We start from the raw sequence: 139,982 nt of genomic DNA, 5'->3' as shown, positions 1-139,982 counted from the left end.
CAAACTTTAATGCACATCAAGAAGGCGTGGAACTCCACTCAGAAATTCTAGTGGATGCACGAACATTGGCGCTCCTCTAACCATCCATTCGAAAACATTAAATCCACATCCATTCTTGCTGCTCGATCGATCTGGATGCCCTCTTCCTCACGGCGCCGCAACCGAGTCTCCGTCGAGGTTCTTTCTAAACACACAGCCTTATTCGCCTGCTGTTTTGTTCTCAGTAACTGGACCAGTAACTCGGGAGCAAAGTAGCTATTACCTTCTAGTGATTTAGTTATCCCAGAAAATACCAAAAAACAATTCTAGCAATACGCTACGCCTCGGGAAATGATAATCAAAGAAATCGAGTAGCTTCTGAAACGGAATCTTCTTCACCCTGACTCGATAAAATGCCTCTGTTCGGTAATCAATTCGTTCGATATCTACAAAGAGATTTATTAAATTTGATCATTATTCAGCAAGTTACCTCAGAGACGTAATCAGTAGCATTCAATAAGACCTCACCTCACTAAATATGCCCTAGCATAAAGGGCAATGGCCTAATGCCATTTAAGTGCCACCAACTTAAATGAATACCCGGGGCAGAGTTTTCAGTCATTGTCTAGTATTTAAGGAAAATGATTCTTTCAATGATGTAGCAGTATTGTTGCCAATGATTTTTGGAAATCATAATATTTTTATTTTTCTGGTAACCTTTTTGACACGTTACTGGAAATAATAACTAAACACTTTTTTTAAGTAGTTGAGAGGCTCCCATACATTTTTAGGAACAACAAGCCTTTCACTGATCCTGCACTGCTTCCTTCTAGCAATGCACATATATATATTTTTTCTTTTTTATATTTGTAAACTTTTATAATACGAACAAAGAAATTTTATACTAAAAACATTCTATGACTGCAACAATTTGGTTTGGAAGAAATACTATTCCTATCAGTGTCGAGTGGGTCGGCAATGTCATCAAGCGGTGATAATGAATCGTCCTTGTTCGTCATGATATGCAGGATATTTGCTTTAATACCACTTGTATAATCTACGATTTAAAGTACTTGAACGGAATAATACGAAGAAAAGATATTAGAGGAGGAAGGTAAATAAACACAGAACATTTTATTAATGAAAACTTTCTATTAGAGTTTTTTTTTGTATTTGGCTCTCTCAAAAAAAAAAAAAAAATATAAATAGTCCCATCAAATTTATAATTATAATTTTGACTCTATCTCCGCCATACAGGCACCACATCAGCGCCACACAAACTGGCTCGGGAGTGGGAAGGAACGTTGAGTTGAATATGGTGAATCATTCACCGTATTCCATACATATATTTTTGTGTTTAGACGCGGTAAATAAATTACAGTGTTCAACTTATTCCAACACCTCTATTCTTGCTCGTGTGGCACTTACGTGACGTCTACGTGGCAAGGATAGGACTAAAATTATGGTTATAAATTTATGAAAACAATTTTTTTGAGAGGGTCAAATGTAAAAAAAATAAAATTCCTGTTACATCCGACTACACCTCTGCTTAGAGGATGCCTCGTGCATGAAAGCCTTTCTTCATAGCTTAAATAGTTGATGCAACCAAATCCTACTCATATTCTATTCAATTTACGACTCAAATGTTTATTTAAAAATTTCAGATTTAATCAAATTTTAATTTTGTTAAACTCTATGGCTGACCAAATCTTGCAGTAAGTTTGGATACTTTTCCACTGATCGTACCTGTCGCAGTTGGCAAAAGATTTGATGGTGAATATCCGAGATGCTAAGTTCGAAGTTTAGTTGATTCACATTTTTAGCTGAGTTCATTTCTAAAAAAAATAAATAAAATAGATAGCTTGTCACCTTTCTCAGCATCTCGTGCTCTCACTTGTGCCTCTTCCATTGTTATTCTCCTAAGCCTATCTATGTCCATAGGGGGGCAATTTTCCGTTCAGTGAAACAATTTTTGTTTCCAAAAGTTGATGTTGAATGTGAATTAAATTGAATAAAATTAAATTATATTAGACAAGCCTAAATATTAAATCAAAATCTCTTACTCTAATACCATGTCAAAGCAATCATTATTTTCTAACAATCTAAGGGGCTATGAAATGGTATTTTACAATTTTATTATTCCATATTCAATACCCTGATAATCGGGCAACATAATTTCTCCTCATTTCTCCTCGAGTTAAAAAAAAAAAAAAACACTTGTTTTAACAAAGGACAGTGGACACGAACAGGGAACACCACGTCTGATCACACTTGCTTTAAGATTCGTATGGATTGGAACTGAGAGAGAGAGAGAGAGAGAGAGAGAGAGAGAGAGCTAGGACCAAAGTATTTTTCTCATAAACTTCTGAAATGAAGGCTAAATATAACAGTTTACATAGACCAAACAATTAAGCTGATCAAAAGATCTACATCTCCACACATAATACGCTCACTAGTATGCATACTAATACATTAATTACATCATTATATCCCTATATTATAAGATTTAAAATCATACGTACAGTACTAGCTCACTAACAATTCTCTATTATAAGTCACGCATCAATATATATTCAAGCCACCACATCTTGCCTCAATTATCAGACCAGAGGAACGCGCCCATGGCGAACTTTCGCTTACTCTCGACGTCGCCGGTCACGGGGAGCCCATACTCCCTTAACAGGCAATCGAGCTTCCACTCGGGCATCGTCGCGTAGTCGGCTCGCGTGTATCTCGGGTAGTGTAGGGGCATTTGGAAGCAGCTCTTCTTCTCCTTTCCATGGTGGTTTTGGAACCCATTGGCCATGTTGCTATTAATGCTCACACTTTGGGCTAAGGAGCTCATGTTATTTTGTTCTTAGCCTTTTATTATACATGTTAGGGGCCTCTTTATATAGAGGAGGGGGGTGTAGAGTGTTCTGGAGAAGGTATGCATGATGGTTGATGAGGGAATTAATGCATGGGTTAGAAAATGATAGGTTCCAAAAGATGACATGTTGGAGAAGCAATTTGGAGTTGTTGTGGCATTAATTCACATCAAGGTATGTGTGTGGTTTGCGAAATTTACAAAAAAAAAAAAGAAAAAGGCTTTTTTGTTATTGTTTTAATAATATATATATATANTATACTATTCAACCAACCACCCACTCAACCCTAGAGGGCCCACATTATCTTAACCGCACATCCCTTAATCCAAGAGCTAAAAACTTATAAGCGCTAATGACTTTGTACTTTTAAAAGCATAGGAGCTCAATTCTATATATATATATATATATATATATAGAGCTAGGCTACTATACTATCTATAGTACCGAGCTCCGGTACTATAGTGTTTGTTTTCGATCTTAGGGCGTTCAAATTAATGATCTGCACCGTTAAATATGATCTAGGGTATATGAATTTCTTAAGAATAAAATTTTAGTTTTTTTCGATATCGTTTACTTAGTAAATAAATTATATCAAAATGGACGGTGAAAATTGAATAATCTTTAAAATTTGAGTATAGGACTTTTAAATTCAAGATCAAGAATGTTAACTTTGATCTATATAGTTTAAAGTATTTTCTATCAAAATTTGAAGAAATTTAGATTCTTCTACACCGTTATATATATATATCCGGCTGGGATACTATCGATAGCACGAAGTATTTGGTACTATCAAGTTTTTTGCCGTTAGATTTACCTTTTTTATCATTTTTATCCGTTCAATTATATTATTCAACCAACCACTCACTCAACCGTAGGACGCCGACATCATCCTAACCGCATATATTTTAATTCAATGGCAGAAAACTTAATAGCATCAAGCCATTGGTGCTGTTAATAGTATTCCAACCTAGTTCTATATATATATATATATATATATATATATATAGAATTGAGCTCCTATGCTTTTAAAAGTACCAAGTCATTGGTGCTTATAAGTTTTCAGCCCTTGGATTAAAGGATGTGTGGTTAGGATGATGTGGGCCCCCTAGGGTTGAGTGGGTGGTTGGTTGAATAGTATAATCTAACGGATAAAAATGATCAAAGGCAGAGATCTAACGGCAAAAAATTTACAAGCACCAAGTGCTTGGTACTTTTACAAGCACCATAGCCGGACTCTCTCTCTCTCTCTCTCTCTCTCTCTCTCTATATATATATATAGAACTAGGCTACTATACTATCGGTAGCACGAAGCGCTCCGTGCTACCAAGTTGTTTTCGATGATACGGCTTTCAAATCGACGATCGGCTCCGTTAGACTTGATCTACACTATTGAAAGTATTTAGAAACTAAATTTCATAATTTTTCGATATCATTTATCTATCAAACAAGTAGTCTACAATTGAACGGTTGAAAATAAAAATCTTATGAAAAATAATGATAAAAGATTTAAATTCAAGATCAGATATACTAATCTTACTCTAAATAGTGAAAAAAAAATTTTATAAAATTTTCATCGTATTTGGATTGTTTTACACCGTTAAACTCACAAACACATCACATCTGCCATTAAAATTTTCAATTTTGAAATCTTTTGATCACTAGTCAAATGATGTTGAAAAAATCTGAAATTTAATTTCCAAATACTTTCAATAGTGTAGATCAAACGGAGCCAATCATCGATTTGGAAGCCGCATCATCAAAAATAACTTGGTAGCACAGAGCGCTCCGTGCTACCGATAGCATAGTAGCTGGACTTATATATATATATATATATATATATATATATATATATATATATAGAGTAAGGCTACTATGCTATCGGAAGCACGGAGCATTCCATGCTTCCAGCTCGTTTTCGATATTGCGACTTTCGAATCGTTGATCGGCTCCATTAAACTTGATCTAGAGTATTTGAAATACCTAGAAAATAAATTTTATGATTTTACGATATCATTTGCCTAGTGAACGAAGGGGCTCAAAATCAATGGCTGAAAATAAAAATCTTACAAAATGTAATAATATGACATTAAAATTTTAAATCAAAGATATTGATCTTGTTTTATATAGTATAAAGAATTTTCTATCAAAATTTCACGTGATTTGAATATTTCTACACCGTTAAACTTTCAAACGGCTCACTACGTCCATTGAAATTTGTTGATTTTGAGCCCATTCGATCACTAGGCAAATGATATCGAAAAATAATAAAATTTATTTTCTAGGTACTTCAAATACTCTAGATCAAGTTTAACGGAGCCGATCGACGATTNTTCCGACTTGTCTCGATACCCACCAGACGTGCCAACAAGCCACAGATGCTGAAATTACATAGACCGCTAAACACTAGGGACACTACACTCTATATATATATATATATATATATATATATATATATATAGTCCGGCTGGGGTACTATCGATAGCACCAAGGATTTGGTGCTATCGAGTTTTCCATCGTTAGATTTCACCGTTAGATTTAACCCTAGGGAGCCCACATCATCCTAACCACCCATTTTTCAATCCAATGACTAAAAAATCAATAGCACCAATAACTTGGTGCTATTGATAGTATTCCAGCCTAGTTATATATATATATATATATAATTGATTTGGAAAAGTCAAACAATCCAACCAATTACTTTTACTTTTGCTTTTTGTACATAATTAACCAAGCGAACATCAGATCTTAATTTTAACTTTTTACCACAGCAAAGACCATAAAATTTGTATTTGTTAATTGTCTAACCACTTAAGAAACTGAAATTGTTCTCGAATTTCACGAATAGGATGCGAGTTTAATTGTAAGGACTCAGAACTGATAGAATCCAGTCAAAGGCATCTGACCGTTGAGCCTGGAATTTAAAAATTTGAATTTCCCGGGAGTCCTTTTTACCTAACCAAAGCAAGCTTTTCTCAACCACAAGCCTTGATCCTCCTAAAAATAGTAGCCAAGTGTTGGGGTCCCAATAAACCCCTTATTCCAATTGTTTTCCCCTTCTCTTCCCAAAATTAGATCTCATCTTTCCTCTTCCCACCAATTTTCTTCGGTTCTTTTACCAACTCTTTTGTTCCATTTCCAATTTCCATTACATTATCCTTTCTTCTTTCTATTTTTTTTGGTTCTTTTTGTATTGATTTCATATGTCCAGTTGTGTCGCGGTCAAATTATTCGCCGATTCAATGTCACCGTATGTTTGCATGTCGACCGAAGGATTATGCAGGAAATAATCCGCCGTATCGAATACGAACCTCGAACGCTTGCTTGCTTCCTTCTTCTCAATCTCTTGAGTTGAGGTCGAGTTTTATTGATGTTTCATTCAGTTTTATACGATAATCATACATTTTATTTCTCGGCTGAATCGCTAATCAACATAAAGAATTGTATGACAATTTTCTTATCCTTTCATGGAACATTCAAATGTACTCTTTTAAGAGTTCTCCAAGGCCCTTTGAAATTGAAGAGAAACTGCTCTTTTCACTCATTGAAGAGCACTGAATTATCACATGGTACAATTATTCACGACCATCTACAATTGCCTTGCTCTAATCTTTCGACTTTTAATCTCAGATAGCAAGAGGGAAAGCACAAAAGAGGCCATCGAAGTCTCATACCTTGTTTATCGATCTTCGCTCGTCTTTGCAATGGAGCAGTTCCGCCAGATAGGGGAACTTCTTGGAAGCCTCAATGCTCTCATGGTGTTCAAAGACAACATACAAATCAATCGCCGCCAATGCCTCCTTTTGGTCGAAGCTTTCACCCTCGCATTTGAAGGGATTGCAGAGGAGATGAAATGGAACCTCAAGTTCAATGAGAAGTCCAGCAAATGGCATTCCCTCGAGAGCCCCCTCAGAGAGCTACATAGGATCTTTAAGGAAGGCGAGCAATACGTAAGACAATGCATAGAGACCAAGGACTGGTGGGCTAAAGCTCTCTCCCTCAATCAAAGCACCGACTGCGTTGATTTCCACCTGCACAATTTGCTATGGTGCGTTCCGGTGGTGCTCGAGGCCATTGAGAATGTGAGCGAGATCTCGGGCTGCGACCAAGAAGCAATTCACAAGAAGCGGGTCATGTTGGCAAAGAAGTACGACAGAGATTGGTTGGATCCTCAGCTCTTCCAGCACAAGTTCGGAGAGCGATATTTAGTTTCCAAAGACATGCGCAGCAAGCTCGACAGTGTTTGGAAAGAAGACCAGTGGATTCTTTCGGAGATTGTAACTGCAAAGCCTGAGAATCAGCCTCTTGCCGAGGTTCTTTTAGCTCCAAAGGGGAAGGTACTACCTAGTTCAATTCTCGTCGGATCAAAGGATTACCAAGTGAGGAGACGATTAGGGAACGGCGGACACTATAAGGAGATCCAATGGATGGGGGAGAGCTTTGCTGTTAGACACTTATTCGCTGACATCGAACAGTTAAGACATGAGATATCTCTTCTGTCTTCGATAAGGCACCCTAATCTGATGCATATCATGCACACGTTCTTCGACGAAGAGAGAAAAGAGTGCTTTCTTGTTATGGAGCTCATGAACAAAGATCTTTCTAGCCATATCAAAGAGATATGCTCGGCTAAAAGACGCCTCCCCTTCCCGCTTCTCGTGGCAGTGGACATTATGCTGCAGATTGCGAGAGGAATGGAGTACCTCCACTCGAGAAAAATCTATCACGGAGATTTGAACCCTTCAAATGTTTTAGTGAAATCAAGAACCACTACTTCCGACGGGTACTTGCACGTCAAGATAACAGGTTTTGGGACTTCGGGTTCGAAGGATATAAGAGCACCAACAAATCACACAACTGCTGCTGCTGCTGCTGCTGCTGCTACTGCTGCTAGTACAAGTCCATGCATATGGTATGCACCTGAAGTTCTGACAGAGCAAGAACAATCCCCAGATAACGGTGCGGCAAAATACAGAGAGAAAGCAGACGTGTACAGCTTTGCGATGATTTGTTTCGAGCTTCTGACGGGAAAAGTGCCTTTCGAGGATGAACACCTTCAAGGGGATAAGACAAGCAGAAACATTAGAGCAGGGGTGAGGCCCTTATTCCCGTTTCCGTCTCCGAAGTACTTGACAAACCTAACGAAGAAGTGTTGGCAGGCAGATCCTTCTCAGCGCCCGAGCTTCTCCGCAATCTGCAGAGTCCTCCGTTACATGAAACGGTTCTTGATTCTGAACCCGGACCATAACCAGCTTGATTTACCGACCCCTACCGTGGACTACTTCGACCTCGAAACAAGTCTTTGTAAGAGGTTCGCAACGTGGGGGACGACAGATGCTTTGAAGGTGTCCGAGATCCCTTTTCAGCTGTTTGGTTATCGAGTGACTGAGAGAGAGAGGGCTAGTTTGAACCTCAAGGAGAAGAGTTCCGAATCGGGGAGTGAGGGGGCGTCGATATGCGGAGAGGAGAATGGATTCGGTCTGAATATCCACGAGGATCCTTTCCCTTCTCCCGTCGGTTCTGCGAGGGCGCCGCCCCTTCAGGTCAACTGCGAAACTACCAAGAAAGCAACTACAAAGAAGACTGATGCAAAAGCCAAAACTCCAAACGGTACGTAGATTTCGGCATCGTTCAATTCTCACAATTATAAAATTTATTTACTAGCAGCAATGAAGTTTACAAACTGTCATAAATGGCGAAAGCAGATAAATCTTCTTCTAGAATTGCTGCTAAGAACAGCATCTGCTGTTATAAGGCTCAGATAAAAAATTTGTAATAAGAAGATGCAATCCTTGCTTGAGCTATTTGGCATTGTGCAGGACATGCTCAGAAAGGAAGGGTGGTGAGACCACCGCAGCGAACGCTTTGCAGCCGCAGTTTGAGGATCAACTCCGAAAGCCGGATAAGGATGAGCCAGGCTATACGGAGGCTATCCGGTCATGCGTCGGATTCGGAGTTGGCATAGGGCTTCATGATTGCTGTTGTTTCAATGATGATCAGAGAAAGAGAGTCCATGTAAAAATTGCTTGAGCAATCAATAGAGTGATTGATGTTTTTACAACAAATTAAGCATGACGATCGAAGAACAAAACAAGTTTCGATGTCGGTGATGTATCGCTGGATCCACGGGAAGTCTTGAAGCAGGAAGTTTGATTTATGGCAGGCTGAGCATGCATATTCTTGAAATGCAGATTTGAAGTTCTATATATATATATATATATATAGNATATATATATGTATATGTATATAGGCTACTTCGTTCAAAACATAATTGTTTACCTTGTATCAAAATGAGCATCTAGATGTAAATTGACGCGCATTTTTAATAACCAAGTAATTGTTATCACCTAAATTTTTGATATTTTAGAAATATCGAAAAATCGTTATGTGTGAGAATAATCCACTTCCAGAGCGAAGAGCTCCACCATCCTTTGCACAGTGTGGATGACGAGTCGGATGGGCCAACAAACGTCCTGGCCTGAACTGGGCTAGTATACTTATTCTGGGCCGGCCCATGTTTTTAATTTAGATCGCTTATATGTGGGCTAGGCCCAACGAATCACGCTTGCATGTTATAGTGGGGGTTATATAAATGGGCTGTACGTGGCCCGGATCAGAATTAGGCCTGAACAAACCCAATAAATCAACAAGTGGTTCCAGAATCGCGGCACACACCCAACCCTTTGAGCGTTTAATATTGAGGGCCGTATAGAGTTGGGGCGCAAAACTATAAAGAGATAAGCTTCTCCATTTTTGTTAAAAAAATATATATATTTCTTAACTGACCACTTATTACGACATTCGTACAATATGATATTATTTATAGAAACCAATGAACTATATTTTCTCGCAGAAAAATGTGGAGTCTATGCTAACCTTTGGTGATAGAATTTGACAACAACTAGTGGCCTTTTGGATACAGTGGTTTTTTTGATGTTTTTTTTTTTTTTTTTTTTTTTGAGAAATAGATAGCAAGCTACCTGCTTCATTCATTAAGCAAAATGAATTTAGCATACATTTTGGAAGCAGCTAGGGCCTCCGAACCGAGGGAACAAGAGCAAGAAAGAAAGGAAAAAACTAAATGAAAAAACCAGGTCCGTGAGACCCAGTAAAAACGAGCAAACCAAAAACGACAAAGGGGGAACCGCGGGCAGAGCACCTAGCCCAGGGGATATTCAAAGTGCTTCGTTCCAGGCTTCGAGCAAAACGGCGACACGTTCGAGAGCCCTGGAAACGTTAAGGGCCACGTTGCGGAAGCAAAAGCCGTTGCGCTCCGTCCAGACGACCCACCAAATTGCCGCCAACTTGGTTAACAATTTTGATCTAGTAACGGCCTCGGGGATGTCCGAGATCAGTGTCCACAGGTGGCGAACGTCCCCCACTTCCGAAATCTCCTCCTCTAGAACTCCTGCTTTAAAACGAAGAAATTTGACAACGATACAGTCGTGGAATAGGTGGTCGACGGTTTCGGCTAGTAACCCACAAAACCTGCAGTGCTGATCCACGATGCACCCTCGGCGAAGCAATCTGTCTGCCGTAGGTAATCTCTTTCGTAATAGAATCCAAATGAAAACTTTGTGTTTAAGCGGGATTTTTAACCCCCATAGATAGTCGTACGAAGTATCAATCTGTCCTCCGTCGGTGATGAATTCATAAAGAGATTTGACGGTAAAAGTTTGGTTGGCGGTCCAACGCCACTTTAATTTGTCGTGTGAATCTGATGGGCTAAAGTGAGAGAGAAGGTTTTTGAGCAACGCTGTCTGTTGGCAGTTCTCACCATTGGTACGATCATGAAAGCCTCTGATTATGTAACGCCATCTCCATCCTCTTTCGTTCCAACATTGTGAGACCGTGACTTCCTGGTTTGTGATACTACTGAAGATTCGTGGAAATCGGGTACTGAGAGGGGTTTCATCGATCCAAATATCCAACCACCACCTGATGTTTTTCCCATCACCGAGAACATATGAAATACCGCATTTGAACACGTCTCGACAGCTCATCACACTTCTCCACCACTGAGAGTAAGGTCTGAAAGATCTGCCTTCACAAAGCGGCCTTCTTCTGGTGTAATATAATGCAGTGATCAATCTCCCCCATAACAGACCTTTCTCGTTGAAGAAACGCCACCACCATTTTACTAAAAATGCCTTATTCATCGCTTCCATATTTTTTATCCCAAGCCCTCCTTCTTTTTTGCTCCTACAAATCGTTTTCCAACCAACGAGGCAAGACCCTCCCGAAATTTTGGAACACCCTTTCCAAAAAAAGGCTCTTCTAAGCGCTTCAATTCGTTTCAGCACCCATTGCGGTACTTTGAAGATTGCGAAGTAAAATAACGGAAGATTTGAGAGAACCGAGTTGACCAAGATGAGTCTCCCCCCTTGAGAGAGGAGTTTTGCCTTCCAACCTTCGATGCGCATCTCGATGCGGTTGATGATCGGCATCCACTCTTCCTTACGAAGGGGGTTGATATGCATCGGAAGGCCTAAGTAGCGGAACGGTAGACTACCGACTCTGCACCCCAAAATATCCGCATATCGTTTCGCTCTGGTGGCGGTGATTCCCAAGTGGTAAAGTTCCGTCTTGTTCATATTTATCTTAAGACCCGATGCCCATTCAAACATCTTCCAGATGAAGAGTAGGTTGCGCATAGCAGACTTCTTGGGCTTTGCGAAGAATAATGTGTCGTCCGCATACTGCAGAAGTACTGTTTGACATTCGTCTGAGGGTCCTATTCCCTGAAGTAAACTATTAGCCCTTGCTGCTTTCGTGACCCTAGCCAGACAGTCAGCCACTAAAATGAATAAGTAGGGGGATAGTGGATCCCCCTGTCTCAGTCCCCTCCTTGTTTTCATCCATTTAGTCGGCGAGCCGTTTACTACGATGGCAACTTTAGCGTTGCAGATACATTGCTCAATCCAGTTCCACCATTTGTCACTGAACCCAAGCCATCGTAAAATACTTTGCAAGAACCTCCAGCTGACTTTGTCATAAGCTTTCTCAAAATCCACCTTAACACTGACGCACTCCTTATTAGTTTTTGCACACCAGTTTAGGAGTTCATTCGCAGTGACAAAAGAGTCAGCTAATAGTCGATTTTCCAGGAACGCCGATTGTGAAGGAGAGATGATAGAAGGTAAGACCCCCGCAAGTCTGTTCGCAAGAACTTTCGAGATAATCTTTTGGATTCCGTTCAGAAGGCAGATCGGTCTGAAATCGTTAACCCGGCATGCTCCTTCCTTTTTGGGAATTAGGCATACATACGTGTAGTCGACCGGTGCCGTAAAGAGATCCGTGCCATGAAGGTCTCTGAATATATCAAGAATGTTGTCCTTTACTGTCTCCCAGAAGTGTTGGAAGAAAATTAGCGGGAAGCCGTCGGGGCCAGGCGCCTTGTCACTCCCCAGTTGAAAGGTAGCCTTTTTAATTTCTTCCGTAGTGAAGGGGCTTGAGAGGGAGTCCGTGTCAAGTAAGACGTCCCCATGATACAGGTCGGCCCAATCGCCGAAAGACGATGGGTCATCTTCCACACTTCCGAAAAGACGTTTAAAGGCTTGAAAGAAACAGGATTTCTTAAGCTCTTCGTTACTGATTTGTCTTCCGTCCTCATCTTCAATACAGCGAATCTCATTACAACGCTTCCGCCCGTTTGCCACTGCATGAAAAAACTTTGTGTTGCTGTCTCCTTCCTTTAGCCAGTGCTGTTTAGCTCTCGTTCTCCATAGGATTTCTTCTTCCTTTAAAATAAGTTGGAGCTGCGCTTTAAGTTCAACTCGTTTCTCCTGTACTTCTTGGGTCAAAATGTTCCGTTCCTCCAAAAGATCAATGCTCCGAATTTCTTCCTGTAAAGATCTTATCGCGTTGGAAATGCTATGAAATTTCGTCTTGCACCATTCCTTCATCCTGTTTCTGCAATGTCTTAATTTTGCCGTCAGCGTAAGGATAGCAGATCTCTGACCAGATACTTCATTCCACCAGATCGGTACGTAATTTGTGAAGTCCGACCTAGTAAGCCATACTCTCTCAAACCGAAATCTCCTCTGAGTGCTCAAGTTTCCAGTGTCGAGTATTAAAGGGGTGTGATCTGAGGTAATTCTAGGTAGCGCAGAAATCCTCGTAAGCGGAAAAGCTTGATCCCAATCCGTCGAGACAAGAAATCTATCCAGTTTGGCCAAGGTCGGTGCACGTTGCATGTTCGACCAAGTAAAATTTTGGTTGGAAATAGGCAGATCGATGGCTTCGAGATTTGAAATGAGGTCAGAGAACATTGACATCGCTTTAGTGCTCCCCCGGTTCCCGGTGCGTTCAGCCTGATTTCTAGTAAAATTGAAATCCCCACAAATAACCCATTTATCATTGGAACAAACCGCTCCCATAGCAAGGAGCTCGGCACATAACTCTTCTTTTCCATCCCAAGATGGTGGTCCATAAACATTGGTAAGGTAAAAGCTCGTGTCACTGGCAATATGTTTCAGATTGATGGTGAGCGAGTGGTCGCGCACCAAAACCTCCGTACAAACGAAAAATTTGGAGTTCCAACAGGTGAATATACCGCCCGATGCACCCAGAGCGGGAATAAAGTGACATATGTCGAAACTCGAGCCACAACAAGACCTGAGAAAGGAACGAGACACCGAATCCACTTTCGATTCTTGGATACAGACCACCGAACAAAAGTGTTTAGAAATGATATTTCTAACACTACGACGCTTACAAGGGTCGTTCAGACCGCGAACATTCCAAGTAATAATATTAAACATAAGAAAAGCGAGATACTCCCAAAAGGCGGCCCAAACGTAGAGGAAAACCCACTACCGGTCAACCTCGCATCATAAACTTGTGGAGCTCGTCGGCTTCCATCATCGTAAGCTTGACTCCACAAAGCGCGCTTTTCTTCGCAACCTTTCTGGCGATCCGTGACCCTTCTGCGGGCTTCGGACCGGAAGTCTCCCCTTCCAGCAGGAAAGCCTTCCTCATTTTCGCCCGGTCAAGCGCCGAAACGTAGCCTGTCGACTTCAGCCTCGCACCAGCTCTGGTCAGCCCGCGTCGCGCGCGCAGGTGAGACCCCACCTCACTAGTCAACTCATCGGTCAGGGGTGCAATGTCCGACTTGGGGGCCAAAGAAGAAGAAATCCCCGATACAGTCCCCGCCGGCGAGCAGACGACCCTGTTGTCCGGCATGGAAAGAACCATCCCAACCTTGTTCCATGGGTCACGTCCACAGCAGGCAAATTTTTAAAGCTTTCCGAACTGTGGCCGGCAGTCCTGATCGCCACTACCTTCGGATCGAGCTCCCATCCGCTCGTCGACCCACCGTGATCGAGGCCGTTCAGGACGAGTTCCCCACCTGCACCTCCGACCGCCGGGCCCCGGAGTAAGGGGGGGCGAAGGGGGGTCGGGGAAACAGCAGAGTCGAGCAGGCTCTCCGAACTGTGGATGTTGATGGGCTCCGGTGCGCGTTCCGTCGGGCGTGCGCGTTCCGTCGGGCGAATAGCAGTGTCAAGGAAGCTTTCCGAACTGTGGACAGGGATGTGCTCCGGTGCGCGTTCCCGACTTGCCGACAACCCTCCGTTAACAGCCGACCCGCCGTACGCATCACCGTACAAGACAGGCTCCCCACCTGCACCTCCGACCGACGGGCCCAGGAGTAAGGGGGNACAGCAGAGTCGAGCAGGCTCTCCGAACTGTGGATGTTGATGGGCTCCGGTGCGCGTTCCGTCGGGCGTGCGCGTTCCGTCGGGCGAATAGCAGTGTCAAGGAAGCTTTCCGAACTGTGGACAGGGATGTGCTCCGGATCGAACTCCCGTCCACCTGCCAACCCTCCGTTAACAGCCGACCCGCCGTACGCATCACCGTACAAGACAGGCTCCCCACCTGCACCTCCGACCGACGGGCCCAGGAGTAAGGGGGGCAATGGGGGGTTTGGCGAAGACCAGTGTCAAGAAGGCCCAAACGCAGAGAAGCTTGTACCAGCGAGAAACGCCAAGGCCCCCTATCTCCTGTGACAAAGAAACCCGTAGGCCCCCACCTAAACTGCAAGAAGGCTTGAGCTCCAAGCGGGTCGAGTCGACTCCACCCCTCAGCGCCTGGCGAGGCCCGCAACCAGATTCCAGATCCAAGCCGAAGTCCACTCCCGAGCCCACTTCCAGCTCCAAGCCCATCTCCAAACTCGAGCTCCACTTCTTCCGGGGCCAAAAGAGCTCTCAGCTTGCCCCTACCGTCTAAAGAGTGAGAGGGCCGCGAAACAGTGCCGCACCCGAAATCCCCCGACCCGTACAAGCCGGCTCGGCCCCTTCCCTCAGAGACTTGCGTGGCCCGCGGGCTTAGTCCCCGCCCGAGGCCCTTACCACACCCAAAGCCATCAGATTCCAGGACCACGTGGGCCTTCTGCCTGCCCCTCCCCTCAATAGCGTGAGTAGCCTGCGACACAAGGCCGAGCCCGAGCCCGATGCGAAGGGGTTCATGGGCCCGTTGCGAACCAAGGCGGTCGCCCACCCCCTGCCCAGTTCTCGAGGTGGATGAGGAGATCTCACGAATCCAGCTGGCCCGCTTTTCCGAGAAGCAGTAATCAATGCATTGCTTCGTGTTTACACTTCCCCCAGGCTCTGAGCTCGAAGCCTTCACAAATGCTAATCCATTAGTCTCCGAAGAACCGCCGCCCGCCGCCACGTCAGGGATCATATTAAATGCCACGTCCACGTCAACGTCAGGCGAAATCAACTTCCCGACCGTTGGCCTTCTCGCTCCGACGATCGCCGGACCCTTCTTGTTCGTTTCCTCCTGGCCATGCCGACGGGAGTCGTCCGGCCTGGGAGCAGATTTCCGCATCAGCAAGTCATCCTGAACAAGAACATCTCTCCTCCTGTCCCGGATTTTCGACGAGTTCCAGGATGCGTCTGTGCTTGAAGAACCACCGGCCGACGATTGCCGCCCTCTTCCAGAACCGGCTGAACAGCGATGAGCTTCAGGACCTCTCTGAGAGGGGTCGTGACCGTCGGTCCGTTCATTAGGGGGATTGCCCTGGTCGACGACGTCGCGGCGTCCCCATCTCTCGAGCTGGATGAGCACCGAGAGCGAATGATCCCCCACCGTGATCTCCAAGTTTTTCGGGATGTCGGAGAGGAAGTTGACAGAGATGAGACATCGGTATCCCGTGAGATCCACCATGCGTGTCGAGAAGTCGTCCGCCCGTAGAAAGCGACCGAAACCGCCAACCAAAGCCGCCACCGTGCGAGAGGACCAACACTCATATGGTAGACATACGAGCCGGATCCAAACATTGTACGTGAGCGAGGCCCTTCGAAGCCCGTGATAAGGATTCCACGGGGAGCAATGAAGCCTCAGGTTGTCCAGCGAAAGAATCTCTCTTCTGATCAGTTGATCCGCCGGCACCCACTCCGGGAGAAAGATCAGAAAGTCGCGTTGACTGAACTTGGCGACATGAAAATCAGTCGGGAAGCCGCCAAAGCGACTCGCCAACCTGTTGGCAATCGTCTCTTGAGCGAAATGACCAAGGTTCTTGGGGGGGAGAACGTCCACCAGAATCGCGTTGCGACAGCGATTCTGCCTGGTGTAGAAGTCTTCTGTCAGTGGAACGAACGCACTGAGGTAGGACGGTCGGGCCCTCATCTCCCTGTAGACCGCCATAGGCAACCGGTCCATGCAGGATCTTGCGACGTGACCAGTCTTGAAGCACCGCACACACCGGAGTGGCTCACGACAACAAGCCGCCCGATGGTTAGTGCCCAGGCACCTGAAACACTTCCCCGAGAAGGAAAATTTGGGCGGGTTAATGAAGACTGGATTAAACTTGACGCCCTGACCACGACGAGTGTCTCTCAGAGGTGTATGCTTGGGTGAGAGAAGAGCTTCCTTATACGTCTTGCCAAAACCCACAGTGCAGGAAGGTATGGTCTTCCCAAAGTGAGTTAATGCAAGCCCCACTTCGTCAGCCCATGACACCTTCTTGGTAGCTGCCAAGCCTCCATCATGCCTATGTAAGCCAGGGTTGGTGCCCTCAATAACTCCTGGCTTCTTAACTAACGCCTTCAAAACCTTAGTCCTCTCCTGTGACCGATCCGACTCCGCTGTAGCTGAAGGGATAGCCGGCGACGACGAAGAGGCAAGTGTCCCGCTCGAAACCGTCACCTTATGCCATTGAGTAGCAACTCGAGCTTTGCCTTTTTCCTCTTCCTTACCATCGGTTTGATCTATAACTCGAGCTTTGCCTTTTTCCTTTTTCCATTCCCCACCAACTTCCTCATCAGCTCTCTCTTTTCCTTTAACAGAGAAGGACTTGGTGGAGAGATTGCGGCTCTTGCCGAGGCCTTTGTCCGTTAGGGGCCCCGCCACCGCGTCGTCCCATTGTTTCTTCGGCACCATACCGTTTCCTAATAGTAGATTATAATGTTAATCAAGGGCTCTGTGGTTTTTTTGATGTTGTAGATCACATCTGGTTAGATTATATTTCGATATTATAGATCTTTTTGATATTGTAGATCACTATCTATAATGTGAAGATCCTTTTGATATTATAGATCGCTATCACTATCTCATTAGCAGTTTGTTTGTTTAATCGGATAGAGCTTGATCAGAAAATAATTACTCCATTTTAAAACACTTACGGAAAATATTGTAATAAATTAGAATAAGAGAGCCAGAGTTTTATGGTCTAATGGTTCAAAACTAGTAAAAGCAATTTAGCCAAAGACCATTCCAAAGTAGAGCATCTCCCAAGCTTGGTTTCTTTGAAACTTCCATCGGGATAACCTACGAAAGCATGACCCCCAAAAGCTTTTTTTGAGAAAAAGGTAGCAAGCTACCTGCTTCATTCATTAAGTAAAATGAACTGAGCGTATATGATGAAAGCAGTTAAGGCCTCCAAAGAAAGGCGAGGAAAGAGATCGAAAAAGGTGCAAAAAGATTACAAAAGCAAGAGTGGTGTGGGGAAGATGGAAGTGTAAGTTGGAGAGCTAGCAAATTATTATCGCAGCACGTTCCAGTCGACGTCGCTCGTCAGAAGGTTGACCTGTTCAAGTGCCCGGCTGGCATTGGCCGGTATTGCCCGGAATACAGAGTTGTTTTTGTTCGTCCAAACTACCCACCAGATCGCTGTTAGCAAGATAAGTCTTTTCGATCGCGTAGAATCTGCAGAAATGCTGGTGGTAGTTGTCCAAAGCCTGCAGATGTCACTGGGGGTTTCGTCGTTTGTGTGCCAATCTCCAACACTGACCATTTACAGATATATATCTACACCTTTTCAAAAACAAAAAAAACAAAAAACAAAGAACAAGAAAGAAAAAAGGCACCATTTGTAGAAAATAAAAACAAAAAAGATGTTGATGAGGTTTCAGAGCATCTGATGCAACAAATCTCTCTCTCAGCCTTAAAGAGGGGGAATAGTGGTCTAAGCGTTTTAGCTTTTAACAAAGCCGATTAAAGGGAAAGGTGACAAAGAATGCTTTAGTCGTGTGGCTCCTCATCCCCTTTAGCCCTTTTTTATCTCTTTAGGACCATTATATTTATGCCTTGTTTTTCGTGCATGCTCATTTTCTCCCCTCTTCATGTGATGAAATTTCCCATGCAGATCCCATTCAATTGCCTCAGCTTTTTCTTTAAGCAGAAGCAGAAGCTGCAGCACTGAGTTGGAAAAGAAGAAGGGCTCAGAAGCCCCTGAAGATGATCAGTGAATGCTGAATCGTGGGTGCATGCATGTACAAATAAATGTGAATACATAGTAGGCTTTTTTTTAACTAAAAAAATGTGCACATATTGTAGCTAGCTTATAACTAAATGTACGTAACAAATAAATGCGCCTAAAAGTGTAAGGTCTAAATTTGATTTTAAGATTTCACTACAAAGATAATTTTTGTGTTGTATTCAATATAAGGCTGCTTCTAATAATGTTACTCAATCAACCCTATTGGTATACGTACTGATCATGTATATTATATTGTAATTTACGAATTTTTTCACTTTCTATAATGTTTTTTTTTTTTTTTTGTACGAAGGCACAACTCAACTACTTATTTTTTTCAATCCCTACAATCTAAGCAATGAATCTATTATTTTAGATAAAAGCTGTTAAAAAGATACGGTTGGAAGTGACAACACAAATATTCAGTTTGTTTTAACAAAAAAAAAATAAATACATACAAACCAAGTTAAAAATAACTTCATATGAGTTTTCAGCGAGGCTGTACTAACGACGATTTATTTTACATTTTTTCACTTTTTAGCCAATGTCTCTTAATAAAGAAGTTAAATTTTATCTAAAATAATAAATTTGTTAATAGTAATGTAGAGGTTGACAAAAAAAAATAGTTAACGAATATCTATGAGAAAAAAATATAAGATAGAAAAATAAAAGTAAATCTAAAATACATTAAAATTGATAAAATGTAATAACACAATAATTTATTTGAAAAAATAGTACAATATAATAAATAAAAATAACACTAAAGTATAGTGTAGTAAAATGTAATTAAGTCATTAAAATATTCAAATAGTAACCGACTGTCTTTAGAGCAAGTGGCAAAGGATTTGGTGGTTGGTATCCGAGGTCCAAAGTTCGAATCCTAGTTGATTCACATTTTCAGTTAAATTTATTTCTAAATAAAATAAACAAAACGGGTAGCGTGTTATCTATCTCTCAACAAAAATTATTCAAATAGTATTGTACAATGCTGTTAAGGGATCGAACCCAACCAATATTCTTTGCATGTCCCTCGACTACACATGTTAATTAGGCCCTACTAGTCGCCACATGCATGGCGACATAGGACTGAATCAAAAGAAAGGAACGAAATTGATTGAACTGAATCAAAAGAGATTGTGCCGCATAAAAAAAAAAAGAAAAAAAAAAGAAAAGAGAGGTTAAACCAAACTCAGTCTTTACCGTGTGAAACAACTTATAATAATCTCGCAAGTTACGGACCGTCCCTAAAACAAGTGGCAAAAGACTTGGTGGTTGGTATCTGAGACCCAAGTTCGAATCCTAATTGATTCACATTTTCAGCTAAATTTATTTATAAATAAAATAAATGAAGCGAATAGCGTGCTATCTACCTCTCGAAAAAAACAAAAAAAAAAATCTCAGCAAGTTCAAAATGGTTCGATGAGTGATCAATCCACATTGCCTGTCACAAATCCAAACAAGCATAGTGAACCTACCCTAGACCTCCCTGCGGATGTGTACTGGCCACTGCTGCATGGCTGCATGCATGCACGATCTGATCGTACTGATACAGCCAGAGATCACGTGGACCAACATTTCATACATGATACATACATACATACACACACACACACACACACACACACACACACACACACACACAGAGCATGCATATGCATATATGTATATTTACCAACCAACCTGATCTCGCCACGTGCACGTACTGACATACGCCGAGCCAAACAGAAGCAAGGTCGCGTCGTCTTCTACTTGCTGCATGCCCTTCCAGATTCTTCGGGGAGTGCAAGACAGCGGTAGCAGGTGGAAAATATTAAGAATGTGCCAGATCATAAAATCTCTCATATTATTAATTTACTTGATTGGCACAAATTTTATTTTTTTCACATACGAATGAACTAGCAACTGCTAAAATTGGCTTGGTACGTATTTAATATGTTTCATACTAGATATTAGATATTCAATTAGAATGGTACAAGTTATAAGCCTGATTGAGAGTGTATGCATATGGATAATTTACGGGCTTATTAGCAAAAAGCTCCTCTTTAGTAAATTATTATTATTGTCTTACTCCAAATTTCTTAAATTCAGTAGTGGAAATTTTAAAATTAGATTATCACTCGCCAAATCCGATGTAAAATATTTAGAAGACCTATACTTGAATTTTAAAAATCTATTTCTCAGTTATCTAGTGTCGGAAAGATCAAATGTACATGAGATATTATAATTAGTCATTTTACATTGAGTAAGTTGTAAAATCTATGAATTTTAGTATGCGTCCATCGAGATACATTAAAGCTTCTATTTATTTATTTTTCTGGGAACACCCGGTTCACGCAAGTCCGTACCACTCAATGCAACGGTTGTATAGCACCGATGTGACCCTGATACGTGGACCCCACAAAGAATAGACCCCTCACGTGTCGTATCCTTATAAGTTACATATCCGCGTTACACCGGACAGGAAAGCTCCGGAGCGGTGATTGGTGGGTGAGTGGCGGGTCCCACTTACGTTGGAGGTGGGGCCCAGTTTTTCCCGCCGAATCATCGTAAGTGAGATTACGATCGCGAAAACCCCTCGCGTCGGATTCTTTTTTTCTCTTTTGTTTTTTTTGGGAAAATTTAAATACCCTCCGGATTTCGCACTTTCTCACTTTAGTACCCTACAGTTTAAAGTTTATGGTACCTTATAGTTTCGCACTTTCTCACTTTAGTATTCCGTAGTTTAAAATGTATCAAGTTAGTACATTATGATTTTATTTTTATATCAAATTAGTACCATATTGTTTCAATTTTCTCTTTTTATTATCTATTTCGGGATATATAATTTAACGAAATATTAAACCACAGGATACTAAAGTGAGAAAGTGCGAAACCATAAGGTATTAACTTGATACACTTTAAACTATAAGTTACTAAAGTGAAAATGTGCGAAACCTCATGGCGGGTATTTGAAGTTTTTTCTTTTTTTTTTGTTTTTTAACTTTCCTTCTCTGTGCGCTTTCGATGGTCCGCGCGCCGAACAGCCAAAACCGTACTTTAACGTATACGCGATAAAAGAAAAGCGACAAAAACCAACACAAACAAAAAAAAAAGAAAACGAGGAGAGCAGCAAAAAATCGCCGATTCGTTCTATGTTTTTTTGGGCGAATTGCATTTTGAGCCCGGACTTTTTTTACGGTTTCAATTTGGTCCCCTAATTGCGCAGTTAAGTCACATCATTTTCTTTCATTTGAGTTACTGAAATATAGTGAAATAAAAAAAATGAGATGCGTGACGAGCTAAAAGTTTTAATTACAAAGTCAACCACAATCTGCTGAAAAGGTCTGTAGTTTACTGTATTAACTCATTTTTTTAGGTTTGTTGTCTCTTACTAATTTCTCCTTCAATGTGATGTCAAATTTGGCAAGAGAGGCACGAGTTACAAGCTTGGTCAATCTATAATCTAGTCAATTTAAATAAAAATTAGCAATATGATTTTCTTTTATTGTAGGGGTACATATTTTGGTACTAGTTGACCAAAATAAGATAACAAAATTAGGAAAAAGAAATAAACTTTCTTGGACAAGTAAGTTTAAAAATTAATTTTTCTAATGCTTGCAGAATTATTCAACAGAATAATGTCTTAATCTTTAATATTAATTTAAGTATAATTCATAACATGAGTCAGGAGCACCTCTACCCCTTAATACTATCTCAAATTTTCTCAAAATAATTTGTGCATAAAATTATTAGTACTAATTTTGACGGCTAAGTTACTTTTAAGCAACTTATCTATTCTGAAATGGCTCATACGCCATGTAAATAAAAAAAAAAAAAATCGGATAAAATTTTTTCCTACATACTCTAAATAAGATTGTTTGGAGATTATCCGGTTGGGTGTCACATGACGAGTGATCCGGTAAATTATTAATTTTGAGATTAAAATGCCTAGAGTTTGAATAAACATCAGTTTTTTCTAGAAGAAAAGGATGAGCGTCACTTGCTCAATGGTGCACATCCGGATAATTCCTAAATGGAAGAATGTTCATAAAATTTTGGGGAAACTTTAAATACCCTTATGTGGTTTCGCACTTTCTTACGTTAGTACCATGTGGTTTAAAGTGAATTAAGTTAGTATCCTGTGGTTTTGCATTTTCTAATTTTAGTACCCTGTGGTTTCTAGTGTATCAAGTTAGTATCTTGTGGTTTTATTTTTGTATCAAGTTAATATCATGTGGTTTCAATTTTTTCTTTTTATTATCCATTTCGGGATATATAATTTAACGAAATATTAAACCACAAAATACTAAAATGAGAAAGTGCAAAACCACATAGTACTAACTTAATATACTTGAAATCACAGGATACTAAAGTGAAAAAGTGCGAAACCATAGGGTACTAATTTGATACATTTTAAAAATAGAATACTAAAATGAAAAAATACGAAAACACAAGAGAGATATTTGAAGTTTTTCATAAATTTTTGTAGGCACATTTGCGCGTTATATTCTCTATCAGCTCTGTATCATCCTATTGCGTATTTCAGTTCCGTAACGCATAGTAATATTTATAATTCTTCTGTGATTCTAGGTGGATTTATTTAATTAAAAATAAAGAATTAGATGGACAGCTGATAAGAAGCGGTACGCGAGATGTACGAATGCACCGCCAGGTGCACAGACAATTACCCCCTCCTTGCAAACACAGGTATTGCCAGCTGGCCTTGCAAGACAACTCACGTGAGTCCGTTCTCTCTTATTACAATTTAGCTTTGCTGATGATCAATGCCCTGCTTCTCTTTTTCCCATCAATTCCAGGCCTCTAATGGGTCCCATTGGGTTTGAGAGACATACATGATTCCAAGTTTGACTTTGATAACCTAAACAGTGACAGATATTTCATACCCAAAAACATTAATCAGAACTTTCATATATTACTATGCACATTCAACTAATTTTGGAATTAGATTGGTGCTCCTCAATATTTCTGATAGGACAGTAGCTTTGCTCTCTCTCTCTCTCTATATATATATATATGTATTTATAGTTGAACTGGAATACTATCAGTAGTAAACGGACTCTGTTGTCGTCTTTTTATTTTCGATGATGGAGCTTTCAAATCGGTAATCGGTACCGTTGAATATAATTTATATCACTTGAAGTATCTAGAAACCAAATTTCAAATATTTTCGACATCATGAACCTAACGATTAAAAGGTTTCAAAATTTATAATTTTAATAGTTCATATGAGACGTTTTCTAGTTTAACGGTGTAAAGATATCCAAATCAATTAAATTTTGGTTAAAAAATTCTTTAAACTATTTAGAATAAGATCAATATTCTCGATTTTGATTACAAGACTCCTACCATCATTTTTTAGAGGATATTCATTTTCGACCGTTCATTTTTGTATCCACTTGATGGACAAAAGAATAATATTGAAAAAGTAGGAAATTTGATTTTTAAACATTCTAAGTGGTATAGATTATATTTAACGGTACCGATCATTGATTTGGAGGTTCTAACATCGAAAACAAATGGGTAGCAACAGTTCAGGCGTTGGATGAAAAACATGTGTGGTAAAGATGATAGTGGTCTTCTAGAGTTGGATGGGTGGTTGATTAAATAGTATAAACTAACGGGTGAAATTGATCAACGAATAGATCTAACGATAAAAAACTCGATTAGTATCAAGAACTTGGTACTATCGATAGTATAGTAGTCGGACTCCGAGTACTATGTTATATGCTATCAATTTTTTTTGCTTAGATCTATACTTTAATTATTTTCATCCGTTAAATTATACTATTTAATTAACTACATACTTAGTTCTAACTTCTAAGGAATCACGGTCATTCTAATTGTATATTTTTTTTAGACGAAGAGCCGAAAATTTAATAGCACTAATGATTCTGTGCTATTAATAATATAATAATCTAATTATATATATTTATATTAATTATGCAGGTGCTACTTAGAGGGTTGTTTCATTGATTAAAGGAGGGATCAATAGTCAAAATTCGAAACCCAATGCGTACTATTTTGTCAAACTTGTAAGACCATGTCAGAAATTTTGGTTTTTTTTTTATAAAAAATCTAAAATACGATACGATCTAAAATAAAAGAATATTAAGAATCGCGTGGAGACAACTGATTTCTTCTGCGCACAAGCCTCTCGAACAGCAGACCCCCGCGCAACGAACTCGCCGATGAATTCAGGCGATCTACGACGAATTACTCGCCGAGGAAAACAAATCCAAAAGCTAGGTCATCATGATTACTCCCGACGTCTTTCACAGCGCGCCTTTTTTTTTTTCTCTCTCTCTAACCCCCTCTCCCCTACTTTTTCCGTACCAATCTCTTCTCTCTCCTCCAATGGCGGAGTCGCGATAGCATAAAGAGGGATCAGGGGAGAGAGGGTAGGATATATACTGGGAGATAGAGTGTGAGATAGAGAGAAGTGTGTGTGGGGGGGAATTTGAGGAATTTAGTGAGAATTATGTTAATTTTTCCTTGTTTTTGAGCTCGATTTGAGTTGCGGAAGCGAACGGGGGTGGTGGAGGGGGTTTCAAGGGGGGGATTTGTTTTGGGATTCATGAGAGTAGGGGACAATGGCGGAGGGAGTAGGAGACGGGGCGAAGATTAGGGTTGTGCGATGCCCCAAGTGCGAGAAGCTTCTCCCGGAGCTCCCTAATTACTCGGTTTATCTCTGCGGAGGATGCGGCGCTACGCTTCAAGGTCACCTAGTTGCTCTTTGAATGCAAAATTTTTCTCCCCTTTTTTCTCATTTTGTTGATTTTGACCGTGATTTTGGGTTTATGCTTTTAAAAAATGGGACCTTTTTTTTTTTCCATTTTTTTACGTTTTTGCTCTTTTTACGTTTTTGCTCTTGTTTCAGGTAATTATGGTTGTGTCATGAGTTCACAGGAAGATTTGTTCAAACTTCCATGTTTGTTGTGCAATTCTACTATTTTATAGCTGTGACATAATTTATTCGATTAAATAAAGGAGTTTATTGTTCTCGGTGGAGAGAAAGGATCGATTTTGATCAACTTTTTATTTTCTAATATGTTCTAAACGGAAATTTAGCTATTTAGGTAGCCTTAATATGCTTATTTTTGTCCTAATTACACAGCAAAGAAGCAAAACCCAGCATCCGATGTTTCCTCAGATAAATCTGATGGAGAAAATGTGAAATATCTCGAAGTATTAGAAAACTGCTCTGCAAAGAAGAAGGTGATTTCAGAGGCAAATTCAGAAACTGATGCGGAAGGCGATAAAGTCGAATATTTAAGAGAAGGGAGATCACTGCCGGATAATTCAAGCTCTCAAAATGATGCTAACGGTGCTTTAGAGGATCCCGGGACTTCAAAGCTCGGTAGTCCTTTTCGCGAGAACAGCTGCAAGAGAAAGGAAATTAAAGAGAAAGGAGAGGCCCAACCACCCGTTGAAGGGAGAGAAAGATTTCGGTGCACTTCTTATCCCGACGAAGGCCCGTCAGATTATCACTTTAACTCAAAATACATGTATGCTGGTGCGGAGCATGGCCAAAGCCGAGTTGGCCATCTCGAGCAAGACAGAGCTGAGCTTTTGAGAATGCTCGATGAGCTGAGGGATCAAGTCCAAAGATCCTGTGAAGTCGGCGACAAACAGAATGCTAGTGCTCATGCAAGTAGATCAAACAATTCCTCAAGTTCTTATGGTCCGTATGATCGAGTTAATTGGTTGCCGCAAAGGCTGTCGTCCTTGAACCGAAACGCTTCAAGGCGTTCTCCTTCCTTAAATGGGCACAATTTCTATTCTTCCGTGCCACAACATGAAATTTCTAATTATGGTAGAGCTCCGTTTCATCCTTCTGGTCAGCGTACAAGGAGGCCAGAGGATAATTACTTCTATGGATGTTTCGATCCTGATCCTCTTATTTCTTATCATCATGAGGGTTTCTACCATCAGCCGGCTTGTTCGTGCTTACATTGCCACCAGCCAGAGTTCGTCAATCATCAAAGGGTTCCGTATGTTATGAACAACCATCCGATGCTTACTTCTCAAAGTTATAGTCCAAGAGGTATGAATGCTACTTTCGCACGAAACCATCGTAATACTAATTTCAGCAAGAAAGCAGGGTATTCTTGTCAACCAATCGTTGGTGCTGCCCCTTTTACCATATGTTTTAATTGTCATGAATTGCTGCGATTACCGGAAGAATCTCTCATTGCAGAAAAGAATCAGTTTCAAATGCGATGTGGGTCGTGCTCTCATGCAATGCTAGTCAAGCTTGATGGAAGTAGGCTGGTCATTTTGGATACTTCACCAATTTCACCTATTCCTTCAGAAAACAATGATGATTCTATTGATAGTCCACAAAATTATGCTCTGGGTATAGATGAGAAGCTTCTTCCATCTTATAACTTCTCCTTTAATCGAGAAGTGCTAGAGAGGGAGCATCAGTTAAATTCGAGTGCATCAGAGAAAATGCAAGTCCTGTCTTCTTCTTCCAGCCTGTCTGGCCATGTGGAGAGCCCAGGTACTTCAAATTCTCAGAAAGAGCTTCCTCCAGAAGAAGAAGTGATTTCGCGCGTTCCCAGTTTACCACTTCGTGAACATTTTGGATACTTGTCAGCCGATCAAGTGGTTGATGGGCCTGGAAAAGGGAGCAGAAGTAAACGCTCCGAACAAGAGAAAGTTGTATTATTAGCTGAAACCTTGAAGCAAAGCTCAGTAAAAGATGTACCAGTGGCGACTGAGATGGACTTGTCACCTGATGAGTATCCTGATCCGGGTTTGTCTCAAGATTCATTTGACTTGCCCAGATATGAAGATCAACCTAGGAATGTCAAGGGCGGTGATTCATTCCTTAGCAACCTCATAAAGAAGAGCTTTAGAGTTAACCAGTCGGTGGTGACCGGTAAATCGAAAGTTTCAATTAATGGTTATCCTATCTCTGATCGTGTTGTTAAGAAGGCAGAGAAACAGGCTGGACCTATCTGTCCTGGTGAATATTGGTAAGTTTGTTATATACTTAAGATGCCTTTTTTAAACCTTTTATGCTTAGTTTCAATGTTGCCTCGCAATGGCTGCAATACATTTCTTTCGGTATAGGCTTTATGTTTTTTATACCATTTTGTGGATAAAACCACCTCACTTGAAAACTAAAGGAGAAACCTTTGTTTTTTGATGCATGCTTCTCAATTCTGGCAAGAACATTTGATTGTTATGCTTTGTATTAGGGCATGGTGGTTTCATATAGAAGCCAATTGCAGAAATTTCACTCTTGATAAATTGCATCTTAGGGGAAATATTTGCTGGATAGATGTGTATATGATCTTCAGCTGCAAATTTCTTAGCTGTTCATTGCTTCATCATATATTATTCATTTTGTTACTGTTCTCTCATGCAGGTATGACTATCGTGCTGGATTCTGGGGTGTAATGGGACAACCCTGTCTTGGCATAATCCCGGTAAGGGAAGTTGTACTGAATATACTATTTTGTGAAAAATGCATCTGTAGTCTGAATGCTTTTAATAAATTGCAATCTAGTCTCTTATCTTTTGTTTCAACAGACTAGCCCCTGAACTTGCCTAAATGTAAATTATTTGCAATGCAATGTCATCCTTGGTTTTATCTGCCATCTCTCTCTCTCTCTCTCTCTCTCTCTCTAGTTTATATGCTCAGCTTCTCTCTCTCTCTTGGTCGGCTCCTAAGTGCTGGAAATTTTGGGTATAAATGCACCACCAATGATATTGGTGGTGCATTTATATGCAAGTAAAGCATGTACGCTCAGGGACTAAAAACTAAAACTTGTAGGTGAATGATTGGGGATCAAATTGTAATTTGTGGAAAATTCAGGATAAACGGTGTATTTGACACTAGTAATGTCAGTAGCATTTCATGGTCAGACTTTCTAATGGAACTCCACATTGCAGCCATTTATTGATGAGTTCAATTACCCTATTTCCAAGAATTGTGCTGCTGGGAATACTGGTGTTCTTGTTAATGGGAGAGAGCTTCATCAAAAAGATTTGGATTTACTTATTGGTCGAGGACTCCCAGGTACTGCCGGTCAATCATATAGAATTGAAATTTCAGGGAAAGTTTGGGATGAAGCCTCCGGAGAAGAGCTAGATTGTCTCGGCAAGCTGGCACCAACGTGAGTACCTTTAATTTCCTTATGTGTGGTTTTTGATTCAGTCTCAATTAACTGTCTTGTTGGAAAGTATACTCAAAGTGGTGTAGTTATTTTGTTGAATTTGTGCTGTTCTAGATGTGCTATAAATAATCATTCCTAGAAAAACAGTATGATAGAAATCAATGTGAGACATAGATTTGATCAAATTCTTATGCTTCTAGCTGGTGAATGATTAAATCTAAGTTAATTTGAAGCTGCCAACATTGAAGGTTGTAGTGATCTTCCACTAGCATAGCTATTTTTGAATTAAGCTAGGTATGTGCTGCTGCATTTTAGATACTAGGAACTAGGTTATGCCATCCACGGTGGCACGTTCAATGGGCTCCGTCGAGTTAGCATGCTCACCGTCGAAAATTGCTTGTTCTATTGATCTTGACTTAGCTTTCCATTTTAGACTATTCATTCGAGGAAAGAAATTTTTTATGTCCGGTAAGACTGATCAGATGTTCCAACAATTGATTCTTTGATCAGTGTCGAGAAAATGAAACGTGGATTTGGCATGCGGGCTCCAAGAGTCATCGCATAAGTGGAAATTTCAAAGGGCGGCTCTCTCGACTGTGTGAAGTCAATCTGTAACCACACTACAGTGAAAAAAAAAGAGGAGAGAAAGTCTTATGGTGCCTATGCTGTTCTATACAAAGGCGAAGGTATTATTGATTTATATATTGGCGTGTGAATCTACGGTTGTTTGAGGAACCTGCTTGGAGGAAAGTTCAGAGAAGTTTTCTGGTATTTTCATTTCTTGGCATGCTGGTTCTCTCATCTTCTGCATTTTCTTCTCTTTAAAGTTGTTCTCCTCCTCTATTTACCAACCTGAACTCTTTCTGTTTAATTGTTTAGAGTGCTCTTGTTGTCCGTTCCCGAGTTGAGAAGTTGTTTGTTTACAGATGTATAACTATGTGGCATTTGTGGTGCATCCACTTCCTTTTTGTAGGAATATTAAGTTTCTAGAGGAGTGCTTTTATTGTGTTTTTTTTCCTCTTTCACATCAAACTCTTGAATTGAAATGATTATAATTGCGCCTGTAATTTTTTAAATATTATGGTTGCACGTTACTTTTAAATTAAGCTAATGTCAAAACCTATTTTGCATGCATGAAGCTGTAACACAATGCACGGAGTATTGCGCTATCAGTGAAAAAAACGAAGGGGGAAAAAAAGTGAGTGTCTCCAATTTTTTCAATTGCTGTAGTGGCTGTTTTTTTTGTTTTTCCACCTACAATTTTATTGGGCGAAACATTTTGCTTCTTGGTCGCCTTCAAAGAATGGAAATAACTTGAATTAAGGTGCAGAATTTCAACCTAAACTAATTGAGATCTCAACTTATTATTATTATTATTGACATGGGACCCATGCCATGACGGGTTATTTGTGAAATCCAATATCCAGAGATTGGCTGGGCCCTATGTACCCGCACAAGGAGCTTCAATGCTGGAACATTTTCTACCAGAATTTGAAAAGTAAAAAAAGAAAAAGAAAAAAGAGAAACTCAAACATTTCCCTTCAACGGTTAACGGAACTCAAAACCAGGCTTAAATCCGCTTTACGGCCATTTGAAATTTGAAACTAGTTACCGTTAGACGCTGCTTTTCCCTCTCCCCTTATAAAACCTCACCCTCATCATCCCCAAAACACAAACCCCTTCTCTCTCTCTCTCTCTCTCTCTCTCTCTCTCTCTCATAACGCCCCATGGCGACCGTGGCGGCCAAGAAAGGCCGGGGCCGGAAGGCCCTGAACGCGATCCCCGACAGCGATGCCAACATCTCTGCCGAGAAGGGGAGCGGCCTTGCTGCGATCCTCTCCCCTCAGAAATCCAAGCGAGTCCTCTCCAAGAACAAAGCCCCGGCCCCGGTCGCTGCCGCTTCAGCCCCCGCTGCATCGTCCTTCGCAGACGAGTTGCAGGATCTGCAAGAGAAGCTCCAGAAGCTCCAGATCGAGAAGGAGAAAACAGAGGAGCTCCTCCGCGAGCGGGACGCGATGCTGAGGGAGAAAGAGGAGGAGATCGAGAACCGCGGGAAGGAGCGGGAGCGGCTCCAGGCCGAGCTCAAGAAGCTGCAGAAGACGAAGGAGTTCAAGCCCACAGTGGTGAGTGTGAGTGTGGGTCTCTACAAACTGTTGTCTTCGTTTGGAACTACGGACTTATATATTCTTGTGGATTCTTGTTTCTTTTCATCTGGGGCAGAGTTTTCCTCTTGTTGCGTCCTTGAGGGAGAAAGAGGAGCAAGAAGGGAACGAGAAGAAGAAGAAAAAGAAGAAGAAGAAGAAGAACTGCGCCGAGCGGAAGAAGCCGTGCCCGGCGTACATTCTCTGGTGCAGGGATCAGTGGAATGAGGTAAACCATAGAAATGGATTAGTTATTTACGATGAAATGGATGTTGATTATTGTTGTTACAGATCAAGAGAGAGAACTCGGAGGCGGATTTCAAGGAGGTGTCGAACGCCCTCGGGGCGAAGTGGAAGGCGCTGGGCGCGGAGGAGAAGCAGCCGTACGAAGACAAGTACCAGCAGGAGAAGGAGGCCTACTTGCAGATCGTCGGGCAGGAGAAGCGCGAGAACGAGGCGATGAAGCTCTTGGAGGGGGAGCAGATGCAGAAGACGGCGATGGAGCTCCTCGACCAGTATCTCCAATTCAAACAGGTTTGGATCTCCCATTGAAGATTCTTACAAGTTCTTTTCTTTCGAGTTCTTTCGAATTTAAATTCTTATGCATTTGAGTTCTTTACATTCGCAGGAAGCGGAGAACGAGGGCAAGAAAGTGAGGTAACGATTTCTTCTTTGTTCTTCTTTGATTCATTGGAATAGTAGTAGAGAGAAATATTACATGTGCTTCATACAAATTTCTTACTCGTGTATGTATTTGTTCAGGAAAGAGAAGGATCCATCGAAGCCGAAGCAACCCATGTCGGCATTTTTCCTCTTCTCGAAAGAACAGCGATCGGCTCTGCTCGAAGAAAACAAGAATGTTTGCGAGGTAATTTGCCCAAAAACACCCGGTTTTGGGTTCAGTAAAGCCAATGGATTGTGCTGCTAACTCCTGTCGCATTTGTTTTATCATAGATTGCTAAGATTGCTGGCGAGGAATGGAAGAACATGACCGAGGAACGGAGAGCGCCTTACGAAGAGGTCAAGATTCATTTTGTTTCTGCTGGTATATCTAAGTAGAATCACAGCGGTTAGGGTTCTAAGCTAACATGTTTTATGGTATTATTCATTATATCAGATTGCAAGGAAGGAGAAAGAAGAGTATCACCGACAGATGGAGATTTACAAGCAGAAGAAACTTGAGGTTGGATAATCTTTTGACAGCAACTCTCTATTTAGTAGCAGATATGTTTTTTGTGTTATCAAAATCTTAAGATAGGTGATATTGGAATTCTAGGAAGCTGCAACCTTAGAGAAAGAAGAAGAGGAACATAAGAAGGTTCTGAAACAGGAAGCTCTGCAGCTTCTTAAGAGAAAGGAGAAAACAGAGAACATCATAAAGGTGTTAGATGAACTCGTCGCACATTCGAATGTTTGATTTGTTGGTTCCTCCATTCAGTACTAACACAAACTTCAATGGCCATTATTTAAGCAGAAAACAAAGGAAAATCACCAGAAAAAGAAAGATCATAACACAGATCCAAACAAACCAAAGAAACCAGCCTCTTCTTTCCTTCTCTTCAGGTATAATTAATACAAAGTTTATTACACTTTTATAGTCAAACAAGTAGGTGAAAAATTGTTACCGTAATGTCTTTATACAGCAAAGAAACAAGGAAGAAATTGATAGAGCAGCGCCCCGGCATTAGCAATACCACACTCAATGCTCTTATTTCTGTCAAATGGAAGGTATAACTGATATTTTCTTACCTTTCCTTGCTTTTGATATGAAAAATACCTTCCCTTTCCAGATGAGAATTTCAGATGTATTTATCCATGTAGGAATTAAGCAATGAAGAGAAGCAAATCTGGAACAACAGAGCTGCAGAGGGCATGGCAATATACAAAAAGGAGATGGAAGAGTACAACAAATCAATTTCTACGGCCGACAATATAGCCGTCCCTAACAAAGCGCCTTGAGATTGCACAGTTCAATTAGTTTCTGTTGAACAACAGCAACTCAATTCGCTTGTCGTTTACTGTTTTAGACAACTCTGATATGCTTCTGATTGAAGCTGGTTATACTAGGTAGTGATGGTTAGCTTCCCTTTACGATGTATTAGTTTAGGTTTAATAGTTTCCTTCCAATAGCATAGTAACTTTGTAATATCATCTGCAAACGAACAGTCTATGTTGTAGCTAATTACCAGTTTTTCTCTAATCATGTAATTTTTCTAATCTCACATTTCAATCTATCTGCTATAATTCAGTACCCAGTTTCTCTCTAATATCTCTTTAAAATTGTCTGTAGAAAACCATCCTCGATACTTTAAAGATTCAGTAAAGTATGGAAGTGGCTTAAATAGGGCTTGTTTTGGGATACTTTAAAATTTCAGTAACTTTCCACCGATAGCTCAACATGCTTGATGAACAGCCGAAAGAACTACATAAGCTCAATAAGCTCACAGTTAACAAACATGTTTTTCATGCTCTATAGACTAGAAAGTAGAAACATATGAACAAAAATAAAACTGCAAAAATAACCACCCACACATGCAGGAGATAGCAAACAGAAGTTGCAACTTAAAACCAACATTACTTGAAACATTCACATTGGAATCCTTAAACAGAACCTCCTCTTAAAGTCGTTAAACCTGCACAGCTTTCATATACAACATTTTCCTTCTGTGGCTGATCCCATGTTGTAGCATGGTGCTTATGGGAAGTACTGATTACCTGATAAAAAGAAAAGAATGAATGGCTAATTTAGGATATTGTTCGTTCAGTAAGTCTAAACTCTAAATTATTAGTCGGCATAAAAACCCAACAGTATAACATTCTTATGCAAGTCTATTTGTTCTTATCTACTGTCCTCTGAACTGCCAACTCTTTATGGTTGAAGTGAGACTTAGGGAGATATTTTCTTAATATAATAATGCATCATCATATGGGATGTGAATTTCCATTCTATACAACCAAGTTAATGATTTACTTCATCAATCTGGTCTAAACTCCTGAACTTGTCCATATTTTTCACAAGTTAATAAAACTAATCAGTCTTGTTAATTTTGTGTGTCGAAACTAGGACTGAACTCAATAAAGCAGTGTAAATTGTTTATTCGACTAAGCAGATATCCTGTCCTGTGAATATTGTGGACACCAGGTAAGACTTAGGTGTTCACAGCGCATCATTTATACAACTCGCGTCACCTGCCTTGAGCATTTCTGAAATCTGCATATTTCCCAAATAAATAAACCATCATTCCTGGAATCAGCAAATTCTCACTATCTCAGTAGATTTCTAGTACCTATTCAATATTAAAGAAGATAGTGTCAGAATGAAGAGAAGAAACATTTTATTCCCCGTCTAAAACGTATCATCCTACGGTCTTAATTAGCTCTTTGTTATACTATCCGTCCTTTGAAAGTTCCTGTTTTAGGTATGCCCTAGTTCTTTGTTCTCCCTCAGTAATGGAGCAAAATTGCACATAAATTTTACGAATTAGCATTGCTACATGGCCATTACTAACTAATAATACTTCAAGGTTTTCTAATTTGCGCTGCATCTCAATATGCTTCTATAATTTTAAGATCGAAAAATTGGGGAAAACCCCAAATTCGACAGTAAAACCCTCCCAAAATCCCATTTTTCCACACAAACGTCACAATCCTCTCCAACACTATATCCTAACCCATCTCGTAATGGGTTACTAAGATCGAAAACCCCAAATTCGACAACAAGACCCTCAAAAAATCCCATTTTATGACCAAAAAAAAAAATCGGATCCAACAAAAGCAACAACACCAATCATCAAAATCTAATACGTTAACTCGTCTCGTAACGGGATTGTACACCACTAAGATCGAAAATTTTGCGGAAAACCCCAAAATTTGAGAACAAAACCCGCCCAAAATCCCACCTTTTCGACACAAACAACAACGATCGGATCCAAAAGCAGGAGAAAAGGAATCAAAACGTCCACCCTACCTCTTTTCATCGTCGGCGCGGTGATCGGAGCGGGAGGGGAGGGGGTTGGAGCCCTTGACGATCCACCCGAGGGCGAAGAAGGCGGCGCCGGCGAGGATGGCGGTGCCCCACGCGTGGGAGTACCATCGGCTATACTGCCGTATGGCGAAGCGCCACTGCTCCCGCAGCGTCGCCGGGTCCGGGTTCGCCGCGTCCGGGGGGTTCGGGTACCCGTGCGCACTCCACCCTCGCGCCGCCGCCGCCGCCGCCTCCTCCGGCGGATGAGGAAGCTTCTGATGCGGCGGAGGTGGCGGCGGCGGCGGCGCCGAGGGTGGCGACTTTGGGGTTTGCTCCGCCATCGCTCGGTGCGTCTCCTTCCTCGCTCGGGGCTCGCTAGTTTGGTGATGGGAAAGTGGTCCCTCTCCCTCTGTCCCTCATCCGAGGGTAAATTATTTGCAGGTTGGTCCCTATAGTAACCTGATATTGCGATTCGGTCCTTACTTTCGTTAGTTATCTACATTCCTTGTGTGGAACACACTGTTCCTTCCGCAAATGGTAAAAAATTTAATAATCGATACGCGGAATTTTAAATTTAAATTATAATTAATTTATATTTTTTTGCTAAATTTATTTTTTTTAAAAAATAAACAAAGCAGATAATATTCTATATATTTTTTTTTTAAAATAAACATATTTCTTATGTCGAGCACAAGTTACTTAATATATTGACAAGATCTGATTGAAATTTTAGACTGCTATAAATCAACTCAATATTTTTCTCATTAGATTTTAATTTTTCAAAACTACAGAAAATACCTCCCTCAATGCTTCTCCATTTGGATGAAATTTTAAAATATAGCAGTAATATAGGTGACACAGCATCTCCAACCACTCAACTTTGTATTTTGAAATTTACCATTTCTTTATAACATTTTTTTAAATATTTATTATATTTTTATCTCTAAAAATGAAATTTGATCGGTTGAAATATGAAAGACTGTGACATAGTAAACTTTTCCCGTAGTTTGCTAATAATTCTTGGAGCATAAATTCTTCCATTATTTTCTTCTTAAAATGATTAAAAAAAAACCTTTTTACAGTCCTAAGATGATAAATTCTTCTACCCCTTTCTCTTCTAACTGTACTCTCTCTCCCCACCTCTCTCTCTCTCTCTCTCTCTGAAGTCCCATATTTATAAATCAACAGGTTAATTTAATTGACCAATTCTTTTAAATTTTAAAACATAAAAGAATAAGAGGATGCTAATAAAATAATAATAATAATAATATAAGACTATCAAATTAGATTCATACTTTATATTAGTGGGTAATAATTTGATAAAATTTTCAACAAACAGTTTTCTAAAATAAAATTTTGGTTTGGAGGTGTCGAACTTTCTTGGGTGGAAATTTTATTTACTTCATGATCCTAATTAAGTGCAGGATTGCCAAGGATGTTAAAATTATTGTCTCTGCTTTCTATTTTGTGCGCCGGCACATTTATAAAAATAACTATAAAGTAATAAATATTTAATTTTTTTGAAAACATAAAAATTTTTATTTTTTTTAAAAAAAAATTGAGATGATTTTTAATTCAATAGACCAAAATTGGAACGTTTTAGCTCCCGGAGAAGATCCTCTCCCAGGACCTTAGACCCTGTTGCCTTGGGCCTTGGAAATCGAGCCGTGCTGTCTCGGTTAGCATGGCCCAAGCAGGCCGTGCCGTATCGAGCCACGAGCCTCTCCTGGGCTCTGCACGACCTAGGCCCATTTCAGGGCATGCTAGCTATACCAGACCGTCGGGGCCAAAGTGAGAGGCCCAGCAGAGTCCTGAAGTTCGGCTCGTGCCGGGCTGGCATGGCTGCTACAACTCCGCCTGAAGCCGTGGCGGGCCGACCGGCCCATGGGCCGCTCGGGCTGTTTTACATTCCTATTTCTATTCGAAGAAATATGCTAAGTATGCATATAATTGAGCTCCTATATTTTTAAAAGTACCAAGTTGTTAGTGCTTGTAAATTTTTGGCCATTGGATTAAGAGATATGCGGTTAGGATGATATGGGTCTTCTAAGGTTGAGTAGATGGTTGGTTGAATAGTATAATCTAACGGTTGAAAATGATCAAAGGCATAAATCTAACAGTAAAAATTTTACAAGCACCAAGTGCTTCGTGCTTTTACAAGCACCATAGCCGAACCACATATATATATATATAATTGGGCTCCTATGCTTTTAAAAGTACCAAGTCATTAGTACATGTAAGTTTTCGAACCTTGTATTAAGGGATGTGCGGTTAGGATGATGTGGGCCTTCTAGGGTTGAGTAGTTGAGCTCCTATGCTTTTAAAAGTACCAAGTAATTGGTACTTGTAAGTTTTCGACCCTTGGATTAAGGAATGTGCGGTTAGAATGATGTGAGCCCCCTAAGATTGAGTGGGTGGTTGGCTGAATAGTATAATCAGCACCAACTGCTTGGTGCTTTTATAAGCATCATAGCCGGACTATATATATATATATTGGTAGCATGGAGGCCTTCATACTACTAAGTTGTTTTCAATAATGCAGCTTCTAAATCGACGATCGGCTCCGTTAGACTTGATCTACACTATTGAAAATATTTGAAAATTAAATTTTATAAATTTTTGACATTATTTACCTATCAAACGAGTTGTCTAAAAATGAACGGCCGAAAGTAAAATTTTTTTAAAAAATAATGATAAAAGACTTGAATTTAAAATCAGAGGTACTGATCTTACTCTACATAATGAAAAGAATTTTCTATAAAAAATTCATCATATTTGGATTGTTTTACTCCGTTAAATTCACAAACGCATTACATTTATTATTAAAATTGTCAATATTGAAACCTTTTGATCACTAGCCAAACGATGTCGAAAAATTATAAAATTTAATTTTTAAATATTCTTAATAGTGTAGATCAAGTCTAATAGAGCTGAAAACCAGCTTTTCTCATGGACCGCGTTTTTTTTAACTGATATAAGCTGCGCGTTTTGATAAACAGTATTTATTTTTCGTGTAAAAGTGGCGGAAAATGAAAAGCTATGTTTTCATCCTAATATCTAAAAAAGATTTTCGTGAAAAATTATTTTACGATAATTCAAACAACCAAAAAAGAAATTTGTCAGGCTGAAAAAAATTTTTGGACCATTTTTACGAAAAACCAAATACACCTTTAGCTTTGGTTTATTTTCCAACTAAGGCAATAGGAGCTGTTTTTTGGGGATTGAGTGAACACTCTTGTAGCCCTCCGCCAATAGCGCCCACAAAAGCGGCGCTAATTTTATAAGAAAATCAATCAAATACTTTACGATTTTTTTTATATAACTGTTTTATATAATAGTTTTCTATTAACACTGCGCACCTCAGTTAGACCAAATAAGTCCAAAAGATAATAAAAATTATATTAGATATGGAGTTGAGCTGAAATACTATCAGTAGTAAATGGACTCTATTGTCATTCATTTATTTTCAATGATGAAGCTTCTAAATCGACAATCGGTATCGTTGAACATGTTCAATACCACTTGAAGCATATAAAAACCAACTTTCGTACTTATTCGATATTATTCTCTTGTCCATCGGGTGGACAGAAAAATAAACCGCTGAAAATAAATATCTTTTAAAAAGTGATGATAAGTATTTTAATCAAAATCAAAAGTATAAATCTTATTCTAAATCGTTTAAAAAATTTTCTAAACAAAATTCAATTGATTTAAATATCTTTATGCTGTTAAAGAAAAAAACGCCTCATATTAACTATTAAAATTACAAATTTTGAAATCCTTTGATAATTAGACCAATAATATTGAAAAGATGTGAAATTTAGTTTCTAAATACTTCAAGTGATATTGGTTATGTTCAACAGTACAGATCGTTGATTTAAAGACTTTAACATCGAAAATAAATAAGTAACAACGAAGATCGTTTGTTACTAATAACATTACAGCTCAACTCATTATATATAACGAAATAGTATGATAAAAAATATTTTTTTATTTCTATATATAATAATATATTATATACATTGCAGTGTGTCCGTTGCATTATATTTTTTATGGTCCTTTTGGTAGCAGTGGTCAATTATTGATTTTTTATATATATATTTTAGGGTAGTATGTGCATCCAACTATATTTAGTGAAGAAATAATCCGTGTCATGATTCATGAAGATTCAACTGAGCCCAATTGACCTACCGTGTAGGTTTACACTTATGAACTATATTTAATGAGCAATGCTTTCCTCATTTGTCTTATCAAATATTAATTTTTTTCTTTTATCTATATATATATATATATATTTTAATTGCCTGGGCAAAATAAGTGATCAGGGGCAAACACGTACCATTAATTCTTATTGTACATTTTTAATACAATCAATTCAGGGAAAAGAAATTCTCCGGTCAAATCTTCTAATTTTTTGACTGCCCCTCGTGAAATTAAGCATCTTATATATTTATATTTTCCAACAAATACAACAAAAGTGATGATCACAATTAGCTATATATAATTATTGAGAGACATTAATACATCAGTAGTACCTCATAGTCATATTAGCAAATTCATAATATATATATACTTTATAACAATGTCAGATTATTAATTAATTATTTTTTTACACTATCATCACTCGATCATTTTATCAGTATGCAGGAAGTATCTTCATCTTAAATATGAAGGATCATCCATCATGTGTCCCATCACTTTGTTTAATTATGTGAAATGAATGCGATGCCATTCTAATTCGGGTGTCTAGTTGCACCTAATTTTCACACATGGGCTCGAATCGGTCAACACCCCGCGCCCAAAGTCATTTATTAATTAATCGCTTCATAACGAACGCTAATTTCGTCAACTGATTAAGTGGAAACCTCTCGTTTTCCATTTTTATTTATTATTATAAACTGAAACTAATAATATCATCAATTTCCATCACCAGAGAAACTGATCAGCTTGCGCAAACACCCGGCCTCATTAATGCACGCACGCATGACACTCTCTCTCTCTCTCTCTCTCTCTCTCTCTCTCTCTCTCTCTCTCTCTAGAAATTATTTGATTCCCTGAACCGGGCGCTCGATCTGGTTGTGGACCTCCCCTCTTCACAAACTCAATTCTAAATATCTTATGATTATTTAAACGTAATATAATATATTACTGAAGAACCTTACATCCTCATAACAATCAGTCGTATTGAAAAGTTTCTTATTTGTTCATTTATTACGTGAGAAAAAAAAAAAGTATAGGAAGTCGAAAATTATATAGAAGGTTTAACGTACTCAATAGCTTTCGCAAAAGTTTTCGTGGGTGACAAATGAAAATGGTGGATGCAGCATCTTCTGTAAATCTCACTTTATTTTTAAACTGTACGGACTTGTAAATTATACAGTTTATCTGCATGTAAAAACGTAAACTGTTCTTGGACACAGCAAAACTTGTTATATTTTAAGGCATGAGTTGAAGACTTCGGTCTATAGACCATGATCAGCGAAATAGTTAGTTTCTACTCTCCATCTCTCTCTCTTTCTCTCTCCTATCTCCCTTCGCCTTCCTCATTCAAAGTATTTAATGGTGGTGGTAGTGGGAGAGTCGTGATGCTCCCTCTCTCTCCCTCTCTCTCCGTCCACCCATCTGTAAAGCCCCCTCTACCTACCCATCTCTCTCTCTCTCTCTCTCTCTCTCTCTCTCTCTCAAACTCTTTTTCTCTCTTCATCTCCTTATCCTCTTAATCTCCTTATCTCTTCTCTCTCTCAATCTCTTATAACCCTGAACATGGAGATCAACAACAACAATAACAACAACAGCAACAACAAGAAGCTTATATGGGACTGTGGAAGCTCCCTCTACGACTCCTTCGAGCTCGACTCCTTCAAGCGCCGCCTCGACTCCGCCATCGCCTCCCGCTCCCTCTCCATGCCGCACCACGTGATCTCCGCAGCACCGCCGCCGCGTCCCCCCGCCTCCCCGAAGACGCATCGCCTCCTCAAGCTCCCCAAATTGCTCCACCGAGCACTCCGCAGGGTGCTCGGCGTGCGCACGGGGCGCGTCGACGGCGAGCCATCGTCGGTCCGGCCCTACGACCGCACGCTTTTCGACGAAGGCGTGCGGCTCGCGTCAATACCGGAGGCCTCCGAGAAGGGATCGCCCGAGCTGCTGAGCAGTTCCGCCGCGAGACGGACCTTGTCGGAGCAGTTCGCGACCTTGGAGATGGTGCTGTAATGGCGATTAAATGAAACGTTCCGTCCATGCATGATATGAGGGGTTAATTTGGCGAATATGGTGACGGTTTACGTACGTGCGTGCATGGTGGGGTTGGTTTAATTAATAATCACAAGCGAGAGGTGCGGGAAGTGTTTTGAGAACTGAATTGGGTTGCGTCGCAACAAGACGGTGCTGGTTTATGTGGGGAGGCATTAAATGGTGCACGTGTGCGTGTTATGTTATATGATCAAATAACGCATGTCTTGAGAGTTGAGATGGATCTTTGTGTGAGGTGAGCATATATATATATATAACCTCTTCTCTTTTGGTTAATGTTTGTGGCTAGTTTCTTCTCGTTAATAGACACTGTAGAACTGAAACAATGTTGATCATGTAGAGATTTTCAAGATGAATTAGTGAATTTTGCCTTGCGATTGTGGTAATTAATATATGTATAATTACATGAGACTTGTCAGGTAAAAGAGTCGCTAAATTCGGGGCCTCGATTTTAACCTTGCATCTCAACTAGATCAAGTGTCAATATGTAATCGATCAAATTGGATTGATCATGCTCTTGGACTTTGGGCAAGATTAATATGGAGGAGGTTAAGAACTATGATGCATAACTGAAGTTGAGTTTCTAGAATTTATTTTATTAATTAGTGCATTAATCAGATAAATTATTGGTGAGGTGACATGCAGTTGATGTAGGAGTACTTTATTTTCTTATGATTTGCAAATTAATTTATTACCGCTATGTTTCCATCTTATTTGGCTTTGTTTGTATTTCTATTTTTAATGTAGTATTTTAGTTAACCACAAGACTTTGCAAATAAAAAAACAAATCTTATGTTTCTACCGTGTTGGAAAACGGAAAAAATTCTGAGATCAAAAACGAAATCTTTTAATTAACTTCTATGTTTGCTGGAAAAAAAAAAAATTGCCAAGCAAATTTTATCGTATTATCTTTCTTATAAAAAATAGATTTTTGGTAACAGGATTGGTTGATATATACTAGTTAAATTCAAGTCAAACTTGACAGGGGATGCATGTTTGGCCTTATTAATTGAATCTTATGTTAAGAGATAATTCTTCCTTCAGCTATATGAATTAGTTGAGCTACAAGTTACTATTTTGATGAGACTTTAATTATTTCTGAATTGGTCTAGCTAATTAAGAACAGTAAACTCGTCACTTTCACCCTCTCCCGTAGGACAAGCATTCGCACATGTATCCTTGAGAACATTGATTTTGGATTAGTTCCAGTGTTTATTCAGTTCATAATCTCGTGAACCTAACTGCCACTTGCATTGTGTAGAACTAAATTGCTAGCTATTGGTTAGTTGCTTGGTACTGATTTAAACGACAACTAACAGGAATAGATCTAACCACGTACTAATTAATTTTCCTATTTGTAGAAGTAATTAAATCAATATTTAATGCGACCAATCTACCGATTTAATTGCTATTGGTCCGTAGCCCATATTTTACTCATCTGTCTTATCAACTATTTCTTTTAATACTAAATATTTTTTTTAACAAAAAAAATTAAGCCCTAATAAGATAATAAAGTGTAAGATGTACCGCCTTATATATATATATAGAGTGAGGCTACTATGCTATCGGAAGCATGGAGCCTTCCGTGCTTCCAGCTCGTTTGCGATGTTGCGACTTTCAAATCGTCGATCGGCTCCGTTAAACTTGATCTAGAGTATTTGAAGTATCTAGAAAATAAATTTTATAATTTTACGATATCATTTGCCTAGTGAACGAAGGGGCTCAAAATCAACGGTTGAAAATAAAAATCTTACAAAATGTAATAATATGACATTAAAATTTTAAATCAAAGATATTGATCTTGTTTTATATAGTATAAAGAATTTTCTATCAAAATTTCACGTGATTTGGATATTTCTACACCGTTAAACTTGCAAACGGCTCACTACGGCCATTGAAATTTGTTGATTTTGAGCCCATTCGATCACTAGGCAAATGATATCGAAAAATAATAAAATTTATTTTCTAGGTACTCCAAATACTCTAGATCAAGTTTAACGGAGCCGATCGACGATTCGAAAGTCGCAACATCGAAAACGAGCTGGAAGCACGGAAGGCTCCGTGCTTCCGATAGCATAGTAGCCTTACTCTATATATATATATATATATATATATATATATATATATATAGAGTATTGTTTAATTGCTGATCTAATTTGGTGCACGAGATGTAAGCATGCACCTTGTAGTACAAGTAATATTTTCTCCAAAATTATAAATACTCGAGGCTTCACTACTACAAATTCATAATTTAGTGGTATTTACTCCGCAACATTTATTTAAATAACGCTAATTAATATATTTAACGGCATTACTTGAAAAGTACCGCTAAATTAAATAATTTAGTAGTAATTTACTATTAATGTTGCAAAATAGAATAAATTAGCAGCATAAATTAGTAAATGCCGCCGAAGTTTCCGGTATTTAATAAAAAAATAACACTAAATGTAATAAAGTAGCAGCACTTATTGCTAAATGCCGCAATATTTGCTCCGCAACATTTATTTAAATCATATCAATTAATATATTTAGCAGCATTACATGATAATTGCCGCCAGATTTAATTATTTAGCAGCAATTTACTATTAATGTTGCAAAATAAGATAAATTAGCAGCATAAATTAGTGAATGCCGCTAAATATAATAAACTAGCAGCACTTGGTACTAATATCATTACTAATTAATATATAACTATTAATATATTCCCTTTTTATTAGAATTAAAAGTTTAAAATAAAGTTTAAAATTCGAAACATATAATTTAAAAATAAAATTATAATTTTAAATTTATTTAAAATTTATATTTTAAATTTTAAATTCTAAAATTATATTTTTAATTTTTAATTTTAAATTTATTTTAAATTTCAAATTTCAAATTTAAAACTCTTATTTTGAAACTTAAAATTTCATATTTTAAAATTAAAATTTAAATTTATATCTAAATTTAAAAATTTAAAATTTAAAATTTAAAAATTAAAAATAAAGATTTAAAATATAAGAAATTAAAATATACATAACTAATAGTCGCTAGCGCAAGTGCAAAGGATTGGTTGTTATACTCGATCCTCAAATTTAAATCTAGTTGATTCACATTTTTTCAGCAAAGTTTAAGACAAAAAGAAATAAATGAAGCGGGTAGCATCTCAAAATAATAAATATAAAATAAAATTACAATTTTAAAATTTTAATTTTTAAAATCAGATATTTGTATTAGCGGCATATTATTTATGTGCCGCTAAAAGAATGCTGCTAAAATTTTTGACACCCGGTTTTCAAATTGTGGATTCACTTTAATCTCAAAAGTTTACAAAATCTAATGTATTAGAGTGTATGTACGTACTATGGAAACATCCTGATTTTAATCCCGGCCTCCGTCGATTTTTCTCTTCAGATGGAAATTTGGTGTGAAATACTTCCAAGCAAATCAATCATCACGTGTGCCAAAAATCTTCTTGATTTGCCTAATAAATTCCATATATATATATATATATATATATCAATAATGTTACCAAAAAAAATGAAGAGATTAAGTAACTTTGTATTATATCATTTCAGAATTTCCATCTCTTCTGATTCTTAAAAAAGAAAAAGAAAAGAAAATTGGCAGGACTAAAATTGGAATGTTTTGAAAGGGAACTCCAGCTACGTACGCTTTAATTAGGAAAATCCTGGCGCGTAATCTACCAAATAAGAAACCATTAATTTTTTTTTTTTAAAAAAATTGGAATGTTTTCGGAAGCATATGTCTCTTCAGTACATATAAATATATATCCATTAATTAGCATATATATATATATATATATAGCGTGCACCATGCAATCAACTTAATTACTACCAGCTGAGACTACGTACGTATGTACATCAAAACGCTCCGAGAACAATGGAGGAGGAGACCGCAGCAACAACAAGTATACTGCGGCGACGTCCCCACGTAGCCCTCCTGTGCAGCCCCGGCGTGGGCCACCTCATCCCCCGGCTCCACGGCTTCTCCGTCACCCTCCTCGCCAATCCCCTCGGCTCCTCCGCCGCGATTCCACCCCTCCTCCCCGTCGACGGACTACCCTTCCGATTCGTCCCACTCCCCGACACGCCGCCCGACGCAGGCCCGCCGACACAATCTAGCTCCCCCGTCCCCCGCATCGTCCGCGCGGTCACGTGCAACCTCCCCCACGTGCGCGCCGCGCTGGACTCGGCGGGGCCCCCAGTCGACGCCCTCGTCGTCGACATGTTCAGCGTCGACGCGCTCGACGTCGCGCGCGAGCGCCGCGTCCCGTGCTACATGTTCTTCACCTCCCCCTGCACGTGCCTCGCCCTGCTCCGCCACGTGCCGGCGCTGCACGAGGCCGTGCGCGGGGAGTTCGCGGGCCCGGTCCGGCCCCCCGGGTGCGCCCCGGTCCGGCCCGAGGACCTGCTCGACTCGCTCCGGGACCGGACCGGGGAGGCGTACGCCGCGATCCTGCGCGTCACGCGGCGGTTCGGGGAGGTGGAGGGGTTTCTGGTGAACAGCTTCGAGGAGTTGGAGCCCGGGGCGTTCGCGGCTCTGAACGGCGGCGAGGCGCGGGGCCCACCGGTCTACCCCGTGGGGCCGCTGGTCCGGACGGGGCGGGTCGAGCCGGGCGAGGAGTGCCTGATCAGGTGGCTGGACCGGCAGCCTCCGGGCTCGGTGGTGTTCGTGTCGTTCGGGAGCGGGGGGACGCTCTCGCGGGAGCAGACGCGCGAGCTCGCCCTGGGACTGGAGGCGAGCGGGCACAGGTTCCTGTGGGCCGCGAAGAGCCCGGTAGAAGGGCGGGCCCACGGCGCGTTTTTCGGTGGCCGGAACGGGCCGGCGGCGGAGTACTTGCCGGCGGGGTTTGCGGAGAGGACGGGGGGAGTGGGGCTGGCGGTGGCGCGGTGGGCGCCGCAGGCGGCGGTGCTGGGGCAAGCGGCGGTGGGGGGGTTCGTGACGCACTGCGGGTGGAACTCGGCGCTGGAGAGCATCGCGAGCGGCGTGCCGATGATCGCGTGGCCGCTGTACGCGGAGCAGCGGATGAACGCGGCGATGCTGGCGGACGAGGCGGGGGTGGCGCTGCGGCCCCAGCGCTTGATGGAAGGGCAGCAAGGGGAGGCCCTGCGGACCAGGACGCGCCTGCTCAGGGATGCCGCCGCGCGTGCCGTCGCCGAGGGCGGCTCCTCCTTTCGAGCACTGCACGACCTGGCGAACAAGTGGAGGCTCGCCGCCCATTAATTAATGTTCGGATGGAGAGATAAAACAAGTGCATAGTTCTAAAAACTACTTTTAAATGTACAGGCAGAAAAAAAAAAAAAAAAATTAACTCTTTTTTTTTTTTGTGAGAGAGAAAAATATTAAATTATCCACTTTTTTTAAAAATTTTTTCAAAAATAAATTCTTTTAGAAGTGAAAAGCAACTAGATTTTTAACTTTCAGTCTTTCGGCACCAATTATTAAACTTTTCTCCAACTAGAATTTTTTACTTTTTATTAGAGAGAATGATATCAAGATATTTCTTTATCTCGGATAGAAATAAAGAATAATTAAGTTTCAAATTTGGAATCTCCATTATTAATTAATTAATTAATTATTAAGCTTTTAGGCAACTGCACTAACAACATATTAAAAGTTTGTCTGATAATTCATCTATCGTCACCGGTGGACTGTGGCCTTAGGATTGGAGCTCAACTGTTCTCGTGGACTCTGAAGGGCCGACGCTACAACCAGGTGTATGCCATGCCACATCGAGGGCCGAGTAAACAGTGGGCTTCTCAATTGTGATTGTATTTATGATTTAGTGGGCCTGATCTTTTTGGGCCTTTCTAATGAAGAGTTTCTCGGGCTTAATGTATTGTGAGATCCCTCCTACGCTTTGGGAGTCCACTAACATGATGTTTTCACTACTTAGGGAACAAACATATTTGATAATTTAAAGCGGCATTTTAAAAAATTAAAAAAATACTATGAAGCTTTCCTCCTACAATATATTATTAATGAAAATGCCAGCAACTTGTTGCACCAACTTATTGTATTAGTACCTACGAAATGAACATAAAATTATACTCTGATGATTGGCTACAAATATAACGCTCAATTACATCTTCCCCGCCTGTAAATTCAACCCAACTTTCAAATTTAAATTATTTTTTTTAATAGCGATGGAATTTATAAAATTGGCAGATTAATTGACCTGGTGGACCAGGTCCGGCCAATAATTAGAGACGGAAATAAATAGATTAGGAGAAAAAAGTAATAAAATGACATAATTAAATACTGATTTTTTTTTTTATCATATATAAATTTTTAATTTTTTTTACTTTTTTTTCTATGCTTTTATTTATTTTTACCATTTTTTTTTACTGTGTATTTTGACCCCACGACAAAAACTTGGTGGACCCAAGTTGCAAACTCTGACTGAATCGGCATCTGGGACCCACCCACAGTCCACACCATACATATAAGTCCAAGCCAACGATTCCCGGGGGTGCTCTGCCAATGTTTTCCTCATCATTTATTAATTATTTATATGAGTACGATTAGAGGTCCTCCGTAATATATTCTTATATATTTTTAATATATTAAAAATAAAAATATTAAAAATTTTGATTAATTGATACACGCAGTTGAGAAATATTATGTCAAATTGCCAACACATTAAATATCTATGGAAGCAACTTTACTTTGTAACCTAAATCTTTTGCCATTAGTTATTGCTATTAACTTCCTGTGATATAATTTATTTCCTGCACCTGGGCCACCATATCTCCTGCAGATCACAGTGTTTAAAAGCTGCTGCATTGGGGAGACACAAAATAGTTAAGGAAATGTTAAGTCTCCAACCAACAATGGTTCTAATCCAATAGCTTTTAGGATTTAACCGGTTCATTTTGGTTTTTGGTAAGCTTGGCTTTTAGATGACTAGATTTCTAATTTTACAACCCAATGTGGATTAATTGTAGAACTAATGGTCTATATATAAAATATATTCTTGACTAAGACATCGTATATATGGAATTTATAAAAAATATGGCATAAAGCTAATAGTGAAACTTCTAAACACAGCGACAAAAATGATATAAAACTAGCTAGATAATTTATATTTGTTAGCTATAATCCTGTACACTGACTGTTTTTAGCACAAGTAGCAAAGGATTTGATGATTATACCCGACTTTCTAAGTTCGAGGTTTAATTAATTACTCCACATTTTTTATCGGTTAAATTTTTCTTTTTAAAAAAGAAAATGAAGCAGAGTAACATTCTACTAGTCTCTCTCTCAAAAAAAAAAGCTCATATTCAAAGATGATTTTTTTTTTTTTGTTATGAAATTGCCTTGTTTACCTGATCATTTCATGTTATTTTAAATTTAGGTGGTGGAATAAAAAATTGGTAAGTAGTTTAATTCTTTCTTGTGGACATATTTTACTCCATCGTTTGTATCTAAAATCCAATAAGATATTTATAATCTTATCTGACAAATCTGGTATATATATGTCTTTATATGATTAATTAGTCCATCAAATTGCCAATGTAGCATGGATATTGTATTATGAAAAAAATCTTTTATGTAACAGATATTCCAATTGAAGTAATGGTGATCAATCAAACATATCTATTAATTATTCTGCATAAAAGTGCAATTTTTTAATACCATTTGAGTATGAAGCTACCAAATTTTCATTAATAAAAGTTTTACCATCTTCAATGATTTTTTTTCTCTCCAAAAAAAGAAGAGAAAAAACTATCTTAAACGATTTTGTTTGTTGGTCGATTGTAAATCCTGTGGAAAATATAGAAAACATTTCTCGTGTTATAATTTTGGGACAAGAGTTCTTCCTAAATGTGGGCTTCAGAGATCTTTATATTACTATTATTGTTATTATTATTATTTCATAGAAGACAAGCATGAGACCATATATACAATCATTCACTTCATTTAATATTTACTTATTCGATGACATTTTGTTAGAGAATTTAATTAACTGCATACTCCATTTACTATAAATCAATAGCCCTGATTGGATTGAGTATCTCAAGTGATTTTGTAGCACAGAGCCATTAATGCTTCAAATCAAATAAATATGTAAAAACAATTTAGACATTCATTCCAAAAGATTGAACATAAAGTTTTAATTAATTGTAACATATATATCGAGTCCGACTATTGTGTTTCTGGAAATATAAAAGAGTTGGTGCCTCCGTTATTTTTAATCATTGGATCAATCCTTTTTTATCATTTTTAACATTTGAATTAATATTAATTTTCTAAGGGGACCGGTAAATTTTGCGAAGACCACTATCATTCCAACTCTATATTTCTTGATTCAAAAGTGAAAAAGTCAGAAGCACGAACTTTTTAATATTTTCAAAAACATAGTAGCTCTGCATTATATACATATGGAGTATGTACAAAGTGAGATCGATGATGCTGAAATTTCTTTCCCGCAAGGACAGCATTGGAGAGGAACCCGCGGCTCTCTCGCCACTGTCGAAGGGGACAGACATAAATTCGGGCCATGAATGTTCCTCAGAGATCCCTGCCACACTTCTTTGTTAGCTAGCTAGCTACTAACTAAACAACAAACAATGTTGCCTGTGTCATCTTCCTCCTCCACCTTAATTTCCCTCTGCCCCCACCCCCCCTTCAATTAATGGTCTTGGCATGCCTAGCATGAATGCATTACATCTCTCTCTCTCTCTCTCTCTCTCTCTCTCTCTCTCTCTCTTATTTGATCTTTTGGGGAAGTACATTAAGATGTTTTATTTACCAAGAAAAAAAAAAGGGATCTTTGTCAAATTAGAGGATGATCCGGTTTTGTACGGAGGCCCCACTACAATACATCTTTGTGTCTTATTAATACAACAAGTGGATAACTGCCAGAGCGATGATGATGATGATGATGATCTATGATGAGTGCTGCAACTAGGTAGAGTAATGTTATGTGTGTTTAGAAGTTTGATGAAGCCAAAATATTAGTATATATGCTGGTGATGTAATTAAGTTTTGAAAAAAGGTATAAACGCTAAACCACTAATTAAGAAGCTGTAGTACTTGCAAGTTGTACTAAATCCAACTTTGTTAAGAGTAGTGATTAGTAACTGTTGGTTAGAAACAAACAGAAATATCTCTTTCTATCCGACCATTAAGCTTACTGGTTGGCCCGAACCAATAGATTAACATTATTATACAAGATCTTGTGCAAATCTCTACTGATTTAGGTTTAGTAGTTTTGGGATACATGGTACAAGCATTAACGCATGAATATTCGTCTAGTACGTGCATGCGTGCATGCTACCTAGTAGTTCATTGCACCTAGCTTGAGTTCACGAGTCCAGGACTCCTACCATGTGCATGTACGAAATTTTGAAAGTATTTCTATCTATCAGCTTAAGTTGTTGCATACGTCCAAATCTTTGAATATATAGGATATATACGTCCAAATCTTTGAATATATAGGATATATACGGCTCTTGGATGAAGAGATGTGCATAGTGATCCTCTAGAATTGAATGCTATTGATAGCATAGTAACTGAAATCTCTCTCTCTCTCTCTCTCTCTCTCTCTATATATATATATATAAGGTAAAAACGTATAGAGCTTATTTGAACTATAGACTATTTTGAATCAGTTGGCTAACCTTTCACAATTTTGATTTTATTATCCAGTATTTTAATTTATTTAATTTGTGTCAGTCGACAATGCTTTTACTTTAAAATTTAAATACGTTGTTTATTTTAGTTAGTATCTTATGCAATTTTCACAACTATGAATCATTAAAGTAAGTAATTAGTTTCAATTTCGAAGTCAAAATACAGTCCGAGTGATTCAAATCAAACAAATTAAAATATTAATAGATTGAATAATTTATTCAAAATAGTTTATAGTTTAGATAAGTCTGGCGTGTTTTTACCTAAATATAAGACAAAATTAATGAAGGGTTATAAATATTAGAGGTTCACCAATTTATGAATGCACCAGTGCAAGAGAACATTTGTCCATGAATATTCTCTCTCTCTCTCTCTCTCTCTCTCTCTTTAGAGCATGTATGGCATGTATTTGAGGCTTCAAAAAGGGGAGAGTGGAGGGGGGAGAGGGTGGTGCATGTAGAGCACTTTTCCCCCTCCGTGGGGCATCATGTTTCCAACGGTTAAGAGCCGATGTAGTGAGAGCGACCGATGGGCATGCAACAGGAAAATCTTGCGACTAGTGTTGGGGTGGAGCCCCACAGGATCCGACACTCGGAGATCGCACAATTCTCAATCTCTCTCTCTAATTTAATAAAGACCACTCCTTTTATTTATTTATTTATTTATGTATGCTTCTCTGCTCACACTCACATTTAAACTGCCCATTCATTCAAAACTATGTGTTGGTATTAGATGAGCCTTTGTCTCCGTGAGAGATAATATCTATAGCTTATCCTGCCCCATTTATCTCTCTCTCTCTCTCTCTCTCTCTCTCTCTCTCTCTCTCTCTGTGCATCATACCTCTTTCGTGGTGCCATTGAATGCCTTGTGGTAGGAATCAATGAAGCATCAGAGGTAGAGAGAGAGAGAGAGAGAGAATGCAAAATGTATTAATGAAGCCCATGAGAGAGATGATACGGCGCTATCACAGCATGTATGGGAGAGCATGGACAGACCCACATAATAATATTGGGTTCATGCATGAGTTTTATTTGTTTTCCTTTTTTTTTTTGATAAAAATAATATCTTTGCTGAAGTTTTGTATCTTCATTTTGCATGAGTTGTTAAACTACCTCTCTCTCTCTCTCTCTTTCTCTCTCCATATATATGCGTCTTCGCATTTATAACACTTGGGAACTCAATGGAAACTTCAAGTGATGTTTCCAAGAAAGTAAAACTGGAAGTTGAAAATCGAGTAATGTCGGCATGATTAATAATGGATGAATTGTATAGCTTGCTTCTATATATTAGAACGACAACACCCGCATCCTGCGGGATCTGCGAGGGTTAGGCTTCGCGAGAGATGGTTCGGAAGAGGAGGAATTCAGGAGACAGGGTTCGGGACATGCGGGCAGGGTGACACGTAGCCCTCCGGAGGACCCACGTTACGTGGGCTGGGCGTGAAAGGGAACGGTAGAGAGGGGGGCGCTGAGAAGCGGCCACGCCGGGAAGCGGCCACGCCGGCCACAATAAAACTCAAGATTATATATATCTATAGATTGTTATTGTTATTGTTATTTTTTTTTTTGAGAGAGATAGGTAGCACACTACCCGCTTCGTTTATTTTATTTAGAAATAAATTTAGCTGGAAATGTGAATCAATTAGGATTCGAACTTAAGACTTCAGGTATCAACCACCGAGCTCTTTGCTACTTGCTCTAGGAATGGTCGGTTTATTGTTATTATTATTATTATTATTATTATTTCGCGAATTAGGATATTCAAATTTTTCGCTCAAATAATCTCGCATATGATTAATCCATTCGTCTTCGGTACTTAAACGTGCACCCTCACCTTGAACCCTTACCACTTAAAATCTTGGTGGCTTGGCAAATAAAATGTTTTAGCAGCTCTTTGCGAGCAACAAAAAGCATGGCCTATAATGACACCAAGAAAATAACACCATATCCAACGAATAAATTATTTGATTAAAACCTAAATGTTAAACATAAAAAGGTGTCGTGGTGTAGTTGGTTATCACGTCAGTCTAACACACTGAAGGTCTCCGGTTCGAGTCCGGGCGACGCCAAATTTTACATTTAAGATGGTATTTTTTGATATTGTGTTTCGCATATTGCGGTTAATCGGTTGAGATATATTTTCTACGTTCCATCTCTATATGCTTTTTCTCAACTCCATTCTATCTAATGGTGTTAGATAGATCTTAATACCAAACTAAGCCTAAGAAGAAGAGTAGCTAGAGATAGATCTCAATACCAAATTAAGTCTAAGAAAAAGAGTAGCCAATAAATGATCGTGGGTATAACATTTTTTTTCTGTTCAAATTTTTTTTTTGAGAAATAGGTAGCCAACTACCTGCTTCATTGTAAAATGAATTAGGCATACACGATGGAAGTAACTAGGGCCTCCTAACCGCGCCAATGAAACAGAAAACAGAAAAACCGAAAATGCCTAAAGCAATATTTTGTTGCTCTATGAATTAGAAGTTATTGAACTTTCTAATTTATCATAGGGGGAAAAAAGATATCGTGAATTGTCTCTTTACTCATCCTTTAATACCCATTTGCGCTGAAAATGAAGGAAGTAATGTTTGAGGACCCTAGCTTTAAGAAGCTCTGCAATACATCTACTGGAAACAAGATTTTATTTATCCATGGCCATGATTGCATATCCTTGTTATCAGTTCTGAAGACCCTAGCTTTAAGAAGCTCTGCAATATATCTACTGGAAACAAGATTTTATTTATCCATGGCCATGATTGCATATCCTTGTTATCAGTTCTGAACAAGAACTTATTCTATGTATGTGAAGTTGGATAATTTAATCCAATTCTTTGAAAATTGCAGTGAATTTTTTTTTTTATTTTAAATGTGGCATGTTACCTGCTTCATTCAATAAGAAAATAAATTTAGCTACAAAATATGGAAGCAGCTACGGCCTCAATAAGAATGAGAAAGATATGCGGCAGCTCAATAAGAACGAGAAAGGCATACACTTGCACACACACACACGTGCGCGCGCGCACGCACACATACACAAAAAGCAAAAGGCAACTAGACACCTTCCTATAGTTAGGGTTAGCCTTCGCCCCTCTTTTCTCAGTCTGTCAAAAGGTTTGCGATCTCCTCAAGAACACGATAAATATTCCTCCTCTTTTCTTGAAAAATAATACAATTCCTTTTTAGCAATATTACCCACCATGGCCATGACGCCGTTAGTTTATAAAGTTCTTGTGTTCTTCTTTGATAGTTTGACACATTCATGAATTTCTCCCATAAATCCCTTGCCGAAGTTGACAGTGACGAGCATTTTGAATTAGAGATCATTCGAGACGGAATATTTTTAGTATAAACATAGGTCAAAAATAGGTGTTCGTTAGTTTCCACTTCGGCTTCACATAAAACGCATCGTTGGTCTCTATCCCACCCCCTTTTCAATAAATTGTCAACTGTAAGAACTCTCTTTCTTAGGAGTAACCAAATAAAAAGTTTCATTTTAACAGAAATTTTTAGTTTCCAAATATGTGGAGCAACACGGTCCCTAATCATGATCATTTAATTATGCAGGAGAAAATTGAAGTGAAAATTCATGAAGTACTAATCATGATCATTTAATTAATGTGCCTATGAATTGGCTCATTATTGATATATACATCACATTCCTTTTGCCCTATCACTAGGCTTATATATGCAGGGGAATTTAATGTTGATAATGATTCGAGTACTCGCAATAATAGCCAAATCATCTAACATAAATTGCAAAAGTTGTAAACGAGCTAAAACTTTATTATAAATACTAACCTATTAAAAAGTGAGCATAGAGAGAGAGGGAGAGAGAGAGAAAACTCTCTGTTCCTTAAGCTGAGATGTTCAGTGATAATTTATGAAATGGTAATTAGGAATATTAAATTTCTGTGCTTCAAATGCAAGATATTGTAGTTTGTTGTTGCTAAAGTGTGTCATAATTGCAACATTTCATTCCTTTTGCCATCCTGCAGGCTTATTCAGATTATTAAATGTTGGTAGTAATGTGAATAGAAGTTATAGTAAGAGCCAAATTAATCATCTGAAACGGCCACCAAGCAACTCAATAGAAATTCAGTGATAATTAATGAAATTCTAATAAGGAACATTAAATTGTTATGCCAATGTCATAGTAGTTTATTGTGCTCATCAGTTATCTCTTCCTTCATCACATTCCTTGTGTCATCCGCTAGACCTATATATACGGAGAATTAAGAGTGTTTGGTTTCACGTAAAATTATGAACAAAATTTTTGGTAAAAAAAAAATTTTCGAAGGAAAATAAATTTTACGCTCTTTCGTGTTTGGTTTGTAGGAGAGAAAAAAATAGTTTTCTATTATGGTTGTTCGGTTGAAAGAAAAAAAAAATATAAATAAAAAATTAGTATATATATTTTTTACTTATTGTATATATTATATATTATTGATATATAATAATTATTATATTACATATAATAGTATTATAATTTATATTTATAAATATAATGTATTTAAAATATATTATATATAATTAAATATGTAATATAATATATAATAGTATATACTTAATACTATAAAATAAATTACCATACATCTATAAATAATATTTATATATAAAATATTACATAATAATATATTTAAAAAATAAAATTATATAGAGAGAGAGAATTAAAGAGGGGGAGAGTGTCCACGTGTCACTCGTACGGTCTACGAGGTGAAGATGATCTCGTGGACAGTGTGCTCGAAAGGTTCATGAGCCGCATGTTTTCAACAATCCATTTTCATTTTCCGTCGACGGAGGGCGAAAACCGAAAATTATTTTTTTTTTAGAGAATTTGTATTTTTTTTTTTCAGAATTTTTTTTTTACGAGCAATCAAACATCAGAAAACTTTCTTTTTTCAAGTGAAAATAAAATTAAAAGTAATTTTATAGGAAACCAAATACACCCTAAATATGACTTTAATATTGAGTACTAGTAATAATGGGAACATCATCTTACATAAGTTAGAAAAGTTTTTACCTATAAGTTCAATATTAAGCCCTTTCTGGTTTGTAGACTCAGCATTTCTCTGAGACCTATGGGTGAGTACGTAGTTCCTAAAGGCTATATATACAGTGACATTTCCGTTGCATGGTTGAAACTTCGGAGGTGGTAGCCCTGGCCCACCATATATGAAGCCCCTCCAGGCTCCAATCGATGAACTATATCATTAAACAGATTCACGGGGTACTACATCATCTATATTTCTTGGTCTGATTTGTCCGATCCCAAAGTTCAAACCTATATGTAGGTTTGGGCTCTATAACTTACATCATCAACCCTTTAAATTTGCACACTTTATTCCATATGCCACCATTTTTACTCGTGAATTATAAACCATCACTCTTTTAGATCCGCACATGAACTGGCTCGCCAACTCTCTCATGCATAGGTTTAAGTTCGAAACCATTAGCCTCGATCAGGAGCGCGACATGTAGATCGAAATTCGAAACTCATCCTACTCAAAAGAAAAAACTTTTTTAACTTATAGATTTAAGGCGATCGAGTAGTCTTTATATGCTATTCAAACTTTTATTCTCGAATGCGATTTCTAAAAAAAAAAACTTCAAATACCATTTATATAGTTTTACACTTTCTTACTTTAGCATCATGTGGTTTCAATTTAGTGCCATGTGATTTTATTTTTATTTTTTTATTATTAATTTTACTAATTTTTTTCGTTAAATTAGTGACAAAGTTAAAACTAAAAGATACTAAAGTGAATATTTGATAAACTTAGATGAGGTATTTGAGATTTTTTTGTATATAATTTAATAAAACATTAACGAAGAACCTGAAGAAAATATAAAAATAAAATCACAAGATACTAACTTGATATACTTTAAATCAAAGAATACTAAAATTAGAAAATACGAAATCACATGAGTTGTATTTGAAGTTTACCTTTTCTAAAAATTATTCAACAGAGATGAGAAGAGAATTGGAGAGAGAAAGAATCAGAAGGCGGATTCGATCTTTCAGCCGTCATATTATCTCTCTGTGGTGCAATCCAAACTTTGTCTGGGCTCTCTCCCAATTTATTTTTGCATTAAACTCCCTCAACTACCAATGCACCCATGATTCTTCCGTATCATTGCAATCAATATAATAAAAAGGGTCCCTTATTTCTTTCTCTCTCTCTCTCTCTCTCTCTCTACAATATTCCCCCCAACCTGTTATAAAGGCATGGCGCTTCAATTGTGTGTATTCAATAAAGTCATGCATCTTACACCAATAAGAACTAATGCACGTTTTAGACATTAGAAAAGAAATTATTTATATCAAGTTACAAACATTAGAGGATTAATTAGATCGTCATGGTATGTATATCATTAATGGCTCCCTATCTACATACGTCCTTTCTATATACGTCGCTTCAATATTCGTTTAGTGGCTCATGTTTCCTGTGAGTTGGTACATATAAGAGATGCGTGAAAACCTTCTATAGCGAATTAACCAGGTCCTCGGAAACAATGTGTAAATTTATTTATTTTTCTTTTTTTTTCACCGCATATATGCTATGTTAAAGATTACCGGCGAAAGCAGAAACAGAAAGAATCATGGACTCAGAAGGAATCAAAGGATGGCATTTTGCTATAGTTTGGTTGAACAAATCGTAGTAATTATCAGTCGACTAAGTACCTTAAGTAGATGCATTGAAATATCAACATCAAATACATGCACACACTTTGGGCAATTAACTGGGGTGATCAAGAAACTGTTAATAATGATCATAAAAATAATAATAACAGTAATATTTGTGGCCATGCGACGTTGCCCTTTTGATTCCTACGCGTACCTGCACCCATACACGCCACCTCTGTACGGTGCGAAGAGCTCATATTATCATTTAAGCCGCATGAGTGCCGACGCATATGAGCACTCCAATTCACCAAAATTTAAATAAATATAAATAGACAGATAGATAAATCAATCCATAGATTCACAACGTAACAAAGTCGTTTTCTATATTTCTCTCTCTCTCCCTCTCTTTCCCTGTCCCTTCCATAAAGCTCCAACGGTCTCTTTCTCCCTTCTATTGTATATTCAGTCACTGTTCCACGTTGGGAAAGAAGGATATATATCTTCTCGGTCCACATAAAGCTATCAAATTAAGCTACTTAATATAGTCAGTTTACGTGGTTGCATTGGTAATATGAGAGACAACATTTCCGACCTTTTCGAGGATCCCCCGGAGTTCAGATCCGCAGACTTCGCTGGAGCGGCATCTCCGGACGACCTCTTCAGCTTGCTGGAAACTTTGGAAGACAGTAGAAAAGAAGTCCCCCCATTCAACCCGTTCGAGAAAGCGGCAGCTTCTGCGGTGCCTCAGAAACCTCTTCTCTCGAGTGTTCGGCGCCACGAGACCACGGACGACGCCGAAGAAGCGAATGACCCGGCTCGGAAGAAGCACAAGGCATCGGCCGCTGAAGCGGCTGCCCAGGAATCCGAGGCTGCAGTGGCCGCTGCACAAGACGGCGGGCAGCACAAGATGTCGCACATCACGGTGGAGCGCAACCGGCGGAAGCAGATGAACGAGCACCTCACGGTGCTGCGCTCACTGATGCCGTGCTTCTACGTCAAGCGAGTTAAGATCGAATCCGACCAATTCGCGATACGAAGATCAATAAAGTATATTTTTGCATGGTACTATTAACTCCGTTTACTATTTCGTCGTCTCAGGGAGATCAAGCATCCATCATAGGAGGAGTAGTCGACTACATCAAGGAGCTGCAACAAGTGTTGCAATCCTTAGAAGCCAAGAAGCAGAGGAAAGTATACAGCGAAGTGCTCAGCCCGCGACCCGCCATTTCGAGCCCTCGCCCCTCGGTGAGCCCACGGCCACTTCCGCCGCCGCTAAGCCCGAGAGTGGGCTTGCCGATAAGCCCGCGAACGCCCCAGCCGGGAAGCCCATACAAGCCCAGAATTGTGCAGCAGGGTCTGTACTTACCAGCCACTATGATGCTACCATCTATGGAATCCTCTCCTTCGTCGGAGCACACTTTGGCCGACCTCGCAGCGAACTCGAAGTCACCTGTCGCAGAGGTGGAGGTGAAGTTCACGGGCCCCAACGTTCTCCTCAAGACGGTGTCGCATAGGATTCCCGGGCAGGCTGTTAAGATAATCGCGGCGCTCGAGAGCCTCGCTCTAGAGGTGCTCCATGTGAACATCAGCACCATTGATGATACGATGCTCAACTCATTCACCATCAAGGTAATTAAGTGTTACTCAATGAACTATTGTATATACATTCCATATATCTTCTTTCTTCTTTTGCAATATATAAAGTTTGTCGCTTAACTTCCTTGTTAGTTAGGTTAAGTACTTAAAAAGAATTTTCACACAATATATACAAACTACTTCTATATGCCTTTAACAATCAAGGTAGTACTCCTCAAGTAATGAGCCATACCACATGACTCCTCATCTAACTCTAAAATATAACTTCTTTTCTACAATGTAAGATTTATCATTTTTTTTGAACTTTCTTGTTATATAGTTGGGTTACTTCTTTTAAGTAATTTTCACAAAATACATTCTAGTTCTATCATTCTTCGTCTTTTTAAAATCTTTTTTTCCTTTCTATTAATTTTTCTTCCTTCCTGGTCAAGAGATGAATAATAACATGACCTTTTTCCTTTTTTCAAAAAAAAAACATGACCTTATAATTTCCACATTCAAGAAAACATTCCTGCCAAAGCCCAGGAGACAATCACACAGTTATGGTTCAAATAAATAGCTCTAGTGTGCATTAATTTAACACTTGCCATGTACACTTGAGGGTCCAAAGCATATATACATATCTCTACGTCCTTTTCAGAGAGAGAGAGAAAGAGAGAGAGAGAGAGCACTAGGCATGTGGTGGGTTTAATTTATATACTGTTTAAGCTACTCAACTTACTGTTTTCGTCTACTTTCTCAGTTTATGTACTTCTCAGTCCTGAACAACCCTAGTAAATCTAAGATAAGTAGATGTGCAGTGTAGTAGTAGTAGTGTATAATATATAAATGATAACTTGGTTGCCCAATGGAGATAATAGTCCAGATGTACAGTATACTGATAACTTGGCTACTTCAATGATTACTAGGCTGTAAATTTACAGAACAGCTAGCAATAAGTTAGTTTTTTGTAGACTTTATGCAACCTAGAAGTTTTAGATAACTCATTTACTGGAATGATACTTGAATGTTTATAAATACACATATAGGTCATGACATGTTGTTCTGTAGCTCTAGCATGCAAGTTGCCACTGCCAAAATTAAATGATTAACTAATGAAGATCACAGAGGTGTGTATATTGTTTCCGGGCTTTCAAAGTTAAATGATTAACATAATGTTGGTTCTTGAAGTGTCCAACAAAACAGTTTAGCATGTATGTATCTATGTATTATGCATCCGACTCTTTCTCTTCCAATAACATGACATTTTTTTTTAACATGCATGGCACTGCACAAGTCTTTTTGTTACATTTCATGTTGCTTTCTTTTTTCTTTTTCTTTTTTTCCTTAGTTTTTGTTGTAAATCTACTTAATTTGTTGGAATCATTAGAGTTGCATGTTACTAATGTCGTTAATTTCCTTTCAACTATCTTTCACAGATAGGAATAGAGTGTGAGCTTAGTGCGGAAGAACTTGTGCAAGAAATCCAGCAGACGTTTTCTTAGCTACCGAGAAAACATCGGCAAATTTCTAACACTGGCCTAGTTTGGATCTCACTCCCAGTATATGCAAATGCTAGGGAAAAGAGAGAATATGGGATTCCCCTACAACCAAGTCCAAGTGCAATTTAGACTCATGACAATGAGTAGCTTTCACCTAGGTGTAGTTCATTTAACACTTTATTTCTGAGTTTTCTTTGTGTACTTTAGGAATTTAATGAATTGTAATGCTAGTTTAATATTTTATTCTAATTAATTGAGATATTCTTGCTTTTCAACTTTGTGTGTGATTAAGTGTTTCAACTTAAAAGCAAAAAAAGATCGTCACCAGCGCAAGTGATAAAAGGCTTGATGTTTGGTACCCAAGGTCACAAGTTTGAAGCCTAGTTGCTTTACATTTCCACCTAAGCTTATTTATAAAAGAAATAAACGAAACAGGTTCGAAATTTTAAATTCGAAGCCTAATTATTTTACATTTTTAGTTAAATTCATTTTTAAAGAAAATGATCGAGACGGATAACAGGCTACCTTTCTCTCTCCCCAAACAAAACAAAAGCAGCTATCCGAAAAACTGGAATTAAAGCCTCTTTCTGCAGCAGGATATTTTGTACATTCTATACAGTAAGATGGTTTAGCGAACTATCTCTTTTGATATCTCCATTATGAACTAGCTAGGAACAAATTGCTGTATATTTAGCTTTTTAAAAACAATTCATATTCCATCGAACATAGTCCAAATAAATATAGCCAAAATAATTCTTTATCCCAAAAGTTTGATACAAGTAATAGGTTTCTAAGAATTCACTAGAAAAAATATATGTAAACCGCAAACTTGTTCCAAGATATAACATCGTAAAGCTCCAATTATTTACTTAACTCATTTCTAAACATGGAACCAAATGCATTGTCAAAAAAAAAAGAAAGAAAAGAAAAAAGATGCCGAGTTCATAAGAAACTTACCAATGATGACAACTACTAAAGTGTTCTTTTATATATATTTATTTATATATATATATATATATATGCGAAATTGAAGAACCCATCAACGAGTCACCCTCGATTTGGGGAAGCATTTCCTGTGGCGGGCCTTAGCCGGTCTTATGGACCGGGTCGGGTTGGCATTATGTAACTACCATCAGGCCGAATCAGGGCTTATTAAATTCGGCCCGGTCTGGGCCCATGAAGAAGTCTATAACCTCGCCAAGCTTCTGAATGATTTGTTAGTGTATGCTCTTGGAAACAAACAATTAGAGTTCAATTGTGGTGCTCGTAAAAACATAAAGTATTAGTGCTTATAAGTTTTCTGTCATCAATTTACCTCTTTGACTATTTTTTCATAGTAGATCATACTATTCAATCAATCACCTGTTAACTCAATCCTAGAAGGTTACTATCATCATAACCGCACATTCTTTAATCTTAGAATACAAAATCTATAAGTACTAATGACTTAATATTTTTAAAAGTATAGAAGCTCAATTCCAACTGATTATTATATATTATTATTATATAACCGCGGTCCTTTACTTTGCAGTCGTAAGTGAATGAATCATCATGCATACTGCTTTGGCGCCATGGAAACTCATTTCTTAATCAACTCTAGCCACTTGGTAAGTTCTGCTCTGGTATCATACCTGCTCTTAACTTTTAGCCATTCTGCAGGCCCCTGTCTCCACCAGCTCAGCTTCTGAGGGTGCTCCAGTAAAAGAAGTTTAGAAACTTGGGCTTTTACACGTTCGAGTGTGAAAAATCCAAATCCCACATATCTTACAGGGCTTGTTTCTAGATGAGCCACTCATCAGTCCCACGACGTAGTCAAACCACCTGTATCCCCATGCACGAGGCCACGTACCGACTCTCTCTCGACGCTTCTCCTTCTCTCCCTCTTTTCCCGCTCCACCTCTCCACACCCAGCCCCACTCCCCCAAAGCATACTCATCTTCAGCTCCTCCAACTTTCTCCATTTCAGCTAATAATAAAATAATAACTAGCCATTTTTTATTGATACACAGTTCATCACTACTATATACCATCATTTCACAACAGCAGCAGCAGCAACAAGCCATGGTGAAGCTCGCGACGGCCCGCGAGATCCGAACCTACGGCCCCTGCCCGGGGCGCAACCGGTGGGAGTACATCAACGCGGGGCTATATCTCCTCGCTGCCGTACTCCTCGTCGGCGGCTTCTCTGCACAGCTGTCGCACAACCAGCTCCACGACAAGTCGGGCCTCGCCCTCGTCCTCATCGCGCTCCTCCTCGTCGCCGCCGTCAACGCCCACGATCTCGCCGCCCACCTCGCCGGCTTCGACTGCCGCTTCGAGTTGTTCGAGCTCGACCCGCAGCTCGCGCTCGTCGAGTTTGCGGTGCCGGTCGTGTACGTCGTTGGAACCGTGCTCACCTTCGTTGCCGCTCTCTTCTTCGAGATCCAGGTTGGTTAATTTGGATGATTGCGTTATTTGCCCAATTCGTAATGCTGGTAATCATGGTCTTCTTTTGAACTGAAAATTTGGCAAATTTGGAGGGTTGCAGATGGAGAGAGGGTACAAGTACAGGTTAGAGAAGCATGGGCTGAATCTACTGATCGCAGGGCCGGTATTTTGGGTCCTGGGTTCGATCCACAACATCTGCCAGATCTACGAGCGAGCCGACGGCCACGTCCAGATCCTGCAGAAGTGCGTCCAGGTTCCGCTGCTGATAGGCAGCTTGCTCTTCTTGGTCGCAGGGATCGTTAACCGGAACGACATCTACGGGTCGGTCGATTACAGCTTCAAGATACTAGTGAGTGATCGAATGCGGTGCGGTTAAGCGTTTGATTACATACCTTGACCGCAACCTCTGCTATTTGATTCTGCTGATTGAAGAAACTGATCTGTTTCCGTTTATCAGCAAATTTCCTTACATGATTTGCAGTAATGCTATTATACCCCACTCACAATTGCAATTATAATAAATAGCCAAAGCATTGGCGTAACTTAATCGCAGTTACGACAATGTCAACTTGATCTTTTTGTTATGTGTTAGCAATTCTTACAAATGCAGGGGAAGAAGTGGGTATGGCTGTGTTTATCTGGAAGCATACTGTTCTTCGTCGGCGGACTCTTAAATCTGGTTAAAGTGTTCAAGATGCAGCAGATGGAGGGGACGAGGCTCGAGAAGCTCCGCGGAGGTGCGCAGGAGAGGCTAGGGAGCCAGAGGGAAAGCCAAGTTCCCCTCATCTTAGAAGAAGGTGGCAGGAGAAAGACCGGGTTGGAACAAAGCAGGAGGAAGAATGATAGGGAGGAAGCGCGACAGCAAGCGCGGCCCGAGGTGCGGCCGGCCCCTGCACCGGTGCCCACGCCTTCGCCTTCGGACGCGCCGGGGCAGCTTCCGACACCCTACAAGGATGTTCTTGTTCACGGTGGTAGCCAAGATTGAAGATGTGCGTCGTATGATTCTGGACTATTTGTCGGAACATTTTCGATTGCTTTTGATTTTCGTCCCTTTGCCACTTTGTATCCTTCGGTCGTCATGTAAGATCGTTTAGAGATTCAATCATCAAAATGATGTCAACTAGTTCAGATAGTTCCAACTACTTTTTAGATATATACTCATTTAGACGGTGAAAATACTCGTTTCAGTCGTGCGGGACTGGAACAAACATGTTGACATATCAGTTTAAGCTTTAACTTGAAGAAATTTTATGCACGCATTACATCGAACATGTAACAGGCGCTTTTAATCGGAGTTTCTGATTCTATATTTTGCTCATTTCGTAGTTGTTTCAACATTTTACAACTGTTTAGCACTATGATATAAAATGCGCAAACGGAAAAAGAGAAGAAGAAAAAACTATTACCAGATACATACAGAATAAAGCGATGCTTTACGTAGAAACGTTTCATTTTATAGGACAATGAAAGCAACAGTGTGAATGTCACAGTAAGTTTAGTACCTGCAAACCTTTCGCTTCCCCTTTCCCTTTCTCCTTTTCCCTTTTCCCTCTTTATCTCCTCCTATGTAGTTTTGAGATTAACTTCCATCCTCTCTATAGGGCTGTGCTTTTCTCTTTCCGCAAAACTAATTTTTTTTGTTGTAATCGAACCCTATTTTAATAAATTGCATAAGAGCACTGCCAAAAAAAAAAAAAATAGTATCTAAAATTTGAAATTTGAAATTTATATTTTTAATTAAATTTATTATTTTAAAAACTAAATAGCATACTACGTTTCCTTTTCTACACGTGATGAGTGACACGAAGGCTTTTAAAAATATCCTATTTTGAGACACTTATTTTGGTACCACACGTGTCATATCGTAATAACCATTGCGGTCACTAGATGGGCAGGCCCAATAAAGGGTAAGCCCAATCCTGGTTCTAACGGATGAATGGCTGGGTTGCAGCCCAGCCCGGCCTGGCCCATTTCAGCACATTAGGTCCATCTGTCAACTATGTTCGCTCCTCTAGCAGGTAATCGGATGTAGGTGGAGAGAAGGGAAGTCATTTTTTATCTTAAACTGTCACTCTCATTATTTAATTTGTCGCAATAATAATACAATCGAAATTTGAATTACCTAAAACAACGTTATTAACTTCGGCCCGTCCATGGGCCGAAATCAATTACCGTGAAGAGAGGTGAGAAAAAGATAATCAAATAATACAATAGATACCTATATTTAAATATATTTGATTAGGTATTAATAATTATTTTATTTAGTTTACATATTTAAAATGTGGTGAAAATTAACTACATAAGTTTTAGTATTTCTTTCATTTAGTTTGTATATCTAAAATATAATAAAAATTGATTAGTTGAGTATTAATTTTTTTTTTTTGGCTCTATGTTTTTATTATTGTATTATTATTATAATTTATGTATGAATAAAAAAATAATTTACTTGTCTTAGATTACATATTTTTAATTATATAGGTACATTATAATTAATTATTTATCTGAGTTATTTACTATTTATATTTATAAATTATAATTTTACACTTCCTGCTGAACAAACAATAAAATTGGAGAAGCTTCACTTTCCATAACTATTCAAATAAACAACAAGGAAAAATAATTTTTATTTGAACTTTATTTCAACGTAAGATTCATTTCAACCCAAAATTTACTTACGGTAAAACAAACAGACCTTAAATATCTCAAGTAGGGAATATATAGTGTAGCAAGTGTTCTCCAGTATAAGGCTCTCTACAATAAATACCATTACATTATTCTTAATTATTTTCACAAAATTTATTGTAAATTCTTTTGGTGTCACCATGATAACCATCATAAAGTTTAATTAATGATTCGAATCTTCTGTTGCCACTGGCCAGAGCTCTTAATTTGCTTCCTATATATGGTGTCAACACTATCATTTGATGTAAGCTCTTCATCCGTGTATATGTGTTTTTTTTTTGTTGTTGTTAAGATCACCTCTTAGCTGTTTGTTTCGCTTGAGCATTTTAATATTGCAAATGCGTAAAAATAACCGTAACACATGTTCCCAAAAGTAATATCTTTATATATTATCAATGTGTTTGCATATTAAAATTTATTATAGATTGATAAAGAAAAAAATAAATCTAAGATGCCCACAACATTCACAAATTAGAGGATTTTTCGTTGGGGACTTATAGCAAAACTATTGCCAAACAAAAAAGAAGAAGAAGAGTAAAACCAAATATATGGAGGAACGTGATGAATAACTTTATCAACTATACAATATAACCTAATCTGCTGCAAGAGGCGTGATTCGGGCAACACGGAACAATCAGAAATAATGTGATGAGCATCTGTATCAATTATTCTATGATCAAGATGTGAACTCCAACAACCATGCATCATATATAGTTGAAAGAGAATTGAAAGGAAGGTTCCACTTTGACTTTCCAACCAGACCTTCACCAGATGCAAACACTGAACGATACATTCGTATATCTGGTGTACTGCCTATTCACAGATCTGGTATCATTAATTACTCATTACCATCTTTATAATAATTAGTATACTATAGAGTGGTCTCTTGATTAGTATATCTGTCACAACAAAATTCTACAGGGGTGACGCAACTAATGACGTTTTCGCAAACTTTGATTCATGCGCACGCTTGCGGGGCAAATTAATCCTCTGCAGACCGAGTAGTCGGTGGCGATTACTGCGAGGCTCGGATAGAAAAATCACCCTCCCATCTTAGCCTCCGTCTTAAGTATTTCTCTGCATAAAATTACGAATTACGAACTCAAAGGTTCGGTACAAAAATTTGTGTATCAATATTCGGTCAATATTCGATTAGATAATAATCGATCAACCATTGATCGAGTTAAAGAATGCTCCTTTATTAGTTATTATGGCACCTAACTCGTCTATTTAAAATTTTTATCTATTGAATTGGAAAGTTTACTAGACAGTTTATTATAATTTTAACTTAAGCTAAATCATGTTTATAAAATTTTGTATTTAAGTTGAGTAAGGCTTTACAACTTAAAATGCGAGGACTTTTGTAATTTAGCATAGTTTAGCCTTGTAATTAGCCACGTACTACTTCAAAACCAATCCGCGAATCGCAATGACTATGAACACCAATGCATAGATGCCACGTGCACGACGTGGCGCTGGTAATGTTTCTCCATGGCCTCCAACGCCGCTTATGCATCCATCACCGTTCGTTTGAGCCATCCAACGGCCGCGATTCGTCTAAGGATCCCTTGAATCCCCACGCCCGTTGACTCGTGCGCCCGTTCCCCACTACAAATCCCCAACTGCCCCTTTCGTTGTCCTCAGACCCCGTCCCGTTCCCAAACCCCAGCGATGGCGCGCGTTGCCGTTATCCTCGCCGTTATCCTCTCCCTCTTCGTCCTCTCCCACGCTCGCCTCTCCGCCGAACCCACCACCACCGCCGCCGCCGCCACCACCTCGTCGGAAACCTCCACCGACGCCGACCCCGAACCCTCCGAAACCGTAGATCCGACGGTCCACGTCTACCCGATCAACCAAATCGGCGATGGAGCCCTCCCCGCCGGCGACATCCTCCGCCACATCGACTTCTCCCTCCGCCGCCCGATCAACCACCACCGCCACCACTTCCGCCACTTCCACGGCCACCGCCGCCACCGCATGCGCACGATGGAGATCGCCCTCGGTGCCGACGCGGTCGGGCTCCCCGGGGATCGGATCCCGCTGCGATCGAGCGAGGAGAAGGGATTGGTGAAGGAGGAGGGGGAGGAGGAGAAGCCGACGGAGGAGGAGGAGAAGATCGAGAAGAGAGAGGGCGATTCGGATTCGGATTCGGATTCGGACGACGATGAGGAGGAGAAGATAGAGAGGATGGAGAAGAGGAAGAGGAACTGCAAGAAGAATAAGAAGAAGCATCATCTCCGTCGCTTCCACCACCACCACCACCACCGCCATGAACAGGACGAAGCAGAGAAAATCGGTTTTATGAAGCGGTTTTGGGACTTCCTAAACCGCTTTTAGGCCTAAGGCGGTTTTGTGGAATGGTCTCGATTCGACTGGGGAGATCAGGGACATGTCGCACTCTATAGGTACGCGAGTTGTTACAGTATGTAGGTTTTTACGTATGCGTATGTATATGTACACGTATGTGTTGTTGACTTGTTGTTGTGATCTCTTATACTTTGTTGGCTGTGTTTCCTTACTGTTGTGCACTGCTATATGATGTACGTTCGTATGTATGCTTGTATGTACAAGATGGCTTTGCCATACACTGTAGAATAAAATGGGTGCTTAGATTCTTTGCTCCATTTGACAGAGTGCAAATGATTCAAATGGCTGGTGATCTTGAAATTTTGAATTTTTCAAAATTAAGTTTCTTACGCAGTAAAAACTTAGTTCCACCGAATCAACAACGACATATTAACTGCATCGTTATAATGTTTCTTTCCTTTTGACTTTTGGTAATGTGTTGTAGTTGCGTATGTCTTTTGTGTATTTGATAATTCGAAAGATTAGTTGTGTGCACGTCATGATAGAAGAGTTCATACTTTCCATTGAAAATCATCCGAGTCAAACTTCTATGCCTACAATTGCCACCATAAACTTATTCTGACATCTAAACAGCTCTTTAATATTGGTTTAAATGCCCGAGGTTGCTTACAAAGAGAAATTTTACGAGTTTACACCAAATTAGGACTTACAAAGATTCTACACTAGAAGGGAAAAAAAAAAACAAAATATGAGAGTTGTCCTTTCCGAGCATTACGCAAGTTTACTTATAAGGTATGGCAGATTGACAAAAGGTTCAAGGAGTTTAGAGAGGCGGGTTTGAGCAAATTGTATTGAAAAGGGGATAGCATACGGTGTATAATGTTCACAATGTATAGCCATAGTTTGTTTATACTTCTTGATCAAGTCCATGCAAGAAAATAGTCTAAAAAGGGCTGTTGGAGATATGGTGTTAATCATTTTGGATCTTCAGCACATCCCAGTTATTAAGGACTACTACATGTGAGGAAACTGAAAACATGGGTTCATTTTCAGGTTTTTGATACAAAACTTGAATATGTATCTTCACGGATCTTATGTAACTTGTATGATTCGAAGAGCTATGATCTAGCTCAAGATTTGAATCAAATTGTTACGATCTATAAATTATAGTGTTTTTCCTTTTCATCTTAATTCATGTTTATTTCTTTCCAAGTCTCTTGTACGCAAATAAGTCCGTGCAGATTGAGTGGAGTATCTGTATGTAGCCAGATTAGTAGACTTGGATTTGAGAATACAGTAGTGCTTATATTGTCAAACCATGTGAGCAAATGACTACACCCATTATTTTGATGCTCGACGACGGATCGGCCTTATATTTTGACTTGGGATAAATACTGGTATATTCCTCTTAAGCTATGAAATAACTCTTCCAATCTTTTAGATTGGGCTGTTTATGGGTGCTCGTGAGTCCAGAGCTGAATATGTCGGGCCTATTAACCAAGTGGACCGGACTCATGCCTCGATGCTGTGGATTAGATGAACCCGTCGTGCCGCAGTGGGTCGGGACCTTTTGTTTAAGTGAAAAGAGTCGGATCCTCATACATCCCAAACTTTCAAAAGCATCCTTCATAACGGCTTGTTAAAAGTTGGCTCTCTTTCGTTATCCTTCTCTTAAAGTGACAATGATGGGGGGTCAAGCACACATTTGAAGGATTGTTTCTAAAGTTTCTTATCAAAGAATTTGTACCACACAAGGGAATTATAGAGTTTGTCAAACATAGCTTTGAGGAACTCTTTCTACTTCTGGGTTCTTCTATGATTAGGACAAAAGAATTGCAGTTTGGTCAAAATCCAATCCATGCATTTCACACTTCGCATACCGATTTTTGTCCTAGTTTTCTCCTATCTACCATTCATCAAACTTCTTTTTTTTTTTTCCATTTTTCTTTTCACTCTTCGATCATAGTTAGCCATTAGAAGCAACTCCATGCGCAGAAAAAATCAAACTCAGAAGGAGATTGCACCATTTATGTGAGAGGGAACGTATCTAGGCCATCTGATATAAGTAAGCCGGAAAGCGCGCAGTGATACAGAATCCAAACCCTTTTTATCCCACCAATTGTTTTTTTCAGAGCGGTCATTAGTTACACTCTGTATACCCAAAAAAACAAAAAAAAAAGAAACTTTGTAGACCCATGGATAATGGGGTGCACTGTAGCCAACCTCATAATATGATATTGGCCACTTGCTTTGGATGGTCTTTTTGCAAGCCATCTCTTTCCCAAGCTCAGAATATGCTCTCACCACATATCCTTCACAACAGAGATAGTACTTAGTGAGCACCACTACTGAGTAATGATAAGCGCAATGCACCTGCCCCCATTTCTCTCTTCATTGTGAACCAGAGGAACCTGAATCCCCCACCTATCAATTCCCCCACATACCATTAGTTGCTGTTTACTTTATCATCATCCCCTATATATATGTGGGGACAATTCATGAAAGAAAAGAAGCACAATAGAGCACCGATCCATTTGGCTCCGACTGTATGTTATTGTTTGTAACGGAGCTTAGGGAGATTCCATTGTACAGTGTCTCTCTTTTTTCTTTTTTTTTGGACTTTTGGTTCTTTTTTCTTTTTTATTTTTGTATGCATACATACCACTGGAGATGTGTGAAAGCGCACGGATTCTGCTGCCAAGTTGATATATTTGGTATGGTTTTTTTTTTTCGTGCAAATAAGCAATATATCCAGGAGTCAACATTTAGATACCATTTTTTTTTAGAAATCTAATCCACAATTTTACTCTCTCACTCTCACTCTCTCTCTCTCTCTCTCTCTCTCTCTCTCTCTTTATATATGAATACTATTAATAGCACGAGCTATTGGTACTATTAGTTTTTTAATTCTTGGATTGAAAAATGTGTGGTTAGAATGATGTGGGTTTTCTAGGGTTGAGTGAGTGGTTGGTTGAATAGTATAATCTAACGGGTAAAAATAATTAAAGGATTAAATTTAACGGTGAAAAATTCGATAGTACTAAATTCTTGGTGCTATCGATAGTATCCCAGCCGAATATATACATATATACATATACATATATTCATTAATAAGACGACAATGGCTATTTGTTTGAATTCAATTTATGAAGAGATGGATAAGAACTAAAAAAAGAAAAGCTAAAATGTATATATACATATACATATATTCTTTGATAAGACGACAATGGCTATTTGTTTGAATTCAATTCTAGAAAAGATGGGTAAGAACAAAAAAAGAAAAGCTAAAATATAGAAAACTGCTGTGCAAATATCTCTATTTTATATATTTTTTTTTCTAACTTTTTAAAACCTAAATTTTACTTTTTTAAAATTTTAAATTGATACATTTAATCCCATGCCGTCAAAATTCTATCACCATTCTGTTCATTTTTTTAATTTATACCTAAAATACTTTTAAAAATACAAAAATATATTAAATATTACTTTTTTTAATAAAACAAGTAAAAACAAATTAGTCATTTCGCCTTCTCTATTAATACCGTAATTTATTTAAAATATTTCTAAAATTTCAAGAGATAAAATATAAATTTTCTAAGTTAGAAAAAAAAAAAACAAATATTTACAGAAGATTAGATTTTTCTGTAATTTAGCATAAAAATAAAAGTGTAAAAAAAGGAAAACCTGAGTTCCAAGAGTATCTCACTGTATCTAATACAATAAAGGTTGTGACTTGAGGTAAAATTGTCTTTTATAAGTCACCAAAACCATACAATCACAAGTTTTGGGGCATGGAGTATATTTACACACATTAACACAAACTCCTGCAGTACACTAAACTAGAGTAAGAAGCAGCTACCTATAAAAGAAGCCCCTTAAAACCCTAGCAAAAGTTTCTCAGGATAACAAAGAAAAGGTACTACTCTCGAGTTTGGTGGGTCACTACAATTATGGTCAAGCAAGTGACTGCACAAGGGAGGAAAGAGAGCAGTAGCCTAATCCAGATTACCACCACTCTCCTCAAACTACTCAGCTTTTCGGCGAACCTTCCAAGCTTTTATTCACGGCGATTCAAATAGATCGATCCGCTGGTCAAACCGGTTTATTACCATCCGATTGGGTCGGTCTGATCCTGAACTGCTAGGCGCTCGGATACGTCGGCTAGGGATTTGAGGTTGCACTTGATGAAAGCCTCCACGAAGAAGCACGTCTCGTCCTTGGTGTTACCATCGGGCACGTCCACCACGAAGGACTCGATCACCAGCGTCCCGGGCCGCCCGTCGATGGTCTCCGGATGGACGGATAGGACCGACGAGTAGTTCTGGCATTGTCGATAAACACATCAGAAGAGGATGATTGATTCATTGAAGCATTATTTATGCACATGTAAATGGAATTGGCCCCTCTTATGTAAGCAGAACAAGCAACACAATGAACACAAGTTCCACAGTGTGAATTCACAGGAGAAGAATGGCAAAGAGGAAGTTGCCATGTTTAATGCACCTTGACACTTTTAGTAAATAAAACAGAGATATTTGTTGCCTGGACAATTTGATGCTATCAAACTTTATCCATCCACTGTGAAAACCACACTGCTTTTTCACTGGAATCAAAGACCCAGATAATCAAAAAAGAATTAACAAATTGTGGATTAATGAAACTATAATCTTTTCGAATGAACATATGGCGGTGCATGGAATCGATACAACATATACACAACATGCAGCACAAAAACATAGCATTAGGGATAGGTTTTCGTCCAACATAAACTACATAGCTCACGGAGTTTTGCGGACTAATCATAACCAACAGGAATATGAGATATACATCTTCTAATGCAATCTGATGAAGAAAAAAAGCTTGCTACTGAGACAAAGGAAGAGCAATAACATAGGGATAGGTTTTCAAAAGGGGGGGAAATTAGGAGAAGGCTATATACCTTGAGCCTATGATCCCCTCCAACGATCTTGATGCTGAGAATGTGTTCATTGTCATCAAGAAGTTCCAATCTTTCGGTGCTCGTAGTCGCGGGGAGGCCGGATTTAACGTCGACTTCCCGCACGCTCCCGATCTCCAGATCGCCTCGCACCACGCATCTACTCACAAAGGGCTTGTACTTCTGAGGCTGATCAAACCTCCTCACCAGAGACCAAACCTTCAATTCAATCATCAAAGCATTAGATTTTAGATTTGTTTTCTTTTTTTTTTTTTTCTCCCTTTAAGAACATAATAAAAAGATTGCTAGTGTTGAGTTAGAGAGACAACAAAAAAAAAAGAGGGAATTAACAACCCAAATCACTTCACAAACTACGAAAAAACAGTGATCTTTCACATTATCAGCTTCAAGGGCGAGCATTAAACCCAAGTCCACAAAAAATTCAAGGAAAGTAAATATAGGGGAATGAAAGGAACAATTGTAGAAAGGTAATTAAGAAGCTTCAAAAATCACATCTTAACCTAAAAAAAAAAAGCGATTTTTCCACTAATCAACTCCAGAAAACAAGGAAAAACATAAAAACCCAAGTGGCCAACCATAATTCCACACAAAAATTGATAAGCATGGGAGAATAGAAGGGAGAAGTAAAGAGAGGCAATTGAGAAAGAAACTTTGCTCCAAAAGTCCCAAAAAGCGATCTTTCCAATGATAAACTCCAGAAACAAGGACAAACATAAAAACTAAGTAGCCAATCAATCAAATCCTCAAAAAACTCATATCAAAACGTGAATTTTCTTTTTAATTATTTAAGAAAGAGAGCGGACGAAGACATCTTTCAAGGTGAAGACGTACTCGAACGTAGAAGTTTCAACCCAATCATCATCAGTCACATTAAACTCCATAATTAGACAGCGTAAAAAGCCCCAATTACAAACCAACCGAAAACCTTCCCAAAATCGCATCACAATTTGAAACTTTTGAATCCAAAACCGAAGAACCAAATTGATCCGATTTGGGAGAGAAGAGGAGCATCTCACGAGGTGAACGGGGGCTTTGATGTGCTTGAAGAGCGTAGAGCTACACTGGTTCTCTCTGAGCTCGTGGCGGTGGAACCGCCGCACGTACTCCGACTCCGCCGCCGCCGCCGCCGCCGCCGCCGCCGCACAGCTACTTCCGCCGCGGCTGCTGCTCAGCTCGTCGACGAGCCTCCAACACCCCTCGCCACCCCCGCCGCCGCCGCAGCTCCTCGCCCTCACCCCGACCCCTCCGTTCATCTCCACCATTGCTTCCCTAACCCTTCTCCTCCGTATATTATTATAAGCCTAAAAACCACCCCTCTCTCTCTCTCTCTCTCTCTATCTCTATCTCTCTCGTGTGTGTATGTGCGTAAGAGCTCCTCTAACCCTCTTCACCATCACCACTCGAAAAAACGATATAAAATATCCGGGGGTAGTGGGGGTGGACCCCTCCACCAGCATTTTAGCTCCGCCCCCAAACCTTCTCTCACCTCTCCTTTTCTTTACGCCCCCTGTTTCATTACCTACAACAATCCACATAAGTGCCGTTACACAAACCATAAATTACGCGCCACACCTCGTGCATTCACGTATTCGATACCATAATAAAATAGATATAATCTATACTATCTAAATAATTATTAATAGAAGTATCATCTAACTGCTCTAAATCGTAGTGGTAGAGGTCGTTCTGCGCTTTTGACTTCTTACGTAAGGAGATTTTGGATGACGTGGAGGTCCAGGTTCATGCAATAAATTTTTTGGTGTTCTCTGATTGGAGGAGCCACCACCGAGAGGATAAACTCTAAAAAGGTGAAAGAGGCAGTGGCAACTCCGTAATTTTATTGCAACTTGGTGGTCGGATTTGGAACCGCACCAGTACAGAAGACACTAGACTCTTTTAACGAAAAAAAAGAAAACGGAGAAGAGTGCGTCCAAATTGTTTTTATTTTTATGCGCCTTTTTTTTTAATTTGCGAATTATTGGTGAGATTGTTGGGTGCAGCGGTTACATATCACGTCTTGTTTGACCCCGGGAGTTACACGGAAGGTTGACAGCAACGGACCTGAGAGCCACAAGTTTCGTGACCGCACCATCCGGCAAGATCGACGGCCCAAGACGACCCACGTGGCGCAATTTTATCGGACCGCATTTATTATTTCATTTTGCAATTCGGGTTTAGGGTGTGCGGACTCTTAATTGATTGGGCCCCCGCCCGGGGAAGCGTGCAACACGAAGCTGTTGAAAATAGAACGAACAAAAAAACAAACAAACGCTCAATTTGAAGCATTTGTAAGCATATAATGCCCATGCTTTTGATTAATTCACACCTACTGTCCAAAATATAATAAATTTTTTAATACATTAATTAACATAAAAAGAAATTAAAAAACTCAAATCATTATATATATATATATATATATATATATATATTCTACAATTTTATGTAAAAAATAAAAATTAATTAAAACAAAAAATATTTTGGTAAATTTTATAGGTTATTTTTTTTTATGGTTTTTGGTAGAACCTAACACCCACGGAAGAGATTCATAACCGCGTGAACGGATGACGCTTTTTGACTTTCGACCCGAGAGAGAGTATATCCATTCAACTGTGCGCATATTGGATAAAAATGTAGAGAGGTGATTACATTAACGTTAAACAATTTATTAGTGTTATCCGAGCTAGTTCTTTTATTGTTATTGCACGAGTAAATACATTGTATGACACGGAGAAAAAGCTAAAATATAATAAAGTGCAGGGACTAGATTGTTCTAGACATATTCACACAAGGGATAGAGGCAAAACATATAATAAAGTGCAGGGACTAGATTGTTCTAGACAAATTCACACAAGGGATAGAGGCAAAAAAATATAATAAAGTGCAGGGACTAGATTGTTCTAGACAAATTCACACAAGGGATAGAGACAAAAAATATAATAAAGTTTAGGGACTAGATTGTTCTAGACTAATATAGCACAGCAAAGTCACAATTTCTGTTGCCATTGGAATAACTGATGTGTACATAATATATAGAGAGCGAGAGAGATATCTTAGAATACTTTTATAAATAAATAAGATCATTTACTTCGCTATTAATTTCGATAATAAGACATCCGAATCAACCACCAACAACATTAAATATGATCTAAAATAGCTAACCTTTTTAGATTTTAAGTTTTATAATTCTTCTATTATCCTTTACCTACTCCTCAAATGGTTTAAAGTTAATAATATTTGATAGTTAACATAATAAATTTGAAACTATTTGATCCCTGGATAAGTAATATCATAAAATTGCCAAATATGATTACCATAAAGTTTAAATAGCGTAAATCAAATCTTATAAAACCAAATTAATCGTCCATTCGAATGCCCCATTATCCAAAACAACGTAGAAATAAATAGACCTATTTACTTTTAGAAGTATTTAAGCTTTATATATTGACTATTGCATGCCGCTGCATTAAGAATACCAGCACCAATAAACAAATTTTGTTACTTTTAATTTAATTCAAAATTTGAATCCTAAAATATAAAAAATAAATGGTACTGCTGCATCCAAACTTCCAAATAGATGTGTAAAATTTACACCCTCACATTCTAGATTTAAACCCTTTTGAGTTATGAGTATTTAAAAAAAGAAAAATTGACAAAATAATAAATTCAATATAGATCCTCAGATAAGGGGCATAAATTTACATTCTTTTTTCGGCTGTACCAAAAACGGTGCTCAATCCAAAAACCTGCATGCGAGAGAGTATACAAAGAGCCTTGATTAGTAGGCTGAAGGCCATTAATTTCATGTATCATCATATATATATATATGCATCATTAATTTCTGATATATATGCACCACAAATTCCAACCAATAAATCTCACGCATTTTACCGACCGTCCCTAAAGTGGCAAAAAGCTTAGTGGTTGGTATCCGAGACCCAAGTTCGAATCCTAATTGATTGACATTTCCAGCTAAGTTTATTTTTAAATGAAATAAACGAAGCAGGTAGCATGCTCCCTTTCTCTCAAAAAAAAAAAAAATCTCACGCATTTTTTTATCCAAACAACAAGACAATGCATGAAGAAAATGTACAACTAAGAGAAAAGGCAGCCCCACCCACCAATTTGAACATCTATTCTCATCCACTAAGCCATGGTGCTTTATGCACCTGCAAGCTAGTGAGTGTATATACTGCTTGTACATAAAATATTTCAAGATGTCACCAATATGGAATTTACAATAGTCTACAGTTTGAACTTTGAGGTATTAAATTCCACATAAAGCTAGAAGTAGCAGTTCATATATCCATGACAAGCTAAGAATTACAAACCGTCCAAACTAGCTTTACAATAAATTATATTAAACAAAAAGAGCTGAAGCACTAAGAGGCAAAAGACATTAATAGGATAAGTTATTTTAAATAAAGAGCCTCTTTCTTGTATCGACAGAATCGCCAAGTGCTGTTTCCAGATACGCGAATGCGCACCTACCGAAAGTTGCTGGATGTGTAATAAATTACAAATTGAAAGTTAAGTCGAACTGTCAAATAAGTGTCAAGTAAATCCTACATCAGAGGACCACAGCGTAAATTTTGTCTTTCACGGAACGAAAAAAAGAAGAGAACAAGGTGCCGAATGCATCATGCAAAGGAAATTCCAAAACAAACTAGAAGCAGTAAAGATTATTCTGACATTAGATTCAGTGAACGGGATAAAAAAAGAGATTAACAGCATCACACTAATTAAAAAGATCAAAAGTTACATGTTTTGTCCACTTTTGAAAGGGTAAGTGTAACGAGATCAAAAGACGCTTTGTTTAGACGCCAAGAATAAAGAAAAAACACTAAGCTTCGTTATGAATGGAAGAATGAAGATATAAAAAGGCTTTCTATTCTAGGAAATAGATATTAGTATTTAACTGAGAGAGATTAGAATGGAAAAACGCATTACAAGGCACCTAGTCCTTATCAAACAACCACACCTTTAAAAGTAACTAAAATTGGAAACAAAGGTAGCATTTGGATACTTAAGAAACTGAATATTAATGACTCAATGAGGAATCCTCTACATATAAAGAATGACTAGATTTCCACAAGTTTTCATTCAGTATAAGCTAGATGATTAAGAAGATGTAATTCTTTACTCATCAAGATGCTCAACGAGAATAAGGTCATGCTGTGTATCTTCACAGGGACATGCTATAAGATAATTTCAGTGACACAAGAATCAATTCAAATACCCAAGTTAAGGACATAACTTGAGTGAGATTCGACCAATTACTCAATAGTTTCGGTTAGCAGGCATCAAGGCAACTGTCAGAACCTAAGCAATATGTTGAAAGAACAAGCACAAAGAGGCTTTGATTGGCGCATCCGTGTAAGGCCTCCAAGAAGGTAGGTAATGTTATTAAATTCAAGAAGTGAGGCCCAGAGCCTCAACTGAATGCTTTGATAAAGCACAAGGAGACATGCTCTTTCAGAGGAATGAGAAGTTCTATATTTAAATGAACTGATAGTCCACTTTGAAGACTTGGTCTCTATGACACATCGAATGAAACAACTAAAAATCCACTGCCAATTCCCAATATAGAGACCGAAAGCTCAACATTGCACAACTGAAAAGCAGCAACAGCAATGTTTTGCCACAAATGTAATTAGAAGTGGGAATCAAAAAGGGAAAGCAGGTAAGACCACTCCTAGACAGTGACAGTCCTAGCGGGTAGAATCAGCTTGTCAACCAGTCCACCATACAATAGGTGATGGACACCGAATCAGCTTTCAAACTTTTTCAATGACTCTCTGTCTTCTTTAGAGATTTGTATCCGTCATACCTACAAATGTACTCTCCTGCTCTGACATTGTTTTTCTTAGAATACTTAATACTAGAGAGCATTGTATGCTTCAGTATAGTTTAAGGTGGGTCTTTCCCTTGAAGAGAAGTTAAAGAAGACATGAAAACCTGTGAGTAGATAATGCAATTCTAACAGTCAGCAAACTTGGAATATTGATAACTTGTCGCAGAAAAGGGTAAACCTAAATTTTATTTTTGAAGCACCAAATGAAAAGTTACTGTTTTTTTCACGTTTTCTCAGGTTGATCTGATTATCATTGAGCGAATTAGCAGCAACCAAATAATTTGTCAATTAGTTTTAAAAGAAAACAAGCAAATACAAAATCAGCAGAAAGGAGGGCTGATATAAATCAACAGTTGACTACATTAGTAACAATAGGCAAAAGGAAGCATATGCTCTCTCATTCATTTTGAAGCACTAGCTAGGCCCAATCACAGTTTTACAGGCTATATATCCTATCTTACAAGCCCAACATTGGATATTGAAGAACAAGAGGAGCTAGAAAGTAATTAAAGTTTACACTGATTGAAGTAGCTTCTAGCTAGGATGAGACAATAAACTCTGGTTTACATGATAGCAAAATAACACAGGTTTGAAATAAAGGAAACCAAAAAGAAGTAGCTTAAGTACCCAATAGGTGCTACTTCTCTTGTGCCATCTTCTTCCGGATTTCATGAGCTGCGTTGAAGATGCCAAAGGTTGGTTTATTGCACACAAAGCATTTCTTGTTCTTCGAATGGTGCTGCAAATCAAGAAATAAGACAAGGTTAGGATCAAATTATCATATTAAACGATCTGTCAATGCAACTATACGGAAAAAAGATATCACATATTATTGAAACTAGAGATATGAATAATAGAATGAACAGATCTAAGCATACATTTCAAAGAAAAACGAGACAAGGTGATGCACGACAGAGAAAAACAAAAGTGTGTAGTCTACAACCAGCAGCATCTACTGCCACGAACAGATAGCCGAATAGCAACGGACATGCTCATACTGAAGTACAACATGAAAGCAAATGTGATGATATCAATTGGAACCATTTTGGAATCTACAGGTACGTTAAAATATAGCTTCAGTAAAGCAGGCAGCTTGTCAGGACAAGTTCCGACTGATTGGGGAAAGTACAAAAGGGCCAAGCCAGCAGTTAAGTTTTAACCCAGCAGTCTTGTGACCGTATGTTGCTTTTCTTTAGATTAACAAACATGTTGCACAGGGTCTAACAAACACACACTCAGTGTTCTAATAGTTCACATGGAGAGTTCTAGAAAAGTATTGTAATAATAATTCACAAGATGTATAAGAGCAAGTGAAGCCTCCTGACAATTGACTGGTTCTCAGTAAACTTAGGTGGTTGTAACCACACATTATTTTAGTGACAATTTTTAAGGGCCATAAAAATCAAGCGACAAATCACCACTAAATAAAGATTAATAACCTTAAATTTCTTAGGATATATTTCTACCCAATCAACAGCTCGTCATTAATTAACTTCTTCTGGGTTCAACTTGCTGTGTTATCCAACTTAGAACAAAAAGGACACCTATCAAGCTGAGCCCATAATAATAAGGATTTCCTAAAAACAATATCACAAGAAAATAAATAACGGCCATCAAAATGCTAATTCAACATACATATGGCAGCAAGGAAAGCAGAAGAATCTCCTAGTAAACCACAGTACAATACAACAATTAAATGAAAAAGGAATAATCGCATGCTATTCCCTACACTGAGGAAGGAAAAAACTAAACAAGGTTAATGAAAAACAAGCAATTATCACAAAGAGAATCACTATTCTAAAATCTAAGTAACTAGACAAAGGCAAAGGTTTGACTACCTTTAGCGCACAATGCTCGCAGAAATAGTGCTTGCAATTGGTCACCACCGGATCCTCAAACGGCTGCCTACATATAAAACAAGCAAAGGGCACCGAATCATCGTCGTCGTCATCGTCATTGTCGTGAGCTCCACCATCATCCCCGTCCCCTCCCCCGCCCCCCATCGCAAGCCCCCTCTTTCGCGCCTTCTCCACCTCTTCCCACTCCTTCTCCAGCTGCCACCCCGACTTATAATCCCCTCTGTCGTGCATGAACTTGCACGAGTCGCCGTAGCCGCAATACCCCGTCTCTTTGTAATCCTTGCATATATCGGGCTGGTAATCGAACCGCGCGGATACTCGTATGTGCGACGATGCCCGGAGCGGGCCGTGGGCACCCCCGGCCTTCTCGGCGGCCACCGTTTGCTCGCGCCTGAACCCCGCCCTGTGGTCCGTGTAGCCGTGCATCCCTTTGTACAACTCCTCGCCGGCGCCGCCGGAGGAGGGCTTCGATTTCCCCGTCATGTTCTCCTGGTTGATCTTGAGCGTGCGCTCGCGTAAGGCGCGGCCGTCCCTGTCGAACTCGGTCTCGGTCTCGAGCGTGGCGGTCGCGCGGCTGTCGTGCTCGACCTGGACGGCGCCCGAGGACTCGAAGTGGAAGACCGCGCCGGAGCCGGCGCCATCGGCGGCGGCGTCGTCGGGCTCCGCCGCTGCTGCAGCCGCGGAGGAGGAGCGGGGGGCGGAGGAGAAGCGGAGCTTGTTGTCGGCGGGCATGGGCCTCTTGGATCGCGAAGAGGAGGAGGCAAGCGAGGGTTCGGGATCTCCTCGTCCGCCATCGTTGTCGTCGTCGTCGGATTCCGCGGCCCGGCGCTTGCGGATGTTCTTGTTCTTTGTGGGCTTGCGGAAGAAGTTGCACACCTCGCCGGAATCCGCCATGGATGTGGAGGAGAGAGGGGTTTTGAGGAGGGAGACTCGGGCGAAGGGGAGGAGGGGAGAAGAGAGGAGATTAGGGTTTAGAGGCGTTCGACGGAAAGAGGAGAGGGCGAGATCGAAAAGAGATGGGGTCGAGTTTGGGTCGGATTAGGAGTCGGAAGGGTCGGTGGATATTGGCTTGGACTAGACGAAAACCATTGTCGTCATTGGGAACTACACGCCGCCGACTTTGGGAAAAAGAGGTTTATGCTTTTCCCCTATTTTTGAATCATAAACTATTCAAAAAATTATTTAAAAGACATTATTTAAACAAATGTAACGGTTTTAAAGTAAAAATATTAGAAATCAACCAACAATTGTCATTTGTAAATTCTAAAATTTAATCACGAGGATAATTAATGATACCCCAAATTTGAACTCTAGCTCATAATCTTATTATTATTCTCATTATGTTTGACCAAGAATACAATGTTTATGAAAATAATAGAGATTTTTATCTTGGTGATAAAGAGATACCTTTCCTAGTGAATTATTTTACATGGAGATAGCGAAAATTCATTGTTTTTGGAATAATGGTAAGAGTTTTAATCACTATTCCTGACCAAACATACACCTCATGGTAGTCCCATACATTTCTAAAATAAAGTGTATAAGGTACATTCCAACAATAAGGTGTCATATCATATTAAGGACATTTCTCTAATTTCAACAGAAAAGAATGAAGAATTTATTTTGACATATCTTGTGTTACATGATAATATTTGGTTTACGGGAGATACACCCAAATGATAGCCCTTCTAAGGCAGAATAATTAAAATCATCAACTCAAAAGGCAATCTAAAGAAAAATAGAAAAAAAAAAAAAAAAAACCGCAAATCAAAATACTAAGCCCTCATGGACCTTCCATCAACTAGAGGATCCTCCCGGTTTGAAGAAACCTCAAATCATACAACATATAAGTCAACCAAGTTGCCGAATGAATTTGTTAGACGAGTAACCACCATATACTCTTAGTTCTATTTGGAGAGGAACAACAATTTCCTATGAAGTCAACAAAAAGTAAGCTATCAAAAAATGGTAAATATTGTATCGTGGGCATACTACGAACTATTTTGATCGCAGGCCAGGAATATTGTTAAGCCCCATCTTTCTGAGTACAAGTTTGGGTATGGCAGGAGGATTATTGAGGCCCATGCTCTGGCTAAACTCATTTGCCAATGCTATGAGCTGGTATTTGTCTCGGCCGATGTTCTTGTTTGAATTATAGTAACCAAGCCATGCTTGATATGCTGATTCTTTGTCCTTTATCTCCACATGTGCTAGAGCCCTTTCAACCTGCACAGACCAAGATAAGATCAAATATCACATTAAATACATTATCACATGGATGAGATGTAAATGTCTTGAGATGGTACTAGCAAAAACGTTTAATTAAGTTTTGATATTAACCAAATTGCTACAGCAAGGAAAAAGAAAAAAAAACCCAAAGGATGTCTGGCATCTGTCTGTAGGAGTTTATATAGGCTAATAAGCAATAAGCACATCGCAAGGGCTTCACAGATTGGCACACAATTCCTCAGTTGGAATATGTATCAAATGATACTATTATTTACATACATATGTGAAGAGAGAGAGAGAGAGAGAGAGAGAGAGAGAGAGAGAGAGAGAGTCAACAACATTATTAACCAGCATTCTCAACAAATGAAACATAGGATGCAGAAAAGAATGGAAATCGAGCTGCAAGAAGTACCTTCCTCCTGGTGTCAAGATCAATCAATGGCACCGGAGACTCAGCAATTGGCAAGTCTTTGATGCTTCGCAGGAAGAATTCTTCCCATGGTGCCAACATCAAGATGCCTGTTCCTTCTTTACCTTTCCGGCCAGTTCTCCCTAGTCGATGTATATATTGTTCTCTGTCAGGGGGCACCCCCAACTGCAATGCAAACAAATGGATTTCAGGAATATTCTCCTATTTACAGAGTGAGAAAATCCAAACTGGGAATAAATTCTGATAAAAATGATAAGTTCAGCATCTTAACGGAGAATATTGGCAGGTACATCTGGTTAGAATCTGCAGAATAAATTTTCCATATATCTATTTACTTGTCTGTAAAAAGTTAAAGACTCCTGTGCATGCTGATGAAATCTTCGCTTAAGATGGAGAATTTTGGCATTTGTTTTATCTGATCATTGCATGTAACCGAGACCCCAGAAAAGATATTTCTATTTGCCAAGATATGAAAACATTCTTGTGAAGCATTTAGGCTGTAGCAAAATCAATACAGATATGAAATTAAAGCCACTGCAGATAAGTAATTCTAATGTTTAGGCATTGGAATTGTGAGAGATATAAATAGTAACTGAAAAGCAACTAAGAGAGTATTGATAATGCAGCAGAGATTCTTGATGCCCCCGTGAGAAAAAAAGCAATGTTTGACGTGGTGTGATTCCAAAGGGTTGAAAACTTAAAAGGGCTTTACCTGCAGACATGAGATACAATTCAAAAAACCCAAAGAAGTAAACCAAATGAAAGAGGGAGAATCTATATAGCAAAACAATCGAGGCACCACTAATCAAGATCAGCATATCATATCCTGTTTTTCAGCAATACATAAATACAGCTTCAACTCAAAGTGCAACAAGGAGAACTACTTGTTGAGATATCTAAGCTAGTAAATAACTTGGGGAAAATGGTGCAAAAGAATACCTGTATAACAAGTGTGACATCGGGATAATCTACTCCTCTGGCAGATACATCAGAACTTACAAGGATAAGACCTTTTGACTCCTTGAACTCTTTGGATACCCTAGTTCTGTAAGTCTGAGGTTTTCTTGAATGGATCTCTCGTACATTTAATCTCAATTCACCTAGGAGCTCAGCCACAAGCTTTGTTACCATAGCGGTTGTACAAAATACAATAACCTGCAATTCCCTCATCATAAGTCGCATTGTACACAAATAGGGAAAGGAATCTGAAATGAGCTTGCCAAAAAGTCACTTACCTTGTAATCAACATTTTCTGAAATATGGTCAGTCAGAATACCATAGAGCATTGAGAAGTGCTTTTCCAATGGTGCAACTAAATGCATTTGTTTAACCTGACAATAATACAACAAAAGCGATTAGTATACTAATTTTAAAGCTGAGGATAAAGAAAATTTGCTTATGTGATGCAACCTACCTGTGAGTGTGTCTCCTCACTCCCCTCTTCAACAGTATTAATAAACTCGAGGTCTCTTTTCATAGCAATGTAACATATTTGACGAACCTACAAAGGAAACATAAGCTTTTAAACTATTCTAGAAAAACCATATAGTTCATAATTACTCAATTATGATGTTACCTCATCGGGAACTGTAGCTGAAAAGAGAAGTGTTTGACGTTGTTTTGGGAGAGCAACAACTATTTTTTCAATATCAGTTCGAAACCCCATATCTAATAAACGATCAGCTTCGTCAAGAACAAGTACTTTCACACCCATCAGCCGAGTTGCAAATCCTGGTGTGTTCTCAATATGGTCTCTAAGCCTTCCAGGTGTGGCAACAAGAATCTAAACAATTTCACAGACCATGACATGCTATGATGAGAACTAAAGCATACCCAAGTTTGGCCAGGCTACAGCATTTAAGTAGGGCTGATGAAAAAGAAAAACAACTTTGGGCTATAGTGAAAGCAAAAGCTTCAAATTAAAACTTCTACTTTTGGGTCATAGAAGCTCATTTAAGCTTCTTGATAGGTGAAAAGCCACGGGCATTTTTTGTTTCCAAAATGCTTTGCTACTGCTAGCATAGTAGAGAAGAAGTTTGCAGCCATCCTAGAAACCATGCAAAAAAGGTGTTTAATGAAGCAAATTTAACAGTTTTCACCTGGCAGGGGTTAGTCTGCATGCGTTTCTGCTCTAAAGCTAATCTTGTTCCGCCTATAACAAGCTGTACACCAATTGATGGATGAAACTTCAGAAGTTTGGTAGCTTCTGCAGCAGCTTGATCTGCAAGCTCACGAGTTGGGCACACAACAAGTACATTGATCGGGGGCCTTCTATTATCACGATCAACAGGAGGCAATTTGGAAACCAGCTCAATCGCTGGAAGCTGGAACAAACATTTATAAGTTGCTTCTAATCCAATAAATAATGAAGGGAGATTATTAAGCTTCTAAGTGACCATTTCTAGAAATCAAATACATAGGTACTCACCAAAAAGGCTACAGTCTTCCCTGTTCCTGTCCTTGCTTTTGCAAGAACATCTTTACCTGCAAAGAAAGATATGTGTTAAGGCTTAAGCCATACAACAGTCACCATGCCAATGAAATTCAGAACAAAAATATTCTTTTTAGATACAGTTTTCAACTTTGGTGGATTTTTAAGAAGAGGAGAACGAATGGGTGAGCTACAACATTGGAACATCTTTGTTTTTACAAGGATAAAGAATATAAAAAAAAAAAATCCATTTAAGAAAGTCTTTACAAAAGAAGAGCATGCTCCTGTGAAAAGTACATAATATGGTCAGCTGGTTATCTAGTTAAAAAGAAATTAAAAAGAGACATAATGATTAAACAAAACACACATGAAATGAAAAAGAAGCAAAAACTGCTTTCCAAGTAATAGATTTGAAGGGCTCTTTTAAAACGATATCCAACAGTATCACAGATGTTATAGCTTTCAATTGCAAGTCATCAAGAGAAATATATACAGCTGCCATGGCAAAATCAACTTCCTAAATGATAGTGATCACAATTGAGAAGTAAATGACATTAGGAAGAACTAAACCTTTGAGGATCGCTGGAAGGGTAGCTTCTTGCACTATAGTCATCCTCTCATATCCAGCAGCTTTAACTCCTTTCAATGTCAAAGGCGAGAGAGAGCATTCATCAAACCTATGGAACACAAGCAGCAGTATTGACTGGATGAGAAAAAGCTATTGTAACCATCTTAAAAAATTCTTCAAAGATCACAAGAAAATCCAACAAACGCCTTCATTTCAGCATCAATTCCACATAGTGCCTCTTTGTTCTCATGACTAAGACTGCATAACAGCACTATAAACAACAAACAACCTAGAGGATATGATTACCAATGCTAATGTATATGTACATGACAGACGATTCCTTAGTCTCTAACTAGTTGAGACATCCTAAATCTGCCATAATGCTCTGTTCACAAGAGAAAGATACTTCCTCGACTGTTGCAACAAGCAAACAGGTCAATTCATCTATTGGACTCATGATTCCAATTAAGATACACTGATGTATAAAAAAGCAGCAAAATACTTTTTACTATCAACTTATTATCAACAAGCTCATGCAAATTAGCCATTATAAACAGAATAATCAGGATACCAAATTAGTTTTACACACAAATAAAAGCCTAAGTTACCAAATCCTATCATCAAATTTCCAACTCATTGGTTAATATGTAACGAAAGGGAGCTTCATATAAGAATTACCTAGTTGGGCTCAGGTAAGAATCACTTTCTGCCTCTGGCCTTTTCTTCAATGTACTATCACCTTCAGCTGGCTCCTTGGAGCTGAAGTTCTTAAACTCATCTTTCAAAGGCCCTTCCTTCTTGCCTTCCTTGTCGCCAAAAAAATCATCTTCAAAGCCAGAAAAACCATCATCTTCATCCTCTCCTTCCTCATCCTCATTGGATAAACCAAAATCCAACTTTCTCCCACCACGAGCTGGCTTACTACCGTAATCAGTGTCTCTCCCTCCTCTCCGGTTTGCTACCCTTCCTCGTCCCCCACGATCCCTCCCTAGTTTAGAGGAAAACCTAGTTTTTACCTCTTCCTCATCGTCCTCATCCCTCAAATCACTATCAAAACCCCTCTTTGGTACCGAATCTCTCGAATTCCTCAGCTTTCTCCTATCTGAGACGGCGTCTCTCCCTCCTCTCCGTGCCGATGCTAAAGATACCCTTCCTCGTCCCGCACGCCCCCTCCCTAGTTTAGAGGAAAACCTAGTTTCTACCTCTTCCTCATCGTCCTCATCCTCCAAATCACTATCAAAACCCCTCTTTGGTACCGAATCTCTTGAATTCCTCAGCTTTCTCCTATCTGAGAACCCGGAGAACTCATCCGAATCACTGTCCCATCCCCTGCTCAATGATCCCCCCTTTCTACCCGACGAAGAAACCCTATCCCTCCCCCCATCTCGAGCCTTAACTCCACCACCTCTATCCCTTCCTCTGCTACCTTTACCACTTCTGCGTCGATCAGAGTCCGAAACATCGCCATCGCTGCTCAATCCCAACCGAAATGAATCGGTCTTGAGATCGCTGATCCAATCGCTAAGCTCGGCCTCGTCCTCGATCAAGCTCTTGCTCTTCCCCACGGCGCTCGCGGGGCGGCTGGAGAAGAACCGGCATCCGAAAGGACCGGTGATCGGCGAGTCGGAGAACGGCGGATTCGGGCCGGGGGAAGAAGGGGTTTCGCGGAGAAGCGGGAGAGGGGCGCGGGCGCCGCCCACCAGAGGTGTCCGGCGAGCGGAGCGGAGGAGGCGGAGGGAAAGGAGGGAGCTTCGCATCGCCGTGGCTTCCCGATCGAGATTGTAAACCCTAACCCTAACCCTAACACGAAGGAGAAAGCTTTGAAAATGGGGTGGTGGCGGAGAACCGGAGAAGATTGGGAACTAGCAAGCGAGGTGGGCGGGGCGGGGCGGGGCAGGGGCAAGAGGGCGAAGTAGGTTTTAGGAGGGTTTAAGGGGGGGAACAGGACATAGAACTCGGCAACTTATTAGAAGACGTTGCAGAGTACCGTGGTGGCTGTAATGTTCAGTGAAGTAGTCTGCATTGGTTCAGTTACTAGTGCCGAATCTTTGATCAAACGAATAGGCCCTAAATTACATGTAATTTTTTAAGGCTAGATGAACGAAATAGAGAAAATTTACGGGAAGCGAATGCTTGATTATATATATTTCCCCTCCTAACAGCTCAGATAGATGCAGCTGCTAGTGTCTGCTTTGCATAGGTGGCAAAATATTTATTTTTCTCTTGATAATTGATATTCACCATCTTATTAACATTTAGCTTTTTTTTTCTTATTGGAAGGTTTTAGGAGTTTTTAAAACAATTTCATTAAGTAGAACATAAGTACAACTAGCATTGTATTTAATACGAAAGTTAGACTACAGTGGTCAGCTACAATAGAAGATTGAATTTGATATTTGCCAACTATAAAGGAAAGATAGATGAAACAAACGCAACAAAAGCTACAAAGTTAATACCACCATGACCGAGGAATGCGAAGCCTAGATACGTACGTCACGTTCCTACATTCAAACAACTATTTATTGACAAAAGATCTGCAGAGTCAACTAACATTTAGCATCAAGTGTTTTATTTTCTAGTTTATCTGGAAAAGAAAATCAAAGATAAAAATTTGTGCAATTAATTCCAAGTTGAGCTATGGTGGTTTTAGAAACACCAATGTTCAATTTTTGGGCCCTAAAAGAATCCAAAGGTCCAAAAATTGAAAACATATGTTTCTAAATGCATAGTAGTAGCCCCACAAATTAATTGAGCAAACTTTTGCCTCATCTCATCATCATCATCATCATCATCATCATCATCTCTTTTTTACTGTATATCATCCGATCCCCTTTGCACAGTACTGGTCGGAAGTTGCATCCGATTTTTTGTGGGCCAGTTTGCGTCACTGTTTGTGTAGATCACTCGATTGTTTGTTTGTCAACATCATTTGCTTCCCCTGGCCCTCTGGTTGAGGCGAAACGGCAAAGTCGGCAAGAGACGTGCCCACGCCGACGGCTTTCTCTCGCCAATGACAGCTTTAAAGTGTTGCTAGAGTGGGGCCAAAAAAAAAAGAGTCAATTAGGGGAAAAGGAAAATGACTAAATATATATGATAAAATGATCATATTATGATTGTTATTACCCCCACTTTTCTTTCTTTGTGTTTGATTAAGTCACATAATCGTTAACCCGATCTATTTGCTTAAAAAAATGGTTATTTGGGTAGGTAACTTCAAAAACTACCATTTTGATAATACTACGTTCGCACTGTTGTTGTGCATATATGCTCGTGTATAGTTTGTTTCGCACATTGCACCGCTACATTCACATCCTGCTGATGTTGTTGTTGTCTCTCTCTCTCACACATTCGACGAAGTGGATTCGCCATGCGCAATGCAACAAGCCTCATGAGCATGGCAGCAAGGGGGAAGATGGATTGCGACAACGAAGAGTAGGAAAAGACAGATGAAGCAAAGATAAAAAGGAGAGGTAATATAGAAAAGAAGTACTTAAAAGAAAAAAATGACTAAGATTTCAAAAGCAATAAAATTAGAATTTAGTTAAATGGATAAATGAACTTCTTTCCTCAACAAACCTCGTGAGTTTGCTTTTTAAGCAATAAAAGGGCTTAACAACAAATCATTCAATAAGTACATCGTAGTTGTGCCAAGGTTGCTTTAAATTTAAAAGCTATGGCATGGAGGGGTCTCAATTAACTTGTACGAAGTGTTTATTTTTAATTGTTCCTATAGTAGATTTGTCGCGTTAATTAGGATCCATCATATGAAATCCTAGTTACCAGTTACCACCAATTGGCGAACAAAATCTTGATCTTGGGATCCGAATCCGACATGTGGTCCAAGCCAAATATAGTGACATTCGAGTCCATTATGGACCCATCAATGTCAACGTACTGGACCACTTAGCACCTCAGTGAAAATATTTACTATCTAATAAACCCACTAGCTAAAGTTTTTAAACATAAACAGATATTTCGTAGTTTTTCATATGATATCAAAGTGAAAAATAAATGATAATATTGAACATGTCAAATTATCACGAGTTCAGATGTAAGAGGGAATGTTAAATATGACTTGCAATATTTAATGAAATCGGGACTCATCAAACGATTGACTAAAGAAAAATAACCTTAGAAAAATCCATACAAAATCTAAAGTACAGGAAAATCTTATCCTCAATAAAGAGTTTGTTTCATGCACACCTAAATAAAGCTAGATCGTGCTGGAGCCTCAAGATATATAGCTTAGTTAGCTTGCTCGTGTTCGGCTCATTTACAACCTAGCTAAGAACCCATTGCTACCTCACTCCATAAAATCACTTCTAGATGCTATGCTACTGTGCTAGTTTATCCTTAGAAACTTAATTAGTGTGGCTCTCAGAAGCTCCTGTGAATATATATATATATAGTTTTGTGAGCCACCTCCCCATGCATGATGAGGAAAATCCCATACCCTGTCCCTCTTTAACCTATCAACACAACATGCTTGATCAATTTGCTTGGGACCCTCTCTGAAAAAGGCCTTTTTTTTTAACCTACAATATATATTCCTATATCATACATATATTTACGAGTTTTTATAGCTATGTGATATATTATTTACTTAGCTTATGACACAAAATTAATGGTATAGAGGTTGGAACTTAATGGAAAAACCCTCTTAATTTCCATTATCGTGAGAGCATTAATTTGTAGCATTTAACTTATCGTATCATTTAATTCCTCTTCAAAAATTGCCATGGGTTGAAGATGAAGACGAGTAAAAATTGGCTTCTCATACAATCATGCATTCCATATGTATATGAGCTTGCTAATAATTGAGAATCCAAGTAGGATATAATTAAAATGTTTTGCAAGTTCTATGTTATTAATTGCCATGGTTTTTTTTTTACCTGACATGTAACAAAGGCTATGTACATAAACCACAGCTAAAAATTTTTATATTATGCATGCAAATATAGATCAATAATAGATCACCTATCAAAATAGTATGAACGTAGCAATATTCCATTTTTTGTGAGAAAAAGATAGCAAGCTATCCATTTCATCCATAAAGTGATATGAACTTGGCAACATAGGTGAGGCAGCTAAGGCCTCGAGGAAAGAGGGAACAAAATATCAAAAAATATAGGGAGAGGTAGAGGGGGAGAGGGAGGAACGAAGGAGAAGAAGGGTTAAACTACAAGTGTATAATTAACGGCATTATTCTAACCGATCCTGCATGAGTGAATGTATACGGTGAAAAATTTGAGCCGGGCTTGAGCCTCGTCCTCTAAAGATTATAGTATTTCTTTCTAGTTAGATTGCCCATCATGTAACTGAAAGTTTGAAAATTTTATTTATTCGACTGTGATTGTCAATCTTACTACAACATTTCTTCTAAAGTCTCATTACACCTACTCAGGCGATGTAGTAGTCTAAGTCATTTGTCGAACAAAAAAGAAGATACCAAAAATAAAGACGTCTTGAAAACAGACGATTGTAGTAATATTCTTAACCCGTATTCTCTGAGATCTACCTATGTAGTCAATCCTATAGAATACTTAAGAATAAGATTTTTTATTTTTATTTTTATTTTTTTTGGTAGGAAAGAAATTGACTTCTTATGGAAGAGCGACAGGAATTTTGAAGGACCACTCTTCAAAGTACAAACAAGGGAAAAAGGAGAGTATCCACACAGTACTGCCCATGCCTATGCTCTGAGACCACACTCAGAATACGCCTGCAGGGGGGGTATGTATATGGTCATTAATTTCTCATTTTCGTTTTCTACTGTTTTTGCCTACCATACTCGATCTCAAACACAAGTAAAAATTCCAAATCACACATTTCTTTTTTAATTTAGTTTTCTTATTTGGTTTTAGCAGCCATAATGAATGGGTAATTAGTATGTTTGCATTAAAATTTCATTACTATAAATAGTAATCACATGGCCAAGCACATAGACATGCAGAGGAATCGATTATTATTTATAAATAAATTTAATTTAGTTATATATATTTTTTTGTAAATAACGTAATTTTCACGCTATTCGAGACTAAGCACAACATTGTTTTGAGGTAAATAAATTAATATAAAATATTTATAAATTATTACTTGAATAGTGACTCTCACTGTATATCTATATCTATATCTATACTATATATAAAAGAGTATAGAAATTCCGACAATGACAGACGGAATCTAAAAATAATAAAAAAATATTTTTTATATTTCCCACGAACGGATACGAATGGGTATAATCACTTAATAATCTCAAATAAAAACGAACGGTTATGATTAATCTATTAAAAATAGCATTTTTATCCATTTATAAAGGAATCCAAAAAGAAATAAAAGAATTATAAAAACGAACGGTTATGATTAATCTATTAAAAAATAGCATTCTTATCCATCTATAAATCCAATCCTGGATCAAAATTAAATTTTTAATTTTGAAATAAGTATGAATTAAATTTTGAAGTTTTTTTGTTTAAAACACATTTAAATTTTAGATCATCAGAAANATATGCTGGTCAATAATATATAGCTCATTTGAGAAGCCAAAGCACTGGTGAAGAGGATGTTAATTAACTTATGCCCTCCATTTTTCATCTACATACATTACATATATACACCGGGTACATGGAATTTATGAAAATTTTAAAATTCCATTTCTACTAGTGGATTCCAACAGGATTCAGACTATGGTTGGTTGCCAAGGGATACTCCTAAATATAAATTTGACTTAGAATAAAAGTAATATAAGGCTTTATATATATATATATATATATATATAGTCCGGCTGGGATACTATCGATAGCATGAAATATTTGGTGCTATCAAGTTTTCTACCGATAGATTTACTTCTTTTATCATTTTCATCCGTTCGAATATACTATTCAACCAACCACTCACTCAACTCTAAGGGGTCCACATCATCCTAACCGCACATCTTTTAATCTAAGGACAGAAAACTTAATAGCACCAAGTCATTGGTGCTATTAATAGTATTCCAGCCTAGTTCTATATATATATATATATATATATATATATATATATATATATATATATATATAGTGCGGCTAGTATGCTTATGGAAGGTACGTGCTTCCAAGTTGTTTTAGATGTTGGGACTTTCGAATCGACGATCAGCTCCGTTAGACTTGATCTAGAGTATTTGAAGTACCTAGAAAATAAATTTTGCGATTTTTCGATATCATTTGCCTAGTGATCTAGAGTATTTGAATTAAATTTTGATGTTTTTTGTTTAAAACACGTATTTAAATTTTAGATCATCAGAAATAAAAAATATATATAAATATTTAATATATGTAAAAAAATATATAGAATATTACAAATATTTTCTAATAAAATATAACATATGAATTTATAAATTATAAATTTTTAAATAAATATAATGTGCAAATTTATAATGATTTAAAATAAATTAAAATAATTTTTACGTGCATTTGCACGTACACTCAACTAGTATATATATATATGGATAAACTTCAAATATCACTTATGTGGTTTCGTACTTTTTTATTTTAGTATTCTATGATTTAAAATATATACTTTAGTTTTCTATTTCGTCAAGGCCTCCGTTAAATTTTTGTTAAATTATATATAAAAAAAAACTTTGGATATTCCACCTATGATTTATCGAATATTCATTTTAAAAATCTGTGAGTTTACCGAATTTTTATTTTAGTATTCTGTGATTTATCTCTCTCATTGGTTTAACGAAAAATTTAATAAAGATAAAGAAAAGAAAAAAATAAAATCTATGATATATTTTAAAGTATAAAGTATTAAATTGAGAAAGCGAGAAATTACGAGGGTGATATTTAAAGTTTTCCATATATATATATATATATAATGGACGGCTTCTCCCTCCCCCGTCCTTTCTCTTTGGACTCCACCTCTTTCCCCTGAGCTTGGAGACTCCATGGAGAGACTACGAAAGCGCTCCCAATAATTAAAAAAAAAAAAAGAAGAGAACCCTAAGGAGTCTCCTCTTCTTCATCTCACAAATTTCACGGTGAGCTCGTTCGAGAAAATTTTGTAACTTTTTTTTTTTTCAATTTGGGGGTAAATTTTCAAGATTTGTTGCCAAAAACCATTGAGCAAGGAATGTAGGAGGAAAAATAAAAATAAAAAGGTGCGGGATCTCTTCTTTTGTCCCGTGTTTGCTTTCTAATTTCGATATTCGAATCATATTTTGTTGTCGTTATTATAGCAGAGAGTAGGTGTTCTGTTTTCTTGTTTCGGATTTGTGCATTTACTTGCTTATTTGTTTACGCATCATTTATTTTTTACTGTTTCATTGATTCGTGGTATTATGCTGCCACTATCAACTATAATTTTTTTTTTTTTTTTTTCTGTAGTATGAGCAATTAATCATCATTCCACTAAAATGTCGACTAGTGAAATTCGCAAACAAAACCATAACTTATTTCTCAAAATTATCTGTCGTAATTGTGCTTTTCCATAGAGGCTTAAAATTGACGCTGATATCATGTTACCCGTCAAATCGATCTGAAAGAAAACGATGCAGGAATAGTCTCGAACTAACGCCGAGTCCTAGGATAGTGTTTTGAGTTTGTCCTTGTCAAGCGAATTTGCATGATAGTCCTAGAATGATGTTTAGATTGTNTTGATTTAAAATAAATTAAAATAATTATTATGTGCATTTGCACGTACACTCAACTAGTATATATATATATGGATAAACTTCAAATATCACTTATGTGGTTTCGTACTTTCTTATTTTAGTATTTTATGATTTAAAATATATTACTTTAGTTTTCTATTTTGTTTGGGCCTCCGTTAAATTTTTGTTAAATTATATATTAAAAAAAACTTAGATGTTCCACCAATGATTTATCGAATATTCACTTTAAAAATCTATGGGTTTACCTAATTTTTACTTCAGTATTATGTGATTTATCTGTGTCATTGCTTTAACGAAAAATTTATTAAAGATAACGAAAAGAGAAAAATAAAATCTATAATATATTTTAAAGTATAAAGTACTAAATTGAGAAAACGAGAAATTACGAGGGTGATATTTAAAGTTTTCCATATATATATATATATATAATGGACGGCTTCTTCCTCCCCCGTCCTTTCTCTTTGGACTCCACCTCTTTCCCCTGAGCTTGGAGAGTCCATGGAGAGACTACGAAAGCGCTCCCAATAATTTAAAAAAAAAAAAAAAGAGAACCCTAAGGAGTCTCCTCTTCTTCATCTCACAAATTTCACGGTGAGCTCGTTCGAGAAAATTTTGTAACTTTTTTTTTTCAATTTGGGGGTAAATTTTCAAGATTTGTTGCCAAAAACCATTGAGCAAGGAATGTAGGAGGAAAAAAAAAATTAAAAAGGTGCGGGATCTCTTCTTTTGTCCCGTGTTTGCTTTCTAATTTCGATATTCGAATCATATTTTGTTGTCGTTATTATAGCAGAGAGTATGTGTTCTGTTTTCTTGTTTCGGATTTGTGCATTTACTTGCTTATTTGTTTACGCATCATTTATTTTTTACTGTTTCATTGATTCGTGGTATTATGCTGCCACTATCAACTATAATTTTTTTTTTTTTTCTGTAGTATGAGCAATTAATCATCACTCCACTAAAATGTCGACTTGTGAAATTCTCAAACAAAACCATAACTTATTTCTCAAAATTATCAGTCGTAATTGTGCTTTTCCATAGAGGCTTAAAATTGACGCTGATATCATGTTACCCGTCAAATCGATCTGAAAGAAAACGATGCAGGAATAGTCTCGAACTAACGCGCGAGTCCTAGGATAGTGTTTTGAGTTTGTCCTTGTCAGGCGATTTTGCATGATAGTCCTAGAATGATGTTTAGATTGTAATTCGCAAGTTCCTGCATGTTTCGTAGAGACACTGAAATATTTGGTCTTTCCAGGAGAAGCATAATTGCACATTTCAGTACTGGTGAGTAAGAAGAACAATAGCTGCAGTTATGCAAGAATCCAAAATGAAATCTTCGAAGGTGAGCTTCTTGTTGCTTCAATCCCGTAGTTTAACATATTTTCGATGTGTGGTGTGTATGAGATGCTGTCGACAGAACACTTGGTGCATGCATAAATGCTCGATTATATACGTAGACGTCCACCGCATTCTCAAACATGTTTATGTGAGATATATATATATGTTTCCTTGTTAGTGTACAATTTAGTTAGATGCAAGCAAGTACCTCCAATTTATATGATAGACGCGGACAAAGTGTTGGCCATAGTGCTTGATTGCTGCACCAACTGCCCAAGAAATTGTAATTGTGAGTCATCAAATGGTATTTAGCTCACTAGGAGTTGCTGAAGAAGCAGAACCTAATTTATAGTGCTTGCAGAGATTCATCTTACATGAACGAGGCTTATTCCAGAGTTTTACCAAAATGAAATAACTCAAAAAAATAGAATAAATTCTGTAATGCGAGACGATCTGAAATTTTGCTGGAATCATGAATAGCGCTTCCTTTTGCAGGACACTCGAAGCACTGCAGAAGTGCAACCACCTGTACAAGTTATGCACGACTTACAAAGTAACCAGCAAAATCAACTAGCCAATGAGGCTCCTGGAACGGATTCTAGTTCGATACCAGCTGCAACTAGTGATAATAGAAAGGTTTCTCATGAAGACATTGAACTCGTAAGATGATCAGATTGGATTTGAAATATTTCAACTATAATTATGTGGAAATATTTTTTTCTATAATTGAAATGCAATTCGAGCTCTTATCTTACATTGTTACCGTAAAACTTGCTGTTGCAGGTCCAGAATTTGATAGAGCGTTGTCTACAACTGTATATGAATAAGGCGGAAGTGGTTAGGACTCTTTCGACTCGTGCTAGAATAGAACCTGGTTTTACTACACTAGGTGGGTATCTACCAAAAGACACATTTATAGTAGTACCGTTTGACATTAATGAATTAGTATTCATATATTGGTGCATCATTAAAGTGGCAAGTCATATTTTTGTAAGCTGTTTATATGCTGTATACATGGCAAAACACTGAGGGGTCTAGTTGTCCTTCAATATCTTCCTTTTCCATTTTTAAGTGCTTCATGCACGCTATAATAGTTAATAAGAATGAGTAATAACATGCGCTCTCCCTTATTGTGTGGTACTGCAAACCATTGAAACCCGTCAAACAATATTACCCAGATTGTTTGATTGCAAACACCCATTTCCCCAGCAGTACTTGTCTGGTACTTCTTTAATTATGTTTTATTTGAATCATTCATTACACTTTATATGCTGATAATTTTTATCTTTGGATTAGTATGGCAGAAACTGGAAGAAGAAAATTCTGAGTTCTTCAGGGCTTACTACATCAGGCTGAAATTGAAAAAACAGATCATCTTATTCAATCAGTTATTGGAGCACCAGTACCATCTCATGAAGTACCCAGCTCCACCTAAGGTTCCACTAACTCCTATACAAAATGGGATTCATCATATGCCTGGTAACTTCTCCTTCTAGATTCTTCCTTGTATCTTAGACTATTCTAAACAGAAACTCCTTTCTCTAAGCTCTAGCAAATTAGCATCTGATTTTAATATTTGTACTTGGTTTTATCATTCTTCAGAAGACTTGAAATTGGCAAAGAATTTCTTCTATGATATGTAAGAACTACACATCTACATACTTACAGCTGCACGAGTGTATTTTATTATATACTTCTGATGCACCTATCATCTGTTTCAATTGAGGAGAGTTAAAAAGAAAATGAGAAATTAGTTTGATAGACTAAAAACTTATTATTGTTCCAATTAGAGGAAAAGTTGCTATGTTGCATTGGTTCAAAAGAAAATCAGCATTTATACTATGCATTCTGCCCCCACAATCATCATTCTTATGTATACCAACCTGCTTGCAGTGCAGTTAATAATTTACCCATGGGATACCCAGTTCTTCAGCAGCCCCCAATGCCAACACCAGGTCAACCTCATCTCAATTCTATGGGTTGCGGACCATCCAGCTGTCATGTAGTGAACGGAATTCCTGCTCCGGGCAATTTTCACCCAATTTGTATGAATTCCGGCAATGAGTAAGACCATGTTTTTCATTTTGCTCTTATATGTTTTTCCTTTACTGAAATGAGGATCATCTGATTAATGAAGCGACAGTGTTGTTTTTAGTTGACCATATCATTCCTTTCCTTATTAAGCATCTGGAAATAAAGGGATCGAGTGAGAACAGAACTTAGGGAAATGAATGGCCCAACACGTTACTTGATACTTTTCTTGTTGATTAGTATTCTGGGCCTGTAAAAAGCATAGATCATATTTTCTTGTTATTCAGACCTCTGTATTAATATCTTTAATCAAAATTATGTGTTGAAACATTGTAATAACAGTTTCCGGTATAAAGAAGGCACCGAACACTTTTTAGCAACACAAACAGCTTGCTACAGAGATAGCGCACTTCACTGACAATGTGAGTAGAAAAAATAAATTAGTTGTGCCTTTCCTAGACATCTGTATATGCCTCTGAACCACCAACTAACAAGTAGGAGATTTGGCAGGTAATTTACTTTGTTATGGCGGGTAAGTTACTTTAGCACCCGAATAGGCTCTCAATCTTCAGGGTACTTGGCCACATTGTTGATACTCAATATCTGCTGTTCAAATCTTTCTCTAATTTCAACTGCTGTGACGGCTAGTAATACATTTTTCCTTCTATTGCAATTGGATTTATAAATGCTTAATATCCCTTTAAATCGGTTGAAGCATTGTGATGGACAATGGCACACCTGAAGCTTCTGCTCGTGGAGCCTCTTCATGCAACAACAATGCCATGGCCATGAGTCCTGCATCAGGGGCATCGAGCAACAACCATTTCCCTTTCACTCCATCGGAGATATCGGGGATGGCCATGGATGCGTCATTCGCTTCTGAAATGGGGAGTGAAGGCACCTTGCAACTAGGGCACGATGGGGGAGTCGAACAGTCTAGCAACTCGATCAGATCCGTAGAAGATTTTTGGAATGATTGATCCGTAGAAGATTTTTGGAACTTCAATCATTCGGACTTAACGGCAGACTTGACTAATTTGGAAGGTATGTTATATGTTGGTTGACACAGAAAAACTATCAGTTATATTGCTTCTTTTGCTGCTAATATATTTGTCTTAGCGCAAAAATTTGGTTCCTATCAGACCTTGGAGACTTGGAGAACTACACTGGCTCTCTGTTCTTACCATCGGACTCGGACATCTTACGTGGCTCTCCAGACCAGGATGATATAGGTAACGTGTTACCACTCACTTTGTTTCTCTTCTTTTTCTACTTATAACATCAGGAGTGCATGGTTCAGGGACCAAATTTGTGATTAACCATATTTCCTGTAAGCAAAATCGGCATTTCGATGAAGAACCCTGATCTTGACACTTTGTATGTTTGCTATGATCGCTGTGTTCCAGTCGAAGAGTACTTTGCGGATGTCATCACCAGCCCTTGTTCCCAACCAGATGAAGAGAAATAGTAGAGAAGATGTATTTATCTTCTGCCATCAAACTTTGCCGACTTCAACTTCTAGATTAGGTTCTACAAGTTCAAGGCTACCATCTTTTCCGTTTGTGTTGTCCTTACATTGACGGTTAATCATGTAATCATTATTCATCTATTTTTACCATTCTGAGAACTTTGAACCTTGTATCGACCCCAGATTCTTCAAGAAATTGCAGAGAAATTACTCCCAGTGAGATCAATTTTCAATGAGTGAAAGGACGGAAGTAGATTTTCGCACCCGCCGATAAACCAACCTTTTTGGGTGCAAAGTATGAGACAATAATAAAGGATTAAATTATCCGGTCATGTCTACTTTTCACGGGTGAACAGAATTTTAATGTGAGTTCGAGCTTATTATTTATATGCAATCTCATACATGTAGTGAGTTTTTGGGACAAATTCAAGTGGTTCTTAAAACTGCCAGCTTGTGAAAATTATGTGGAGACGCTTCTCAAAGTATGCCGATTTGATTTACTGTCCCTCATATCCCGTGCTTGGATTTTACAAACGCTTCACAGCTCACACAAACCATCTATAACAACGAAATGGAACACACTTAATATTACACGTGAAAGCAATACTTGTATTTACTGCACATACTGATTAAGAACGTGAAAACTGCTTTAATTGCTTGGACAGAAGTAGGAAACTACCTCGAGTGGCGACAACACCAGCTCTTTTGGAGGAAAAAAAAAAAGAAGCAACCTTATTTAAGAAAACATCCAAAAAACACAGATTCGTTATCTCAAAAACCATCAAGTCTCAGTGATCCATTCAGAATATGGTCCAAGTAGACGAGAAGAATGAAAAAACTCTTTAATATCAATTCTCACCAGAAAGAGGAGGATCATCTATATCCATCGTGTCGTGGTGGAATCTCACCACAATGCAGGTGATGTTGTCCGCACTGCCCCGAGAGAAAGCCGTCTCCGTTAGCTTCCGGGCGGCGGCCTCTGGTACTTCTTCAGCTCTTGCGAGGGAAATTGCATCCTTGTAGATGATAAGAATGCAACATAACAGTACAAGTCAGTAATGACTACTGAGAGGGAAACAAAAAGTATGAATTCTATTTGATCTAAGTAGGTGCATCTCGACGGCCCCAAATTTGCTGTAGTGAAATGCGGCAATCAGGGTGAGCAATTTTAGTCCCAATTTCTCCTATCTGCCCAAATCTCAAAAGGAAAAAAGTGATGCCCAAATTAGGCATAGGTGAAGTGCAATAGTTGGGTTGGCCAATTCCACATTGCAGTTAATTTCACCTACTCTTTTTAACTCTCAAATTGGAAAAAGGGAATAAATGCCCCGCAATGAGAATAAGCACACCACCAGTACATAAAGTAACAAAATTTGCGGATGTAACTTCCAGGGGCATGCAACCACGTAAAAATAGTACACTCTCAACTGCAAGTAGTCAAATAAGATACGTGCGGGTGTAAGCGTGCAACTATTGTATGTCTAACTACATATCCAATGACACGGTATTTACAATTACCTCCTAGTAAACAGCTCCTAAGCACCAGGACCTTAGATTCATACAACTGTGGTATAACAATGATTCAAATGCTAAGAATCACAAATAAATAGTTGAGATCAAAGCTCGGGAATGTAACAGCTGAGATCATAGCAAGTATAACAGATTGCGTTTGTGTGAAAACAAAAAAGGAAATAACACATTTCTTACGATAAGCTTAGAATTATGAAATTAGTGTAATATAACATTCATGCATGGAAGGTGCAAGGCCAGAGCCAACAATTAAATAGTGAAAGAAAGTAGCAACTTACCTCGTTTGCTACTACATCCCATAATCCATCAGTTGCAAGTACCAATAACTCCAATTTATCATCAATCCTTTCTTCCTGCAGAGAGGGACTCTATGGCTTAAGAGTACATTGCCAAGGTAAATGTCATGACTTCCTAAGCATCTGATATAACATTTAAAAGATAGCACGTAGGAGTAAATCTTCTGTGCCCAATTGCCCAATCTTCATAGCTATGCACGTAGACCATATTTATGTCAACAAGATTTTCAAAGATTCCGGCTTGATAAGAATATATCATTCCTTGTTTTCCTGAATATTCCATTTGTCTAAATAGTACTACAATTATCTTACTTCCATAAAGTCAAATATTAACACAACGAAGTCTCTTATTTGCCTTGGCTAAAACAGTAACACTAATATCATCTTAAAGCTGACATGTACATTAGAAATATTGTCACACATATAGTACAGCTTATCCGTTGAGCTTCATTTTCAACAGATTGCACAAATCATAGTAATATGGCACAAAGCAAGCACGTTTCAGTCAAGCAATTATATTTTTTTCCTCACAGTTTGTCCTAATGCAACATATAACAACCTACAGTCCCTAATTAAATAATCCAATTTTATATGTGGTCTTGGTCATCATGTAGAGCAATTATCATGCACTAAGGAGAGATGCTCCTGAGAAATGAGGTAAAAAAGGCCATCACTTAAATATAATTTTTAGTTACATCAGAATCATCTAAAATTTAAAAAACTAACTTTGAGGCAGAGTTCCAAATAAAGTTAGATACCTGAATCTCAGGGTCTGCCACAACAAATTGCTTCAAATTGCGATTACCAAACGCACGTGACATAGCCAATACACCTCCTACCCTCCAAGTACCTGCAGTATTAGTAATACAACGAATAACAACCCAACTTCATAAATTAATATCTAACCCGAGCTTGAGAAGTATGAAACAAAAGCATATGACTCAATCATATTTGGTCACACAAAAGGATATTCTAAAATCACTTTGAAACTATAGCAAGTACCTTTATTTTACAGGTTCGTTCATATGCTTGAGATGATTTGAGGCTATTTTAATGCATTAAGTGCTTAACAAACAGTGCTTGCTTTCAAGCTAAAGGTAAAAGCAATACACATTCCACAAATATTAGCATGAAATTAAACTAAGTAGAGAAAACAATTTTTACTGGACAGTCGAAGACTTACCAGCCCACATAATAACACCTCCAGCATTCTCAATTCTCTTGCGCTCATCACCTCTGTTTGGTTTGTGGTCCTCAGAGAGCGGGATGGCTAAAAGGAAATAAGGGAAAATTAAGAAACTGCAAGACTACTAGCGGTAGGAGAAAATCTAGAAAATTCAAAATGAATATGCATAGAAGGGTTAAGAAAACAGCAGTCTACAAATGCGAGTACAAGGAAACGCATGTAACACATAGCTGCAATTATAGTGTATAACATACTGCATTGTGGAATTCTTAAAATGTTAAGTAGGAAGGCACAAAAGTAAGCTGTTTGCTGAGTTTAAAAAGCATACACACAATGACAACTTCCATTTATCGTTACGGTGCTTCAATTTGGGAACAATTATGTAAGAAAGTGCCAATCTTCGGCAAACAGAAATGCCACAAACCATAATGTACATATACTACCTTTGCCTGCCTTCGATATGACAGCACGTGAATCTCCAACATTTGCTACATACAGATAATTACCCACCAAAACTGCAGTGGAAGCTGTAGAACCATCATCCCTGAAAGTACTGGACTCAGCATCTAAGAAGTCTGAATCAGTTTTCTGATATGTTTCAGCTGCACTTTGCCAGAAGATAGAAACAAAGAAAATGAGTAAAGACATTATTCATCAAATCTGAAACAAAACGAAAATTATTGCCTTCACAGCACCTCAATCATCATGTCAGCCCATGCACTGCTCAGTGACTTGCTCCCCATCACATCTCATGCATTCAAATCCAACCATCCAAAAGAAAAGAATTTTCAAAACAAAAGAAGGCCATAACTCACTCAATGATTGGTGATTGAAGTATGAGAAGGGATGGAAGGCAGATCGGTGGGCACCACATGGTTGGCATAGTGCGCCAGGGTGAAAATGATAATTTCTTTCAACAAAGAATTGGAACTAACAAAGAATGAATCATCACAGAAAATGGAAAAGGCAAGCATACTTATAGCCAACTTTGTGTCTGTCATGAACTGTGGATGTTTCATAAGGTTTTCGAATAAATGCTCCTTAAGATACTCGGCTGCTCGTGAACCTCCATGACCTGTGGTACTAATTTCACAATTAAAGGAGCAAAAATTGAAAAAGAAAAAAAAAAAAGCTCATAGAGAAGGATGATCCTACCATCAAATACCCCAAAAAGACTGACTGTTTGTCCATCAATTTTTGATATTTTTACGTCAAAAAAGTCCTCCATGCTCGCTCTTTTCCCTCTAAAACTCGAGTATCCACAACTCAATTTTCCATCCTCACTGAAATCAGCAAAACAACATTGCAGAAATAATTTGAGGTGCTTTAATAATTTATGGTAGCGCATTTGCAATTTACTACTCCTTGGTTTCAAGTAAAGAAGGTCCTGTGATTTCTATTTTAGTTTTCCGTAAGGAACTGCCATCAGAAGGTGACAAAGTGCAAATAACAGGGCAGTAAGTGCTACATGTTACCACCCAATGGTTTATAAAATAAAATGCAGCACTTTGTTACCCACTTCACCAGCATTTACTAACAGAAAACCAAAATGAAAACCGCATGGGAGCAAAATGGTACATTTTGAACCACATGGTTTTGCCAACACTATTTCCTTTGCATTTAACATCACTAGTCATTACCAAACAAGTACACAAGCATTTGATGCGAGAAAGACACTAACAAAAGTGGCATCACAAGTTGCTTTCATGAAAATGTATCTAGCTCTGGTACTGATGACTAAGTTGATTACAAGAAACAACACAACATTAATTGCGTCGAAATGACTTAGATATATATCAAAAGTACTAGCGACATTTCAAACATTCTCGAATCCTACCTTTTCCAACCTCCACTTGCATAGCTCCCATCATCCTCCCGATCCTTCTCCCTCAAGACATTCGCCGCGGGCCGCGGCTCCAACGGCTGAGACGATCCGGAGTCGAGCATCATCCTCACGGTTGCCCTAAACCTGCGCCGGCTTTGAGGAAAGTAAAACCTAGGCCACACATCCAGATCCCGCCCACAAACCCTAAAGTGCCCCAATTTGCTCGACGAGAACCCCCTCAGGCTCGTCGTGCGCACGATGAAATCCTTTATGCTAGCGATGCATACCATCTAAATCGGCAGATCCTGGCCTGACAATGCCAGTCCACAGCACCTCGATCGAAATGTTCGTGAACACAAATCTTTTTTTTTTCTTCAAAAAGAGAAGAACGTATCACAAAAATCCGATTTTTCTTTTTCCCACCGAATACGCAAATAAAGCTCCAAAAGGACGCTCTTTATTAGCGTTTTGGGATCAAAATTTCATCACAAAAACGAAATGGCTACGGAAAAACACTAAGCTTTACAGCCCCAAAAAAGCGATCTTTTTGTTATCACCGAAACCCTCTTGAAAACAGATCAAAAGCTACGGTGCATAAAGAGAGCTCACGAGATCGGAATCGAGGGACTCAGCACCCTACAATATGTTAAAAACAACGCAATCCCTTCCTCTTCCACACGCCCACACACACACACACACACTCTCTCTCTCTCTCGCTCTCTCTCTCTCTCTCTCATACATACATATGAGGATCGAAAGGGAGAGTATAAGAGAAATTAGGGTTTCGGTTGGGAGAGGAGAGAGCGCGCGTGGGGAGAGACGATAAAGGCGGTGGTGGAGCGGAGTGTGAAGAGAAGAGAAAGGGAGGAGGCAGGAAATGTTTAAGTGCAGTGAACGACACTGTGTGGACACCTCCTCTCTCTCTCTCTCTCTCTCTCTCTCTCTCTCTCTCTCTTTTTTGTATTCTACGTTCTCGGGATTCTAACCGTGTGATCTATGACCGTACAGGTTTATTGCATAATAGTGTTATTACCTAGTAAAAATATAAAAAGTATGTTTAGTTTTCTATAATCTGGTGTATATGTATATATATTTTTTCCAAAGGAAAATAGTGCGCCCTTTGTTTCACAGTTTCCGTATGATTTATTTGCGAGAAAAAAAAAAAAAGAAGCTTATTTAACAAATTTTGGGAGAGTTTTTGAGAGTAGGATGCACCTAGGGGTGGAAACGAGCCGAGCTTGAGCGAGTTTATGTCAGCTCAAATTCGGCTTGAAATTAATTTCGAGCCTAAATCTAGGCTCAAGCTCGGCTTGAAATTAATTCGAGCCGAGCTCGAGCAAGCCTAATTTCGAGTCGAGCTCGAGCGAGCCGAATATCGAGCCGAACACGAGTCGAACGCGAGCCGGCTCGCTCGTTTGCCAGCCCTAGATGCACCTCAACGCTTCTGAAAGAAGGAAAAAACACAATAGCAGGTTTTTATTTTGATTACAAATATTTGAATTCTGCGCGAATTGAGAGAAAATAATAGAAATTTCATAGATTGTTTTTTTTTTTTTTTGGACAGAGCCCTGTCTATAGGGTAACACACTAACACCTCTAAAACCCCGGAATTTGCTTTCGAGAACAACAGTTTTCTGAGATTAAAAAAAAAAAAAAAAATCACACATTCTGATGACAAAAAAGCTTTGAGTTCTGCCAGTTTCAGCAATCTTACTCTGGCTGAAGTTAGTAAAGGAAATAGAAATTCGGAACAAAGCAGCTTCTCGCTATTTTAGCGAAAAAAGAAAACAATTTACGCGGTGAGCTATTTTTGAAGAAAAACTTCAATTTTGAATGGTACTCAAAATAAATAAATGAATTTAGAGAAGAAGAGGAAAATGATGATGGTGATGATGACAATAGTTCAGAAAGAGGCAGCATTTCATTTTCAATTCTGATAAAAAAAAGTTGTGATTATATTGCACTAAGCTATCTGAAGTTCATAGCTACAGCTACACCATTAACATGTTGCATTTTAAATCCCCCGCCTACCTGTCCGTTGCGAGAAATTCTAATACATCATACAATCAAATTTTTACAGTAAAGATAACATGAGGAATTTACTGAGTAGGCCCACTTTTGAGCTGTGGCAGTTTCAGGAGCATTTTCTTGGTCTTCTTCGTGGAACAGTTGGATAAGATGGAATTCAACGCCGAAACGGCCTCTACGATGTGCTCCCCTTTGTTCAACATTACACAGCTAGATCTGCAGATTGAACATTTATCCTTTCAGATTGTCTCGCCAAATGTATGCGACTCAAAATGAAACTAAGGGTGCGTTTGATTCGCGCTATCTTTTAAAGATTCCTAGTAATCCAATGGGAATAAAAAAATATGACGGTATTTGGCTAAACGCGCTAAGTAATCTAGTTGGTAATATTGGATTCACTTGGGAATAAGATTCACCCCAAAGTACTAATCTCATTCCCTTGAGGGAGGGTGGGTATCCTCATATTAATGGATTGGGGTAATCATAATATATCTAATATCTTTCTTTCTTCCTACCCGCCGGCTAACTGATATTATTTTTCTTTACACTCTAACCTTATATCTCTCTCTAAACTTATTTTTCTCTCTAAAATTCAACTTTTTTTCTCTCTCTAAACTAAGCTTTCTCTCTCTCTCTCTTTCTAAAATTTCAACTCTCTCACTCTTTCTAATTTCGATTATATTTTTCTTTCTATTTTTTTTTATTATGCTCTCACTCTCTCTAACTTATATTCTCTCTTCCTTTTTTCTAAAAAGATGTTAAAACTTTTGGTAACATTATCTAAAATTAATTAAATTAATTAATTAATTAATTGTATATTTTTTGTAATATTAAATAACATGGCTAATTAATATTACCGTGCGAACCAAACACAGGAATTCCACATTCTTAGTAATAGGATTAATAGAAATAAGATTCTCGGATATCTTTTATTCCTACTAATCTTTTATAATGCGAACCAAACGCGCCATAAAGTCTAAGCTGTCGTGTGTTCTTCATCATGATGCCATTTGAAAATTCCATTTTTCACGTTGGTTTCTACCCTTGAAGGCTTTAATACAAATCAGTTCTTAAAGCTGAAAGCCTGAAACTCAATCCAATCTTAACAACTTAGTCCTGGAAATTTGTTTTACATAACAACTAAATCCTTTCATTAGTCCTCCATTTGCGAAAAAAAAAAGACCGTGTTTTGATGATGTACGAGTTTTCTGAGGTTCTGTTTTACCGGTTATGCTGAAATGGTGTTTGTTTTAGGTGGCAGAGTAATAGAAGTTCTTAATTGTTAAACGGGATGAGCATTAGGAGTAATTGATTCAAATCAAAACTCTGTTGGCGTAATTAAAAAAGGTACATAGTTTACCTACTCAACATACCTTATGCCGCTGGCCATATCCGTGATCTCAGCTCTTGTAGGAAAGCCAAATTTTATAAGCGATTCCAATACCTGAGTTGCCCATATAACTGGAATATTAGCAGCTCTACATAGCTCCATTATATCTTCCTGTATGTTCGCCATCTCACTCCACCCACACTCCACCATGAGATCACCTCTAGCAATCATAACCCCCAGCGGATTGGAAAATCGCATAGCCTGAAATAGTAAGTGAGGCAGATTCTCGAAGGCTTCTCTAGTTTCTATCTTCAGTACGACACCGAGTCTCAAAAGCTTTCTTCTTTCTAGTTCATGTTGAACAGTGATCAAATCGTTGACATCTCGAAGAAACGACAATCCCACCATGTCGGCATGAGTTGCAACGAAATCAAGATCTGTAAAATCCTTTTCGGTTAGCCCTTTGAACTGAACTTCACTTTCTGGAATGTTAATCGATTTACCCGACCCAAGTCTTGAACCAAGTGGATTGGCACGAGTAATTGAGACGGTGATCTCATTGGCATTCTTTTCTTGTACTTTACCCCAAATTTTACCATCGTCGAATGCGATTGGCTCGCCAACTTTAACCGCATTGAATATATGATCAGAGGAACAAGTAATCCATGCTGAATCAAATTTTACAGTAGCCAATCCCTCCGTAGGCAAGCAAGACTTTCTAAATACAGTAAGCAGATCTCCAGTATTAAGCATAATAAATGGCTCGCTAGTCGGCATTTTCACTACTCTTCCAACTGAAGTTTTCCTATTCTTCTTCTTCAAATAGAGTTTTGTGCCTAATTTAACAAAAGCAGTCCTCGAACATTCTCCTACGAAACCACAGTTCGCTGTATTTACATGTTCCATCATACGAACTTTGATTGATCTCTTATTTCCTCTAGCATCAATAAGAGTTAGTGTATCACCTACCTCGATATCCTTAAATAGTTCTCTCTCAACACAAAGAATCGCATCCATTGATAGATGAGGAGGAAGAGGAGTACTTGCGGAATAACATATCCAAATAAGCGAGGGGGATATCATCTCTCCATAATCATTCAACTTCGGAGTTATTTTCATTATGCTTGCTTCCTTCGTCACGCGGCCGGTCCTAAGCTTCGGGCCGGCTAGATCCATGAGAATGCGACATGGTTCCTTGAGCATCTGAGAGCTGTTTTTCGTCATTGTAATAATCTCTTTCCAAACTGTCGGGTCATCGTGCGCACAATTTATTCGTATAATGTCTGCTCCTGCCTTGAGAAGATCCGTGACAAGTGCTTCATTGGATAGAGCTTCTCTCCCAACAGTTACCATAATGTGACATTTCTTTTCCTCCTGCGGCGGACCAAGTAGTGCCACTTCATGAGAAGAAATTGATGTGCTCATGGAGGTAACAGAGTCGACATCAAAATCCAGAGTGTTCTTTTCGCCGCTGTTATTCTCAGATAACATATTCTCTAACAGGGGAATGCTAAGATTAATATGAGCAAGAATAGAAGAATTGAAGCTTTCGGTATTTGGAAGGCCCATAGAAGAGAGTTCTTCTTTAAGTTTTTCATCATCAAGGCACAGTAATGCCAAATAATGAGTCAATTTTTTGGCACTCGCCAAGTATACCCTGTAATTTTGAATAGAAATTAGCATAAATCTCGAAAGTCAGAACAGTATAAAGAGATATTAAATTAGAAACACAACGAAAAGTTGCTTTTTTATGAATTTTAGCAAATTGGACAGTTGTTTTCATTTTAGCATGTTTACCAATCTTTCAACTTTTAGGACCAAACTGCTCCCCCACTGCAAGACCACATTGTGCGATCTGAACTAAGGGTATGTTGTTCTATAACTGATTGATAGTTGAAAATTTTGCATTCATCATGGAAAATGTCCATCGATCATTCGAAAGTGTTGGCGCGTTGGTCATTAAAGTTGAAAGGTGAGCTAAAAGTTAAAAAGAGTAGTTTCCCAAGACATTTTTGCTAAAATACCGGCAAATTAATAGACCCACCTGTGACATAACTTCAGCTGAGAAGCATTCCACTGTTCCGATGCTAGTAACCGCAATTGAACATCCTTTAACTTCTCAATAAGATTAAGGAGATGATTCTCCGGATAATTAGAAGGACCTTTCTTATGAAATGAGGCGTCTTCCGGTTCACATCCGGATTTGCCTGATCTAATGGACGCGATTTCAGGCCGTAGATTGCCGGAGAAACTCTGACGAAAACCGTTTATTGAACTGTGGTGGGCAAAAACTCTCCAGGCATCGCTTGAAGGCACGCAATTTAAATGCAATTTAGCATGAAAACCATGGTATTTTCTCTCATTTTGCTGCGGCAGTAAAGGATGTTGTATCGATTGATCTCTGAATCCAGAGGCTGCTGAGTAAAGTCGGTACGGCGATGAGAAGTGCCCATTTAGTTTCAACAAATACATATCTGATCTGTTGCGAGTCCCCAGTTCCCTGGAATAAGAAGATTAACTCAATTTTCTTGTTTCTTTTTATCTGTTTTGTGAGAGAAAATATTTAAAAAAAAAATGCACGCAGCCCCTCTTGTGTTTAACATAACCATACATCATCAAAGTGATCTTATAGCAAGATAACATTACCAAAAAGAAAAAGCAAAGAAAAATCATTCAATAGCATGTTATAATAAGGCGCAACTCAAAATTTCTTGTTCATACAACTTTTGCCTAACTAAATAGCTCTACGTAAACAGCACTTTTTGAAGACGAAGTTATAATCAGGCAAACAAACCCCCTACAGCTACAGCATTACAAAATTACAGTTTTAATAATATTTAATACTAGAAAAACACTAAAAAAAAAAGGAAAAAAAAACTACAGCTCCAACCCAATTAAAAGGAACAATCACAAACATTAAGTTTGAAGTAATTAGAAGAAGAAGAAGAAGAAGGGAAAGCAGGCACCTTTGGACTTTGGAGAAGGGGGAGAGGCAGGAGAGTGAACACAAGAAGCACTCCAAAAGTGCTGCCTGGAGAAGCAGAAAGAGTTCTTAGGTGAGTGAAGTGCATTGTAGTAATTGAGATCTGGAAGGTTTTCCTGCGCAAAAACAAGTAAAACATGGATGCATGAAATGCCCACATCATTTCCCTGATTCCCCCTCCCCATACTCAGTTACAGTACACACCACTTATCCCCTCCACTCTCTCTCTCATGCACATTCCTAGCATAAGTACAGATAACATTGCTCTTTATTATAAAAATTATTATATAAAACAAAAAATTAATAAGGCATATTATAGCAACTGAATAAAACTGGCATATTATTGCCATATCAGTATATCACTTTGCTGACAGCAGAATTATTTTTCTATATTTATCTCTATATTAAAGTTTGGTAACATGAATGAAAATTCATAAATTTGGAGATCAATGATGTGACTTATCTTGAAGATATATGCTGTCAATGAATTACATTATCCTTTAACTGCAATTTAGTGCGAAAAGCAAATATAAAAATCAAATATGAAGGCGGAAAAAGTTTTTTTTCTTTTCGGAGAAAATGATAGGCTTGCTACCAGCTTCACTCATAGCGAATATGAATTAAATTACAAAAGTGAGGCAACTGGCCCCCGAAAATTAAAAACATCCCGAAAAGAAAAAAAAAAACCATGATGGGTACCTACAATAGAAACCTATTATAATGTACCAAAAACAAGCTGAGGTAATTTATGACTGTCCACCAAAAAAATCCTCTCATTACTTCGCTAGCAACTTGGCCCTATTGACTGCTGCCAACGGCTCAGTGTTAATCCCTCTGCAAATAAAATTGTTTCTTTATGTCCATATAACCCACCAGCAAACTACAAGTAAATGTGTACTCGTCGCCTTTTTCCAAATAAGATCTTCCCAAGTCTAAAGCTTCGAACAATGCTTCTTGTATACCTACGGACTAAATACAAATCTTATATCTCATCTATTCAAAGGTCACTGTTTTTTTCACAAATCTTGTCAAAAAAATATTTAAACACTTAAAGTCTAAAATGAATGGGATGTAAAATTTACACAATTATATAGGTGTCTATGTAGCATGTATGCTGGGACTAACAGCAAAGGTTTGATTTTTTTGGAAGTTCTCTTGGAAATTTCGCTGAACATATTCTCTCAACTATATAAGACAAGCTTCTCAACAAGATGCAAGGCCATAAAATGCCCTTTTTTTTTTTAATGCCAATAAACAAATTCCCAAAATTTGATATACACAAATAATTTACAACTCAGGTCCATGATATCTGTAATGAACAATTTACGCAAAGATTTCTGCGTATCTCACCAGTAATCTCCACAAGAACACTCCCCGTTGCGGATCCGATGAAACCTATTAGTATCTCTTACAATAATTTCCCGACCAGTTGCCTTTGAGATGTACTTGATTGCATTGTGACAATCTCCACAGAAGCGCAGGTTTTTGAATATCCTTATCGGTTGCGCGGCTGAAGTGGATATAATGCCGAAGGCCACCGCTATTTTCTCACTGTGTTGAGAAAGGTAGTGCTCCTTAAGCTCATCCTCTACATCATGAAGTACATAGTTTGTATCTGGAGCATAACCCATTACCTTTATTTTACATAGCAGTTCATCTAACTCTTCATAGATTTCTCTAGCCTGAGGATGTGAAGTATCACTGGCATGAAATTGATGGATTTTGTTCTTAATCTCCACCCAACTCAATCCAGCCTCTTTACTTAAGTTCTTGTCTTTCATTCCGCTTCTTAATTCAGCAACATCTTTCCACTTGCCAGCTTTTGCGTACAAATTCGAGAGCAAGACATAGGCAGCTGGGTCTTGCGGTTCGAGCTTTAAGATGTTCTTAGCAGCTATTTCTCCAACCTTAATGTTTCCGTGAACTCTAGAAGCACCAAGTAGCGTCCTCCAAACCAAAGCATCCGCTTTGAGCGGCATCGAATTGATGAATTCAATAGCTTCTTCTAAATGGCCTGCTCGCCCTAATAGATCGGCCATGCAAGCATAGTGCTCCATCTTTGGAACAACTCCGTGATTTCTTTCCATGGAATTGAAGTATTCCCACCCTTCATTAATTCGACCTACATGGCTACAAGCAGATAGAACAGCAATGAAGGTGACCTCATTTGGCTTAGCCCCACTCGAGACCATGTCATGAAATAATTTGACCGCTTGATCGGCATAACCATGTTTAGCAAAGCCCGTGATCATAGAAGTCCATGTGATCACATTTGGCTCATCCATTTCATCGAAAACTTGGCACGCATCATCTAAGTTTCCACACCTAGAATACATGGATATAAGAGAATTACAAATGCCCCTATTTGACCTGAAACCCGCTTTCAGTAATTGCGCATGCAACTGCTTGCCTTTGCTTAACAATCCCACACTTGCTGCAGCACTTAGGAGACTGGCAAATGTGAATGAGCTTAGTCCAATATCCATACTCTGTATGTTACTAAGGAACTCATATGCTTCATCGGAACTGGAATTCTTCACCATGCCGTCGATGATTGTATTGTAAGAGATCATATTCTTTTCGAATAGAAGATCAAAAGCCTTGCGAGCATCTTCAATCCTGCCTGATTGTGAATATAACGAGACCAAGGAGTTTCCTACGAAATTAACTGACGCCAACCCTAGTTTAGTGACATGGGCATGGATTTGCTCACCCAGATAGTGATCACATAGATTTGCACATGCTTTCAGAATGCTCGAGTATGTGAATTGGTTCGGCCTAACTCTTCCGTCCACCATCTCCGAAAAGAGCTTGATGGCTTCGATTTCTTGGCCCCCACATTGTACATATCCTGATATAACTGCGGTCCAGGACATCACATTGTGTTCGGGCATTCCATGGAACACTCTCCTCGAATCATTCATTGAACCTCCTACCGAACATTTTGCGTACATATCAACAAGACTACACCCAACACAGGTATCAGAAGCCAACCCAGTTCGAATAGCCAGAGAATGCAACTGTTTCCCCAAGCTAAGGGATTCCAATTCGGTGCACGCAGAGATTACACTGCTTACAGTAAACTGATCGGGCTCGAACCTATCAAATATCATATCCAAAAACAATCGAATCGCCTCCTCGCAGCAGCCGTTCTGTCCATATCGTGTGATCATCAGAGTCCAAACAACGGCGTTTCTCTCGCACAATCCGTCGAACACCTTACGGGCGGAGAACAAATCATGGGTCTTCGCAAACATGTCGATCAGAGCACACCCTACAGATACGTCGGTCCCGAAAAATCCCATTTTGATCACAAACCCAAGAACAAGTCTCCCAACAAAAACATACTCTTCATTCAAGCATGCCTGGATCAACCCACAGAAGGTGTACTCATTCGGGGTAAAACCCGACTCGAGCATTTCGCGGAACAGCTCTATAGCCGTTCGTTCCATCCGGTTTTGTGCGGCGGAGGTGATCATGGTGGTCCAGGAGACCAGGTCTCTTCGGCTACCCATTTCGTCGAACAGGGAGAGGGCGACGTCCCAATCGCCGCATTTGGAGTAGAGGGAGAGGAGGGAGTTAGCGGCAACGGCGTCGGGGGCGAGGCCCGAGGCGAGGAGGCGGCGGTGGACGCGGCGGCCGACGGCGAGGTCGCGGCGGCGGGCGCAGGCGTGGAGGAGGGCGGAGTAGGCGACGAGGTCGGCGGCGCCGCCGAGGAGGTCGAGGGCGGAGAGGGCGTCGGAGAGGCGGCCGGTGTCGGCGAGGCGGAGGAGGCGGCGCTTGAGAGGGGCGTGGGGAGGAGGTAGGGTTTCGGCGGGGAGGTTTTGGCGGGAAGGGTGGGGAGGGAGAGCGGAGGGGGAGGGGGTGGGGAGGAGTTTGGCGGGAAGGGATAAGGCGGCGGGAAACATTGCAGCGTTTGGTGATTAGCAAGGGGAGCACTTTTTTCTTTTTCTTTTTTTTTTTCTTATATATGGTTAGAAAATGGGAGGAGAGGAAAAATTATTCTAACAATTCATTACGTAGTTTTTATTATGGAAATTTTTTTTTTTTTTTGAGAGAGCGAGAAATGTAATTTTTATTTTTTTATAAATAAATTTAGTTAAAAAAGTAAATTAATTAGGATTGAAACTTAGAATCTCAGTTATTAACCATTATGTATTTTGCTGCTTAAGCTAAGCATGGCCGATATGGAACTATTTCTATAATCTTACTTTTACACTTTTTTTTCTTTTGATATATTTTTAGCTAATTAAAGTTAGATGGTACTCAATACTAAATATGATTTTTTAGTTATTTGTTGGTAGACTCTTTTTCTTTTCTTTTTTTTACTGGACTTTGAATATCTAATTTATTTTTAATTTTCTGTGAGAACGACAAATATGATATATATAGCTAGCCATTGTCATGATAACAGCTCAAATAAGTACAAATGCTTAGAACACTAATCGATCATTAATCACGATCGATTGCAATAATTAGTCATGATACCCTAGCTAACAATTAATCACTATACTAACTCTCTCTTTTTCACTCTCGTGATGATTGGTTGCAACTTGCAATGCAACGGACTCTTTCTCAGGCTACACTTCATCTGGAAATTGAATAGTTTCAAGGTGGTGTTATAATCCTGCACCGAGAAGCAAACATAGGCGCGTGTACGTGAGACGCACGGATGTTAATTTGTTTCAAAAGATGTTTGTTTGCTGGCGAAAATTTTCTAACCTGCTGCAGTCGACGCCCGGAGCAATGGTGACGTTGACGGCGACCCCGCAGAGGCGTGGGAGGACCGCGGCGCGACGGACGTCGATCATCGGGAAGCGAGGCGCGACGCTCCTGAGGCAGTTGCAGACGATCTCGCGGTCGCCGTCGGTCGCCACCGTCTGGTTCAGCGCCGCGACTCCGCCACAGCATGGCCCGAACGGCGCCCACACCCGGCCAGCCAAGTACGGCACGCATGGGCTGACCATCTGCGCCACCTCGCTGCACGGTGGCGGCGCCGCGATGGCCCGGGACGCGGCCGCGGAAACCAATATGAAGCCGAGGATTATGTGGGCCATTAAGTTTTGAGTTGGAAACTTTAATTAGTGAGTGATTTTTACGGGAATTAAGCAATTAAAAGCCCTAAAAGTTACATTAATAAGGTGTGAGATAGGTTGGAAACTGGAAAGAGAGGCAGTGATCGCGTCAAAATTCGTGAACATGGGGCGTTAGATCGGCTGAAACGCATGAGGGGCTTCACTTCAAACATATGATCATCCACACATGCATATGATATACTTCCCGTATTCGTACTAATACGAATTATATATAATTCAGAAGTTAAATTATAGGTATAGATGTAGAATATAAAGGAAAATAATAAACACAAAACTAAAACATTTTATTCATACATGATTGAACTCTATCTAATGTTAACTAACTAGCATAAATTTTCTCTCAAACTAAATCTTGTTAGAAGTTTGAATATTTACGATTTCAACAGATATTACATTGTTCTTCTACTAAACATTTTTATGGATCTTCACATATGCAAAACTAAACATGATTGAACTCTGTCTAATTGGTTGATTATTACAATTCAGAGCAGGGTTTGAAATTCTTTACAAATTAAATTCTTTTAAAATTACTGGTCTAGCTTACATATATATCTTTTAATCTTTGTTGTCATAATTAGCATTATTATGTATAAGTTTCTCAAACTTATATGCTTTATTTAAAAATTTATGAATTAATTTTATCATTATATGTCTCTTATAATCGGTTATATAAAATCTTAGATGTAATGATTCAGCCATCATATGCAACTTAATTTTGTGTAAATATTTTTTGAAAGCCGTTTATAAACTGTATATGCTACTTTTATAAAAAATTATGTACAAAACTGCATAAATAATCTGTTGAAAAATAGTCTAACATTATTATAACCTCTAGAATGCTATTTAGATTAAATATTACCTATGTACCTCATAAAGAGCAATTACATGTATGATAGTAAAAAGAGCGTTACAGTTGTAGCTCTCTAAAAATTATATTTAAATTATATATTTATATAAATACTTTATAAAATATGTTTAGATACATATATTCTATTTGAAAAAAGTCTCACACTTATTGCCCTATAAAAATTGCTATTTGAATCTGCTCTTTTTAATATATATTATATTCAACGTTTACCTATGTATTTTGCTGAAAATTTTGAACTTTTATACTAACGGCCTAGAAAAAATTGCTACATGAATTTCTTGTTTTGTTTTTACATGCAAATTTTAAGTATTTGTCGAATGTGGATTAGGTGTTTACATAAATATAGAACATAAAAATATAAGGGGCAATTGCTTATATACCCCTGAAAATTTCTCACTTTCTAATTTATGTCTAATATTGAAAATACTTTTTTTACGTTCAAACATATTTCAAATATTTCTCTAGAGTTAAATTCTGTTACTGAACTGTTAGCAATAGTTGTTATTTGTATGAAATTACTATTAATTTTACCATTTCAAATATATCAATCCTTCTATCATCACCGACTTTTCTTATTTGCCCTTAAATTAGGGGCATAAAAAGTATCTTGATTTTTTATCTTTTCAAATATACCCTTCTATCGATCATCACCAACATTTCTTATTTGCCCTTAAATTAAGAGTAAAAGAGACATTTTAATTTTTTTTTAACTCTAATAGATTTTTAACTCACATTTAACTCAAGTTAATTTAACGGGTGGTAACTGTAGTGGTATTTTGGAATAATGTAGGAACATATGAGGAGCATATTAGAAAGAAAAAAAGAGAGATAAATTAATAAGATATTTTTAAAGTTTTAAGGGACATATAGTCAATTATCCCAAAATATAAGTTTTATTTGTACAATTTTACAAAATTAGTTATCATGAGTTATATATTTCTGAGAGATAAAATAATACAATCATTTTTGTAAATTTCATCTCTCCGCTGCAAAGCGTGAGTTTGCCGCTTGTTAGATCACAATGACACTTGCCTAATTCTTTATTGTTTTTTAGATTGCAAAGTTTGATTATTTCCTCTAAAGAGTCATATAATTGGCGCAAACAAAACTATAAATCGTGAATATTTCCTCTAAAGAGTCATATAATTGGCACATTTTTCGTCACGTAATTAAGATGTTTACGCACATTTTAATTTCATCTAATAGCTAAACGACCTAGAGGAATACTATGTATGATGATACAAATTCTAAATTTGAAACGCACATTTTTCGTCACGTAAGATGTTTACGCATCTAATAGCTAAACGCCCTAGAGTTTCACACACTTATTTCCAAATTTAGGTCGCATTATTCAATCTTTGCTAGCTTTCTCATTGTCCTCTTGCATTAGTGCTCTTCAATATTCGTGCAATAGCGATTTAATCCTAAGTTTTCGAACCGGTCAAAAAAAAAGAAAAGGAAAATAAACAACTGCGAATTATAACAATTTATTTCGTTTAACTATTAGCTAGATGCGATGTGATTAAACATCTTACGTGATGAAAAATGTGCGCATCAAATTTAGATAAAACAAAACGATCATGTCGTAAATTTCATCTGTCCGCCGCAAAGTGCGAATTCGCTGCTAGTCAGATCATAATGACACTCATCTAATTCTTTATTGTTTTTCAGGTGGCAAAGTTTGAATATTTTCTCTAGAAAATCATATTATCTTTGTGTTGGCACTAGCTCTACCGCAAACCAAACTATTGGAATTTTAATTTACACACTTATTTCCAAGTTTATTGGTCAAATTATTCCTTTGTCATTGTCCTCATGCATTAACGTTCTTCATTTTTCGGGCGATAGCAATTTAATCCTAAGTTTTCCGGTCAAAAAATAGAAAATAAACGAATGTGGACACTCTACGTGACGAAAAATAATGTGTGTTTCAAATTTAGAATTTGTATCATCAGACATATTATTCCTCCTTTAATTCTTTTTTTGGTCTCTTAACTAGGGTGCCACATGTTTTACATATGGCTTCCAAAATGATGCGTGACATACACATGGATTTGACCGTAAGTTTTAACAAGCGAAAGGATCCGTACTTGTAACTTGATTTTGAAGTTTATCAAACTAAAAGACCCTTTAATAACAACGTTTTGATTTATAGGACCTACACCTTTTCTTAGTACTAAATTGATTAAATTATTATAAATATAATTTTGGCACCACGTCGAGATACTTTAGCACCAAATTTTTATTATCATTATTANTTTAATTTGAATCCATAAATTTAATTTAAGTTTTAAATAAAATTTGAATAAAACTTTATATAAATTAAAATTTAATCCGAATAAGTACCCATTCCGTCCGGATTCAACTTTCAATCCGGCCTCCTAGGTCGGATTGAAAAAAGAGGTGATTGGGGGATTCTCATTTCACTCGGGAATCGAAATAGGAATGGAACTCCCGCGTACCAAACACCCACAAACAGATTTATCTATTCTGATTTCGATTCCAAGGTGAAAAAGAAGCGAACCAAACACGCCCTGTATATGCTACTTTTATAAAAAATTATGTATAAAACTGCATAAATAATCTGTTGAAAAATAGTCTAACATTATTATAACCTCTAGAATGCTATTTAGATTAAATATTACCTATGTACCTCATAAAGAGCAATTACATGTATGATAGTAAAAAGAGCGTTACAGTTGTAGCTCTCTAAAAATTATATTTAAATTAGATATTTATATAAATACTTTATAAAATATGTTTAGATATATATATTCTATTTGAAAAAAGTCTCACACTTATTGCCCTATAAAAATTGCTATTTGAATCTGCTCTTTTTAATATATATTATATTCAACGTTTACCTATGTATTTTGCTGAAAAATTTGAACTTTTGTACTTACGGCCTAGAAAAAATTGCTACATGAATTTCTTGTTTTGTTTTCACATGCAAATTTTAAGTATTTGTCCAATGTGGATTAATTAGGTGTTTACATAAATATGGAACATAAAAATATAAGGGGCAATTGCTTATATACTTCTGAAAAATTTTGACTTTCTAATTTGTCTAATATTGAAAATATTTTTTTTATGTTCCAACCTATTTCAAATATATCTCTAGAGTTAAATTCTGTTACTGAACTGTTAGCAATAGTTGTTATTTGTATGAAATTATTATTTTACCATTTCAAATATATCAATTTTTCTATCATCACCGACTTTTTTTATTTGCCCTTAAATTAGGGGCACAAAAAATATTTTGATTTTTGAGCTTTCAAATATACCCTTCTACCATCACCAACATTTCCTATTTGCCTTTAATTTAAGAGCAAAAGAGGTATTTTAATTTTTTTAACTCTAATAGATTTTTAACTCACATTTAACTCAAGTTAACTTAACGGATGATAACTGTAGTGGTATTTTGGAATAATGTAGGAACATATGAGGAGTATATTAGAAAGAAAAAAAGAGAGATAAATTAATAAGATATTTTTAAAGTTTTGAGGGACATATAGTCAATTATCCCAAAATATAAGCTTTATTTGTACAATTTTACAAAATTAGTTATCATGAGTTATATATTTCTGAGAGATAAAATAATACAATCATTTTTGTAAATTTCATCTCTCCACTGCAAAGCGTGAGTTTGCCGCTAGTTAGATCACAATGACACTTGCCTAATTCTTTATTGTTTTTTAGATTGCAAAGTTTGATTATTTCCTCTAAAGAGTCATATAATTGGCGCAAACAAAACTATAAATCGTGAATATTTCCTCTAAAGAGTCGTATAATTGGCACATTTTTCGTCACGTAATTAAGATGTTTACGCACATTTTAATTTCATCTAATAGCTAAATGACCTAGAGGAATACTATGTATGATGATACAAATTCTAAATTTGAAACGCACATTTTTCGTCACGTAAGATGTTTACGCATCTAATAGCTAAACGCCCTAGAGTTTCACACACTTATTTCCAAATTTAGGTCGCATTATTCAATCTTTGCTAGCTTTCTCATTGTCCTCTTGCATTAGTGGTCTTCAATATTCGTGCAATAGCGATTTAATCCTAAGTTTTCGAACCGGTCAAAAAAAAAGAAAAGGAAAATAAACAACTGCGAATTATAACAATTTATTTCGTTTAACTATTAGCTAGATGCGACGTGATTAAACATCTTACGTGATGAAAAATGTGCGCATCAAATTTAGATAAAACAAAACGATCATGTCGTAAATTTCATCTGTCCGCCGCAAAGTACGAATTCGCTGCTAGTGAGATCATAATGACACTCGTCTAATTCTTTGTTGTTTTTCAGGTGGCAAAGTTTGAATATTTTCTCTAGGGAATCATATTATCTTTGTGTTGGCACTAGCTCTACCGCAAACCAAACTATTGGAATTTTAATTTACACACTTATTTCCAAGTTTATTGGTCAAATTATTCCTTTGTCATTGTCCTCATGCATTAACGTTCTTCATTATTCGGGCGATAGCAATTTAATCCTAAGTTTTCCGGTCAAAAAATAGAAAATAAACGAATGTGGACCCTCTAGGTACTTAAACATCTTACGTGATGAAAAATAATGTGTGTTTCAAATTTAGAATTTGTATCATCATACATATTATTCCTCCTTTCATTTTTTGGTCTCTTAACTAGGGTACCACATGTTTTACATATGGCTTCCAAAATGATGCGTGACATACACATGGATTTGACTGTAAGTTTTAGCAAGCGAAAGGATTCGTACTTGTAACTTGATTTTGAAGTTTATCAAACTAAAAGACCCTTTAATAACAACATTTTGATTTAAAGGACCTACACTTTTTCTTAGTACTAAATTGATTAAATTATTATAAATATAATTTTGGCACCACGCCGAGATACTTTAGCACCAAATTTTTATTATCATTATTAATTATTACAATATTAATGTTGAAGCTCTCATTATATATATAATTGTATGTATATTGCTGTATACTACTATGAGAGTTTAGTGTGTATATTAATAATTTTAAATTATATTATAAATAATAATATTATATACTATATATATATATATATATATATATATATATTGCAAAGCTTATCCAAATTTCTCCGACTTTGCGTCATGCTTGTGTCATGCTTACATCTATCCAAGGATTGAGTCAAACATGTTTAAACGCTAATTGAAGATTACGCATTAATTCAATTTCTTCAAGCATATTTGATAGCTAATTAGGTATCAAATAGGGGTGATTGTGTTAAGTGGTCCCTATATATATGTATGGTCTCTTTCAAATGTCACGTAGTTGGATTAGCATTGATCCAATTAAAGTTGCCAATAAGACACTTTCAACAATAGATTTGCCAAATTAAGATGGTCATTGTGACCTCATCACGAATAGATGGCGATACTTATTATTCTCTTTGCTTTTATAAGGACCACTTCCGTGACGATTCTGATCGAGATCGTCAAATGTACTGTCCATACAGTAATAACAAAAATACAAATTGCAAGAACTTGTTATGAAATGCGGATTGAACGTAGCGAATGAGTTTGTTGGGTTCAAAGTAGAACCATGGTATCTGACACAGATGTGAGCAATTGATTCTTCTAAAAACTAAAGCCGATACAATAATATATACGCATTTATATAGCTCTACGAGGAGTCCATGTGCCCCGGGCTAAGCTCAATTTATTTGAAGAGTTCAAACACCAATATCTCCAGCAAAGTTGGACAGGGACATGATGAGTCCTGTAGTGAGTAGTGACAGGGAACATCCGAATCCATTTAGTCCAAAACATCTTGCGTCGTTCACTATTCTTCCAACCACATCGACACAATGCATATGAAATGAAATAGTCCCACATTGTTAGGCTGCGATAGCACACCGAATTCACACACCGTAACACGAAAACAATATTTTCCACATGATTTTCGAGAATATTTCCGACCCCTTTGATTTTCATCAATTACGTCGCCGCAAAGGACCAATCGTCCCCAACACAAGCGACAAAAGATTTGATAGTTGGTACGTGTGATCTCAAGTTTGAAATTTAATTGCTTCATTTATTTAAAAAAAAAAAAACGAAACAGATAGCATGTTATATTTTTCAAAAAAAAAAAAAGTGCTTTGCTAAAGAATTAAATTCAAGGCATTTATGAACTGATCATAGAGCCCAATTATGCGGGATTATGTGGAGTGTGATTAGTAGTATAATTAGTGTGAGTGTTCTCGTGTTGAGCCAGGCTAATGTTGGGGTGGTGGATTGGCTCGTAGTGTGCGTGTGGGTTCGCAATGTTCGCCTTAGCATGTGAAAGTTGGTACGTCTAAGCGTGTTCACGTGCACCTAGATCTACAACTATAGATATGTGTAGATTAGGTGTGATTTTTTGTCCTCTAATAATATTGTTGCTTAAAGTGACTTATAATGACGTGTTTAATTGTGCAACAGTTGATTGCCGATCAAGGATTCTGTTTTACCAAATTTTATTTGATTTATCAAATAAGTGGTCTACTCTATCGTNATATATATATGATTTATTTCAATTAAATTGCACTATGGAATTAATTTCAAGGTAGTAGAGTAAATTCTATATATAAAGTCATGGATTAACGAAAAAGATATTGAATATAAGAAATATATTCTTTGATAACTTAATCGTTTGAAAAAACCAGTTATTTTACATCATCTTTTAACATAGCCTCAGAGAAAAAAGTGAAGGAAAATTTATGAGATTATTTTCTGTCATACTTTTAGTATTATTAATTTTTTCACATTTGATTTAAGTCCGCAACAACGCGAAACATTTTGCAAAGAACAGCATATATATCATGCGCAAAGTGTCCTTTTGATTTGTTAATAACAACTAATTGTATACCAGTGACTGTTAGTTGGTTTCTTACTGTGGTGTTAAATTTTATAGATTCTTTTCATTCATACGTGTATGTGGTATTGGAACCCAAACACCAAATCCCACGGCCCCACCACGTGCCTCATTGTCTATAGATTGAATGTCCCTCTTAAATACACCACCCCCTCACCCCCTAACGCTTCTACTACTAACTCAGCCATAGAAATAAATAGAAACCTCCCCCACTCCCCAAGATTACACACAACACCTCCCAAAAACCAAGTTTAATCCTCCGAAGTCCTTTAGATGGGCAACTGCATGGGCCTGTGCAAACAAAAGAGAGAGAACAACCAAGTTATGAACGTGGAGGAAGGATTATATGGCGGCAACGGCAACGGCAACGGCGGCAGCAACGGCGGCGAAAAGGAGGGTGGTGGTGGTGGTTTTAAGGTTAAGGTGCTGTTAACAAGAGGGGAGCTTGAGAGGCTTTTGGTGGAGGTGAAGAAGGGGGAGAGGAGGCTTGAGGAAGTGCTTTTGGAGATGGGTGAGGAGAGGGAGAGAGAGATAATTGTTGCTAAGTGGAAAAGCACTCACCATCAGGAGGGGTGGAAACCAACTTTGGAGAGCATTGTGGAGTGCCCTGAGGCCTCAGAATTTTGATCAAGTAAATTACAAGCCCATTTAATTAGTTAATTTATGAGATTACCCTCCAATTCTCTCTCTCTCTCTCTCTCTATATATATATATATATGTATTGTTGTTTGTTTGGTGTTACCTTTGTTTTTTGGTTTCTTTAGACTATTATTAATTTCTCTCTTTTTTAAAAAATTTAATTATTGATTTCCTTATAGAGGAAGTGAATTGTCAGGAACTTCTTTGTAAATAGGAGCTTCAATCATAAGGGTGTGTAAGACCTCTAATTAATCCTACTACTATGTCTCAAAATAGGGATTAGCTGGACATGTGGCTTAATTAATTATGTGTTCTCTTATAATTTTGTGTAATTACACTCTTTTTTTTTTTGGAATCAGTGGGAGCCTGGTCCTTTTCTAATTATGCTTCTTTGATTTATACTTTCCACAAGGTTAATTTTTGCTGCATATTTTTCTAAAGTTGAAGTGGAAAGAGAGGTAGTATTGTGTGATTTTGACTCCCATGTGTAGCTGTTGCATATATTTCTTCTTCTTTTTTTTTTAATGATGACTGTGGGGGGTGACATTTTTGTTGTTTTTTTTAATGTCACATGGCTTGATATCTATAAAATTGATGTGCGTATGAACAAATTAATTATTGTTACTCAAAAAAAGAAAGGAGAAAAAAAGTACACAATTAGAGGTCGGATGCTTCTAAATTTAACATTGTGGAAAAATGGTAAAAAATCGATCTAAGCTTTAAAGAATGTCATAGAACCAGAAACATCACATAGTTCAAATTTATGCTCCACACAGTGATATGTCCGTCATATGTTTAAATTTATGCACCACATAGTTCAAATTTAAATTTGAACTATGGGGGTTCAAATTTAAACATACGATGAGGGTTAAAAAATCGCTCGAGGCATCACATTGTATATACTCCACACAGTAGCCCAGATCGTTTGTTGACATTTGCTTTAAGCTGTTACTTGAAAAATCGATCTAACAGAAAACCTTTTAACCCCCATCTTATGTTTCACAAATAAGCCTTAATGTTCTTAATGAGTAACCCACACGATGGATATGACGTTATTTTCAACTTAGAAACTTTTGGAATTGAAAAAAAAAATCTTAAAATTGACTTTAATATCATACTATAAAAAAAAATCAATCTAAAAGATAGCGACCAAAATAGTCCGAATATCATGGAGCATTAAATTAGCCTAACATAAGGTTTGAGTTGGAGGTGACCAAGTAGGTTAGGTTCTCCCAAAGGTTAGGGACTAAACTAATTATCAAGTGACTCTAATCACACACAATTCAATTCTCATGTACTGGGTAATACACTATGGATTAATGGAGAATTTAAAGCAACAATAAGCTCAAACTTAATTTATTGGTCCCCTTTGGAAGCACTGGACCAAGCTTGGAGATTGCTTTAAGAAACTTTTTAATTTTAAGGGGCTTCCTTATAAAACAAAACATTATTTGAGGTGTGAATGGGGCCTCCCATGTGCCAAACTTTTGCTTCTACATTGGAAGAGGATCTCACATGCAAGGTTAACCTAAAAGCTATGCACCAAAAACTTGTACTTTTTGGTGCAATAATTGCAGCAAAGGTTAAGCACTTTTAAGCTTAGCTAGAACCAAAGATATTGGAGTACATCTCATCAAGTAACTTTACATCAATGTAAATGTTACTTTGCATGTGGCATTATTTGTGCACTCTTATGAGTCTTAAATGTCAATTTGAAGTGGCTTGGTATACACAAGGTTGATATGCATAACAGCATAATGTAAGTAACACCTACTGCTGTACTGTTGCTGATATATGATGTTGCATGTGGATACTTTTCATAGTTTGATTACTGAGAGAAGCTACCAAAGTGCTGTTTGTTTTCTGGTGATCATGATTGCTAAATTTAGACTACTAACAGTCTCCTAGTAGTAGCTTTAAAGACTAATTCAGACACTAACCAAAAACTACGATATTAACGGTATAAAAAATAATTATTTGTTTCTGAAAGATTGAACTGATAGAAATAGAACGGCATTTTGAGATCTCACACATTAGTTGAAGCTTGAAAATTAATTGAAACTTCTCATTATCAAATAACCTTTTCTTTTTTCTTTTTTTTTTTTTGAGAAAACAGGGATATACCCTATTTGTACAGCACAAAAAAGTTACAAAAGCACCTAATAGCGGCTGGCGACCGCCTGTAACGATAAGAGTTAGCAAAGTAGCAAAACACACCAACGGAAGTCAAACTACACCCGAACACAATGATACAGAAAAGAGTCGAATTTGATCAGAAAATTCAATCCCGTCCTCCTGAGGGCACCGATGTCCATAGATGAACCAAGCTATGTACTCTATTTGTCGTCTCATCCGCTCGGGTAGATCGGTCTTCGAATATGCGCCTATAGATCGGTCTTCAAATAACCTTTTCTAATGTTGGAGCATACTTTAAAACTTTTCATAATTCTTCTATTGATCTTATAAACGACCTCGTAAAGAATGTATTATCTCTACTTTAACAATGGAGAGTGTTTTGAAATCTATCCCCACACTTTATATTTTTTGCGTTGACATCTCCTATATCTCCTTTATCTTTAAATTTTTCGATGTTAAAATTTTAGATAGTTAATTAATTAGGGGATTTTATTAAATTAAATAGCTGTAATATTATTTACTGGCGCGGCTATCAATTGTTGAGGAAACCTACAATTTCATTCTTCAAAAGTGATTAATCTCTATCTCTCTCAAAAAAAAAAAAAAAGTGATTAATCTCTTAAATTCAACGGAAGCGTCATTAAGTCGAATAAAATCTCCAAATAATCAAGAGCGCGTTTAATACTGAAGACGGGATTAATGCTTTTGGCGAAAAGGTGTTTGTAACATAAAATTATATTTCTCCGTTTTCTAAGGAGACCGTAGAAATTCTTTTAGAAAATAAAATAAAATACTTTTTTCATCATATTTTCTTTCTGTTGAGTAACACACTCTGTTCAGTACATCAAACAGGGCCTGAACAGAATCATTCAAATAAATAAAAAAAAAGATTGAAGAGATTTTAGAATATTTCGTTAAAAAAAAATAAAGTTGAGGGGTCAATTTTAAAAAGTCCAAAAATTAAGGGTTCTGCATATGTAATCGGACTAGGATCGAATGGGGGCGTGTCAAGGACCCGGTTCATCCGAGACAAACACGGGCCTCATGAAAACCAACCAAGCCCATATAGGGTTCACAAATCCCGGCCCAGCCCATATTACACTCCCGTAGTCGAAAACTCGAAATTTGAAGGTGTTCGACCTTTTCCCCATTCGTTCGAAGCCACAGAGAGAGAGAGAGAGAGAGAGAGAGAGAGATGAAGCGAATCCCTCGGATCAAGTTCCCGCAGAGGCATCCCAATCCCTCAGGTTCGATTCCATTCAATTACCCCTTTTTTTGTTTTATTTTCTAGCTTAAATTTCCACTTTTTCTTTTTTAATTTAGGGTTTGGTTGCGTCTTGTGGAATCTAACCCTTTTTTTTTCAGCACCCGCTCCCTCTTCGGATCAAACTACGTTCTCCTTGTCGCAATTGGGTGAGCGTTCGACAAATTTATTGTCTTTAATTTTGCTTTTTATTTATTTATTTTTTCTGTTTAATTTTCGTTATTAAATTTCTAGCATTTCATAATATACCGTGTTTAATCGGGATATAAACTTCCCTGATGTCATTGGAGCTTTATACGATAGCTTTAGTTTAAAATGGATTTATGGGGAAAAAATAAAGATATTATAGAAAATATTAGTGTCCAGCTGATTATTTGCAATTTGTACATCTAGAGGTTTATTTGATCACCCAAAAAAAAAAAAAAAAAGCAACTCTTTTTTGCTTTGTTTATTTGAAGAAATTGTTGTTCTGCATATGGCCGATGGCGATGGTGCTTCAAAAGTTAAGCAACAATAAGAAGGATGGAGAAGGCCATTCACGGCGCATCTAATCATATAGAATTTGAGTTTAAGATTTTTGATATCAATCTCCGTGGTTAGTTTGCTTGCTATTTCTGTTCCTATTTTATACTTAGCTGTTGAAGTTTTTGAACCTTTTAATCCTTAATTTCTTCAAACTATTAAAACGAGTTCATCAAATTTGGGATGTATTGCATTTTCTTTTGAGTAAATATGCTTTTCAAATTTTACATAATGAGGAGTTTTTTGGCCATAAATGCTAAATTGCTCACACAAGTCTTTTACACAGGATCTAAGTCCCAGCCAAACGAACCTTCATCATCTTCTGGCGCTCGGAGTTACAGGTTCCGATCTGATGTTCCTGCCCCGCCTTCCAACGTTGCTGTAGGTGGGAAGGCTTCGCTCCTCCCAAAACGCACCCCACTGTCTGAAGAAGAGATTGAGGCTATTATGGTATGTGAAATATAGCTTCGGCGCCTTTTAACTTATTCAATACTTAATTATCATACATGATATAGTAGAGTTGCTTACCCCTCTAACATTCAACTTTTCTGTCCCTAGTTCTGAGATGTTGTTCAGTTTTCATTTGCTTCTACTTGGCTGACTTCTTAGCTTGAATATGATCTCTCCATTTTCTGCCCATTGGAGCTTGAGAGACTGTTGAGGGCATAATTTCTTTGGTCTAACTTAAAACTTCTAGGGCTGCATAATCTTTTCGAAGAATGGGGCCTCGCCGTGTTTATGAAATTTACTCTGCTATAGTAATAAAATAAGATTATCCGAAGCATTTGCAAGTTCGTAAAATGCCAAAACAAAAGTTTTTGTATGTGCTAATAATGATTTATTAATAATGATTTATTTTTTTTCACCCTCTCATTTAATTGTTTCCTTTTCTGAATGGCACAGCTATTTGTGGTATGTTGATTTGTACATTGCAGTTGTGAAAACAAATGCCTTTGACAGGATCTTTGAGGTCAAATTTAATCTGTTAGGTGCTATCTAGTACTTCTGATGACATTGCTTTTATAAGGAAAGCAGTAAGAGAAAAAAAGGTTGATTAGACATGCGTCTGGCAAATTTTGATTCAGATTTCATACTCAATGATTCAATTGTAATAATTTAGTTCTTAAGTTTTTTTTTTTTTTTTCTTTTTTTTTGTGTATGAAGCCTGCCCTTTTGTCCATTACATGTTTCCTATGTTAAAAAGAAACTCTGCATTCTAAGTTGAACATGAAATTTAAGGACGAAATTGAAATGGAAGCACAACTTCGGGTTAAAGTGAAATTCTAAGGATCAATTTAACATGGATGGCAAGCTCTTAGGACTAACTTTATACAATTGAAACTTCGAGAACGAAATTGAAAATTTTGTATTTAAACCTTTAACAAAGTTCTGAACAATATCCCTAACTAGAGAACTCTTACATGTGACAACTAGTATTAGGCTCTTTGATGGGCCTTTGCGTGTTTAGTGTTTTACTAATGGATCGTGTGTTCTTCTTGCAGCTGGGTGGTTCTTTTTGATGCAAGAGTCGATGTCGTTGCAGCTGGGTGGATGGTCACTCCGCCAAAATTAGCAGAGCAAGTTATGAGAATAATTCTTGTAGAAGTATGATGATAACTAGTCATTGTTGCTTCAAATTCATCAGTAGAAGCAAGAGTCGGTGTCGTTGTAAAACTATTCGCAGAACTCTTGTATATTAATGTTGATCAATTTGGTCATTGACTTATTGTCACTTGCTTTTCGGTATGATTGTAATGATTTAAATGCCAATTAATAAGTGGGATTGGTGTTGCACTCTGATGGTTGAACAAATAAGTTTAATTTTTGATCAAGCCAATTAACTAATCCTTTCATTTCATGCGAACTTAGCATAATTATCCCTTCGTATAGCTGGTGGGAGTTGTTGTATTAAAAGAAATGATTTGTTGTGTACATTTACTTCAATTATATACTTGTATCCTATCCATCACTAGCTCCATAAATCTCCAATTACCACACGGTGTAAGCAACTGCATACACTCTCGACGCCGCTCTCAACTTGCAGAGACTAACTTGAGAAACAAATTGCATCAGACTCAATTCAAACACTGCCGCGGCCAACAGCATCTTCAGGCGTCGGCACCTTCACCGCTATCTGCTGCATGCAGCGCCACAAACGGGGAACCACAGACGCCAGCGCCACCGCCGATCGTGGCGTCCAGGAGAGCAGGCCATTCTGCGTCGAGAATTCCCAGCGGCCGAACAGCACCCACAGCTTCCACTCTTTCTCCCGCGACGCCGCTCCTGCAGCTGAATCAATCCCCATTCTGGAGAACAACCGCCGCAAAACGTCGTTCTTGCATTGCTTCTCCGGTAGCGAGTTGGCTTCTTCGGCGCGCTTTCGCTTCGTCCCCATGCGTGCGTATTTCTCTTCTTCCTCTTCTTTCTCCTTTGTCTTCTTCTTAGAGCATGGAGAATGCAATAGTTGAGTTCATGCGTATCTCGTAAATACTTTTGTACACTGCTCTTCCGAGTTTACTATAAGAGTCGGAATTCGAACGTAGAAGGTAGGGACCCGAGTTCGACCCAACATAGATAGATAGCGTATCACGTGCCATTTTATGGTGCAACGGTTTTATTATATAATAATAATGTACGAAAGCGTCGCATGGGCCCCGCACAATAGATCCAGTGCTAAACCGTTCCTAATTGCATTTTGGGTTCGGTCAAAACCTGAACCCAATCTGATTAATGGGTCTATTTTGGACCCAATCCGACCACTGCCCAATTTGATTGGATTAATAAGAGGTTCCCATTGAAGTGTTACTTAAACCATTCAGAGCCCAACTAGGTTGTGCTCAACGTAACCGTGACATATCACGGTTTCCCCGAATCATTCTATAAAAGGCGAAAGTAATATTTTTATTTATTTTCCATTATTATTATCATCTCCACAAAATGCAAGAGTTGTCAACACTCAACAACCATAAGAGAAGCAGCCCCCTCATACTCCTCAAACCCAACCATAATTGATGAGATTTACTACCAAGCGATTCTCCCACCCAATTTGATAGAACACAATACTTTTTTTTTTTTTGGGTGAAAAAAACGAAGCTTTTTTTTTTAAAATTTTTTTTTTTGTAGATTTTAAGTGTAGAGGAACTCCATGTCCACTTCTTCTTATTCTTCTTCCGCAGCTTTTCTTCGTCTTCTCCCTTCCTCTTTCTCTCCTTCTAATAAGAAGCCGAGGCTTCTTTACCCTCTTAAAAGACCCACTTTTCGTGTCACCTCACTGAGGCTCGGATTTGAGGAGATTTTGGTGGTGACCCATAATAAGGTGAGAATCACCGAAACCCATCACTTTGGTCTTCTTATTTCAGCGACAATGGTGAGAAAAATGGGTTTTTTATAGTTAATTTTGGGGTTGTGTTTAGGTTTTGGTAGCGGCTACTATCGCTGCTGCTGTGGGGCAACTATCTAAGCCTCTTACTAGGGCTATTAATGGAGATGGAATTGATTTGAAAGCGGCGATTCGGTCTGGGGGAATGCCTTCGACGCATTCAGCCGTAAGAGGAGCTCTTGATTCTGCTTTTGTGTTCTCTTTTTGTATAATTTAGAACAATTCGACTATTTAAAAAACAAATTTTTAGGCCTTGTTTGGTATCAATTCTGTTCTTCCTGTTACATTGGGCATTAATTTAATGTGATTGGATGTGCTCCGGAGATGCACTTCTCTATTTTTGTCATTGTTGGTTAGCTTGTGATTCGCCCCAATCAAATGTGAGAAAAAGCGAAAAAGTTAATAATAAGCCCTTTGTTTTTCTGCTTCCAAACAAACCCTTTAAATGTATAGATTGCGAGCAATCCAGCATCTCGTAGTAGACTCCATCGCATAGAATTTGTGTTTAAAACAACAAAGAAAGGAAAGACAAGGATACTAAACGAGAACTTTCATTTTGGGTTTCTTTGATTTGTGTAGCTAAGCCTGTCTATTTTGTAATTAAATGATGCTTTCAAATTGTTCTCCAACATTCAGGGTGTCATCGCTGCCGCGACATCGCTTGGCCTAGAAAGGTAAGCTTTGAAGCACTTTGCTCCCGCAGTCTTGTCTAGTATTGTTTGTTATACTAGAAGGTTTTTATCGGTGGTAGTATACTACTAGTACTATGCTAGAAAATTGTGGTCCTATGCAAAAGACAATTAAGACAGTTTCCTAACTTATTGGACATATATTAGATAGTTTTGTCTAGATGAATTATGCTGCAGACGCTATCATATAATTGCCCGCTAAAAACATGTATTTGGATCTCTCTCAAAAAAAAAAAAAAACATGTATTTGGAATTTGGATTCTGATTTGTAGAGAATTTTCTGATCTTATTTCTCCGTAAATCTTGCTTAATTTATATATTCCTTTCTATAATCTTGACTAACTTTAGAATACAGGGGATTTGCAGATTCCATTTTTGGCATGTCGGTTGTATTTGCTGCAATCGTAATGTACGATGCTCAGGTATTGAATTTGAAGCTATTATGATGTATTATTTTAGTTGAACTTAGCTGACAAATTTATTGAAAGATTAAGTTCTTCATCTCAAAATGACAGTAATTTTGAGTAATTTTCATCATATGTTAGAGGTAAACATTCCATTGATAGATTTCATCTGTCAAGCTGTTAATTTGTTTTCTATAACTGATTTTGAGGGTTTTAGTTGTTTGCATTAAATTATAGCTACTAATGCCGCAGTTCTTTTATCTAATGCTATTTATGCTGTCTCCATGAACCTCTCATTTGTTTTTAGCATCTGCAATTCTTTTATCATTTGTCGCCCTCTTAACTCATTTACCCTTCTATAAGACAAACTTTCTCTCTCTAGTAGAAACTCATGCCACCTAAGTAACTGAACAATCGAGGTTACAAATGAAAGAAGCACTTGTTTTATATCATTTACTTGATAGCATATGAGCTATATTTGCCATTAGAATTTGCTATGTAGATGCAGTTGCTTTGACTCATCATATATTAGGAGGTTTTTCCTTCATTGCCATTCACACATTGATCTTTCTTTGTTTCTCTTTATGTGGATTAGTTTTCTGTGGATCACAATGCAGGACTCTATTTTCTTCCAGGCTAATTTTTCATTTTGTATATCACTAGTCGTACACTGCTTAAATAGTTCCTTTTGATCTGCCAATTCTCTTGTTGTTGTTTTGTTTTCCAACTAAACCTGCTGTTAGAAAGAGTAACAAAGTGCTATAACTTTGAACCAACCTTAGGTGATTTTAAATACGGTTGTCACTTTTCTCATTTTTTATGGTGTTTTAGCTTAAGAAAACCTGAAACAGCAAATACAAATGGGCAATGTTCTGAACTTAAAATTGAGGGTGGTAAAGTGCAACCAAGTAGACTCAAAAGGGTTTTTTGAAGGTTTTTTGGGTATGAATAATATCGTGCCTAATTTCGAGTTTTCAACCATGGTTGGCGCATCGGAAAAAACTCCTTTTTAGAATGGTTATCATTGAAACTAAGATGTCTCATACAGTCATGCTGTTGGATAGCCTAGATTTGGCTTCGTATCTGCTGAAACTGAAATGTTTTGTTTCAATTTCAGAGTTTTCTCCAGTTTAAATCGTCCTTGTCCTACATACACCATTGGCCAATGATCAGAAACAAAAAAAAAGAGAAAAGAGGATTCTTCCATAAGTTACGTAACTTAAAACACGTTGTATCCGTATCTTACATTCATCTGGCACTCTTATCAGTGGATCTTATTTCTTTTGCCTTTGATGTTTGATCTTATACTTTGTGGCATCAACCTCAGGGTGTCAGAAAAGAAGTGGGTGAGCAAGCAAAGATTCTTAACAAGATATTGAGTCTCCAAGAGAAATCAACTCTCAATTGGGACAAAGATGATTATATCAATTCTAAATCCGGAATTTCCTCTATCAATTCTGAGGAAGCTGCTCCCCTCATCTCTGTTCCTAAGAAGGCTAGTACATTTCAATCCAATGGCGAGTCCTATGCATATCATAGCTCGCGAGTAACGTCGAACAAGTTAAGTGAAGCTCAAAGCTTAAAAGATGATGTTACCGAACCACTGGAAAAGGCGTATGGGAGTAGCAAACCATTGAACGAATCGGTCGGCCATACAAAACTTCAAGTTCTTGTTGGTGCCCTGCTAGGTTTTGTTGTAAGTTTACTCATTGATGTTACATTGTAACAGTCATTGATGTTACATTGTAACAGTAACTGTTACTATTTCTCAGTCTCATGATTGATACTTTGTATTAATAGAATTCAATTTTGTGATAATAAGCATATTCTCTCTTCCAGCTCTTGTCGCTTACATGTGTATCAAATTCCTATGCTCAGACTCAGACACATAATCAACCTGAATCATGAAATATCTAAGATACCTATCAAATTCAAAATATTGAATAAAGAAAAAGGAAATCTATCAAATTCAAGGAACAATTTAAAGTATATTCCTAAAAAGTGAGAATGTTGCATATTTATCCCACAACTTTTTTTAAGTATCATATACATGCAAATTTTACAAACTTGCAAATAGATTTCTGAGCTAGTCAGTATCATATTTATCCACTTCATTGCTCCCATTCAATTCGAAATTGGGATCTTAAAAGAAAAAATTAGGGCAGATCAAGCGATTAGAAGACGAAAATAAATAGAGCTCAAACCGAAACACCCTCAATTGTGCGCCAACCCTAATCCTGTAAGGGCAAAAAAAGTTACTATTATAAAATAGAGAGATTTATGGTTATTTCTTTTCCCTACACCAAAAAAATATTTGCAAAAATTTTCACCTTTACAGAAATACATGTGACGATGTCAAATTTGGAGGGGTACAATTACAATAACCCAACTTTGCAGGGTTATACATGCAATTAAACCATTCAAAAATGAATCCCACTGATCCTCACCACCTCTCTCCCCTCCTTCAAACGCTATGTTTCCCTCCTCAAAACTGGTACGAAGAAGAACACCTCCCTCTCCCTCCTCTCTCCACTCTCTCCTCCACACCTTCTCCACCTCAATCCCTTCCCCACCTACAAACCCTAATCCTCACCTCCTCTCCCATTCCCCCGCTTCGAATCACAACCTCTTCGATTACCCCGCCTGCTCCTCTCTCCTCCAATCCCTCGTCGCCCACAAGGCGCTCGATCGCGGGAAGCAGCTCCATGCACGCTTACTCCTATGCGGACTCGGTTTTGACACCATATTGGCCACCAAGCTCGTCAATTTATACTCTGTTTGTAACTCTTTGGACTATGCGCGCTACCTGTTTGATAGAATTCCCAAAAGGAACATTTTCCTTTGGAACGTTCTTATCCGTGCTTACGCGTGGAACGGGCCTTATGAAGTCGCTGTTTCGCTATTTTATCAAATGATAGATTATGGGCTTGAGCCCGATAATTTCACGCTTCCGTTTGTACTCAAGGCGTGCTCTGCGCTTTCTGCTCTTGAAACTGGGAGGGAAGTCCATGAACTGGCGATAAAGTTGCGGTGGGAGTCGGATGTGTTCGTGGGTGCGGGACTCATCGATATGTATGCGAAGTGCGGGTGCATCGACGATGCCCGTGACGTGTTTGATAGGATTCCGGTCAGAGATGCCGTGCTCTGGAATTCCATGATCGCGGCGTATGCGCAAAATGGGCTTCCGGGGGAAGCGCTTTGTCTTTGCCGTGAAATGGTTGTAAGTGGGTTCGGGCCCACGATTGCAACGCTTGTCAGTGTGATATCGGCCGCCGATGCGGCTGCTCTGCCTCGAGGGAGGGAGCTCCATGGGTTTGGTTGGAGACGAGGATTTGAATCACACGACAAGCTGAAAATCGCCCTTGTTGATATGTACGCCAAGAGTGGCTCTCTTCGGGTTGCTCGTGTTCTCTTTGAGCAGCTTAAAGATAGGAGCCTTATTTCTTGGAATGCTATGATTTGTGGTTATGGAATGCACGGCCACGCAGATGAAGCGCTCACTTTGTTTCATACTATGAGAGCGGAGGGTCAAATCCTGCCTGACCATATAACTTTTGTTGGCGTGTTATCGGCTTGCAATCACGGAGGATTGATGGAAGAAGGGAAACGATTCTTTTATTTGATGGTGAGCAATTACTCGATCAAACCGACTGTTCAACACTACACTTGCTTAATCGATCTTCTTGGTCATTCTGGTGAATTAGATGAAGCTTATAAACTTATCCAAGAAATGTTGATGAAGCCTGATTCGGGAGTTTGGGGTGCACTACTAAATGGTTGCAAGATTCATAGAAACGTGGAGCTGGGAGAGTTAGCCTTGCAAAAATTGATAGAATTGGAACCAAATGACGCGGGAAATTATGTGCTTTTATCCAATATTTATGCCCAAGCTGGAAAATGGGAGGAAGCTGCAAAGGTGAGGAAGAGGATGACTGATAGAGGCTTGAAGAAGAGCATTGCTTGTAGTTGGATCGAAATCAAGAGCAAAATCCATGCATTTCTTGTCGGAGATTTATCCCATCCTAGATCAGAGGAAATATACGAAGAGTTAGAGAGATTGGAGGGGCTTATGCAAGAAGCCGGTTATGTGCCTGATACCGAGCCAGTCTTTCATGATGTGGGAGATGATGAGAAGCGGAACATGGTTCGAAGCCATAGTGAGAGGCTTGCTATTGCATTTGGGCTCATTAGTACGCCACCTGGAACAAGGCTTATCGTGACGAAGAATCTTAGGGTTTGCGAGGATTGTCATGTTGCCATCAAGTACATATCGCGGATTGTGCAGAGGGAGATTATCATAAGAGATGTTAACCGTTACCATCATTTCAAAGATGGGGAGTGCTCGTGTCGAGATTACTGGTAATTTGATACAAAGGGAAGTTCGTTCGAAATCATTGAGACTTGTAATATAGGGAGAAGAGTTTGAGAAGGCATTGAAAGTTCATCGGGGCCGTAGAAATTATTAACTGTGTACGGTGATGCAGCTAGAGAATTGATCTATTCTTTTGAGTTAAGTAGATAAACAAAGATTGTTCCTCTCTATTATAAACATGAGAGAACTCATTGGGCAGTGAAACTCCTGAGTCTACTGAAACAGAAGTTGCTGGTGACAAGTCGCTGTTGAGACGACAAGAACAGTCATAGAACTGGAAGTTTTAAGCAGATTCTGTATGCACTTCAAGATGGCAACTTCTAAGATCACCCTGGCACTAACAAATTAGTGTTTATTTTCAGAGGACTCGTGTAAAGCGATATAAGGCGATCGTTGAGTCTCGAGAGGTAGACGCAAAAAATGAAACATCGGTGGATCCTGATCATATGAAATCATTTCGGTGGCGATATTTGCCTTCCGCGGCGGTAGAAGAAATGAAGGGGAATGCTAGTGTGTGCGCAAATCGGTTTACTCAGACAACTTTGAGCTTCTCAACATTGGGGTTTTTCTTTCTATCTTACATTTTTTGTTCACTCAAACCCTATAAATGGTTCTATCTTTAGCAATGAGAAATGTTGTATTTTCTCCTTCGTATCTTCCTTTTGGTTGACTACATTTGATCAGATAAAAGAGATAACATTGCATTTTCTTTAATATCTCGACCTTATCTGGAAAGGATGTGGTTTTAAAGATAAGAGAATCAAAGTAGAAATGCTAGCTCTACAATCCACTTTAGATTGTAATCTCTAACTCTACTAATTCTTTCTACTAGTTTTTATCTTTTTTTTAAAAAATAAAAATTTAAAAAATATTAGTAAATCCTACAAAACTTGGATATGGAGCTGTTTGGTTCTATGTAAAATTGAGAAAAAAAAATTCGGTGGAAAAAAATTTTTCGTGGACATTGCTTTTTACGGTTTTTAATATTTGATTTGTAGGAAAAGAAAATTAGTTTTCAACCACACTTATTTAGTTGAAAGGAAAAAAAGTAAATAAAATTTATTATTTTATTATATATTCTATTTATATTATTTATTTATAATAATTATTAAGCTTATATCATTATTATGACTTATATTTATGAATTAAAATATATCAAAATTATATAATATGAATATATGATAACTTGATAAGTATATAATATAATATATGTAAATAGTATGCATATAATATATAATAAAAATATAAAATAATATAAAATAATTTTTTATCCACTCTTATATACCATATATATACACACACTCACACACAAGAGAGAGAGAGAGAGAGAGAGTGGTCCAGCGTGGACCACTCACGCGGTCCACGAGCTCTGTGTGAGAGCTTGTGGACCGTGTTACTTTGAACGCGCCGTGAGCCGCGTGTTTTTTCCACAATTTTCGTTTTCTGCATAGCCGAGGCCGAAAATAAGAAACATAATAAAAAAAAATTTCGTGGTAAATTATTTTACGTTAATCCCAACGTTAGAAAAACTAATTTCAGGCTCGAAACTTTTTTTTTTTTTTTCAGCTAAGTTTACTTAGAACCAAACACACCCTAAGTGATTGTATAAATTGCTATTTTGAATCCGATTCCTCAACCAACTGTGCATGAAAATTACACATCACGAAATAAATTGAAGTGCTGAAAGGAGTCTTCAATGAATTCTACTGAGCAAAGTTGGTAACTGAGAAACAATGAGCTCCTCCACCCAACAATTCATCCAACAACAAAGAAGAACACTATCATTACTTTCAAAAAGTTCATTATATCACAAGTTCTTACAACGCAAAAATAAGAAGCCGTTCCCCGTAAAAACCTCGGAACTAGCCGTATTTCTTACAACAGATACATCAAAGCTAGAAGATGCTTCTCATAGTTATCAGCTTAGGCTATACAAAACTAAAACCAAGAAGTGAACTGGCACTAAAGCATGACTTGAAAGAAAACACAGAGAACGAAACCAAAACTAAAACAAACCCAGATGTTTTCTTAGACATGCACACCGTTACCATTCGAAAATACGACCCCTCCCATTATGTTTTTAACCGTCTTATTTGGAGCTCCATTTTGGTATATATTTCCGTTCGAGATAACATTGCTCTGAACTCTTTTGGGAATTAAATGGTGACGTTGGCTTGAAGCTTGGAGCAGAGCATCCAATTGCCCACATGAAGCAGCTATCAAACCTATTAGACATCACAGATAAATTAAAGAAAGAAAAATAAATAAAATTAGGATGCCTCTCAGCATATGGAGTTAGGGTAGGAAAAGAGAACAGTTTGAGAAAGAATACATCTCGAGGAAACAATTTAACTTTGGAAAAATAAAATAAATCGAGTGACTATCGTACACGGTTAAGGGTTGATGCAGAAATTAATGGAACTAGGGGACAGATGGCTGATTAAATGAGTGGATTGTTTGGGTAGTTAATGTTAACCTTCTAAGTTTAAGTAGCCATCTCTAGAAGTGCAATAGTTCGGAAGACTCTAGTGCATTCCTCCCTCCATAACTTTTGTATGTCAGGCAGCTATGATGTGTTTAAGGGAAAACTTCCAGTCGACACAATATTTTGCAAATTTATCTGTCTCTGCCTGAATAGCAAAATTAGCCATTTATCATATAGTGGGGGCAACAGTAATACAGAAGTGTTACCTAAAAATGGAGCAGAGGGTCTTTCAGGTCTCGACTTGAACTCTGGATGAAACTGGACGCCAACGTAATATGGATGAGAAGGCAGCTCAAGTATCTGCAGAAATTATCATACAATTGAACAATTTTTACAAACCTCGTAGAAAGTAAAAGGAAAATAATCATAAGAATAAACTAAAGAACATTATGTACCTCCATACGCTTTCCAGATTCATCTCTACCGACAAATTCAAGACCAGCATGTTCGAATTCTACCGCCATATCAGGATTGACCTA

The 139,982-nt window shown here is 38.1% G+C and overlaps 21 protein-coding genes and 1 non-coding gene across 25 annotated transcripts in view; 13 read left to right on the top strand and 9 right to left on the bottom strand.

Annotated features, from left to right (window-relative positions):
- LOC109709946 lies at positions 5,623–9,029 on the top strand. The gene is made up of 3 exons (XM_020232334.1): positions 5,623–6,199; positions 6,474–8,453; positions 8,663–9,029. Exons 2-3 carry the CDS (start codon positions 6,548–6,550, stop codon positions 8,806–8,808), a joined length of 2,052 nt encoding a protein of 683 aa, XP_020087923.1. The 5' UTR covers positions 5,623–6,199; positions 6,474–6,547; the 3' UTR covers positions 8,809–9,029.
- LOC109709868 lies at positions 24,666–29,746 on the top strand. The gene is made up of 5 exons (XM_020232222.1): positions 24,666–25,260; positions 25,658–27,524; positions 27,920–27,980; positions 28,447–28,670; positions 29,181–29,746. The coding sequence occupies exons 1-5, from the start codon at positions 25,134–25,136 to the stop codon at positions 29,233–29,235; spliced, it is 2,334 nt and encodes a 777-aa protein (XP_020087811.1). The 5' UTR covers positions 24,666–25,133; the 3' UTR covers positions 29,236–29,746.
- On the top strand, positions 30,358–33,041 carry LOC109711122 (high mobility group B protein 6-like). The gene is made up of 11 exons (XM_020234044.1): positions 30,358–30,793; positions 30,891–31,040; positions 31,103–31,345; positions 31,440–31,468; positions 31,574–31,679; positions 31,766–31,831; positions 31,929–31,994; positions 32,088–32,192; positions 32,286–32,374; positions 32,455–32,539; positions 32,633–33,041. Exons 1-11 carry the CDS (start codon positions 30,398–30,400, stop codon positions 32,768–32,770), a joined length of 1,473 nt encoding a protein of 490 aa, XP_020089633.1. The 5' UTR covers positions 30,358–30,397; the 3' UTR covers positions 32,771–33,041.
- On the bottom strand, positions 33,201–35,185 carry LOC109711123 (LIX1-like protein). Its single transcript, XM_020234045.1, has 2 exons — positions 34,779–35,185; positions 33,201–33,526 (listed from the first exon to the last, which is right to left on the bottom strand). The coding sequence occupies exons 1-2, from the start codon at positions 35,114–35,116 to the stop codon at positions 33,523–33,525; spliced, it is 342 nt and encodes a 113-aa protein (XP_020089634.1). The 5' UTR covers positions 35,117–35,185; the 3' UTR covers positions 33,201–33,522.
- On the top strand, positions 40,464–41,187 carry LOC109710844. The gene has a single exon (XM_020233624.1). It carries the CDS (start codon positions 40,539–40,541, stop codon positions 40,983–40,985), a length of 447 nt encoding a protein of 148 aa, XP_020089213.1. The 5' UTR covers positions 40,464–40,538; the 3' UTR covers positions 40,986–41,187.
- On the top strand, positions 44,904–46,247 carry LOC109710273 (hydroquinone glucosyltransferase-like). Its single transcript, XM_020232782.1, has one exon. It carries the CDS (start codon positions 44,904–44,906, stop codon positions 46,245–46,247), a length of 1,344 nt encoding a protein of 447 aa, XP_020088371.1.
- TRNAV-AAC lies at positions 52,655–52,728 on the top strand. The gene has a single exon. It is a non-coding gene; the product is annotated as a tRNA-Val (tRNA).
- On the top strand, positions 57,400–61,041 carry LOC109710093 (transcription factor SPEECHLESS). Of its 2 annotated transcripts, XM_020232526.1 has the most exons (3): positions 57,400–58,290; positions 58,386–58,916; positions 60,302–61,041. In XM_020232526.1, exons 1-3 carry the CDS (start codon positions 57,859–57,861, stop codon positions 60,365–60,367), a joined length of 1,029 nt encoding a protein of 342 aa, XP_020088115.1. In that variant the 5' UTR covers positions 57,400–57,858; the 3' UTR covers positions 60,368–61,041. The 2 variants fall into 2 exon arrangements, with proteins under 2 accessions (XP_020088115.1, XP_020088114.1); XM_020232525.1 differs by lacking the exon at positions 60,302–61,041 and having other exon boundaries at positions 58,386–59,735.
- On the top strand, positions 62,426–64,182 carry LOC109710079. The gene is made up of 3 exons (XM_020232498.1): positions 62,426–62,791; positions 62,892–63,140; positions 63,402–64,182. The coding sequence occupies exons 1-3, from the start codon at positions 62,426–62,428 to the stop codon at positions 63,774–63,776; spliced, it is 990 nt and encodes a 329-aa protein (XP_020088087.1). The 3' UTR covers positions 63,777–64,182.
- On the bottom strand, positions 71,470–74,108 carry LOC109710912 (abscisic acid receptor PYL8-like). Its single transcript, XM_020233722.1, has 3 exons — positions 73,754–74,108; positions 72,720–72,935; positions 71,470–72,101 (listed from the first exon to the last, which is right to left on the bottom strand). The coding sequence occupies exons 1-3, from the start codon at positions 73,997–73,999 to the stop codon at positions 71,886–71,888; spliced, it is 678 nt and encodes a 225-aa protein (XP_020089311.1). The 5' UTR covers positions 74,000–74,108; the 3' UTR covers positions 71,470–71,885.
- Positions 78,969–81,518, bottom strand: LOC109709773 (zinc finger CCCH domain-containing protein 15). The gene is made up of 2 exons (XM_020232092.1): positions 80,427–81,518; positions 78,969–79,327 (listed from the first exon to the last, which is right to left on the bottom strand). Exons 1-2 carry the CDS (start codon positions 81,339–81,341, stop codon positions 79,226–79,228), a joined length of 1,017 nt encoding a protein of 338 aa, XP_020087681.1. The 5' UTR covers positions 81,342–81,518; the 3' UTR covers positions 78,969–79,225.
- On the bottom strand, positions 82,217–88,033 carry LOC109711009 (DEAD-box ATP-dependent RNA helicase 31-like). 2 transcript variants are annotated; one of them, XM_020233873.1, is made up of 10 exons: positions 86,784–88,018; positions 86,108–86,214; positions 85,535–85,590; positions 85,206–85,430; positions 84,683–84,889; positions 84,521–84,607; positions 84,342–84,437; positions 84,046–84,261; positions 83,089–83,271; positions 82,217–82,673 (listed from the first exon to the last, which is right to left on the bottom strand). In XM_020233873.1, the coding sequence occupies exons 1-10, from the start codon at positions 87,860–87,862 to the stop codon at positions 82,446–82,448; spliced, it is 2,484 nt and encodes an 827-aa protein (XP_020089462.1). In that variant the 5' UTR covers positions 87,863–88,018; the 3' UTR covers positions 82,217–82,445. The 2 variants fall into 2 exon arrangements, 1 of the variants encoding a protein (XP_020089462.1); XR_002216489.1 differs by lacking the exon at positions 82,217–82,673 and adding an exon at positions 83,749–83,818 and having other exon boundaries at positions 83,138–83,271; positions 86,784–88,033.
- LOC109710272 lies at positions 95,274–99,110 on the top strand. Its single transcript, XM_020232781.1, has 8 exons — positions 95,274–95,470; positions 96,017–96,103; positions 96,595–96,759; positions 96,883–96,988; positions 97,396–97,578; positions 97,702–97,738; positions 97,993–98,163; positions 98,846–99,110. Exons 2-8 carry the CDS (start codon positions 96,074–96,076, stop codon positions 99,108–99,110), a joined length of 957 nt encoding a protein of 318 aa, XP_020088370.1. The 5' UTR covers positions 95,274–95,470; positions 96,017–96,073.
- LOC109710417 (probable protein phosphatase 2C 52) lies at positions 100,158–105,357 on the bottom strand. The gene is made up of 8 exons (XM_020232958.1): positions 104,448–105,357; positions 103,766–103,893; positions 103,587–103,685; positions 103,054–103,212; positions 102,608–102,694; positions 102,183–102,274; positions 101,407–101,481; positions 100,158–100,614 (listed from the first exon to the last, which is right to left on the bottom strand). Exons 1-8 carry the CDS (start codon positions 104,723–104,725, stop codon positions 100,447–100,449), a joined length of 1,086 nt encoding a protein of 361 aa, XP_020088547.1. The 5' UTR covers positions 104,726–105,357; the 3' UTR covers positions 100,158–100,446.
- LOC109710080 (plastidial pyruvate kinase 4, chloroplastic) lies at positions 106,367–110,938 on the bottom strand. The gene is made up of 4 exons (XM_020232499.1): positions 110,760–110,938; positions 109,838–110,293; positions 107,837–109,450; positions 106,367–106,679 (listed from the first exon to the last, which is right to left on the bottom strand). The coding sequence occupies exons 2-4, from the start codon at positions 110,263–110,265 to the stop codon at positions 106,535–106,537; spliced, it is 2,187 nt and encodes a 728-aa protein (XP_020088088.1). The 5' UTR covers positions 110,266–110,293; positions 110,760–110,938; the 3' UTR covers positions 106,367–106,534.
- On the bottom strand, positions 111,980–114,712 carry LOC109709876 (pentatricopeptide repeat-containing protein At3g49170, chloroplastic-like). The gene has a single exon (XM_020232243.1). It carries the CDS (start codon positions 114,682–114,684, stop codon positions 112,123–112,125), a length of 2,562 nt encoding a protein of 853 aa, XP_020087832.1. The 5' UTR covers positions 114,685–114,712; the 3' UTR covers positions 111,980–112,122.
- LOC109710270 (non-specific lipid-transfer protein A-like) lies at positions 115,385–115,833 on the bottom strand. Its single transcript, XM_020232780.1, has 2 exons — positions 115,499–115,833; positions 115,385–115,403 (listed from the first exon to the last, which is right to left on the bottom strand). Exons 1-2 carry the CDS (start codon positions 115,831–115,833, stop codon positions 115,385–115,387), a joined length of 354 nt encoding a protein of 117 aa, XP_020088369.1.
- On the top strand, positions 123,776–124,607 carry LOC109710016. Its single transcript, XM_020232429.1, has one exon. The coding sequence runs from the start codon at positions 123,887–123,889 to the stop codon at positions 124,238–124,240; it is 354 nt and encodes a 117-aa protein (XP_020088018.1). The 5' UTR covers positions 123,776–123,886; the 3' UTR covers positions 124,241–124,607.
- On the top strand, positions 127,483–130,027 carry LOC109709915. The gene is made up of 4 exons (XM_020232292.1): positions 127,483–127,635; positions 127,754–127,801; positions 128,461–128,624; positions 129,677–130,027. Exons 1-4 carry the CDS (start codon positions 127,584–127,586, stop codon positions 129,692–129,694), a joined length of 282 nt encoding a protein of 93 aa, XP_020087881.1. The 5' UTR covers positions 127,483–127,583; the 3' UTR covers positions 129,695–130,027.
- On the top strand, positions 131,097–134,498 carry LOC109710993. 2 transcript variants are annotated; one of them, XM_020233848.1, is made up of 6 exons: positions 131,097–131,490; positions 131,588–131,719; positions 132,190–132,227; positions 132,598–132,664; positions 133,764–133,856; positions 133,974–134,498. In XM_020233848.1, exons 1-6 carry the CDS (start codon positions 131,320–131,322, stop codon positions 134,370–134,372), a joined length of 900 nt encoding a protein of 299 aa, XP_020089437.1. In that variant the 5' UTR covers positions 131,097–131,319; the 3' UTR covers positions 134,373–134,498. The 2 variants fall into 2 exon arrangements, with proteins under 2 accessions (XP_020089437.1, XP_020089439.1); XM_020233850.1 differs by lacking the exon at positions 133,764–133,856 and having other exon boundaries at positions 131,099–131,490.
- Positions 134,898–137,674, top strand: LOC109709928 (pentatricopeptide repeat-containing protein At3g46790, chloroplastic-like). The gene has a single exon (XM_020232309.1). It carries the CDS (start codon positions 135,120–135,122, stop codon positions 137,007–137,009), a length of 1,890 nt encoding a protein of 629 aa, XP_020087898.1. The 5' UTR covers positions 134,898–135,119; the 3' UTR covers positions 137,010–137,674.
- Positions 138,803–139,982, bottom strand: part of LOC109710934 (CTP synthase-like) — a 5,830-nt gene continuing 4,650 nt past the window's right edge. Inside the window, exons 19-21 of the mRNA XM_020233746.1 lie at positions 139,899–139,979; positions 139,710–139,803; positions 138,803–139,243 (exon numbers count right to left, since the gene is read on the bottom strand). Of these exons, the coding sequence (XP_020089335.1) occupies positions 139,047–139,243; positions 139,710–139,803; positions 139,899–139,979 (372 nt within the window). The 3' untranslated portion in view covers positions 138,803–139,046. The remainder of the gene's footprint in view (positions 139,244–139,709; positions 139,804–139,898; positions 139,980–139,982) is intronic.

Source organism: Ananas comosus, linkage group 5 (assembly GCF_001540865.1).
Source record: "Ananas comosus cultivar F153 linkage group 5, ASM154086v1, whole genome shotgun sequence".
NCBI classification, from domain to species: domain Eukaryota; kingdom Viridiplantae; phylum Streptophyta; class Magnoliopsida; order Poales; family Bromeliaceae; genus Ananas; species Ananas comosus.
Note: the sequence above shows the minus strand (reverse complement) of the source record. Positions and strands in the feature narration are given on the sequence as shown.

Bases quoted from the DNA above. Each gene is read 5' to 3' on its own strand.
- LOC109711123 (XM_020234045.1), bottom strand. From the start codon at position 35,116: ATGGCGGAGCAAACCCCAAAGTCGCCACCCTCGGCGCCGCCGCCGCCG.
- LOC109710079 (XM_020232498.1), top strand. From the start codon at position 62,426: ATGGTGAAGCTCGCGACGGCCCGCGAGATCCGAACCTACGGCCCCTGC. The intron at 62,792-62,891 runs GTTGGTTAATTT...GGAGGGTTGCAG, and splicing joins CTCTCTTCTTCGAGATCCAG to ATGGAGAGAGGGTACAAGTA. The intron at 63,141-63,401 runs GTGAGTGATCGA...TTACAAATGCAG, and splicing joins ATTACAGCTTCAAGATACTA to GGGAAGAAGTGGGTATGGCT.
- LOC109709928 (XM_020232309.1), top strand. From the start codon at position 135,120: ATGTTTCCCTCCTCAAAACTGGTACGAAGAAGAACACCTCCCTCTCCC.
- LOC109710993 (XM_020233848.1), top strand. From the start codon at position 131,320: ATGTCCACTTCTTCTTATTCTTCTTCCGCAGCTTTTCTTCGTCTTCTC. The intron at 131,720-132,189 runs GTAAGAGGAGCT...TCCAACATTCAG, and splicing joins TGCCTTCGACGCATTCAGCC to GGTGTCATCGCTGCCGCGAC. The intron at 132,228-132,597 runs GTAAGCTTTGAA...TTTAGAATACAG, and splicing joins ACATCGCTTGGCCTAGAAAG to GGGATTTGCAGATTCCATTT.
- LOC109710270 (XM_020232780.1), bottom strand. From the start codon at position 115,833: ATGGCCCACATAATCCTCGGCTTCATATTGGTTTCCGCGGCCGCGTCC.
- LOC109710912 (XM_020233722.1), bottom strand. From the start codon at position 73,999: ATGGTGGAGATGAACGGAGGGGTCGGGGTGAGGGCGAGGAGCTGCGGC. The intron at 72,936-73,753 runs GTGAGATGCTCC...ATTGAATTGAAG, and splicing joins TCAAAGCCCCCGTTCACCTC to GTTTGGTCTCTGGTGAGGAG. The intron at 72,102-72,719 runs GTATATAGCCTT...CGACAATGCCAG, and splicing joins GAGGGGATCATAGGCTCAAG to AACTACTCGTCGGTCCTATC.
- LOC109709946 (XM_020232334.1), top strand. From the start codon at position 6,548: ATGGAGCAGTTCCGCCAGATAGGGGAACTTCTTGGAAGCCTCAATGCT. The intron at 8,454-8,662 runs GTACGTAGATTT...GGCATTGTGCAG, and splicing joins AAAAGCCAAAACTCCAAACG to GACATGCTCAGAAAGGAAGG.
- LOC109709868 (XM_020232222.1), top strand. From the start codon at position 25,134: ATGGCGGAGGGAGTAGGAGACGGGGCGAAGATTAGGGTTGTGCGATGC. The intron at 25,261-25,657 runs GTCACCTAGTTG...CTAATTACACAG, and splicing joins ATGCGGCGCTACGCTTCAAG to CAAAGAAGCAAAACCCAGCA. The intron at 28,671-29,180 runs GTGAGTACCTTT...TTCTTTGATCAG, and splicing joins CTCGGCAAGCTGGCACCAAC to TGTCGAGAAAATGAAACGTG.
- LOC109711122 (XM_020234044.1), top strand. From the start codon at position 30,398: ATGGCGACCGTGGCGGCCAAGAAAGGCCGGGGCCGGAAGGCCCTGAAC. The intron at 31,041-31,102 runs GTAAACCATAGA...TTGTTGTTACAG, and splicing joins GCAGGGATCAGTGGAATGAG to ATCAAGAGAGAGAACTCGGA. The intron at 31,832-31,928 runs GTCAAGATTCAT...TCATTATATCAG, and splicing joins GGAGAGCGCCTTACGAAGAG to ATTGCAAGGAAGGAGAAAGA.
- LOC109709773 (XM_020232092.1), bottom strand. From the start codon at position 81,341: ATGGCGGATTCCGGCGAGGTGTGCAACTTCTTCCGCAAGCCCACAAAG. The intron at 79,328-80,426 runs GTAGTCAAACCT...CTTGATTTGCAG, and splicing joins GCGAGCATTGTGCGCTAAAG to CACCATTCGAAGAACAAGAA.
- LOC109710844 (XM_020233624.1), top strand. From the start codon at position 40,539: ATGGAGATCAACAACAACAATAACAACAACAGCAACAACAAGAAGCTT.
- LOC109710080 (XM_020232499.1), bottom strand. From the start codon at position 110,265: ATGTATTTGTTGAAACTAAATGGGCACTTCTCATCGCCGTACCGACTT. The intron at 109,451-109,837 runs GTGGGTCTATTA...TCAAAATTACAG, and splicing joins CAGCTGAAGTTATGTCACAG to GGTATACTTGGCGAGTGCCA. The intron at 106,680-107,836 runs GTATGTTGAGTA...TTCAATCTGCAG, and splicing joins GATATGGCCAGCGGCATAAG to ATCTAGCTGTGTAATGTTGA.
- LOC109709915 (XM_020232292.1), top strand. From the start codon at position 127,584: ATGAAGCGAATCCCTCGGATCAAGTTCCCGCAGAGGCATCCCAATCCC. The intron at 127,636-127,753 runs GTTCGATTCCAT...TTTTTTTTTCAG, and splicing joins GAGGCATCCCAATCCCTCAG to CACCCGCTCCCTCTTCGGAT. The intron at 127,802-128,460 runs GTGAGCGTTCGA...TCTTTTACACAG, and splicing joins GTTCTCCTTGTCGCAATTGG to GATCTAAGTCCCAGCCAAAC.
- LOC109710016 (XM_020232429.1), top strand. From the start codon at position 123,887: ATGGGCAACTGCATGGGCCTGTGCAAACAAAAGAGAGAGAACAACCAA.
- LOC109709876 (XM_020232243.1), bottom strand. From the start codon at position 114,684: ATGTTTCCCGCCGCCTTATCCCTTCCCGCCAAACTCCTCCCCACCCCC.
- LOC109711009 (XM_020233873.1), bottom strand. From the start codon at position 87,862: ATGCGAAGCTCCCTCCTTTCCCTCCGCCTCCTCCGCTCCGCTCGCCGG. The intron at 83,272-84,045 runs GTATTCTTTTGC...TTTGCATTGCAG, and splicing joins ATGTCACACTTGTTATACAG to TTGGGGGTGCCCCCTGACAG. The intron at 82,674-83,088 runs GTACTTCTTGCA...TGGTCTGTGCAG, and splicing joins ATCTTGACACCAGGAGGAAG to GTTGAAAGGGCTCTAGCACA.
- LOC109710093 (XM_020232525.1), top strand. From the start codon at position 57,859: ATGAGAGACAACATTTCCGACCTTTTCGAGGATCCCCCGGAGTTCAGA. The intron at 58,291-58,385 runs GTTAAGATCGAA...TCGTCGTCTCAG, and splicing joins CGTGCTTCTACGTCAAGCGA to GGAGATCAAGCATCCATCAT.
- LOC109710273 (XM_020232782.1), top strand. From the start codon at position 44,904: ATGGAGGAGGAGACCGCAGCAACAACAAGTATACTGCGGCGACGTCCC.
- LOC109710272 (XM_020232781.1), top strand. From the start codon at position 96,074: ATGCAAGAATCCAAAATGAAATCTTCGAAG. The intron at 96,989-97,395 runs GTGGGTATCTAC...TCTTTGGATTAG, and splicing joins ACCTGGTTTTACTACACTAG to TATGGCAGAAACTGGAAGAA. The intron at 97,739-97,992 runs GTAAGAACTACA...ACCTGCTTGCAG, and splicing joins AAGAATTTCTTCTATGATAT to TGCAGTTAATAATTTACCCA.
- LOC109710417 (XM_020232958.1), bottom strand. From the start codon at position 104,725: ATGGTATGCATCGCTAGCATAAAGGATTTCATCGTGCGCACGACGAGC. The intron at 103,894-104,447 runs GTAGGATTCGAG...TGCTGATTTCAG, and splicing joins GCAAGTGGAGGTTGGAAAAG to TGAGGATGGAAAATTGAGTT. The intron at 100,615-101,406 runs GTAAGTTGCTAC...ATCATCTACAAG, and splicing joins GGGATGTAGTAGCAAACGAG to GATGCAATTTCCCTCGCAAG.